The sequence below is a fragment of the Tursiops truncatus genome, chromosome 1 (genome assembly GCF_011762595.2).
Source record: "Tursiops truncatus isolate mTurTru1 chromosome 1, mTurTru1.mat.Y, whole genome shotgun sequence".
Taxonomy (NCBI): Eukaryota; Metazoa; Chordata; class Mammalia; order Artiodactyla; family Delphinidae; genus Tursiops; species Tursiops truncatus.
Genome location: NC_047034.1, coordinates 84,641,465 through 84,785,643, shown reverse-complemented (window position 1 = coordinate 84,785,643; position 144,179 = coordinate 84,641,465). Strand labels below are relative to the sequence as shown.

Below are 144,179 nucleotides of genomic sequence, written 5' to 3'. Positions count from 1 at the left end.
TACCAGCTTCTGGAAGCTTGAGTCTGCTCTGGGAGATGAATCCACAATCTATGTGTTAATTGATTGAATTTCTAAGCCTCTAGGACTGAGGACCAGAATTACACTCTGGTGAGTCATCAAAGTAAAACTATGCCGTGGAGGACCTTTTGGAGTCCCTGGAAGCTCCCTGACTGGTTGGTGGTCAGTATCCTTCCTACTCATACTCCTAAAGTTATTAAGACCTAGTGAGCATTTAATCTATATTCAGGGACTGGCAGGATAAAATTGTGTTTGGGATCCTGGTCTGGAGTCAGAGAGACTTGGTATATATCCTTTCTTCCATTATTAAATTAAGCAAATTTCGTAATCTTTCTGTTTCAATTTTTCTCACTTGTGATTTGGGGATAACAAAAGTGTCCTCAACACAGAATTGTTTGGAAACAAATGAGACAGCATATTAAGCACTTCATGCAGTACCTAACATAAAGTGATGCTTAATAAATAGTAGTTACTTATATTTTAATAGCTCTCACTAGATGCCAGGCACCATGCTAAGTGTTGATATATTTGCCCAAAGTCAAACAGCTGGCAAGTGGTAGAACTGGGCATTGAACCAGGCCAAAGCTAATGTATTTGACTACTAGGTTAAACTGTCTTTGATGGCTTAACAAACACAGCAAAACTTACCCTTCCGAAGTGTCCTCTCCTTTAGAGGAATACATTTGGAAGACGGTATATGTTTTCTTAAGCCTATTCGGAACTCCTCTTGTGGACTTACCTGAGAAATCTGTGATATATTTTTGGAACACCCTTAACAAGGGTAAATCTTTGTTCTTTAAGAGAAGATTTGGTCTTCCTGGACTTCCCTGGTGGTGCAGTGGTTAAGAATCCGCCTGCCTATTCAGGGGACACCGGTTCGAGCCCTGGTCCGGGAAGACTCCACATGCCACGGAGCAACTAAGCCCATGTGCCACAACTACTGAGCCTGCGCGCTAGAGCCCACGAGCCACAACTACTGAGCTCGCATGCCACAACTACTGAAGCCCACGCGCCTACAGCCCGTGCTCCACAACAAGAGAAGACACCGCAATGAGAAGCCCGTGCACTGCAATGAAGAGTAGCCCCTGCTCACCACAACTAGAGAAAGCGTGCACGCAGCAACAAAGACCCAACGCAGCCAAAAATAAATAAATAAATAAATATGTTTAAAAACAACAAGACAAGATTTGGTCTTCCTTAATAACAAAACTTACTCAGTGCCAAGCCCAGTAAATAAAGCAGAGAATTACAATGAGAAATGCCTTCTTTGGTGGAAAAACACGCGGTCTAGAAAGCAATTCCACAGTTTTGTCAGAAGCAGCAAATACTTCATCATCACAGAGCGTTTTCTATTGTTGCTGACTTCACTCTCCTGCCACATTGGTTTTGTATGGCGTGAAGTTAGCAAAGATGTATTGTTATTAACAAATTCGATTAATTTCAAATGGTTGAATTATTGTAACTGAAGACTAATTGATAGATTAATATAAAATAAGGAAGGATCCCCAGTGAAGGCTTTGTCCTTTTAACAGTTCTATTATTGACATGAAAGTATGCTCATCAAACCTGTAAATCCAAGCTGGGAATGGGTGATTTTAGCAAAATGGGGAGGGGACTGAAAATTTAACAGAGTGAAATGTAAGGTGCTTTACTTCGAGCTAGAAAAAATTAACTGCGTGTACGGGATAAGAAATATAACATAGCAGAAGCACATAAGAAAAATGCTTGGAAGTTTTAGTAGATAGGAACTCAACCTAAGTTAATTACTGCCAAGAAAAATACTCAGATATTAAGCTGAATTAAAGGAAGCATAGATTCTAGACAAATGAGGTGACATACTCTGCTGATTAGCTTTCTGGAAAAGACAATATAAGAGGGTTTGGGTCAAACTGAACTGTATTCAGGGACTTCCCTCGTGGTCCAGTGGTTGAGACTCCACCCTTCCAGTGTAGGGGGCATGGGTTCAATCCCTGGTCAGGGAACTAAGATCCCGCATGCCGCTTGGCGCGGTCAGAAAAAACAAAAAAACAAAACCAAAATGAAACGAACAAACAAAAACCTGAACTATATTCAGAAGAGAATAATCATTATGGTAAAAGAATATGAGAAATGTTGAATTATTAGGAGACAATTGTTGTTTGAAGGTGAAAGATTGGGGGGCATGATTGATTTCTTTAAATATTTAACGTGTAATCACATGGGGATGTGAGTGGAAGCTTCATTGAGATAGATTTTTAGTTCAGGATGCAAAAGAAATGGATACAAGTGACAAAAAACTAAAAATGAAATGAGGGTTCAGGAAAAAGTTTCCCCGTCACTTGAGGTGCTCCAGAGAAAAAGAAACTCAACAACTTATGTCTTTCTCCCCAAGAGAGGACTCAGACCTATCAGATCCTGTTTATAATCATCACCATCATCCAAAAGCAACGTTAAAGCACCCACATGTATTGTGAAGGTCAAGTGACCAACTATCCTGATTTTCCCAGGACTGAGGGAAGGGTTTCCTGGGGTGCAGGACTTAAGGGTGCTAAACTAGGAAAAGTCTCATGCAAACCTTGATGAGTTAATCACCCCAGAGGTGAAGGAATCTTACATTAAGTGGGTCCTTTAAGGAATGGTTAAAACAAACATAAAAGATATGCAATCAAACCTTCCTTGAACTGACACATGAACAAGTGAAGGCGTTGTCCTTTCTCTTCCATATAACTGAAATTTCTAGATATATGAAGCTTACTTTTAAAATACCAACAAGTTTATATATATTAGATTTATAATGTCCTAAAACATATTACATAGTTCTCTATGCTCTTTATCAGACAATGTGGAATACAGATTTGTCTTTTTTTGAAAATATATTAAGAAAAAATTAGAATTAGAATATACAGTAGCCATAAAACAAAACAGGTAAGACTTAGGTTTTAAAGTCTGACAGATGTGGGTTTGAACTTGCTTCTGTCAATTACAACGTGTTAAGTTACTTAATCTGTGTCTCAGTTTTCTCAACTATAAATTGGGAATAACATTGTACCTACTATGTAGAATAGTGCCCAGTAGACCATAATAAGCACTCAATAAATGGTAGGAACTTTACCATTATTGTTAATAACCACCAGAGTTATTGTCTGAGCTAAATAGCTCCAGCTGATTGCACTGCCTTCTAGATCATCTGAACAGACTCTGCTATCAGTATCTCTGGTCTGTATACTTGATCCCTATATTTTATACACAATTGAATTGAAGTATGAGGGCACTTAAAACTCCTAAGGAGCAAAGTGCATGTGCTTTTTGATGGCTATCTACTCATTTATATCTAATCCCGGAACTGTGTTCCAAATACTTGGGAGTTCTAGAAACATCGCCTTCCTATAAGTGTGACATTATAAAAATCAATCAATTAATCTACCAATTTTACCAGCAGTTTGAAGTCAAAATGATCATTTTCAAACATAATTTTCCAAAGGTTCCTCTCTGTTCTACCACCCATTTTGTACCAAAAAAATCTCTCTTTTTTATTTTTTTGGCCATGCCATGTGGGTTGCAGGATCTTAGTTCCCCCACCAGGGATTGAACCCCGGCCACAGCAGTGAAAGTGCCTAGTCCTAACCACTGGACCACCAGGGAACTACCCCCACCAAAATCTTTTTTCTTATCTAATGGTTCCTCAAATGCTAAAGAACTACTTGGACAAAATGTGCATCTGAACTTTATTAGTTTTCTCAGGGAAGCCCAGGAAAGGAATATTTCTAAAGCACAAGAATGAGCCTTTTAAGACAGTAACTGTTTTTCCTTTATAAGCTTACCCTAGACTCTATACTGAAACAGCAGTATATAAACATACATGTGAGAATCACAAGAAGGCTCTATATGTATAAAGGAACATGGAGGCACCCAACATGGCTGCACTGACGTTCCCTTCCCTCCTCTCCCCTCCTCCCACCTAGAATGCAGTCCTAAGCATTCCAACCGAAATCTGTGGGTCACAACTTAATCAACTGCACTCCTCATTTCAGTACTGGACAAAGATTACCCATTCACGTTTTTCTCTTAAACCCACAGTACTGCCCTGAGGTGTACCTTGGGAGAGAAGAAATACTTCAGGAGAGCAGGTGAAGTCATGTATACTGGCATCATTTGAAAGTCACAGAGTTTTCTAAAAAAAATCTCTTCAGGGCTTCCCTGGTGGCGCAGTGGTTAAGAATCCGCCTGCCAATGCAGGGGACATGGGTTCGAGCCCTGGTCTGGGAAGATCCCACATGCCACGGAGCAACTAGGCCCACGAGCCACAACTACTGAAGCCCGTGAGCCTAGAGCCCGTGCTCCGCAACAAGAGAAGCCACCGCAATGAGAAGCCCGTGCACAGCAATGAAGAGTAGCCCCCGCTCACCGCAACTAGAGAAAGCTCACACACAGCAACGAAGACCCAACGCAGCCAAAAATTAATTAATTAATATTTAAAAAACCTCTTCAGTCCAAAGTTAACCTATTTGAAACTGACCACTGGGAGCTGGCCTCCTGTCTAAAGGTTTAACTGTAAGTAAACAATCTAAAAAAAAATTTTAAAGACCTTGTTTTTGATCAGAGTGTTCAAAGAGAGACTTTTGTGGGTAAAAGTTCACTAGGCTGAAACAATAGAAACATTGGAGAGTGGAATATGGCCTTCACTCTTAAAGCAGAGGGTCCTAGTTCACCTTTGCTGGCCTCCATCATAGGAGAGTATGGATACAGCTTAGTTCACCTCTCAGAATATTTTGCAACTTGATCGTTAATAATAGGAGAGTCAATTAGAAATTACTGTGTTCAGCAGTTGAGCATTTATCTAGCTCTAGGAAAAGTTGGGAACGAATTTCAGCAAGGTTGATCTTCACTTAGCAAATAACCTCCTGAATCATTTTTAATTATTAAAAAGTGAAAGGAAAAAAGTAGCAGGAACGTTCCCACTCCCTTGTGCCTGTATGGATCCCACTATAGATTCTCAAATTGCCTGTAAAGACCACTCAGAACTGAAAAGCGATAGTCACTCTAACCCCTCCCCTGATTTAAACCTTACTTTTTAACCTTTAAGAGAGAGAAAAATGAACCTAATCCTTCATTAATGAGCCTCTAAGCTAGGAGAGGCCAAAAGCAATTACTATTTCAAGAGTATGAAAGTAATTACAGGTCCATGAGTTTGCCTACGTGCTCTAGTTGTGGCAACCATATGTCAAATTATCTCAGCTAGTCCAGATTTTACACATTTTATCTCAGAAGTTCTTTACTCCTCAGATCACGAAGATCAGAGATTTTTCAGTTTGTAAAATATGATTATTTTAGCTAAAGCCTCATATGCTCTGTTAACAATAATGATGTGCAAAGCTCTTTTAGGCTGAGGGAAGGCTGTTGAAGAACAAATAATCATCTTCCACCCCCTAATGACATCTTACCAAAGTAATAGCTAGTCATATTGCCTATATGATTTAAACGCCCACCAAAAGAACAGCGGTTAGCGCAATTATTGTTAGAATTATCCCGTCCCTCTCCTTACTCTAGTGTAAGTGGAGAAAGAAGGAGAGGGGTACTGGTTAATGTCCCTCTGAGTTGTCCTCCTCCTCCTAGTTGGAAGTAACGTGCTCTTCCCAGGTCCCCACGGCACCCTAGGCTCTTCACCAGCCATTTGCTCCATCATGGGTCACCACTCAATGCAGATCACTGCCCCAACTCCTGGACACAGTTCTCTTTGTAGGACGTTGTTCCCTATGATGGGCGCAGCATATGAGTAAAAGTGAGGCAGGGCGCACTTCTCTTTACAGTTTCATCCCTTTATTCTCCACACCTCCACTACCCTAGGTAGTATAGGTCTATTAGACTTAGTGATTGGTTGGAGTAACTTAAAGAAACTGCAGTGTAGGAAGAAAAAATATTTTTAACTGAACTCGAAATCTGTGATAGTTAGGAGTTCTATTTAAGCTGCCTTCATGGAGGTCCCATGAAGACTTCCATTTAATCTCATTAATTAGAAACTTAGGCTCATCGCCACATAGACTTGCTGCTTCCAGAGTGAACTCCATATTTCTCTCTTAAATCTCCCATGTCACAATGGTTTCAGCCTAGTGAACCCACAAAAAACTGTAGAAGGGAGGCCAGCGTAATTAAGTGCCCTGACCCCACCACCACCATAGAGAAAGTCAGGGGTTAGAGAATGAAATGGGATTAGTGATATTAATTGATTGTTATATATTTTTTGTACATCCTAGTTTTAGGGTATCAATAGTAATGCTGCTAAATGACCTTTCTGATAGTCCCAGGAAAGCTAACGAGACATTATATCTATCCTAGATGATTGACATGTAGATAACCAGTCTAATCTTTCTCTAATCTTTCTCTTTTTTTGGCTGTGTTGGGTCTTCGTTGCTGCATGTGGGCTTTCTCTGTTTGCAGCGAGCGGGGTCTACTCTTCATTGCGGTGCACGGGCTTCTCATTGTGGTGGCTTCTCTTGTTGCAGAGCACAGGCTCTAGGCTCGCAGCCTTCAGTTGTTGTGGCACACGGGCTCAGTAGTTGTGGCACACGGGCTTAGTTGTTCCGCACCATGTGGGATTTTCCTGGACTAGGGATCGAACCTGTGTCCCTGGCATTGCCAGGCAGATGCTTAACCACGGCGCCACCAGGGAAGTCCTATAATCTTTCTACCATACCCTCAGGTCTGAGAACCTTGCCGTTTCCTAACCTCTGCTGTGTGGCTGTCCGCCTACTTTGGGAAGCTCTAGCCAGTACCCAGGAATCGGTCTCATCCCAGGAGCTTTCTCTTGCTGCTCCCAGTAGCTCATTCTCTGAGTCTGAGTTATTCAGTCAAAAAAACCCAAATGCTTCAGATAGCTCTCACAGGATAGTCCAGGTGGGCACATGGGCCCTCTAAGTGTGATCCCTATTTAAGTCTCTTCACCACCGTGAGTAGCAAATATGCCTCTTTTTTCTTAAAATTGTCCAGCCAATAACTGTTGGAACACAGATGCACACACATATACAAACCTTTCAAGAGCAAATGTTAAAATCACAGAAACAACGTAAAATCTAAACTAAAGCTCTTAAACTGTTTATAAAGGGAATTCATCCCACAGACATGTCTCATCAGCATGGTATTTTGTTGTTGTTGCTGTCTTTAAATGATTTCTAATGTCTTTAAAGGGGGCATGTAATTCCCATTTCCCCCAGTCAGGTTTAGTTTAATAATTTAAAACGTTCTTCTATGATGCCACCAAACATTTTTATTTGTTCAGCAAATATTTACTGAGCTCCAACTGTAAGTCAGGCATACTCATACTCAGAATAGGGCAATGAGCAAAACAAAGCTCCCTGCCCTCATGAAGCTTACATTCTAGTAAAGAAAATAATTTCATTATTCATGGTAAAGAGCCTATTGTTAATGTCTACAATACTGAAGATTTAATATATTCTGGCTTTAATTCAGAATTATCTACCTTGCATGTACATTTTTCATGTAATCAGGAGATTTTATCTCAACTCAAAGTAACCGCATGTTATTAAATACCCATTTAGCAATGAAATGTTCAAATGTAACCTGTCTGTGACCAGTTTACTCAATAGGGAATATTAATGACATTGAGATCATTACACTTGGGCTTACTCTATGCACAAATTAGTTAATACCCTTGAGTCTCATAGCCACAGACTCTGCTAACCTGGCCAGTCCTCCTTCAGAGGCCTGCAGCTGGAAACAAGAGCAATGAAGGAATGATAGATTAGGTGTCCATTAGCGCCTTTGGAAAAACAACTTAACATCCACTTCCTGATGATGGTGTTCCAAGAGGCATGCCGGACAATAGTGTCATTGTGGTTAAATGTGGCTCAGGGCAGTCTTCACACTTTAAGCTCTCCAGGTTCCCCTCTGTCTCCACCAGCCAGGAGAATCACGAAGGAGTTCTTTTCCTTGGATGAGATCCTTGGGATAGGATTGCAGCCCTTTCATTTCTGTGCTGCTTCTGTGGTACAGTCTTCTGCCTTCAAGAGAGTTTCTGAACTATTGATGCAAATAATTTAAGAGAATAACAAATGTGATGAGGTGTTTTGAGAATCTAAGCTGACACATTCTGGTACTCAGACATGTTTGGAGGACCTGGCTGCTAAGGTTCCATGTATGTGAAGGATTAAGAACGAGTTCATCCTAAGGGAAGAGAGGACCAAAAGGCAGGGTTGGGCGAGAGGAGTGATTCTGGGCACAGACCAGATTCATGTTTGAATCTTAGGGAAAGGGAGCTAAGATAAAGTGCATGTAAAACCCTTTATTTAAAAAAAGAGTCATTTCCATAAAATCTCTGTGAGCCATCAGGACCTTAAAGTAGCCCCTTCAGATCGGCTGTGTCACTGTATGGAAGAAATTGCAGGTGAAGAGTGCTTTTGTCCGTTGGAATTTCTATTGTAACAGACTGAAATGGCCAGGATCAGGGCCCCAAAAGAAGGAGGGGCTGTATCCCACCTCAGTGAGCATTGGCTACAAAGCACAGACATCAGTGGCTTCAGGTGCTGTGGGGCCTGTCATCAGTGTGTACTTACAGGTTGGTTTTAGGATGGCAGGAGATTGGACCAAAGTGAATCAGAGTCAGGAAAGTGCATGTAGGTGTGTCTAAGTGGCATAGTCAAGACTGGTTCCACAGATTTTTCACTGCCAGAGAAGTGAGCTGTAATATGGAAAGGCGGAATGCTAAAATGAGCCCTGCAATGCTGGACTGGAACTGGAAATATCAATATGAGCACAATGCTTTATAAGTGTGTGTGTGTGTGTGTGTGTGTGTGTGTGCGTGTGCGTGTGCGTGTGCGTGTGCGTGTGCGTGTGCGTGTGCGTGTGTGTGTGTGTGAGAGAGAGCAAGGAAGCGAGCCTGAGCCTGTCCTCTGAGAGAGCCTACAAGCAATGAAACACCAGTACAAATTAGCACACCTAGAACCTGAACTTTTCTAAATACTATTCTCCGCTAAAGAAACCAGGGCTTCTTAGGTAAGTGGCTTATTTCAGGACTCGTGCTAGGAAAATACAAGAAAAGCCTGGAATATCTTGTGTCATAAAGTCAGGAAGCTTAAAGAATTTTGGAGACATGTCAAAAGGACAGTTTGAAGGGACTCCCACTATCGAAATCAGGGACAATTTTAGCATCAAAATAGTGTCAATAACAGATTATATATAACCCACTGAATAAAATAAGAATCTATGCATCATAATGGTGTAAATAAATTGCCAAACAAATCATGTAGAAGAGAACATTTTTCCTTACTATAGAATGCCAACTAAAAAATATACAAGGAATGATAAATTTATAAAAAAATAACCATTTGGCAATCATCATAGTAATAATTGACTCAGGCAAGACTCATCAGCGGATGCTAAAACTAGTGGGTAAATTTTGATGAGAAACAAGATATTTAAGTAACCTCAAAGTATCTCCCTACAAGATACTTAACTATAAAGGGAAAAATAGTAATTTTAAAATAGAGAAATCTAGCAGTTTCTACCTTAACAAGTCATTAAAGGTAACTTCAGTAGAAATGGAACAATTCAACTCCTAATATTATGTACTGTGATCGCATCACTTCTGAGGTATTCCTGCTTAGAATGCATAACCTGAAGCTAATCATGAGGAAACATCAGACAACCCAAATTGAGGAACACTCTACAAAACAACTGGCATGTAACTCTTCAAGTATGTCAAGGTCATGAAAAACAGTGTGGAAAATTTCTTCCAGATTGAAGGAGATTAAAGATACAACTGAATGCAATGTATGATCTGGATTTTTCTTTTACTGTAATGGGTATTATTGGAACAACTGAACAAAATTTGAATGAGGTCTGTGGATTACATCATATTATTGAATCAGTATTGACTTCTTAATTTTCATAATTGCACTGTAGTTATAAAAGAGATTGTCCTTGTTTTTAGGAAATACACACTGCATTACTTAGGGGAAAATGGTATCATGTCTACAACTTATTCGCACACAGAAAAAAGTTCAGGAAAAAGAAAGATAAATAAGTAAATACATACACACATACAGAGGGAGAGAGTGTGCAAGCCCACACTAGGTATTGACCTAGGTTGCTAGGAGAAAGAGTTGAAATTCACAGGCAATTTACACAGGACTACTTTCAGAAATTCTGAGAACATGCCCCTAAGCCCTTTTATTGGGTGCCTGCCCAGTGCCAATTTATGTTGTAAGATAAGGGAGAGCTCACACAGCAGAGTCTTGAATACCAGTGAGTCATTCTCTCTGTTTGAGGCACCTATGTAACATTCTTCTAACAGAAGGTCAGTTTGACTCATCTCAACTTCTATTTCACAAATGTCTCTACCAAAAATTGTTTCTTTAACTTTCATCTTCACATTGAGTCATTAGAGTCAAAAATTCCACACAACTCTCCTGCTTGAACAATAGGATAATCTTTTTTTTTTTTTTTTTGGCCGTTCTGTGCGGCATGCAGGATCTTATTTCCCAACCAGGAATCGAACCCGTGCCCCCCTGCAGTGAGAGCGTGGAGTCTTAACCACTAAACCACCAGGGAAGTCCCAGAATAACCCATTTTCTGATGAACAGATTTAATTCAGATGAATTAAAAATACTTATCTAGGGACTTCCCTGGTGGTCCAGTGGGTAGGACCCCATGCCCCCAATGCAGGGTGCCTGGGGTTCGATCCCTGGTCAGGGAAATAGATCCCCCATGCATGCTGCAACTAAGACCCAGCACAGCCAAAATAAATAAATATTAAATAAATAAATATTTTTAAAAAAATAAAAATACTTATCTAATATACAGATAAAATATTTTGGACCCAAAAGTCAAAGCTGATTAAAAACCAGGACAGATCACAGATTGAACCACCACCATCCTCTCTTTGCTGTATTATTTGTTTGCTCTCTTTGCTCTATTATTTCTATATCACTTGTGGGCAGGAAGCAGCCATATTGAAATACAAATTTTACTTGTTTCTTTAAAAAAAGAAAAACAAATAGATGGTTTATTCTAAGAATGTACAGGAACTTATATTCTAAACGTCCATAAATACATATTCTAGGGACTCTTATCACCTTAGAACCCTACTACAGTTTCTCTTTAATCTTTTTAAACATCCTGTTACATAAATTGCAGCTGTATCTATAGCAGGAAGAATAATAAGATAATAATTGGTCAGACATCAAAAGCACTTGGGTGGGTCATATAGAGACATTTAGTCTTCTCTCCTACCAGCACCACGTTCTTAGATTTTTTTTTTCCAAGTACATTAATGTAGTTTTTGTTTGTTTCTTCTTTTTCCTTTCCCCTAAGTAATTACTATGAATTTTTGCCAGGTCAGAATTTTTTCCCAGGAAGAGATCCCAAGTATTAAGAAAGCAGAAAAACGGTACCTGAAGATAAGATGTAAACTCTTACCAGGCCCGCCCCTCCCTTTGAATTCTTTTTGCATATTGAATGGGATTAATTGGTGGAGTTGTATGTCCTCAATTTTGTATGAGGGAGAGGTCCTACCTGGCCTGTGCTAGGAATTTCCGATTAACTTTCATGGGATAAATTTGGAACTGCTCTTACCACCCAGTATTACAGTAAGAACCAAACAAATTATCTTATGTGGGCTGTGAATCATATGTATATATCCAGCAAGTATTTCTAGGTCATAAAATGTTAGAGTTAGGAAGAGTTTTAGAAGACTTTTAGCTTGATCTCTCTTCCAATGTAGACATTTCATCCATCACTTTTCTGACAAATGATCACCAGTTAAGATTCCAATTTTTGTTGTAACAAGGAGCTGCCTATGGTGTTGGGCAGCCCGTTCCGTTGCTGGACAGCTCTCATTGTAACCCTTGCCTCTTGCTGTGGTTATTTGGAGCCTCACAGAATATGTCTACCCCTCTTCCATACAACAGCCCTTTACACATTTGGTGGCTGCTAATTTGTCCTAAGCTATCACCAGGTCTCAGGATGATTTTTCAGATAGTGTTGAGTAAATGCATAAACTACCCAAAGTTTACAATAGTAAACTATTTACAAGAGTAAATTATGGTTATATTTTTACTTTCTTACTTATGTATAAATTCTAATTTTCAAAGTAAATATTTACTTTAATAATGACATTAATTACTTTTATTGAGTTTTATCTAGATGCCAGGTCCTGGCATGCATATATAATTATCCTAAATAACCCTGAGAGACGGGAACTATAATTATCCCCATTGTACAGATGAAGGAACTAGGGCACAGAGGAACTAAATAATTAGCCCAAGGTCACATAGCTAAGCAAGTGGCTGAAAAGAAGTTGGAACCTAGGTTTGCCTGATTCTTAACCAATCATCTTATAACAAGAAAAACTATTTCTTGGGGCTTCCCCAGTGGTGCAGTGGTTAAGAATCCGCCTGCCAATGCAGAGGACATGGGTTCAAGCCCTGGTCCGGGAAGATCCCACATGCTGCGGAGCAACTAAGCCCATGTGACACAACTACTGAGCCCACGTGCTGCAACTACTGAAGCCTGCGCACCTAGAGCCCATGCTCCACAACAAGAGAAGCCACCGCAATAAGAAGCCTGTGCACTGCAACGAAGAGTAGCCCCCGCTCGGCGCAACTAGAGAAAGCCTGCGCACAGCAACACAGCCAAAAATAAATAAATTAAAAAAAACACAACTGTTTCTTTTGTGGGGGAGGGGAATATTTGTTTTATTTTTAGTGTTGTGTCGGAAACAGATATGCCGGACAGCATAAAGTACACTGTGATTATTATGTCCTTTGATTTGGACACAATGCAATCTGTTAATGTCCCTATGACTGCATTTGATTTTTCACCTGTGTTATGAGACTACTGGCTCATATAGAGCTTTGCAAAAAATCCTTTGGTTCTTATTTTATTTTTCTTTTTTCCCTTGACTCCCTCTTGCCCCCTCCTCTATCACCCCATCAGTTCCTGCCCCTCCAGTAACCATTTTATCAACCTAGTTGTTAACATTTTTCTCCATTCTCATATGGTCATATATAGACAAATACAAATGTACACATATTCAATATAGATTTTTTTTGTCATGTAAAAAAAGTGACTACTTTTTCCCTCCTACTTTTACTTAAAACAATTTCTCATCTAAAACTCCTCTAAATCAACTGGCAGAGTACAAACTTATTCCTTTTAATGGATGTTTCAAAATGTGGGTATACTATATTTTTTGAAACCATTCCCCTATTGATGGCATGCATAGTATTTATAATGTGTGTGTGTGTGTGTTGCCACTTAAAACACTGCTCCAATAAATATCCTTGTACATATATATAGGATACATATGTATTGTTTTATACGTATGTATTGTTTTATTTCAATAGTTTTATTGAAACTAGTGGTTTTATTTGAGTAGGATAGATCCCCAGAACTGAGATTGCTGGATCACATTTTTTAAATAATAGCTGTTGCTAGCAGTTGCTTTTGAAAAAGGCTGTAATACTTTTTATTTCGATATCAGCTACATGAAAATACCCTTCACCCCACATCCCTGCAGCAATAAGTATTACAGCCTATTCAACAGCCGTTCTAATAAAACCTCTGTGAAACAAGAGGTCAAAGGAAACTACTTAAACATAGTAAAGATAATTTACTGAAAATCAATAGCAATTATAATTCTAAGTGGCAACAGATTAAAATTCTTTCATTCAAAATCAGGAACTACACAATGAGCTTTTAATTAAATACATCTCTCAGGTCTCTTTTATGCTTAACTTTAAAACTGATGTATATTACACATATAAAAATGTACAAATCATAAGTGCACAGATCAATGAATTATTGCAAAATAGGGGAATTCCCTGGTGGTCCAGTGGTTAGGACTCTGCACTTTCACGGCGGTGGCCCCGGGTTCAATCCCTGGCTGGGGAACTAAAATCCTGCAAGCTGCGTGGCATGGCCAAAAAAAAAAAAAAATTATTGCAAAATAAACACATTCATATAACCACCACCCAGGTCAAGAAACAGACACTAGCAGCAGCTCAAAAGCCTTCTTCATGCCCCCTCCCAAACATTGCCCCCTTCTTCCTTCCTCAAGAGAACCACAGTCCTAACTTTTAACCCCACAGAATAGTTTTCCCTGGTTTTGAAATATATAGAAATAAAATAACGCAGTGTATATTCTTCTTTACGTGTCTGGTTTATTTCCCTCAATATTATCTTTGTGAAGTTTTCCATATTACAGATAGCAGTAGTTCACTCATTTTCATTGTGGTACAGTAGTTCATTGTATGAATACTATACACAATTATCTATTCTATTTTTTTTATCTATTCTATTTTTGATGGACTTTCAGGTGCTTTTGAATCTGAATCCTGTCCTCCAATATATCAGCCACCAATACTCCCAGCTTTGTGTCATCAGAAATTTGGATGGTTACATCATCTCTGTCTACATAGATCATTGACTTTTAACTGTTTGACAATACCAGACAGATTTGTGTCAGCCATCTAGAGATCTCCCTTCAGGTTAACCTTAATACACTAATAAATATTATTTGGGCAAAGTTGTTCAATGAGCTAAAACTATAGCTATGTGTAGTATCATTGAGCATACATTTCTACACCTCGTCTGATTCAAATAAACAAATATTTCTTGAAGGTCTACTGTGTTCTGGGTACTGACTGGGGATAGAGCAGTGAACAAAACAGATCAGATCCATAGCCTCGCTGAATTTATGTTCTAGTTGATGAGACAGATATAAACAAACAATTTAGATAATTTTATTTAAGTGCATGAGGAAAGCGAAACAGGGTAACAGGCTAGGAAGTAATGAGGAAGGAGGCAGACAGCGTTAGAAGGCAGTAACCACAGGAAGACTGAAGTGTAACATTTCAGGCAAGAGGAACAGCTAACGCAAAGGCCCTGAGGAGCGGATAAGCTACAAGAAACAAGAAGGTTAAATAACTGTAAGTGGAAAGTACATTTCCATTTCCAACCAGGGAAGCCCCATCCCAAGCGTTTTGATCAGCTGTCTTGCTGAAAACAAATTTAGCATGTCGTTGGTGGCGCAGTGGTTGACAATCCTCCTGACAATGCTGGGGACACGGATTCGAGCCCTGGTCCGGGAGGATCCCACATGCCGCGGAGCAACTAAGCCTGTGTGCCACAACTACTGAGCCTGCACTCTAGAGTCCGTGAGCCACAACTACCGAGCCTGCGTGCTGCAACTACTGAAGCCCGCGCGCCTAGAGCCTGTACTCTGCAAGAAGAGAAGCCTCCGCAATGAGAAGCCTGAGCACCACAGCAAAGAGTAGCTCGCGTTCACTGCAACTAGAGAAAGCTGCGTGCAGCAACGAAGACCCAACTCAGCCAAAAATAAATAAAAAGTAAATAAATTTATTTAAAAAAATTTAGCATGCCCTTGGATTTCTTTAATCTGCCTGTCTAGTAATCACGTCATAAAAGAAAACAGCATTACTTAGGTGCCTGCGTGATATGGCCCCTGGTTACCTGGGTAGTCTCATTCTTGCACTCTGCCTCCTGTTTACCATTCCAGCCACCTCAGCTTTTTCTCTGTTCCTCTAGCCTGCCAAGTTTATTGCTGACTCATGCCTTTTTCACACGTGGTTTTCAGATTGTCTCTGTAGCAATACTTCCTACATTCTATTCATCTCCAGGGCTCAGATTACATGCTACTAGTTCACAGAGGATTTCTCTAGCACTGCCCCCTTCTGCAATGAGGCTAGTTCCTCTACTTATGTTCTCACATGAATCCCAGTGTTTTCTTTCATAGCACTTACCACAAGTTGCAATTATGCTGTAATTTTTGATATTATTTGTTTTCCTCGCTAGAGTTCCACAAGGGGCAGAAATGTGCCTGTTTTGTTTTCTGCTTCATTCCTAGTGCCTTGCACAGTGACTGCGATCTAGTAGGTACACAATAAATATTTGTTGAATGAACGAACTTGCCCTTAGTGGACCCAAGTTGATACTTAGCATCAATTCCTTTAAGTGCTCATAAAACATTTTTTAATAATCCACCCAAAATCTTCCAGGGATCATTGAAGATTTTAAGACCATAATTTTTTTTTTTTTTTTTTTTTTTTTGCGGTACGCGGGCCTTTCACTGTTGTGGTCTCTTCCTTTGTGGAGCACAGGCTCCGGAGGCGCAGGCTCAGCGGCCATGGCTCACGGACCCAGCCGCTCCGCGGCATGCGGGATCCTCCTGGACCGGGTCACAAACCCATGTCCCCTGCATTGGCAGGCGGACTCTCAACCACTGCGCCACCAGGGAAGTCCAAGACCATAATTTTTAAGGTCTCATTTTTTTTCCACATGAAATAGTTTTTTGGAGAGTAAAATTTATGTATTATATAGATGTAATTTAAAAGTAGTACCGAATATTTATAATGAAAAAACAAAACAAAACAAAACCTGCTCTACTCCCCAGTCTTACTCTCTAGATAGGCAGCTATTTTAAACTAAGCAGGTTTGGTCAATCCTCCATCTTCAAAAGAAGCCCTTTTTCACACTTGAAAATCAGTACATGTCACCTTCCGACACGTTTCCTGCTTTCAGTAATTTTTATAATATTTCTATTTGTGGTTTGCAATCATATTAGCTATTTCTTTCATTACCTTTCAGTATTGGGATTAGAAATCTTGATTTGTTCAAAGCAGTGGTATATCTCATATAAGCTCTCCTCAGTAGTAGTTCAAATTTCTTACCTATGTTTGTTCTTCCTGTTCCAGCATGAAAATTATCCTCCTTTTTTTTTTTTACTGAGGTAGAACTCACCATAAATTTCACCTTTTGAAAAAAGTATCTTTCTTGTTGAGGAAGGTGGAAAGAAAAGTAAACCTTACATGGCTCACCAGCAGACATACTGCTGCTTTCTAGAAACAATGGTCTCTTGCCCAGGATGGCCTGGGTTCCAAAGCCAAGGTAAGGAGGGAGGACGATAGTGAGGAGTAGATAGGTAGAGGCAGGAAAGTGAAAGCATAGACTGTCTATTCAGAAAGTAGTGAATTCCTTTTAACAATTTTCTCTCGTAACAAGTTTGCCATTCCTTATTTCACATCAAATTGTCCTCTATCAATATCACAGGCAAACAGAAATTGGGTGATTTTAAAAAATTAATTAATTTATTTATTTTTGGCTGCGTTGGGTCTTCATTACTGCATGCAGGCTTTCTCTAGTTGCGGCTACTCCTCGTTGCAGTGTGCGGGTTTCTCATTGCGGTGGCTTCTCTTGTCGCGCGGGCTTCTGTAGTTGTGGCATGCAGGCTCCGTAGTTGTGGCGCATGGGCTTAGTTGCTCTGTGGCATGTGGGATTTTCTTGGACCAGGGCTCGAACCTGTGTCCCCTGCATTGGCAGGCGGATTCTTAACCACTGCGTCACCAAGGAAGTCCTATATATATTTTTTTATATATAGTTTGGAGTTGATGCTACCCAAGTCATCTTAAGAGCCTCTTGTGCTCTAGGCATTGTTACCTTTGGAGATCCTTTGTATTATCATATAAACATATTAAAATGTCACATCCCAAATCAAATATTAAATCTTGCTATAAAATTTTGACACAATGTTATATAATTTTTCTTTTGAAATTATTATTTAAACTAGAAGTAATGTTTAATTTGTTTGCTTATCATTTCTCAAAAATTATTATGAAATCTTCTGAATTTATGTAGAATGAAACAAAATCTAGCCTTCAAATGCTTTTCAAATGTAATAAATTTATTTTGAATATTAATTTTATAATTGATAAACTTCACATGATACATGTGTGGACATTTGTTTTACTCGTTTCAAAAAATTGTGCACAGGGCTTCCCTGGTGGCGCAGTGGTTGAGAGTCCACCTGCCGATGCAGGGGACACGGGTTCGTGCCCTGGTCCGGGAAGATCCCACATGCCGCCGAGCGGCTAGGCTCGTGAGCCATGGCCGCTGAGCCTGCGCGTCCAGAGCCTGTACTCCGCAATGGGAAAGGCCACAATGGTGAGAGGCCCGCATACAGAAAAAAAAAAAAAAAAAAAAATTGTGCACAAATATAACTTTTGTTTTAAATGTTAGTATTTTTAAATACATTAAACACTCTATAAATACTTTTTTTTAAGATTTATTTTTATGTGTTTATTTATTTTGGCTGTGCCGGGTCTTAGTTGCCCCATGTGGGATCTTTGTTGCGGCATGTGGGATCTTTAGTTGTGGCACGCAGACTTCTTAGTTGCGGTATAAATACATTTTTAAATACATTACCTACGTTCACAGAAGATCAATCAATCAACCCAGAAAAGTATAAAAGAAAAGTAAAATCCTTTTTCCTATCTAGCATTCCCATTTTCTAGAGTCTAGAAGCAATCACTGTTGATAATGTCGTGTGTCCTTCCAGAAATTTTGCATACATATCCCAGCATGACAATGAAAAAAATTAGTAGTCAATCTAAGAAAGAAATGGAAAACTTTATTCAAGCCAACCTGAGGATTATTACTCAGGAGACAGTGTTTTGAAAGCTCTGAGGACTATTCTGCCCCTTAGAGGTCAAAGCATAGTTACATAAGTTTTCAAGACAAAGGGTTATACATCAAAGTAATATACTGACAGTTTACATAGCCCAAATACTGACAGTTTACATAGCCCAACAAGGTGAGTAGTGGGTTATTGTGACCCCTTACAGGACTGAGAAAGGAATGTTATCTCCTAAGGTGTTACCTTGCTCGTGCCAGGAGGAAATTGGTTTTTTTTGGTGAGTAGACATTCCTGTGTCTTCTAAGGGGATCTAGTTAATGTATAATGCAGGTGCACAATGCACACTAAAGGGGAAGGGGTAGTGGCTCAAACAGGCAGGGAGTGAATTTTATGTTAAAAAATTTTCTTGTCCTGACTTAAAAATAATTTTATTTCATCAATTCCCCTTTTGATCGTTAATCAAAACGTGATCAAATATCTGGTCCCTCGATGCTAGGATGGTTGCTTACCTCCCCTGGTCCATCATGTCCCTCAATACTGGTTTCTAATAGCCCCGTTCTTTGTTTTCTCTTATGGGGGGGGGGGGGTTGTACTGGTAGGGTGTCTGGCAAGGACTGACAGTCAATTTTTTTTTTTAATAAATTTATTTATTTTTGGCTGCATTGGGTCATCGTTGCTGTACTCGGGCTTTCTCTACTTGCGGTGAGCGGGGGCTACTCTTCTTTGCAGTGCGTGGGCTTCTCATTGTAGTGGTTCCTCGTTGTGGAGCACAGGCTCTAGGCTCATGGGTTTCTGTAGTTGTGGCATGCGGGCTCAGTAGTTGTGGTGCATGGGCTTAGCTGGTCCACAGCATGTGGGATCTTCCTGGACCAGGGTTTAAACCCGTGTCCCCTGCCTTGGCAGGTGTATTCTTAATCACTGCGCCATCAGGGAAGCCCAGACAGTCAATTTCAAGTTGTCCAGTAGGATTTATGTCAGTTTTACCTTGCATGTACCTTGTGCATGTCCATTATTTTATAGAGAACTATAGATGTGATCAATAGTTTCAGGTTGTTTGGATATCATCTTAGTAGAAGCAGGTGATACACAGCATAAAGGCAAGAAACTATTACTTTCTTTTTTCTTTTTTGGCTGCGTTGGGTCTTCACTGCTGCGTGCAGGGCTACTCTTTATTGCGGTATGTGAGCTTCTCATTGTGGTGGCTTCTCTTGTTGTGGAGCACGGGCTCTAGGTGTGCAGGCTTCAGCAGTTGCAGCACACAGGCTCAGTAGTTGCAGGTCATAGGCTCTAGAACACAGGCTCAGTAGTTGTGGTGCACAGGTTTAGCTGCTCTGCGGCTTAGATGCTTCGCGGACCAGGGATTGAACCCGTGTCCCCTGCATTGACAGGCGTATTCTTAACCAGTGGGCCACCAGGGAAGTCCCAAGAAACTATTACTTTTAAAGTTACACAAACTGTAATAAAAATTGCCAATAGGATTAACTATCATTAGTAAAGATTTAACCCAGCATCCTCCTGAACCAAACCATCTTCCTAGTATTTACCTTAAACTGGGAAGAGGATCATTCAGAATGGTAATTTGATTTTTCATATGTATCATAAGGCGGGTTACATTAGAAGACTCATCAGTATAAAAGCACAACATTCACTGTGTATGATAGCACAAGTTCCCCCTTTGGAAGCTGTTAGAATACTGAGGGCCATGCAATTCTGTAGGACTGCTTTTCTCATCATAGAACCTTCTTAATTGAGCAAACTAATGACTTGGTTACTACGATTTAAAGCTTGCTGGGTGAATTTTGCTGAAGGCTCTATATGAGTAATGACATATTCTGTTTCAAGTGAAGGAACAAATATCATGGCCAAATAATCATACCACTGGAAAACTGATTGAACCCAGCACGACCGGTTAAAGGCAGATTGGCAGGGACTAGTTTCAATGCTACCTGTAGGTGACCTTGAGCCCAAGGGAAACCAATTGTTCATCTTCCTAACCTATCTGGGGATAGCCAATGCTGTAAATTTGTTCCATAAATCGATTGGGTCTTGTTAGCGGCTACCCAATATATTTAACTTCTGGTGAAAAGGAGCCTTTATGGACAGGTTCAGAACAGGTATCATTAATTGGCCAGGTAAGAGTGTCCCACTTCACAAGAGGGATATCGGCAGTCACTTGCATGGTACTAGAATTTCTTTCTTCTAAGATAAAATCTCTAAGGCCTTGGAGAGGAAAAATCCACCAAGATAACCCAGGAGCACTGGACATAGGTAACTGACCACTAAGTCCATGCGCCACAGCTACTGAGCCTGCGCTCTAGAGCCCATGAGTCACAACTACTGAAGCCCACACACCTAGAGCCTGTGCTCCGCAAGAAGAGAAGCCACGGTGATGAGAAGCCTGTGCACCGCAATGAAGAGTAGCCGCTGCTCGCTGCAACTAAAGAAAGCCTGCACACACGAACAAAGACCCAACACAGCCAAAAATAAACAAAAAAACAAACAAATTAATTAATTAATTAAATTGGCTGTGCTGAAACTTTTCATAAGGAATTTCAGACTGAAGTTTTAAAAGGCCTCTGAAAGCCGGAAAGCCAGGCCAAGGTCTTGTCATAGATTTTGCCTATGCTATTTACAGATTTGGGTGAATTCCACTCTTCTCAAGGTCTCCCAAATATTTTGAGATTACTACACCTGTTAGGAGGTGGCCTTTCTTATTTACCTGGAAAGGCTGCTGTGAACCCTCTAAGTAAGGTACCAGGTTAGGGACCTCCCTGGTGGTCCAGTGGCAAAGAATACTCCTTACAATGCAGAGGACGAGCGTTCGATACATGGTCAGGGAACTAAGATCCCACATGCCGTGGGGCAGCTAAGCCCACGCACCACAACTACTGAGCTCGCGCACCTCAACGAGAGCCCGCCTGCCGCAAACTACCGAGCCCACACACCCTGGAGCCTGAGAGCCCCAACTAGAGAAGAGAAGCAACCTGCATGTCCCAACTAGAGAAAAACCCATGAGCCGGAACAAAAGATCCTGCATGCCTCAACAAAGTTCCCGTGTGCTACAACTAAGACCCAATGCAACAACAACAACAACAAAATGACGAAAAAAAAAGAGAAAAAGCTATCAGGTTGTTTGTCCAGTGGGCTTTATGGTTCCGTAAAGTCCACCTTAGTTCTTTAAAGCTGTCTGGTCATATCTGATTTTATGTATTGTCTAAATATGACATTTCAGTCAAAGTTATGGTAATATAACCAATGTTTCCAATTATGTCTTTTTATAAGGAGAACAGATTCTTATTAAACTTATGTACATAACTATATCACCATAAAAATAAGAATGCTCAGTGAGAGTTTTCAAATTCTGGAGGGATCAAGAAGACAGAAAAAAATAAATGTTTCAATTCTACTTACAAAGGAATAATTTACCAAGTTGCCTAAGCCATATTAGCTTTAAGGGAAAGATTTCCTTATGTCTGGAAAACACATATTAAAAGCCAGTAATAGGACTTCCCTGGTGGCGCAGTGGTTAAGAATCCGCCTGCCAATGCAGGGAACACGGGTTAGAGCCCTGGTCTGGGAAGATCCCACATGCCGTGGAGCAAATAAGCCAGTGCGCCACAACTACTGAGCCTGTGCTCTAGAGCCCGCGAGCCACAACTACTGGGCCCACGTGCCACAACTACTGAAGCCCACACGCCTAGAGCCCGTGCTCTGCAACAAGAAGCCACCACAATGAGATGCCCACGCACTGCAACGAAGAGTAGCCCCAGCTCGCTGCAACTAGAGAAAGCCCGTGTACAGCAACAAAGACCCAGTGCAGCCAAAAATAAACTGAAAATAAAAGCCAGTAATATTTCAGACAAAATCCATAAAATTATAACCATATTCACCAGTTCACTAAGTCCTATGTAACTAATCCTTTTTGTTAACAGTTTTATGAAGCCATACGGTTTTTCACAAGGATTCTTTAATTTCTTACCCATTCAGCAGTATGATCAGAAAGTTATCAGAAACCTGTACTTCTCAAAAAAGCTCTATGAATCTTCTTGAAGATGTGACATTTTTGCAAAGATAACAGAATAAAACAATGACTGTCTGTGAATGACAAAAGACTTTAAAAGGCATAGTTAAAAATTTGATTACAATGCAATTGACAAAGAAACTTAGTTATTGCTGTGACATACAACATTTTAAGATACTAATTAGAATTATGATTGATAGCATTATACCAGGACATATCCAATTTTTATAAATTTTATATAATTTCTAGAATATTTATATTAATGACTTTTTATCCATACAATGCAGGCTAAGAAGTTTTATCTCCACTCAGTTGGCAATGCTTCCCATGTAACCCAACATACCGAATAATGCTAATTAGTTTAATCTCTCTCTCTCTCTCTCTCTCTCTCTCTGGGATGCTTCAGGGACCCTCTGAAGCATTCCAGAATTAGCTGAAGGCAGGAGAGAATTTTATGTTTAAAAATGTTCTTGTCCTCCTGTAACAGGGAAGAGCCAGATCATGTTGGATCTGTTTCTTTTAAGCTTTTCTTCCCATTGCTTTTGTTCACTAAAAGGATGTAGTCTAAACACAATGGCCTGCCTCAGGGAACCCTGCCCCTCTGCCTGAATGTTAAACCAGAGTGTCTTTGTTTGGGGAAACATCTTGACCCTGTCCACCTGTGGATGGCTGCAAGAAAGAAGAAATGAACACATCATCTCCCCGAGGCTGGCCATTCCAGGGGATATTTGCAAATCTTATGGCCTTTTTACTTACTTCCTTATCTCCTCCCCATCTCTGTTCTATAAAAGAGACTGGCTTCCAAACCCCCGATAAGATGATTTTTGGAGGCATTAGTTTGCCATCTTCTCAGTCTGCCGGCTTTCTGAATAAAGTAGTATTCCCTGCCTCAACATCTCATCTCCAATTTATTGGCCTGTCGTGCGGCGAGCAGAGCGAGCTTGGACTTGGTAACACTCCCTTAAAATAAAAATAATTCTATTCCATCTATATATGTATAAAAATACACAAATGGTATTGCATGATGGGTATTGTTGTGCATCATGATGTTTTTCACTTTCACGTAATTACTATGGAAGTTTTTTTCATACCTATAGATTTATCTCATTGTTTTCAAATGTTGCATAACATTTTACGGGATGAACTATAATGTATTGAGCTAGTGCCCTGTAAACATCTTTTTAAAAATGTTTATCTTTGGGGTGTAGTGGCATCGTGGGTGACTTTTTCTGTCCTATATTTCGAACAGTATTAGTGTTGCTATACCATTTCTATAATTTTTTTAATCAAAAAAAAAGAACCATCTTTTAGGGTGTGGTTTGTAGCAACAAAATTCAATAGGGGACTCTGGGAGTCAGTAAACACTGAGAATGGGCATTCAAATCCACCCACTCAGGAGTAGATAACAGTCCCTAACTACGTTTTCAGTAGAGGTCAAAACCAAATTATTGGAAGTTAAGAGGTGAAGATAATTGCCAGGGCAGGTAATTTGTTAGAGGAGTTTGCCAAAGACTGGTGGAAACAGGACAGAATCTTTAAAGAGCAGCAAAGTTGGGCAAAGCCTTTGTTCCGATGTAGAAAGGCACAGGTGAAACAGGTGTAAGCTCTGCCTCCTTAGCTATTTTGATTATAAGCCTAAAGAAGACTCGATCGACCGTGGAGAGTTGGTAGCAGCCTGAGACAGCTTTCTTACCTTTTTCTTTTTGTTGTTTTACTTGGTAAAAAGTGAGTGAAGGTAAAGTGTCCTTATAAATTATGCTCTTGCGAGGTCAGTGACAGGGCATCGGGAAGGGGAGGAAGCCACTTGACTGCAAATCCCTCACGTTTCACCCATAAGCAAAATCTAGTTTGTGTCAATCTTGCTCTTTTGAAAACGTGGGCCGTGGGAAAATGTATGATATTTAAAATCCTGAAATCAGATTTGCCTTGGTGCGGGTCTTTTTGTTTTTGTTTTTTGGGGTTTTTTTTGGAGGGGGGGAGGGTTTGGATGTGCCAGGCGGCATGCCGGATCTTAGTTCCCCCACCAGGGATCGGACCGAACCCCCTGCAGTGGGGCTGTGGAGTCCTAACCACTGGACTGCCAGGGAATTCCCCTTGGTGACAGTCTTTTGAAGACAACGGAGAGAACAAAATAACAGAGAATAATGATTAGGTTGATAAACAGAAATGCCTTAGGTAAAATTACTGAGTTTGACAGTTACCCTTTTCTTGTGTGGTTCTGGAAGTAATGTCCTCATCTTTGTTTAGCATTAGGGTTAGCCCTCATGAGGGGGTGGGGGGGGAATCTCCTGCTAGGTCAAAGGGGAAGGTGGTACCAGGCCAGTGGAGATATATTTTGGACAAAGCATTGGATCTTAACACACTTCTCAAATCACACCATTGTGGACAGGGAGTGTTGCCTGCTATCCCAGTTCTAGCCACTGCAGCACTGACAGTATGCCCTGAGGGGAATTCAGGATGGAGAAAAACAGGAAGCATTCTGTGCTTTGGTTATTGGCCCTAGATAGTTAAGATGCATATCTAAGGAGTAATTTCAATGAACCCAGATTTTTGCATCTTCATAAAATAGAAAAGCGCTAAAATCATCAAACTTGAGATACCTGTTTTTTGTGATTAGCAGTAATCTTTTGATGTTTGACTACATGGTAGACCCTGGCTTTTTCCCTTACCTCTTCAGAACAGTTCCTCACAGTTTTCTGAGAAGCTGTCTCCCAGGAGGGCTGTAGTCCTCAGTAAGAGCTCAGAAACAACTTGAAAGTTTTAGATTGTGCATTTTTCTTAAGCTGACACCATGTAAAGAGCATTCTCTTCTAACACCTAGAACGCTCTCTGTTTAGGCTGAATCAAGGTCTCTGGATACACTGTGGTGGCCAGGCTGGCTGCGTGTGTGTTGGGGGGTGTGGTGGTCGGAGGAGGGAGGAAAACTGACTTTTTTCATGTTACATCTTTTGTATCTTTTATTATGAAAATAAATCATTCAAAAAATTAAGTTGTTGTTTTAAAGACTTGATTGAAGCTGAGAAGAGAAATTTGGTTTTGTTTTCTGGTCAGCACGGCCCCCTGGATTTACTTCATTTCATTCCTACTTCTTCATTTGCTCTGTGATTTCACAGTGTGAAGTTTTAGTTTAGGGCCCTCTCCCTGCAAACCACACCCCTGACCCAAGTTAACTAATCTAATCTAAACAAGTCAATTTATGTGTAACATCTTCTTTTCTTCCACCTCACTTTTTGTTTCCTATCAGCAAACAAAACATCTTCTTAAACAATGATTCTCAACCTCAAGCTTGAGACCTGAGTAACAGGCAGATGCCAGCCCTGCCTGCTGTTTATTAGCTGCATGACCTTTAGCAAGGCTCTGGTAAAATGCTCTGGAATTTGGTTGCCTCCTGTGGGGCCGTGGAAGGTGCACTCACTAGGTCAGAGGTCAAAGGGCGTGGGCTAAATTTTCATTCTGCCACTTTGTTGCTGTGTAAACCTGGGCATGCTGCTTGGCCTATGAGCTTCAGTTTCTAAAAATGGCGATAAATCTTCCTTCCAGGGGGGTTGTGAAAGTGAGACAAGCTATGTAAAAAGGCCTGATGTCCAGGACAACTGGGCTCTCAAGCCATGTTAGTGTCTTTTCCTTCCTCTTCACCTTATTCCCACTTTTGATTTGTTTTAACTTTGTAAAATGGGAATGGTGAACTTTGTAAAGCCTGCCTGTTACTCAGGCCCCCTGCCTTTCATAGTGCTTTGCAAACTGTGAAGCAGAATATGTGATTGTTTTGGCACCAGGCAGACATGGGCCCCAGGCTGTGAATTTCTCTGCCCTCTCTAAATTGTGTTTGAATTCCAGAGGAGAGCTCTGTTTTTCTAGGGGGAAATTAGGTAAACTTTTCCAGGAGCTCGCCCCAGGCCGTAAGCTGGGGGCTGGGAGCTCCTTCTGGAAGACCTTTCCATCATTTTCACAGGGCTCAGCATCACAGAGCCACCTGGGGGGAGTCAGGGAAGGGTATTGTTCTTAGAAGCCACCTGGTTGCTGGCTTACTCCCTTAGGATGAGAGAAGCTGCTCAGACCTTTGAAACACATTACTGAAAACCTATTCACACTTATATGGAAGCCAAACATGAGGATGGCAATGACGATGACAATGACTATAATAATGATAGTAAACCACACCTGCTGTTCGCTATGTATACTGTGCTGTGGGAGAAGGGAGGATGCCCTCAGCCCAGTACTTGATTTGACATTTTTTTCTTTTTTTTTGCGGTAACGCGGGCCTCTCACTGTTGGGGCCTCTCCCGTTGCGGAGCACAGGCTCTGGACGCACAGGCTCAGCGGCCACGGCTCACGGGCCTAGCCGCTCCACGGCATGTGGGATCTTCCCGGACCGGGGCACGAACCCGTGTCCCCTGCATCGGCAGGCGGACTGTCAACCACTGCGCCACCAGGGAAGCCCCACTTGATTTGATTTTTAAAGCTTTTATTGCATTTCTATCTCCTCTGAAGTTTTATTCCTATGGCACATGGAGGTGTAAAGTAAAAGTTTTAAACTTAGTCATACTAAGAGGAGGGAAGAGAGAAGACAGTTAAACTAAAAATGAGTAATTTAGTCAATTTAATTAGTTTAGAAAAGAGCCAGAGGTACACATGGAGGTTTAGAAGACTTCATTAAGACACTTGGGGGAGTTCCCTGGTGGCCTAGTGGTTAGGATTCTGGGCTTTCACTGCCATGGCCTGGGTTCAATCCCTGGTTGGGGAATTGAGATCCTGCAAGCCATGAGGTGCGGCCAAAAAAAAAGAAAAAAATAAAGACACCTGGCATTGCCACTCAGAGGATTTGTAAACTGTATTAAACAAGCAACTCTCCCTGCCCCTCAGTTTCCTTGTCCTAAGATGAGGAGGGGCTTCCCTGGTGGCGCAGTGGTTAAGAATCCGCCTGCCAATGCAGGGGACATGGGTTTGAGCCCTGATCTGGGAAGATCCCACATGCCGCGGAGCAACTAAGCCCGTGCGCCACAGCTACTGAGCCTGTGCTCTAGAGCCTGCGAGCCACAACTACTGAGCCCACGTGCCACAACTACTGAAGCCTGCGTGCCTAGAGCCCGTGCTCTGCGACAAGAGAAGCCATTGCAATGAAAAGCCCGCGTACCACAACGAAGAGTAACCCTCGCTTGCTGCAACTAGAGAAAGCCCACATGCAGCAACAAAGACCCAATGCAGCCAAAAATAAAGAAAGAAAGAAAGGAAGATGAGGAGGATTGGTGAAATAATATCAAACCCTTCCTAGCTCTAACTTTCCTAGGCCAGATGCTTACAAATCGAAGTTCTTTTGTTTCAACCTGTCTTGTTCCATGGACAAGGGGGAGGGAAGAAAGGGTCCTAGTTTTTATAGAGCAAGTAGCATATGCCAGGCTCTGCATGAGGGATTTTGTTTACATTAATGTATACATTAACTCCTAGCACAGCATTGCTCTGTTAATTTGACCAGTGGTCTTAAAATGGGGGGTGGGAACGCATGCCAATAGTACCATCACAAGGTTCTCTTATTTCTATCTTATCAAGAAAACAAGAAAGTAATTGATAAACAGAAATGGCTAGACAGAATTGTGTATATATATGTGTGTATATTTATTATAAATAACATATATATAAATTATATATTTATATGTGGTACATAATTTAAATTTTACACTGGGGTGCAAAATTAAAAAAAAAAAAAGGAGTTGAAACATTATCCTAGACACTGGAAATAAGATAATTACTGTTAATCTACCAAACAGATATTTTACTTGGGGGAAATTGAGAGTTCGTAGTATGTCCAAATGAATTTTCATGTGTAAATCACAGGTGAGCTGTTTCTTAATCCATCCTTTCTGTCCTTCCTTCCCTACTTCCCTGGCGGTCCAGTGGTTAAGACTCCATGCTTCCAATGCAGGGGGCAATGACACATGTAATTCACTAAATCATTCTCATTTTAAAAGAATAAAAAAACATAAAGCAAAGCCTTCTGGGCCATTTTCCACTCTGCCCTCCTCCCCGCCCCCAGTCCCTGAACTTACCCTCCTACCCAGTCCTCTCCCCAGAGATAACTACAATTATCATTTAGATGTATATTCCAGCCCTATAAAAAGTAAAGTTTCCTCATTGCTATCCTTAAGTTGTTGCTTTAAGAAAAAAGAGACGGGAAAGAGTAAGGGGAAAGTGGGACTCGGTAATCTACAAAACGTTTTAGGCAGGATGCTTTTCAAAACCCAAGAGCAGAACTGGAACTTGAACCGCACGTGGTTTCCAACATGAGCATCTGGCCACCTCCACCTTGGTAAATACTGCTGATTGGCTGGCTCTGGCTCTGGCCCACCTGCCAGTGACGGCCAAACACAGGAAAGCTGACAAATCAATAGCATCTTTCACTTTTTAATTTTTATTCTTTTTATTCATCAGTTCCCCCGTACTCTGATGATTGCCGAGAATAGGAGATTCTCTTACACACAGTAGCAGGGAGGCAGTTTCTATCCTCTTTCCTTTCTAAAGGACAATGTCAAGGACATGTTGAGGCCAGGTCAGTAAATGTTACATCAGAGATACTGCTGCTATATTTACTCCCACTTGCCTTTCAAGCAAAGCAATTTATATGATGAAAAACAGCAGAGACAAACTGACCTGGGTATCTTCAAAGAAAACATTGAATTTTAAAGCTGTGTATGATCTTACATTGCAGTAAATTTCTCTGGGGGCTAAATTTCCTTTTTCTCTCTCTTCCCACTTTTTAGAATTCTCTGTGAGGAGAGAGTTAAAGAGACATACTACTTCATCCCAGGCCTACAGACCTGCAGTTGCTATCCAGGGTTTAATTCATTCTAGGCTGTCACCATAGCCTTGAGGTGAGAGAGACTGAACAGACAGGAGAATGACAAGCAGAATTACCACTGGATTTGCTTTGGTCTGGAAGTTCCCATATCAGCTTCTGTCCCACCCCCACCCTGAAACCCCTTCTGGACCAATTATTTTTATTCTTCAAACCTCAGTTTTCTGCTCAGTAAAATAGGAAGATTCAATTCTGTTTCACTTGGAGGGATATTGTTAGGAGAATGAATAAATATGAATAAGGTCTTGTGGGAAAAGGAAGGTTATTCAGCACCGATTCAATTCAACAATCATTTCTTTTTTTTATTGAAGTATAGTTGATTTACAATGTTGTGTTAATTTCTGCTGTACAGCAAATTGATTCAGTTATATATATATTTTTATTTATATGTACATTCTTTTTTTTTTTTTTTTAACTGTTTGGCCATGCCACACGGCATGCAGGATATATGCAGGATTTTAGTTCCCCAACCAAAGATCAAACCTGTGCCCCCTGCATTGGAAGTGTGAATCTTAACCACTGGACTGCCAGGGAAGTCCCTATACATTCTTTTTTTATATTCTTTTCCATTATGGTTTATCACAGGATATTGACTATAGTTCCCTTTGCTATACAGTAAGACATTGTTGTCTATCCATTCTCTATATAATAGTTTGCATCTTCTTACCCCAAACTCCCACTCCATTCCCCACCCCTCCCCTTGCAACCACAAGTCTGTCCTCTATGTCTGTTGAGTCTGTTTCTGTTTTGTGAATAAGTTCTTTTGTATCATATTTCAGATTCCACATATCAGTGATATCATATGGTATTTGTCTTTCTCTTTCTGACTTACCTCACTTAGTATGATAATCTCAGTTGCATCCATGTTGCTGCAAATGGCATTATTTCATTCTTTTTTATGGCTGAGTAGTATTCCATTGTATATATGTACCATATCTTCTTTTATCCATTCAACTGTCAATGTACATTTACATTGTTTCCATGTCTTGGCTATTGTGAATAGTGCTGCTATGAACATAGGGGTGCGTGTATCTTTTTGAATTATGGTTTTGTCCAGATATATGCCCAGGAGTGGGATTGCTGGATCATATGGTAACTCTATTTTTAGTTTTTGAGGAAGTTCCATACTGTTTTCCATAGTGGCTGCACCAACTTACATTCCCATGAACAGTGTAGGAGGGTTCCCTTTTCGCCACACCTTTTCTAGCATTTGTTATTTCAACAGTCGTTTCTTGAGTACATATTAAGTGCTGGCAGAGAATACCATCCAGAGTAAAACATTGTACCTACCCTTAAGTAGTTAACAATCTGATGACTGGAAAAAAAAAAAAAAGTTTACAAAGAACCTTAACCTCAGGCAGCAAATGATAAATTACAAATGAGGGAATAGGAGAGGATTAGGGGAAGTTTCAAAGGGAGAAGCTGCATTGAGATAAGAGATAAGAAGAGGACATTCCAGATAGAGAAGAAAGAATAAAGAAAGGTGTGGAGGAGGCAAAGCTCAGGATGAATTCAGGGGACAAGGAGTACAGCAATCTGGCATATGTCAGGGAGCCATGGATGGCAAGCTGGGTTCATACTGGAGAGGTTAAGAAGTCTATACTTAATCCTATAGGTGTCACAGATGTTTCGTTGAGGAAAGACATGATTAAAGTACTGCTTTAGGGCAATTACTATGGTGGCTGGGGTGTGGGTTGGGGAGGGGCAGCTTGGAGGGGTAAAAGGAACAGGTGAGGGTGATGGCAGAGCCTCACAAAGTCTTCCTTGACCCACAGTGAATCTCTGCATCACATGCTGTAAAGGAAGAACTTCCCTCCTAGTATTGACACATTCAGCATTTACACTCACCCCAGTTTGGTTTTGGTGGGTCTCTTTTCCAAGCATGACTCCTGGCTCCCCATTCAGGGGGTGCTTCCTGAGAACAGGGCCTTTATTTGTTCTCTTCCTCTTTCTCCTCTCTGTGCCAGCAGCCCCAATGCCCTCTACGCTATGGCCAGCCACAGCCCTCACTCAGGGTGGAAAGACTGGCGCTTTCTTTCTGCTTTTGTTTTAGGCATTTTTTAGCATCAACCAGGGCATCCAATGAATTCAGAGAGTGAAAAAAGGAAATAATTAGTAGGCAGATGAGGGAGGAGGAGATGTGCCAGTGTCATAATGAAAGACTAAGTTTTGGTTATGGTCCTTTCAAGAAAAATTTAAGACAGCATTTGTTGAGCATTATTATATATCTTGTATTTCACATGCATTATCTCATTGCATTCAGTCGGCAATCCTATGAGATAGTTACTATTATTTACAAATGAGAAAACTGAACAGAAAAGTTCGATAATTTGGTCAATAGCCCGTAACAAGTGACAAAGTCAGAATTTGAATCATGTTTCTCCGCCCATTATCTTAACCACTATAGTCTACTGGTCCTGCACTGTGGTCCTAGATACCGAGGTCAATTAGTTCTTCAGTCCATACCCTTCTCCTCCAGTACAAAGGCACTGTTGCTTGAATGTTTACTGAAGGAGTTGATCCCTTCAGGGTTAAGACTTTGTTACTGGAGATTAAATTGCAAAGCCCTAACCTTTTCAATGCTAAGTAGCTCTCAGGGGGATCTCAGTGCTTGGAAAGATTTTAGCCTGCCAGACAAATATCATTTATTAATTAATTCCATTTCCCATAAGACAACAAGACCTCCTACACTGAGTTGAAGGGACTCCAGACTAAAAAAAAAAAACAAAGAAATCAGAGTAGCCTAAAAAGAAGTGACAGTTTCTATCAGGCTCCTTTGAAATGAAGAGAAGAGCTCTCAGGTCTCCCTGGAACCTCAGGGTAGTGGCCTGTGGGATAGTGAAAACTGAACCCCTGATGGAAATCCCTGCTCCCACCATTTCTGTTAGATTTGCTTCAGTGTCTGGCATTTTGGAGATTTGATGGGAAGGGAGCCGTGAAAGGGAAGAGAGCAGAGCGCCTGAGGAATGAGGGAGGGAGGGAGGGACGGTGAGAGAGAGGGAAGGAGAAGTTAAGGAGAAGAGAGACTCTGGGTATTCTCCTGGCTTGAGAGTGATGCCTGTAGCTTTTAGCTAATTAACTAAATTAGAGCCTGTTTTGGTTCAGTTGAGAAGGCAGTGTGATAGAACCTAAAGACCGTGGATTCTTTTTTTTTTTTTTTAAATATTTATTTATTTATGGCTGCGTCAGGTCTTAGTTGTGGCACGCGATCTTTCTCGCCCCAAGGCCTGTGGGATCTTAGTTCCCCAACCAGGGATCAAGCCCGCGTCCCCTGCATTGCAAGGTAGATTCTTAACCACTGGGCCAGCAGGGAAGTCCCCGAAGTGTGGATTCTGAAGAGAGACACATGTGAATTTCAAGTCCTGCTTTTTTCACTACCTGCATAACTTCGGAATCTCATGGAATAAAATAGCTATTTCTTAGGATTGTTATACATGAGAACAGATAAGTTTTAAAAATTCCTGCTATTAATAGGCATTAAATGAAGGCCATTTATTCAAAGTCTTGAGAACTACCATTCTGTATTAATTTAAGAAGCCTCAGAATTAAACAATTTGCATAATTCACACCTTCTTTTGAATTTCAAGTCTGTTAGCTCTAAGAAATAATTGTTGAATTAAACTAGAAAGACCTCAGATATTTTTAGGAGATGATAGTGGTCAGCCAAACAGAAGAGCATGACCTTAATGAATTTGCTGGTCCACAGGAAGACAGAATGTTGACGAAGCCACCAAACTGTCAGAAGTTTTCATTTAGCTTTTCTAACATCATCTCTATCAGTGTTAGACCAAAATGTAATTCTTTTCAACCAAGGATCACCAAGAATGCACTAAGTTGCATCCTTTCAAGTTAGATCTTGAGACAAATATTTCTGGGGGGTTTGGGGTGGGGTGGGGGGCACCAGCCGTCTCATGGGATCCTAGTTCCCATCCAGGGATTGAACCCGCACCCTCAGCAGTGAAAGCTCAGAGTCCTAACCACTGGACCGCCAGGGAATTACCCCCAATTTTCGTTTATTTCTGTTTTTAAGAGTTCTCATTCCAAGATCTTCTGGGTTGGAAGCTTGATATTTCAAGGTCCTAGTTTTCGGTTGGAAGCTTTTTCCTGACTTTCCTGTTTTGTTTTGTTTTCTCGCCTGAGGCCAGATGCTAAGCTCTAGTGCCAGGGTCTTAACCAAACACATGACCCTATTTCTCTAATATCTCCAGGGGATGTGGGGAGGAAGCAGTGGGGGGAGACTGGCTCTCAAGCACTACTGCAAGTGCCTCCTAAGCAAGGCTACTGTGTTGGTGGGGGGTTGTTTTTGTTTCTTTAAATATTCCCAAGTAATAACAACATTTGCATATTCAATAGCTATTCTTGCCGGATTTCTGAGTTCCTTAATTTCAAAAACTGTAAAATAAAACCACGTACCTCCATTGTAACCAGTTTCAAAATTCAAGGAATGAGCACGATAGGTGTGTGTGCTCTCTTCCCTGTCCCACATGAAGATCTGTCCCCTTGGAAACTGGTTTGGTCAGGTAGGGGTGGATGGATATCTTTGTTGCTCCAGTTCAGGTATTACCCAGGGATGGGAGTTGAAAATCAGTGAAATTTGTCAGATTTCCCTAAAAGTAGTTAGGAATTCTACACATTAATGTAATAAAGCAGCAAGACCGTCACATGGTCAGGCAGGGTCTCGGCCTGAGACCTCTTTCCCTACATTTTCGTTTAGTTAGAGTCAACTCAGACATCCCCGCCTCAGGGAAGCCTTCCCTATCACCTCTCCAATCACTCTGGGTTAGGGGTAGGCTCAAACTTCCTTCTCACGCTGTCTTAACCTCTGTGTAGCATTGTCATCCACTGATTACAAGTTGATTGCCTTGCCAGTGCATTTTTTTCTCAAGAGATTTTTTCACTCCATCTATAGAAAGTAGTGGAGGACCTGGTATATGATAGATTTTTTTTTTTTTGGCTGAGTTGGTTTTTCATTCCTGTGCGGGCTTTCTCTAGTTGCGGTGAGCCAGGGCTACTCTTCATTGCGGTGGGTGGGCTTCTCATTGAGGTGGTTTCTCTTGTTGTGGAGCATGGGCTCTAGGTGCATGGGCTTCAGTAGTTGTGGCATGCAGTCTCAGTAGCTGTGGCTCATGGGCTCTAGAGCGCGGGCTCAGTAGTTGTGGCGCGCAGGCTTAGTTGCTCCGCAGCATGTGGGATCTTCCCGGACCAGGGCTCAAACCCGTGTCCCCTGCATTGGCAGGCGGATTCTCAACCACTGTGTCACTAGAGAAGCCCTGTGATTGATATTTAATACCACTTTGCTCATGGAAGGAAGGAAGGAAGGAAGGAAGGAAGGAAGAAGAAAATGCATTTTGCATTCCCAGTTCATTGAAGTTTATCTATTTACTAGGTCTCTTCAATCCGGCACTGAATAATTGAGAACGGCGGGCTTTCATACACCAAACTAGCATATTTAAAAAATTCTCCCATTCCAATCAAAGCTTTTGCTCATAGTCAAATCTAGCTCCCTGCAAGAAAAGTTGACTGTTCTAATTCTGGTATTGATGCTGGTGGTGACTTGGGCTTTTCTTTTGTTTCAGTTTGTTCATCTGTAAAATGAGTCTGTGTTTCAAAAATGTGAGTTGTAATCCATTAGTAGCTTTTCTTATCAATTTAGTGGGTGGCAACTGGCATTTTAAAATTGAAATCATAGTGTAATTGTTTGTGGTAAGGTAAGGATTGCTTCGTGAAACTTAAGGTTTTGGTTATATCCTATGTATGCAGGTACTAGGTTGTGGTATAAAATGTACTTCTTACTGTATTATCACAACAAAAAATTTTAAAAGAATTGAATTGGATGATAAATGAAGCCCCTCTAATCTTAATCTGTGTGAATTTGGCAGGACTGCAGTGTAACTACTAAAATAGTGGGGAAAGAGGGGCTGCCAAGAATTAAAGAGAGATCAGAACAGTTCAAAACAGTAAGCAAAGTACGGAACAGGAGGAACCGACAGAAGAGCACCAGAAAGGTTCAAAATAGAAATCCTTCAGAGAATTGTGCAATTTGGCCCTTCCCACCTTCTGAGCCTTAAATCTCTGACCTGTCTGTTGCCTTTGTTTCTATGAGTTGGGAAGAACAGTGGTATTTTTATGAGCTGTTCCCTCTAGTCCCGCCCTTACTCTTCTCCTCTGCTTATATATTATAACCCCTCTTCTTGCCTCTTGGCACCTCCTCCCCGCCCTGATGCACCCACATGTGTGCGCTCCCACCTCTTTCTGTTCATGCTTGCTGGTCAGCCACATATACCCTACACGGAGCCAAGAAGTATGTGTCAGAATGTGGGGTCTGGACAGGGTGGGTGAAGGGGTGGAGTGATTCCCTCAGCATCCGAAATCTTCCCGAGACGGCAGATCAGTATAAATTCAAAACACATATTTTAATCCCAAACACTTTCAATTCACATTTAAAGAACGCATTAGTATTTATTATTATTAATTTTTAATCAAGAAGCATCATGAGCGTTAAAAGTTTGAGAATCACTGGTCAATAGAGTCAAAAGTGCCTCCCATTACCCACCAACGCCAATCACCTGTCTTTGTTTCAGGCTATTAAGGCCAGCCAGCATCAAGGAGATGCAACTAGAGAGAGATGGAAATGGGTCTTAGAAACCCTGCTGCAGAATGACTGATGGGAAGGGTTTGGGACACAAAGCAAGGACAGTGTGATTTCTAAAGTCCCTTGTAGTTATCAGATTCTTAGAAACTAAGATTTTTAGGATTTAATGAACAAATGAGAAGTGAGAGGAGATTTTAGCAGGTACCTACTCTGTGTGATTGGGGAGCCCAGCCTCAGGACAAGGAGACAAGAGACCTTGGTGTATAAGCCTCAGCTCCCTATTCTGGCTAGGGATGCGTCTGGACAGTGCTTAGCTGAAACCCATGAAAGAATGGATTGTTCTCAATGCTTGTGTCAGGAAAACATGTTATGGACCATCCCTGCAGATTCTTCAGCAAGCTCTGAGTCACTGCTAGAAATTAAAGGTGGGTGGGCTGAATGCTGGCATCCCAGGGTTTCAGTCCTTTGCAACTGACCAATCAGATAACCTTTGACATCTGGCTTGACCTCTCTGTTTCTTATTCTTCCTTTTCTGTTAAATGAGTATTCAGGTAAGCAATAAAGGCTTCCACTGCCAAGCACTTTTTAAGGTAACTTACATAAGTTAAAAAGAAGTGGTAGTAGTAGAAAAAGTAGTAGAAATGGAAGAAGCAGTAAATATTATTATTTTATAAATTAGAAAACTGAGGCACAGAAAGTTAAAATACCTTGCCCAAGGGTAACCAGGGATTTGTGTACGTGACTGAGTCTACAACCACCTGAGTCTGTGTGACTCCAAGGTGAGTAATCGGTGTTGGGTGCTGGGAGCTGGGGTGAAAGGGGCTAAGGAGGAACTGAAGACTGGTCTGGCCCTGCCGTGAAGAGTCTTGGAGTGGTGCTGAGTCACAGCCCTTCTAGCTTCCCCCTCTGGAAATGACTTTAGCCTAGAGCTGGAGTCCTCAAATGTTTTTGCTCCTGTATCTTTCTGAAAGAGTTTTGAAAAACCATACATCTCTTTGTACATATTAAACTTGAATCTAACGTTTTTCATCGTAAGCTTAAAGACTTGTAAGAGTTGTAAAATATAATGACAGGCTTTTGTAAATATCAATATAATAAAACTATGAAATCATTCTTTTAAGTAAATCTAAAGAATTCATAGAAATATCATAGTAGTTTGATATTACCATCATCAATTTCGCTAATTCATACTAAACTCTCTAAATTGGAAGTTTTATATTGCTTTTTTCTTTGAAATCATATTTGGAGTCCTCTTTCAAGTAATCTTGTCTTAATATAATTTGGTTGTTGAAAGCATTTTACTGATTCTCTATTATACATACTTTTCTGCAACAAAAATACATAAATTGACATTCATTTAAAGATATTTCCAGGGACTTCCCTGGTGGTCCAGTGGTTGAGACTCTGTGCTGCCAGTGCAGGGGACCCAGGTTTGATCCCTGGTTAGGGAACTAGCTACCGGATGCCTCAACTAAGAGCCTGCATGCCGCAACTAAAGATCCCGCACCTGGCAATGAAGATCCCGCGTACCGCAACTAAGACCTGATGCAGCCAAATAAATAAGTAAATTTTTTTAAAATAAATTTTATTTATTTATTTATTTATTTATTTTTGGCTGCATTGGGTCTTCATTGCTGCGTGCAGGCTTTCTATAGTTGCGGCCAGCGGGGGCTACTTTTTGTTGTGGTGTGCGGGCTTCTCATTGTGGTGGCTTCTCTTGTCGCAGAGCCAGGGCTCTAGGCACGTGGGCTTCAGTGATTGTGGCTCGCGGGCTCTGGAGCACAGGATCAGTAGCTGTGGCCCATGGGCTTAGTTGCACCGTGGCATGTGGGATCTTCCCAGACCAGGGTTCGAACCTGTGTCTCCTGCATTGGCAGGTGGGTTCTTAACCACTGCGCCACCAAGGAAGTCCCAGTAAATATTTTTTTTAAAAGCTATTAAAAAATATTTACACTGACAGAAGGTTCTAATTATTTAAAAAATATTACTGTTACTAATAGCATTTATCAAAACAACAGATATTACAAATCTTTATAATTAGTAAGCATTATTACTATATAATACTTATAATTAGTAAGAAGTGAAATTTTATTGAGAATTTGTCTCTTAAGGAGATGGAATGAATGGGGAGGTGTTTATGGTTCCTTGGATTAAAATAATTGTGGAATTGTCCCTTTGATGTCCCAGAGGATTTTATACCTTAGAGCAATGAATGCACCATTTGGCAGGATTAGAGAAGAGGGAGAGGTAAACTTCTGTTTTTTTTGAAGTGGCCAGAGGGCAATTAAGAAAGAGATAAGGAAAAGAAAGTCAGGGCTGCAGATGTCCTCTGAGGCACACCAGTTTTAGGGAAGAACATGAATGAAAACTGAGGACCTGGAAATTGAGTCCTTTGAAACCACTATGGTCCTGTACCCTTTGGAAAAGATTTACATGCCCGAACCTCTAGCAGCCCTGTCGATCTCCATGTTAACTGGGTTCCCCCATGTGCCCAGGGGAAGAAATTGGGTCATGGCAGCCATAACCGAACAATGCTCTTTGTTTCCTAGCCAGTGTATTTAAACAACATACCCCTCCTTCAAGGTCCTCCTGAGTCATTCTGGAGTCACTGGGCGTGGCTTTCTTGCGCTCACAAACTGGTCTGCAGGGCCCTTTTGTGGTCTCTGCCCGTTTTGCTTATGTTCTACAGTCTGGCACAGCGAGCTGCTAGCCCTTTAGATGTCAGAGCCAAGTAGATGGTCACATGAGAAAGCTGAGCACCAGACCCTAGATCCATAGGCCTCTTCTGGCTCACACAGTGGCCTCCAGAGAGAAAAGTGACCCCCCCCCCCCAGTGTCTTCCCTGGGATAGAGGGGGTCTTTGCAGGGAAAGTACCTCCTGCTGACAGTGCTTACAGGAGTTTGTGAAACAAACCTTCCCATTTGGTCTCCTTTTTGGTTTAGTAGTGGTGATAAATGCCCAAAGTGGGCTGAAGTACCAGGCGCTCTGAAAGGGGACCCTCATCCCAGCCTGCATTTTCTATTTCAGCATTTCCCCAATTTTCTTCACATCCCAATACTCAAATGGCTCCTTCCCTTGCCCTTGACGTTTTGTCTCCTTGGTGAACTCATATTTACTCATCAAATCTCAGTGCAATTTCTTCTTTCAGGATGCCTTCCCTTTCCTCTGATGGCCTCAAGGGTTTTTTGCTATCTCTCTGCTCTTACTACATTTCGGTAACATTTGCTCTTACATATTTGTTAGTTTTTCTCTCCAATTAAACTATGGGCTCCTTAAGGACTAGGACTAGGTATATCAGAGTTTTCTCTGTTATCTTTCGGTACACAATCAGAAGTGAGTAGCTCTCCTTAAGTCACTCTACTAGATGCTTTTAAGTGCTCAGCTCTCTGGAGGATAACCGGCTTATTCCACAACCTCTGTGACAATAGAGGTTCTGGAGTTTGGAGGATGCTGAGGAGGGGACAGAGGCCTCTGGGCACAAGCTATTGAACACAGCCAGGGTTGTGTAGATAGAGTCTCCAAAACCTGCCTACTGTGAAGGAAGGGCCTATGGGATTCTCCTGCCCTGTTGGGATGAAAGAAACAGTTAATGGAGAAACAGCCTATTATCTGAACTCAGCCCCCTCCAAACAATGCTCTGCTTGATACAGTCTCTGCTCCTTTTCCAACGGGAGGGAACCGCAGTAGGCTGAGCTATGAGATCTTCTGGCCTGGATTTGGAAGGATCTGGACTGCCTGTTGTAAGGGAGTTCGCTTTATCAGGATTTTATTCAAGCAAGCCCCTGATGCAGATCTGTACAGTCTATTCACTGCATTTGATGTACAGCAGTGCTACTCAAAATGTGGTCTACCACTGGCAGCATTAAAATATCTTGGGAGTGTTAAGAGTGTAAATTCTTGGGCCCCTCTCCAGACCTACTAAATCAGAATTCCTCAGAGAGGCCCTGGAAGCTAGCTCCTACAGCTGTTAATGCCACTTGGTCATTTCCCTGTGGTTTCCCTCATCAGGGCCCTGGGATTTGTTTTTCTCCACTGTGGATCTTGTTCATTTCCTGCTGCTTCCGAGGGGTTGGGAGAGGAAAGAGCCAGCATGAAGGCAGGCGGGAGGAGGAAGGGGTTAGCTAAGGCAGTGGAGCTTTCAAGAATGAAAAGGAAAATGCTTAGTGACAATGTTCCTTTGTGAAGAGGTAGCTTTATGATGTAGCTGCAAGTCATTAGCGATCGGGCGCGCGCGTGTGCGGGCGCGCGGCGGGAGTTGACCCGGTGGTTCACCAGGGCCAGATCGCCCTCTGCTGCCGGCTGATAAATAATACTCCGTGACTCAGGGACTGCCAAGGAAAAGAGGAAGAGTCCCTGGGGCTGGCTGGCTGGGGTGGGAGAGAGGACGTGACTAAGGCCAAGAGGTCACAAAGTCACCACTTCAGGCAGTAGAATAATCTTGTTCCAATCTTGTTTGCAGGAAGGACGAAGAAGCCAATTCAGTGGGTGTTTCCAGGACCCATCCAACAAACAGTGGGGTTCTGCTGAGATCTCCACCGGCTCCCGTGATTACACGGCTCCCGTGATTACAAACTCTCAGCTTGATTTGGCTCCGCAGCCACTCTTTCCCCAGTACCTCCCCTTGAAAAAAAAGAAGGGGTGTTTAAAATAGGAAGAGGGATTAAAATGAAAAACAAACACGAAAAGTTTTTGGTGTGAAGGCATCTAGGGGCAGTTGGTCAAGGCTCAGACTTTTTAAAAAATCTCATTTTCTCAGTCTCTTTTTTCCTTTTGTCTCCATGAAAGCATTATGTCTTTCTATCTTTCTTCTCTTGCCAGGGAACACCTACACCACAGATGTGGAATCAGCCATTCTTTATTGCTCCACTTTATTGCTGTTAGGAATTATGGTCATGGTTCATTATGGTTCATGCAGGTCACTGCTGAAAAGAGCAAAGATTTGTTCCTGGAATAAAAGCTCAGGCACAGCAGTTGTTCCTGCCAACCACTGGGCAGTGACCCATTTCCTCCTGGTTCTTGTTTTTGCCACTTCCCAGCTGTGACTGGAGCCAGGCACCCGGAGGCCATTACACCCATATCCCCAACTCTTGGGACTTCTGCAGATTATAGGACCCCGGCTGGGGAGATACCATGAGGGTCCAGTCCAGAAAATTACTTAAACTGCCCTAAAAGGGGTAGGGTGGAGCAGAGGAAGGGAGGAGAAGGAGAGGGTGAGAGATTAGGGAGATGACGAGTGGGGGTGGGAGTGGGAATGGGAGTGTAGGTGGGGAGGAGATGAGTGCAGCAGCCAGTTCTGGTATCATGGAACATTCTGACCTCTCCCCAAAACGTCCTCATGTGCAGAGTAAGTCTATGTGATTCCAAGTCCCTCAACCAAAACACATCTTAGATAAATGGTTGTTTTCTTGGTTTTTGGTCTACTTGCGACCAAATATCTGGATCTTTAGATAACCACATTTCGATGATGGGATCTGTACGATCCCAGATATATGCTTGTTATCTATTTGTATTAAAATCAAGGCACTTTGGGCTTCCCTGGTGGTGCAGTGGTTAAGAATCCGCCTGCCAATGCAGGGGACACGGGTTCGAGCCCTGGTCTGGGAAGATCCCACATGCCACAGAGCAAGTAAGCCCCTGTGCCACAACTACTGAGCCCGCATGCCACAACTACTGAAACCCACGCACCTAGAGCCTGTGCTCTGTAACAAAGAGAAGCCACCGCAATGAGAAGCCTGTGCGCCGCAACGAAGACTAGCCCCCGCTCGTTGCAACTAGAGAAAGCCGGCGCAGCAACGAGACCCAACATGGCCAAAAATAAATAAATAAAAAATAAATAATATAAATTAAAAAAAATCAAAGCACTTTATACACTGCCTTGTGGTTATGCTACTTGAAGGACAATTTCATCTCTCATAAGTGATCTATCTACTTGGTTGTCTTCATTGTGAGCAGGATTGCATCTCTGGAGCAGTTTGTGCCTGGAGTTGGACCAGAATTCTAAGTACAAGGGGCATAATCATAGACACTTTGGCTGGTGATAGTGATCTGGTCTCTGCAAACACAGGCAGCTAGGGAGCTGGGTACAGGGTGTGATTGTAACAATGTACGGTGGTTAATTTTAACCAGAATTATTGTGGTGATCATTTCACAGTATACACAAATAGTGAATCATTATGTTGTATACCTAAAATGAATATAACGTTTTATATATATGCCAATTATATACCAATTTAAACAATGGAGAGCGTGAGTAGCTACATAATATGCAAGGTTCATGGCAAAATGAAAATACAGGACCTCTTTTTTTTTTTTTTTTTTTTTTGGCAGTACGTGGCCTCTCACTGTTGTGGCCTCTCCCGTTGTGGAGCACAGGCTCCAGACGTGCAGGCTCAGCGGCCATGGCTCACGGGCCCAGCCGCTCCGTGGCATGTGGGATCTTCTCAGACTGGGGCACGAACCCGTGTCCCCTGCATCGGCAGGCGGACTCTCAACCACTGAGCCACCAGGGAAGCCCAACAGGACCTCTTGTTCAAAAATTTATTAAGAATTTCAAGATGGCAACTGCAGAACATTAAATGTGGGCCCCTTGTAAGCGTGCGGGTCTGTGTGATTGCACAGGTTGAAAGCCCATGGAGCCACCTCTGGTAGAGGCTCCCCTTGGGAGGGTGTGGACTAACAAATTCAAAGAGCTGTGATATGTCCCCTCCAGTTTAGGTGTCTCCCCATTTCAGTGTCATGCCTTATACTGGACTTAAGGCTTCTGTTAGACTTTTTTGACACCCACTTGCTGGTCTTAGCTCTATTTTGGGGAGGGAAGGGCAGAGCCTGTGTCCATGTTGGGGAGACACACTTTGGGGAGAGCAGCAGCAGTATTCAGTGTTGGGGAGGAGATAGAGCCCGGATGGCATCCTGTGGCCTTGGAGATGTGGAACAGCCGCAAATGTACCTAGCGAGGAAACCTGCAAATACCAGTATCATGTTGGCTTTCTTCCGTGATTCCTGTCACAAACAAACAAGAAAGAGAAGTGGGATCCAGGGACTTCCCTGGTGGTCCAGTGGTTAAGACTCCACGCTTCCAATGCAGGGGGCCCGGGTTCCATCCCTGATCAGGGAACTAGATGCCACATGCATGCCACAACTAAGAGTTCGCATACCACAACTAAAGGAGCCCGTATGCCGCAAATGAAGATCGCGTGTGCTATAACTAAGACCCGGAGCAGCCAAATAAACAAATAAGTAAATAAACATTTTTTTTTTAAAAAAAAGTGGGATCCAATGAGAATCAGCTTCTCATATTCTAGAGAAGACGACTTGGAGTCATTATAATGTGTATATTTAAGAAGCGTGACCTGATTCTCTAGTCTTGGGCTAATGAAGTCTTGGGACACCTTGGTTTGCATAATCAGGCATAACTGGTATGACATGCCTTGTAGCTTAGGGTATAAATATAGTCTCATCTTTTAATTTTCCATTTATCACCTAGCCCCTAACTTCCTTTAGTGGCAGGAAGTCCAATATCTCCTTGGAGACCTTCCCAGCACCCTTCTGAATTGTTCAAGAAGGTCTTCTGTAGGTCTGGCCAGGTCCTTACTTGGAAGGAGGAACAGCAGCAAGGAGAGCTTGAGAGAGCAAAGGAGACGATGCCCGGGTGTTCACTGAAGCCGAGACAGCAGCACCCCCCAAATTCTATTTTATTTCCTTCCCCTCTTGGTCAGGATCAGGACTATATCTGTGGGTTAATGAGCCAATTACATTCTTCCTGACATTTTTATCTCAGAATTACGAAACCCTGATGAGCTTTCAAAACCTCACTTTTCAGAGACATCAGTCATTAAAATATCAAGACCTAGGCAACACACTGATGACATCTCATATTAAGGAAGTTAATAAAATATGTTTAACATGTATAAATGTGTTTAAAATATGTATTTAAAATGTTTTTAAGTCTCAATAATTAAAATTGCAGTTTAAAATGAGAATTGATTGTTATAGCTTCTTCCTTCTAAGGAAGGTGACAAAATGCACGCTGATAGGGAAATAAATCTCTGTCTTGATTCCTAATCCTCCCAGGGGCTACTGGGGAAGAAGAAAGGAAAAGAGTTTTCTAAGTGGCCCTGGAGGGTTGGCTCTGGGAAAATGCTCACAGGTTAGCACAGCATAGCCAGGAGTCTATCTTTGCAGAGAAGGCCTGGGGTTGAGTTAGCAGGTGGACAGGTCAGTTGTTTTGCATAATGGAGAGAGGGGAACTGAGTTTCTGAGAGATCAAAGGAAGGGGAGTGCAGGTGGACAGGTCAGTTGTTTTGCATAACGGAGAGAGGGGAACTGAGTTTCTGAGAGGTCAAAGGAAGGGGAGTGGGGTCTGAAAATTGGATAAGCAAGGAGGCTTTGGGGGAGAAATGATGATCAAATTCAGTTTGTGGTGTTTGTGTTTCTATAACATCTCCCCAAGTCTTCAGTAATGTCTGCTACACGCATAAATGCCTTAGGCTAACAACTAATGAAACAACAAATAATACTTGCTGTGTATCACATACTATTCTGAGTACTTTACATATACAAACTTATTTAATCCTCATAATAATCTTATGAAGCTGGTACTATTATCCCATTTTTATGGATGAAAATACTGAGGCACAGAGAGGGTAAGCAGTTAGCCTAATGTCACTCATGGTTATTTTGAAATGTCACTAGAAATTAACATGCTTTTACTTATTTAAATGCCAGTAATTCAAAGGGTTCAAAAAATTATACATCAAATACCTGATGAATGAATTTTAAGTTATCAAGTTTAAAATTAATGGAGAGAGGTAACAAGGAGGAGTGTGGGCCAAGACTGATTTTTGTTGATTTGGTTGTTTCGTATTTTTCCTTCCCACACTAAAGAAGCACTGAGACCAAAACTCATCTACACTGCAGACACTGGAAGGTAGAAAGGGTCTAGCATAGCAAGTGTAAAGACATGAACAATGCTGAGAAGAAATGGAAGTCAGAGGGAGTAAGGAGATGGTAAATGAGCTTTTTTTTGGGGGGGGGGATTTTTTTTTTAATTCAAACAAATTCACAAAAATTATAATCATCCTCATCAGTTCACTCAGTCCCATGTAACTAATTTTTTTTTCATCTTGATCTTTTGTTAGCACTTTTATGAATTCATCAGTTTTCCATTAGAGTTCTGAAAATGCTTATTCATTCAGTTCAGCAGTATAGTCAGTTACCAGAAGGTAAATGAGCTTTTTAAAAATGCTCCCCCCATGAAAAAAAAGTTTTTTTAAAAATGCCCCCAAATCTCTGGGCCCAGAGAATTATATTTCATAGTAGTAAAATAATTTGTTGAGGGGATCATGGATCTACTAGCAATCGTCTATCTTTGAGCATAAAGTTATAAACATTTTAACTTTAAAAAACTCTTGAGAAGTTGTGGTAAAAATAAAAGGGTGCCAGAAGACAGGAAACATGAAAACATAAATTTCATAAATGAGAAAAGAGCGGATTCCAGAACCTCAGTAGCAGAATGTTGATCACAGGAAAAAATCTCAGAACAGTGTGTTAAATAGTTATGTTGACACTTCATAAAGAAAGATGTTGACACTTGGAATGAGTTTTCTAGGAATATTTCCTGTCAAATTGTCTCTATTTTATTTTATGATAAAGTTACTAGATGTGTGAATTAGGGCGATACAATAGTTACACTCTATCCTGATTTTAGCAAGACAGTTAAAGAATTCATTGATATCATTATGGAAATGATGAAAAATGTGACAAGATTCTAATATGGTGTGCTGGGTTGTATGGGTTAAATAGCTCATGTCAATGTGAACTGATTCAGGGCCTTTGGTCCTGTCCTCCTTGGTGTTTCTTTTTTAATTTAATTAATTAATTAATTTTTATTTTTGGCTGCCTTGGGTCTTTGTTGCTGCTCGCCGGCTTTTCTCTAGTTGCAGCGAGTGGGGACTACTCTTCATTGTAGTGTGTGGGCTTCTCATTGCGGTGGCTTCTCTTGCTGTGGAGCACAGGCTCTAGGTGCATGGGCTTCAGTAGTTGTGGCACTAGGGCTCAGTAGTTGTGGCTCCTGGGCTCTAGAGCACAGGCTCAGTAGTTGTGGTGCACGGGCTTAGTTGCTCCGCAGCATGTGGGATCTTCCCGGACCAGGGCTTGAACCTGTATCCCCTGCACTGGCAGGTGGATTCTTAACCGCTGCGCCACCAGGGAAGTCCCCCTCCTTGGTATTTTTTTTTTTTTTTTTGGGTATGCGGGCCTCTCACTGTTGTGGGGTCTCCCAGTGCAGTGCACAGGCTCCGGACGCGCAGGCTCAGCGGCCATGGCTCACGGGCCCAGCCGCTCCGCGGTATGTGGGATCTTCCCGGACCGGGGCACGAACCCGTGTCCCCTGTATTGGCAGGCGGACTCTCAACCACTGCGCCACCAGGGAAACCCCTTCCTTGGTATTTTAATCAAGGACTTAAGAAAGTATTTTTATTAAATTGGTAGATGACAAATTTGGGAGCAATACCTAATGAATTAGCTGACAGAGCCAAGATTCAAAAAGATCTTGTTGTTTTGGAATAATTACTCCAAATCAATAAGAATGTTATTGCATCCTGCAATTAAGTCTAGAAACAGATTGAACAGACATGAGATTTTGGATGAATGGTTCTAAAGAAAATCCTATGAAAAACCCTGAGGAGAAGGGGTCTTCATTAATATTTAGTATGACTACAAAAAACAGACATTTTTTCTATTATTTCTAATAGAAAAAAACTGGAAATGTCTCAAACATCTATCGATAATGAATGGATAAACATACTGAGATACATCCCTACCATTGACTGTTACTCAGCAATAAAAAGGAATAAAATATTGATATACACAATAACATGATGGATCTCAAAATAATTACATTGCATGGAATAAGCCAGACAAAAAAAGAGTATGTTTTGAACTATTTAATTTACATAAAACTCTAGGATATGTAAACTAAGCTATAGTGACAGAAGGCAGATCTGTGGTTGCCTGTGGACAGGGTTGGTGGGTGGGGGAATGAGGGATAGATTACCAAGGAGCATGAGGAAACTTAGGGGGAGCAATTATCTTGATCATGGTTATGGCTTCACAGGTGTATATGTGTGTTCAAACTCACCAAGTTGTACACTTTAACTATAGGCAGTTTATGATATGTCAGTTACACCTCAATTAAAGCTGAAGTTAAAAGAAGAAAATGTGTGAAAGGAAATACAGGAAATTATAAGCAGTAATTACCTCTGAAGTTAGGACTGGGGAGGCGATCATTTAATTTCTCCTTTTTGTGCTGTTTAAATTTTTATAAAAAAAGATAAAAAGTAACACAAAATGTTTTAAAAATAAAACCATTCACACAAGCAAAAAAAAAAAAAAAGGCTGTTTTGAACCCAGAAATTAATGGATTTGGTGAAACTTTTCAAAATGGTTGCATGCAGAACAAAAAAGGCCGCTGTAAGAAGCTGTTCAGAGGTGGCCTAGTTAGAACTGCAAAGACTGACCTATAAGCTCTCTCAAAGGTTTCCTCGTGTTCCTCTTTCCTTGGGGTCAAAGTCTTTGGGACTCAGCAGTAAGCAGAGAATAGCATTCTGCCTCTCTGGGATTAAATTAGAGGTCTTTAGGTTAAGAACTCTGGTTGTTGTTCACTTTCAACAATGTGTACTTAGTACTTAGAACACGCAAGGGACTAGGCGGGGAACTGATTGTCTTTGCTGTTAGCTGTAATCACCGTCGTAGCTAACCTGTGCAAAGAACTCTGCCAGAGGACTTTAGCTGCAGTATCTTGTTTAATTCTAACCATCATGTGTGATATGGATATTATTTTTAAATCCTCATTTTACAGATGAGGAAGTGAGGCAAAGAGAGCTATCTTACCCAAGGTAATAGAGCTAATGAGTGGTAGAGCTGGGATTTTGAACTAGGTAAACTAGGTTCCTCTAGAACCAGTTTACTTAACCATCACTTTATACTGCCTCTTTAGGGATACTGAGATGAAAAAGATAGAGGCCCTGCTCCTGAGGCAACCATGGTCTGGTGGGGAAGACTGGCGCAGGAACACATGGACCCTAGCATGTGAGAAGCACTATGATGAAGGTGTGTACAGAGGACCATGAAAGGACCAAGGAAGGCCCTCCTGCCCTGCATCTGGAAAATGGGGAAAGTGATACTTGAGCTGGACCTTGAAGGTGGATTTGCCATGTAGAGAAGGGGGAAAGAGTATGGCAGGCAAGGGGAACTGCATGTGCATAAGGCACTGGAGAATGAAACACGAAAGCATATTGGATTTGGAGAATAGCAAATAGTTTGATGAGAGAATAGGGTGGTGTAGTGGGGGCTGAGAATGGAGGTAGATTGTAAGGGTCCTTAAGGGGTGCTGAGGAGGCCATGGAAACTGTGTAAGTAGAGTAACAGGGTCTGAGCTGTGGTGAGGATGCTGGTGTAAATGCCTCTCAACAACTTAACAAGGAGAACCTAAGACTTTTGCCACAAGTTCAAGAGACCCTGAGCTCAAACTGGTTATGACTTTGAAAGAAGAGTAGTCACTGCTCTGTTTGTTTATTGTTTATTTGCTTTTGCTTAGGGAAGTCAACCTTTGGGTATGGGTTCTAGAAAGAGCAGGAAGAGGCTCTCGTAAAATAGTTGTTATTTTCCTGTGAAATAGAAAGAAACACCAGGCAGTCCTTGTCCACTGTTATTTCTACTTACATAAGAAGTACATTATTGGGATGCTTTCAAACAGAAAAATAGACTTGAATAAGGAATCTGTCAGCTCATGATGTTAGGAAGTCCAGAGGCAACTAGCTTTAATTATTATTTTTTGTTTTTAATTTTTTGGGCGGTACCATGTAGCATGTGGGATCTGAGTTCCCCGACCAGGATCGAACCCACGTCCCCTGCATTGGGAGGGTGGAGTCTTCCTGCCAGGGAAATCCAGAGAGGCAGCTTAGCTTTAGATGAGGCTTGATCTGGCAGTGAAACAATGTCTTTCTTTCTTCTCTGCTGTCGTCTTACTAAAGCTGACTCCCTTTGGGGTCCCAAGATGGCTAAAAACAGTTCCCAGGGTTACCTGCTTTCTCATTCACACTCAGGAGGAAAGACAACATCTTTGTCCCAGTATTCCCAACAATAGTCCTGAAAGTCACATGATTACAATAGATTTGATCACATGCACACTCTAAACCAATCATAGTGGCAGTGGATAAAATGCAATGGCTACCTTAGCCTTCAGGGGTCTCCTGCTTGACCTCTGAAGTCAGGGGAGGAGTCAGCTTCCCTAGGACTACACAGATCTCCCCATGTAAAATAGGATTACTGGGAAAGTGAAAAGGGGTCAACCAACAACCATCCTCTACCATCAGGTGTCAGAGATTCAGACGACTCGCTCAGTTAAAGCGAGTCGTCTGAATACATAACCTCATTATATAACCTCATATAATATAACCTCATTCATTGATAACCTCATTCATTGATTCTTAGTAGCCCCCAAAACTTCACACACATGGCAGTGATTCTCAACACCTTCAGGGATCCTGATTTCTTGGCCTAGCCATCAGTATTTTGTTTTCAGCTCATCAGATGATTCTAGTGAGCAGCCAGGGCAGCAGTAGAGAACTACTAGGTTAATCTTTCGTTATTGCCACTTCTTTAGTCATAGGCTTAGTTTTATGTACAGCTGAACTATGTTGAATCTAACAAATAAAAAGAATATAGGTAAACATATAATAAAAATTAATAATAACTACACTTACTGAGACTTATATGTGCCAGGCATATTACAAGGTGTTTTACATGCATTATCTCATTTCATCCTCTCAGTAATAATCCTGTGAAATAGAGAATTTTATCTCTTTTTCACAGATGAGAAACGTGAGGCCCAGAGAACTTAACTTGGTAGTCCAAGGTCATGCATCTAGTATGTGGTTGTTAGGACTTGAAGCCAGGTGTATCTGATTCCAAAATTCCATGCACTTAAACCCTGTTACACATTGTTTGTTCCAGAATCATGGCTATAAGAGATCTCATTTAGAGTTCCTTTCCCAACCCTTTTTAGTCTCTGACATACATTTTTCTTCCAGTTTTACTGAGATGTAATTGACATACAGCACTGCATAAGTTTAATATTACAACGTAATGATTTGATTTACATGCATCATAAAGTGATTATCACAAGAAGTTTAGTGAACATCGTTCATCTCATATAGGTACAAAATTAAAGAAATAGGAAAAAAATGATTTTTATCGTGATGAGAACTCTTAGGATTTACTCTCTTAACTTCCATATATAACATACAGCAGTGTTAATTATTTTTGTCATGTTGTAGTCCCTAACATACTGTTTTTCAGGGCCTGCCAGGTGACATTTAGGTGGGGGTTTTATCTTTAAGCCACCTCTTAGTGTCTCCTGCACAGAATGTATATAAAATCTACCACATTTTATATACATTGTATTATACATACAGAGATTACACCTAGTATATGTCTATTGGTATAAAATGGGGGTATAATCTAAATAAGTGTTCACAAATTACACATGGTGCACTTACTGTTTATATCTATAGACACACATATAAAAATTGTGGATGTAGTGTAAGGAGAAGAACACCGATTTAGAGTTCCACTTTTGACTGCTACGGTGACCTTAGGCAAATCACCCAAATTTGTTAGTCTCCGTTTATTCATCTCTAAAATGGGAAGATAATGCTTGCTTTTTCTAACTGTATGATTATCTGAGGATCAAATGAGATCCCAAACCTAACAAGAAGTCTTGACCATACATTTTTTTGCCTGCTAATGAGCCGTACATTTGAACTCTAGAAAATATATCTGATGTGTTGGCATCACCTTTTACAGAGTATTGCATCTCTGTGTATCCCAGTTGATGAGCCATAAATTCCACCTCCCCTTGTTTTCTCATCTGCTGACAAACCTTTGGAATTCTGTGTAATATGATGGGTCAGAGGTTGTGAATTTAATAGACAGTAGGTGAAAAGACAGAAGGAAAGGGAAAGAGTGGGAGAGGTATTTTTACAATTTACATACTAACATTTATTTATTTTTTTTACTACAAAGTAAGTCACTGTTGGCTAGGATGGAAGGAAATGTGCCCTTTTATACACTGTTGGTGGGAGTGTAAATTGGTATAAAATTTTGGACAGTTTGTTGTCAAATTGAAGGTCAACATATCAATCCCAGTTTGTGTTAGATAATAAAAAATAAAAAATGTAAGCTCATAGTTATGCCAAGATTTAGCAGAAAAAGGTATGAAAAGATAGACAGCAGATAGTTAGCAGTGGTTATGGTGGGTGGGAGTATGTGGCAGGGGAAGTTTCACTTTGCATTTTATGTTCTTCCATATGGTTTGAACTTGCCGTACAAGCATTTCTTATTTTTTGCAGAAAAACAAAAGAAGCCCAGGGCAGAGGACAGCTAGATATGCACTAGCTATGGACAGCTAGATATATCTGCTGTGCTCCTGTGTCTTTATTTTTTGGCTCTTCTCTCTGCAAGGCAGGCCCACAGTCCTCGGAGGGCGCTGAACCCTGCCCGCCAGGCCCTTCCTGTGTTGTTTTGCAGTCCATTACCAGCTGCTTAAGCAGCAGGTTCCCAGTGGCTGATCAGCTGGAACTGCTTCAGAAGGACAAACAGGAAGGACGCAGCTACCAGTGCAGATTACCCTGTTGGCCTTGTTGACAGAAGAACATTTTTTTAATCTTAAAATGTTGAGGAAAACTTCTTGCTATTAACAACTCCCTCAAGTCTCTGCCTGGAGAGGGGAGTGAGCTGGATTTAGGTGGCCCTGAAGGAACACTTGCAGGTGCATCCATTATAAGCTTCTAGACCCAGGTCCTGGCAATTTATCCTCCATGCTTGCTTGCTTAGGCTTCAGTTCCACAGGCTAAATCTCCTGGCGATCCCTATCCTCTAGGTCAAACTGCAGCTTTCACTAGAGAGAACTAAACCGTCTCACCATTCCTGCAGCTAGCTTTCTCTTACATAAGAGGCCTGCAAGAGCTCAGGGCAAAGAGAGATTAAGGGAGGCAATGAAATAAGGTTAAGAACTCAGGTAGGCGGAGAGCAAACCCCTGCTCTCCACCTACCTGAGTTGTGTGGTCTTTGGCAAATTACTTTACCTCTCTGAGCCTAAATTTCCTCATCTGTAAAACAGGGACAATAAACCTACTTGTCTTATAGGGTTGAAGGTGCTGCTACCTATAAAGGGTTTAGCACTCTCTGCCTGAAATAGAGGAATGTTCAATAAGAGCTACATTTATGTACGCTTGGAGCCTTATTCCCTACCACTTCCCACAATGGCAGCAGTAAAGAGTTTGGGCTCTGTTATTCATTACAAGTATGATTTTGGGCAAACCTCTTTGGGTCTCCTGGGCAAAATGAATCTAAAGTTTCCCATCTCATATGGATCTTGTGAAGATTAACTGAGATAATGCTCCTAAAACAATAAGTTGCCCAGATCACAGGCTTTCAGGAAATGAGGATGTTGCAATTTGCTGATGAAAAATTACCATGTTTCCTATAAAAAGCGTGAGTGTTGTGAAACCATCCTCCAAATTCCTGCCTGCCCACTCCCCAAGCACATAGAAAGTGAGCCGCTCGTTCCAATCTGAAATCTTGTCCTGAACTCCTGTGCTGTAGATATTCCTGCCTTCATCCCCTTCCTTCTCACTCTTCCAGCTTCTCTTTCTCTCCCTGCCTAAGCCTCTCATTAGTCCAGTTAATAGACTGTTGCTGTCATTTTAGTTCAACCCCCCAGGAGCAGGGTCCTGTGGGGATGCGCATTATGCTGGGGAAGTGAGGCGGCAGGGGAGCTGCAGGGACATCCTCATTTCCACAGGGGAGTAGAACGAGGAAGCAGAGTTGGCAGCAGATGGGCCACCATGGGCCCCAGTCTTCTGGAGCACCATCAGGATAATCAGTGAGCACTTTATTATACAGAGGGAGAGCCTGGCTGTTTGGCAGAGTATCAGGGTCCCATTTAGGGACGGGAAGGTTCTGGCCTGGAGATAATGACCAGCCGGAAGCCTCTGGCTTTCTTCTGTGCACTGGCCTCTGGCTCCCCCTTGGGCATGCACACACACACACACACACACACACACGCTCACACACACACACACACGCAGGCACGTATGCAAGTTCCCTGGGTTTTAAGTCAGCTAAAAAGCTCGTGGTACATTCCAGGCCTGGAAGGCTGGTGAACAGAGCGAAGCTGGAGGGCCCAGAAACGCACGACTGCTCCTGCTGATTGCTGAGAATATCCAAACCCCGAGAGTCCCAAGAGCCCATTAAACCATCACGAGTGCCTCATCCAGAGTGGGAGTAGGTTCCCTCCCAACCTGGGAAGGATAAAGGAGCAGGCCTGGGGAGTGGCTGTGCTGGCCGAAAACAAGCCAAGGGACTAACAAGTTAGCTCAGAAGCTCAAGCAGCCCGGGGAGAGATGGTTTGTGGGGTACACAATGGAGTCTGCATTTTCAACCCCCTTTTCCCCCACCATCAGGGTGTGAAACTGGAGTTTATACTGAGGCTGGGGGAGGTGGGACAGTGAGGGTTGACGGGAAGCCAGCCAAGTTACTCTCTCAGCCAGTTACATCACATATACCTGTTCAGGCATATATTTAGGGAAAAGGGAGTTCAAATCAAACTCATTCCACTGACACCTGGCTCCTACCTGCTGTACTGTCAGCACCCCCATTCGCCACCCAGGATTATGAGCTTCTGTGCTGGTCTCAGCCCAAGGTAAATGCAGAGAATGCCTCATTTTCTTTCACTGCTTTGTTTCCTAGTTTCCCACAATCACAAAAACACATGTCCTGTGTATAATAGACTTTACTGTAGGTCTCCAAGTGTGGTTTCCAAAGTGTGGACCAGCTACTTCAGCATCACCTAGGAACTTGTTAGAAATGCAAATTCTCAGCTGTCACCCCACACCTACTGAATCAGACACTCTGGGGTTTGTGTATTAACAAGCCCTTCATGTGATTCTGATACTTGCTGAAATTCAAGAACCATTGCTGTTATGTTTGTATATAACTTGAAAAAAATTACGATGTAGGGAAGGAGACTAAATTAAAACAGAATTGTAAATAGGACTGTTTGCAAGTCTGTAGGAACATAAAAAAGGTCTTTCATGAAGTTTTTTTTTTAATTAAGTAATTTAATTAAGTTTTGGTTGCGTTGGGTCTTCGTTGCTGAGCACGGGCTTTTCTTTAGTTGCGGCGAGTGGGCGGTGTGTGGGCTTCTCATTGCGGTTGCTTCTCTTGTTGTGGAGAACCGGCTCTAGGCGTGAGGGCTTCAGTAGTTGTGGCATGAGGGCTCAGTAGCTGTGGCATGCAGGCTCAGTAGTTGTGGCATGCGGGCTCAGTAGTTGCGGCTTGCGGGCTCTAGAGCACAGGCTCAGTAGCTGTGGTGCACGGGCTTCGTTGCTCCATGGCATGTGGGATCTTCCCGGACTAGGGCTCGAACCCGTGTCCCCTGCATTGGCAGGAGGATTCTTAACCACTGCGCCACCAGAGAAGTCCTCTTTCATGAAGGATTTTTTTTTATTAATTAATTAATTTATTTTTGGCTGAGTTGGATCTTTGTTTCTGGGCATGGGCTTTCTCTAGCTGTGGTGAGTGGGAGCAACTCTTCGTTGCAGTGAGCAGGCTTCTCATTGTGGTGGTTTCTCTTGTTGTGGAGCACGGGCTCTAGGTGTGCAGGCTTCAGTAGATGTGGCTCGCAGGCTCTAGAGTGCAGGCTCAGTAGTTGTGGCACTCGGGCTGCAGTAGTTGTGGCGCATGGGCTCAGTTGCTCCGCAGCATGTGGGATCTTCCTGGGCCAGGGCTTGAACCCATGTCTCCTGCATATTACTAGTAATATGTTTGTACTTCTTAATCCCCTATCCCTACTTTGCCCCTCCCCCTTCCCTCTCCCCACTGGTAACCACTAGTTTGTTCTCTATATCTGTGAGTCTGTTTCTTCTTATTTATTTATTTATTTTTGGCTGCATAGGGTCTTCGTTGCTGCACACGGGCTTTCTCTAGTTGCGGGGAGCTGGGGCTACTCTTTGTTGCGGTGCACGGGCTTCTCACTGCAGTGGCTTCTCTTGTTGCGGAACACGGGCTCTAGGCACATGGGCTCCAGTAGTTGTGACACATGGGCTCAGTAGTGTGGCTCGCGGGCTCTAGAGTGCAGGCTCAGTAGTTGTGGTGCACCGGCTTAGGTGCTCTGCAGCATGTGTTGGGGTCCTCCTGGACCAGAGCTCGAACCCATGTCCCCTGCACTGGCAGGCAGACTCCCAACCACTGAGCCACCAGGGAAGTCCTCATTTTTTTGTTATATTCACTATTATGTTTTATTTTTCAGATTCCCCATATAAGTGATATTATACAGAGTCTGTCTTTCTCCGTCTGACTTATTTCACTTAGCATAATGCCCTCCAAGTCCATCCATGTTGTTTCACATAGCAAAATTTCACTCTTTTTTTTTTTTTTTTTTTTTTTTTTTGCGGTACGCGGGCCTTTCACTGCCGTGGCCTCTCCCGTTGCGGAGCACAGGCTCTGGACGCGCAGGCTCAGTGGCCATGGCTCACAGGCCCAGCTGCTCTGTGGCATGCAGGATCTTCCCGGACCAGGGCACGAACCTGTGTCGCCTGCATCAGCAGGCAGACTCTCAACCACTGCGCCACCAGGGAAGCCCAAATCTCACTCTTTTTTATGGCTGAGTAGTATTCCATTGTGTATATACGTATACACACCACCACATCTTCTTTACCCATTCATATGTTGATGGACACTTAGGTTACTTCCATATCTTGGCAATTATAAATAGTGCTTCTATGAACTTTGGGGTGAATGTATGTCTTCGAATTAATGCTACACTTTTTTTTTTTTTTTTTTTTTGGCCATGCTTGTGGCATGTGGGATCTTAGTTCCCCAACCAGGGATTGAACCCATGCCCCTGCAGTGGAAGTGTGGAGTCCTAACCACTGGACCACCAGGGAATTACCCCAAACCTATGCTTTTTAATTGCTACAACTTGAAAACCTATCTTGATATCTGGTAAAGCAAGTTCTACATTTTTTTAATCCAAGAGTGTCATTGCTATTACTTTCCCCTTGCAATACAATGTACATTTGGGATTTTTACTGGGATTGCATTGTCTACAAATTGACCTGAGGGAATCCATATCATTATAATAATCATTCTTTCTGTGTAAAAGCATAGTAAAACTCTCCATCTACTTAAGTCTTTTAAAAATACTTTTCAATAATGTTCTCTATATATTGATACTTTTTTTCTTGCACTTCGTTTGATCTAAGTATCTTTTAGTTTACTCTAAGATTCTTTTCATTTTTACTGCTATTGCATATGCTATCTTTTAAAAATTATATTTTATTATTCCTCATCTACTAGAATAATATTGATCTCAGTATGTTTATCTTGTAGGCACAACCTTGTTGGAACATTTTACTAGCTCCAATAGTTTACTTGAAGATTTTTTGGATTGTTTTCTTCAGACAATCATATCCTCTGTAAGTACGGGTAGTTTTGTTTCTACTTTTAAAATCCTTATGTCTTTATACTGGCACAGAAAAAAAAAAGACACATAGATCAATGGAACAGAATAGAGAGCCAGAAATAAACCCATGCACTTATGGCCAATTAATCTATGACAAAGGAGGCAAGAATACAGAATGGAGAAAAGACAGTCTCTTCAATAAGTGGTGCTGGGAAAACTGGACAGCTACATGTAAAAGAATGAGATTAGAACATTCCCTAACACCATATACAAAAATAAACTCAAAATGGATTAAAGACCTAAAAGTAAGCTTTTGCACAGCAAAGGAAACCATCAACAAAATGAAAAGACAAACTACTGAATGGGAGAAAATATTTGCAAATGTTGTGACTGACAAGGGGTTAATATCCAAAATATATATAAACAGCTCATACAATTCAATACCAAAAAAACAAACAATCCAATCAAAAAAATGGGCTGAAGATTGGAGTAGACATTTTTTCCAAGAACACATACAGATACAGATGGCCAACAGGCACATGAAAAGATGTTCAACATTGCTAATCATCAGAGAAATGCAAATCAGACCCATAATGAGGGATCACCTCACACCTGTCAGAATGGCCATCATCAAAAAGACCACAAATAACAAATATTGGCGAGAATGTGGTGAAAAGGAAATGCGTGTACACTGTTGGTGGGAATGTCAATTGGTGCAGCAACTAAGGAAAACAGTATGGAGGCTCCTCAAAAACTAAAAATAGAACTACCGGGCTTCCCTGGTGGCGCAGTGGTTGAGAGTCCGCCTGCCGATGCAGGGGACACGGGTTCGTGCCCCGGTCCAGGAAGATCCCACATGCCATGGGGTGGCTGGGCCCGTGAGCCATGGCCGCTGAGCCTGCGCAACTGGAGCCTGTGCTCCGCAACGGGAGAGGCCACAACAGTGAGAGGCCCGCGTACCACAAAAAAAAAAAAAAAAAAAAGTAAAGCCTTAGTCTTCTAGGCAAAAAAATTAAAAAAAATAAATAAATAAAAATAGAACTACCATATGACCCACCAATTCCACTCCTGGGTATATATCCAAAAAAAAAAGAAAAACCCCAAACCAAAAACTCTAATTTGAAAAGATACATGCACCCCAATATTCATTGCAGCATTATTTACAATTACCAAGATACGGAAGTTACCTGTCCATGAACAGATGAATGGATAAAGAAGAAGTAGTATATCAATATGATGGGATATTACTTTTCAGCCATAAAAAAGAATGAAATTCTGCCATTTGCAACAATGTGGACGGAACTAGAGAGTATTATGTTTAGTGAAATAGGTCAGACAAAGAAAGACAAATACTCTGTTATCATTTACATGTGGAATCTAAAAAATAAACCAACTACAGAATATAACAGAAAAGAAACAGACTCACAGATACAGAGAACAAACTAGTTGTTACCATTGGGAAGAGGGAAGGGGGAGGGGCAAGATAGGGATATGGGATTAAGAGATACAAACTACTATCTATAAAATAGATAAGCAAGGGACCTCCCTGGTGGCGCAGTAGTTAAAAATCCACCTGCCAGTGGTTAAGAATCTGCCTACCAGTGCAGGGGACACAGTTTTGAGCCCTGGTCCGGGAAGTTCCCACATGCCGCGGAGCAACTAAGCCCATGAGCCACAACTACTGAGCCTGTGCTCTAGAGCCCGCAAGCCACAACTACTGCCCGTGTGCCACAACTACAGAAGCCCGTGTGCCTAGAGCCTGTGCTCCGCAACAAGAGAAGCCATCACAACGAGAAGCCCGCGCACAGCAATGAATAGTAGCCCCCGCTCACGGCAACTAGAGAAAGCCTGTATACAGCAACAAAAGACCCAACGCAGCCAAAATAAATAAATAATAAAAGAAAATACATAAATTTATTAAAAAAAAAATCCGCCTGCCAATGCAGGGGACACGGGTTCGAGCCCTGGTCCAGGAGGATCCCACACTCCATGGAGCAACTAGGCCAATGTGCCACAACTACTGAGCCTGCGCTCTAGAACCCATGAGCCACAACTGCTGAGCCTGCGTGCCACAACTACTGAAGCCCGCGTGCCTGGAACCCGTGCTCTGCAACAAGAGAAGCCACTGCAATGATAAGCCCGTGCACCTCAACGAAGAGTAGACCCTGCTCGCCGCAACTAGAGGAAGCCTGTGTGCAGCAACGAAGACCCAATGCAGCCAAAAATAAATAAATAAATAAATTTAATAATTAAAAAAAAGTTAATAAAATAGATAAGCAACAGGATATATTGTACAACACAGGGAAATTTTGTAATAACTTTAAATGGAGTATAATCTGTAAAAATATTGAATTACTTTGTTGTACACCTGAAGCTAATATAATATTTTAAATCAGCTATAGTTCAATTAAAAAAATCCTTATACATTTAATATTTTTACTTGTGTTCCAATCTCTAGTACACTGTTATATAGAAGCAGTGATAGGCATTCTTGTCTTGATCCTAATGTGAAATAAACAGTTTTAATGTTTCACTATTGAGTATGAAGTTTGCTGTAGGTTTTGGTAAATACCCTTTATCAGCTTAAGGAAGTTCATATATTCCAAGTTGGCAAAGAGTTTTCATAATGAATATGTCTAGAATATTATGTTTTACACACATGTATATCTCATATAGTAGATATTTACATATCTTATATGGTATATGTGACCTATGTTATATAACATATACTGTACTAGTGTATATATGCGTGCGTCGAAGAAGAAAATCCATACAACTATTTCAGTACATATGTCTCTGTACTGAAATAGAGACAATGGGAGAGATAACGGGCAATAGATAATGGGAGATAGGACAGCTGAATTTTAAGGGGCTAGTGTTCATACAAAGGTCTGGTATTTATACAAAGGTCTGGAACAAGGGATCCAAAGTGAGCAGTTTTCTTTAGGAGTCTGGAGCTGAGTTATCTCTGCTTATAGGTCACACTGAACTCTAAAAACTCTCCCCAGGTACTTTGGCACCCAAGGATTAATTAGATAATTCTAGGGCAATGGATACAAAAACTCTTTATTCCATTTTCATGGAGAAACAGATCACTAAACTCTTTATTTATTTATTTAATTTATTTATTTAATTTATTTTTGGCTGCGTTCAGTCTTCATTGCTGCGCGTGGGCTTTCTCTAGTTGCGGAGAGCCGGGGCTACTCTTCGTTGCTGTGCGTGGGCTTCTCTTGTTGCAGAGCACGGGCTCTAGAGCACAGGCTCAGTAGTTGTGGCACACGGGTTTAATTGCTCTGTGGCATGTGGGATCTTCCCAGACCAGGGCTCGAACCCGTGTCCCCTGCATTGACAAGCAGATTCTTAACCACTGTGCCACCGGGGAAGTCCCTAAACTCTTTATTAACAACATGTATTTGGTAAATCTAGTTGGCTACATGGGGGCTTACACTGTGATTCTCTTTATTGCTACGTATATTTTTCATACCAAGAAAGGTTTTTTTTTTTTTTTTTTTTTTTCGGTACACGGGCCTCTCACTGTTGTGGCCTCTCCCGTCGCGGAGCACAGGCTCCGGACTCGCAGGCTCAGCGGCCATGGCTCACGGGTGCAGCCGCTCCGTGGCATGTGGGATCTTCCCGGACCGGGGCACGAACCCGTGTCCCCTGCATCAGCAGGCAGACTCTCAACCACTGCGCCACCAGGGAAGCCCCCAATAAAGTTTTAAAAGAAAAATTTTGAGATAACTTTATTAAGTAGAGTGTAAAATAATCTCATCATCCAGTTATTTAACAAACATTTATTGAATGTTTATTATGTGGCAGTTACTGTGCTAGTCCATATGGGAGTACAAAGATATATATAAGGTACATATAAGTGCTATCAAATATGGTAAAAAAATAATGTGCAGAAGGAATTAAGAGCTGGGAGGGACTCCTAGCTGGTGTGACCTATACCACTTATTGGGGAAGACACAGGATAGAGAGCATGAATTTCTAAAGAGCCCATAGGGAAGCTGTGAAACTATAATGCAGAGTGGTACTAACATGCCTCTCCCCCTTTTTTTTGTGGGTCTCTTGCCTATGCCCAGTTTCTTAGTGGAGGTTGTTAAGCATATTCAACAGCCGGGGAAGTGAGGCTAAGAGTAAGTTTCACTCTGCTGTCTTGGTTTTTTGTTTTTTTTAATTTATTTATTCATTTATTTTTGACTGTGCTGGTTCTTCGTTGTTGCGCAGGGGCTTTCTCTAGTTGCAGGGTGAGTTGGGGCTACTCTCCATTGCCGTGCGCGGGCTTCTCATTGCCTTGGCTTCTCTTGTTGTGGATCACGGGCTCTAGGCGCGTGGGCTTCAGTAGTTGTGGCACGCAGCTCTAGAGTGCAGACAGTACACGGGTGCACGGGTTTAATTGCTCTGTGGCATGTGGGATCCTCCTGGACCAGGGCTCGAACCCGTGTCCCCTGCATTGGCAGGCGGATTCTTAACCACTGCACCACCAGGGAAGTCCCCTGCTGTCTTGGTTTTAAAAGTTCAGTTTGGATTGGAGCATTGTCCTTGATTCCAAGAAATATTTCAATATTAAGAAACAGAAAAAGGTTTTAAAAAGCATAATTGTGACTCCAAACCTGCCATGGAAAGACTGATTTCAGTTACTTTCTAGGACAACCCTATGTTCTAGGCATTATCATTTCCTTTTAACCTGCTCAGGTTTTCAGTTTACAAGGGTCAGAAAACCCACAGTAATGCCAGCCTACCTCTGTTTCTGGTTAGGTTAATTTAACTTGTCTGGGCTTGTTTCCTCAGCAGCTATAACTGTCTTGCCAATTTCACAGTAGTAGAGGGATCAAACAATGTAACAGATGCAAACACTCCTTGAAGAGCATAAAAGCACTAAATGTAAGTGAACTATCACTGTTATTTTTAAAGCCTTATCCATAATCTTGGGTATAATGCACGGCTGAGTGAGTCTAAGGTTGTAACTGAGTAGGACCTTACATCGCCTTCCCAGGTCAGGTCTTCCCCCGCATCCTCTGCTTTAGTTCTTCTCTGAATTACATAGATAACAGTATTTGATGCACATTTCCTGAGTTGTTTTACAGGTGTGAAAAACCCCCACCAAACGGATGATATTAACTACTTGGTGACCATGAACACATAGCCCCAGGCCTCCTGGAGCCTAAGGACTGATAATGTTAACCCCTGTGACACTGCCCTGTTACCTCACCATCAGCCAATCAGAGAATTGTTCATGAGCTGATCACATACCCTGCGACTCGCCTCCCTCATCTGGCCTTTAAAAATGCTTTACCAAAACCCTTTGGGGAGCTCAGGGAGTTTTTGGGCCTGAGCCACCGGTCTCCTTCAGTGGCCCTGCAATAAACCTTTCTCTGCTCCAGACTCCGACGTTTTGGTTTGTTTGGCCTCACTGTGCATCAGGCACACGAACTTGCGCTAACAAGGTGGCCAGACTTCACTGTTCCTGGTAGGTTTTCCACAGCCTCTGCTTCAGAATAAAAAAATTCCTTACATCCAGCCTTTACTTTGTTGACAGTTCTACATGCCCTGCTTGCTTTTTTGAGAGTGAGTGTAAATATAGGACAGCATTCTCCAAAACAGAGGAAAGAAGAGTATTTTCCTTAAAGACATGCCTTGCAAGTGCAGCCCAATCAACATTTATTGAATTCCAAGACAACAGAAGCTGGAGGTACACAGAGCAAAAACAGGGCATCTGCCTTGAGGAGCTTAAGAGCCCATCAACTGATAGTGGTAACCTGCTTCCTGTTAGGAGAGTGGGAGTTTCCTTCCACTTGCAGGATTGCAGAAGCCGCAGACCAGGAGGGGCAGAGGAGGACCCAGCTCGGCTCTGGAGGCCGCGGGCTACATGAAAACTCCCGCGCCCCCTTAGTGTTTGCGACTTGGAAGGCACCCCTTCTGCCATTCCCCTTTCTTGGTGCCGGGAGAAGATAAACGATACTTTTCTACTACTATAGTAGATACATCTCAAATCAGGACTTAGGACTTCAGCGCTTCAGCCCTCACTCCCTCCTAAGGAGCCACTGCACACTCCAGCGGAGGAACGGCGGCGGAGCTCCAGGGGGCTCCCCAAAGAGCTGAGCACCTTAAAGTCCTCCTTAAGGAGCTCCCTGTCTCCAGCCCCGCCCCTCGTGGAGTCCCGCCCCCGACGCGACCTCGTCCTGTGGCACCGATTGGTTGGCTCCTGTGCGTGAAGACATTGCGTCGTGGGGCGGGGCGGAGGAGCGTTGTCCGTAGGTCCTCAGCCCTGTGTCCTCGGCCACCGCCCCCGCTGCTGACCTGTATCCGCCCCTCGCCTGCCTTTAGAGGGTACAGGCGACAGCAGTTTCTCTAGGTGGTCGAACAGCCGCCAAACGTCTCCGTCGAGCTACTTTTTCTAGTTGGCGGCTCCTCTGGGCTGCGTCCTGGTCGGGGGGGTGGGGAAAAATGGCGCCGGCGCCCCAAGGCGTCCGGGAGGAGCCGCTGCTGGAGTGTGGGTCCGGACTGCTTTCCCGGCTGCTCTTCCTCGCCCAGGCAGTCCTCCTCCTGCTGCCGGCCGCCCGGGCAGGCCTCTGCCCCGCGCCCTGCTCCTGCCGCATCCCTCTGTTGGATTGCAGTCGCAGGAAACTGCCAGCGCCCAGCTGGAGGGCGCTGTCGAGCTCACTGCCCCCCGACGCCGTCAGCCTGTGAGTAGAGTTGCCGGGCGGGGGACCAAAGGAAAGGGGGGGTGCTTCCCTTCCTCGAGGGACAGGAGGGAGACGGGCCTGGTCGGAGGGCGCGGCCAGGAGCCTAAGTTCTGAAGGAGAATGCCATTGCGATGTTGTGAGCTTTTTTTTGTTGGGGAGTGGTGGTGGTTGGAGCCTGAAAACCTGGTGTTCAGGTTCTGGAGACTTGTACGAAGACCAGGGTTAAAATTCTTGGGAGCAGGGAGTCTCTGATTTCTGGGCTGGGAGGAGTTGGGGCGGCGATACTGTTAAGGGCTCACTGGTCCTGGGCTCCGGCATTGGCTCTTGAATGGTTGGGGCTCCTCGCTCGTTTTGGGCTGCATCATCCTGTGCATCAGCTTGAATGGTCCCCAAGCACGTGATTTTATAACCACGATCATAAAGACTTATGAACTGTTTTTTGGCTGTAGTTCAGGTTTTGGCTAATTTTGTGCTGTATTTTCGACAACTGGGTTAAAACTTCATGTGTTAACTACATCCAGTACCACCTTGAACAAATATCTTTATAAATAGCATTTTTGATCTAATTTAGGATTCACCTTGTAAAGAAGGGAAGGCGTATCTGTTACAAAATTAAGTGTTTTGTTTTCAATGCATTTCCTTGTGGCAAAGACCTTAAAAATCAGTCCTCTTTGTTTATGTATGAGAAGCAAGTACAATGGTTGGATGATGAATTCTTCCGGAGACTCCACTGCAGAGTGATCACCTTGACGGGCCTGTGTTAGTGGCACCTGGAGAGCTCATTAGTCTGAGTCAGCCTGGTGGCATTAGGAGCAACAGTAGGTATTAAATGCTGCAATTATGGGGCTTGTTAACCACTAACATACGGTTATTTCTCTGCCGCTAACTGAGCAATGTATTTTTTTTTTTTTTTTTGCGGTACTCGGGCCTCTCACTGTTGTGGCCTCTCCCATTACGGAGCACAGGCTCCGGACGCGCAGGCTCAGCGGCCATGGCTCACGGGCCTAGCCGCTCCGCGGCATGTGGGATCTTCCCAGACAGGGGTACGAACCCGTGTCCCCTGCATTGGCAGGCGGACTCTCAACCACTGCGCCACCAGGGAAGCCCTGAGCAATGTATTTATTGACAAACTTCTAACAGAGTCGTCTCTAAAACAAGACCTGTCACACACACACAAAAAAAAGCTCGAGGTGTGATTAAAATATGAGGGGATGTTTGGATTTCCATTGGAAATGGAATACAAATAGAAGGTCTGTCTCTGCAGAGGTTAAAGTGTGTATACATTTGCAAATAGCTTATGTTAGATAGGAAAGGAAGCTACCTCATAAATTCCTTGAGAAAATTAAGGTAACTTAAATAACCAAATGTAGTAGCATAGATTTGCAGTGTAATAAGGTGTTTCCTGTTGTTTTATGATAGTGACACCTGTAGCTAATTCTGGTTCTGTTGATGCAAATAACATTTAGCAGTTCATATCAGTTGCAGTATAGTCTGAATTAAACCTAGCATAACATCTTAGTAATGCAGTAACTACCTTTTTCTAAGAAATTCTTGGAACAACTACCTGATTATGACAAACTGAACCTGATTATGACAGACTAAATCTGGTGCAGGTTTAAAAACAACACAACTTCATTTAGCTGTAATTGAAATAAATGTGGCCTACTTTTTAAGATCCTCCATTGGTAGATAAACAATAATTAGAAATAGTTTTAAGATACATTTATTTTGTATCTGCGTTTATGTAAGATATATTTATTTTGTGTCTAGGTTTGATTTTTTTTAATCAAGACAAATTGCCTAAAGCCAAATGACATTCAAAAATTTTAAATGTCCTATAATGAAATTGACATTTTCAGTTGAAGTGAAATGCCTTGGAGAGCAATTCTCTTGTAGAAATGTAATTGGATGGAAGTCTTACATTAGCAGAAGAACTCTTAGAATATTAAAAGATGAGGTTGTGCTGTTTTAAACTGAGAAATGTAATATTTTTCATCAGTTGCCTTCAGCTATAAAACAGGTACATGTGGTTTTCTTTATGTAATTTTGAATTTTTAAAACATATGCAATGCTTTAAATGTATTAGTGATTCAAACTCAAATGCTCAGACTTGCAGCAATCATCAAAAAGATGGTAGACAAAATTCCTTAACCCTGGGTTTTAAACTATGTATCTGCCCCCAGTTACTGGCACAGAGCCCCTGAAACCCTTGTATCAATAATTTCCAAAGTGATAGGAGAACTAGGAGCACCTTTCCTTTTTCTATTTGGTTTTTGACCCTAATTCCTGGCACAGAGCTCCTACATCTCTTGGAATCTCCTGGGTGATAGGAGTATCTTTTGACCTAACGAGGTGACTCTTGGTGGGCTTCTGGATAGCTTCAGGATTGGGGTGGGTCACCAGAAAGACCAAGCTGTGCTTAGAAGCTTGGAACTTCAGCCCCACCCCCCGGATCCTACAGAAGAGGAGAGGGGCTAGAGATTGAGGTAGTAATTGATCATGCCTATGTGGTGAAGCCTCCATAAAAATTTTCAAAGTATGGAGTTCAGAGAGCTTCTGAGTTGGTGAACACACCTACCAGGAGGTATGCTGTGAGGGTGGTGCATCCCAGCTCCATGGAGACAGAAGCTCCTGCACCAGACCCTTCTGGATCTCGCCCTGTGTATCTCTTCCTCTGGCTGTTCATCTGTGTCCTTTATCATGTCTTTTGTTATACAGTTAACCAGTAAACATAAGTAAGTGTTTTCCTGAGTTCTGTGAGGTATTCTAACAGTGCTTGAGTCCAAGGAGGGGGGTCGTGGCAACCTCCAGTTTGTAGCCAAGTTGGACAGAAGTTGTGGGTAACATGGGGAGCTACGACTTGTGATTGGTTTCTGAAGTGGGAGGCCATCTTATGGGACTGAGAGCTTAACCAGTGAGGTCTGCACTAACTCCAGTTAGTGTCAGAATTGAATTGAATTGCAGGACATCTAGCTGGTGTTGGAGAATTGGTTGCTGTGGGGAAAAAGCACACATCTAGTGTCAGAAGTACTGTGTGTGTGAGTAAAGGAAGAAACCAGTGACAAAAATTTTTTGCTTGAGCAAACTTTAGTCAGTTTTAGCAGTATCCCTGCTAAGTTAGTTTAGTAGGAGTCCCCCACCCTCAATGTCTGATCAGATTCCTCCTCCTACACCATCGCCCAGGTGATATCTGAGTACCCTGGCCTGTCTTCAGCAAGAATCCTTTTGGGTCTGTTTAGTTAAAAACCCCCTTACCAGATGTTTTCTCTTAGTAATTTTCCATTCACCGACACCACTCTGCTCCTTAGCTATAAGTTTTCTCTTATTCATGGAGTATTCAGAGTTAAGCCCAATCTCTTTCCCCCACTTTAAAGTTTCATTGAAGTGGTTCCTTTATGTATCGAGAAAGCCCCATCCCCCAAAGTCTTCCTTACCATGCTTTAACAAGTATCATTGAGTATTTTTTTTCCTTTTAACAGTTATGGTGCCACAACTCGGGATAGGATCAGATTCATCATTGGACCCCCGGACCTCTCACCCAGGACCCTAAGTGCGTACCTTTGAAGCCTTTATCTTCACTCCTGACTGATTGATCGGGGATCCATTGTTGAGTCCGACTCCTGAATCATTGCTCCGGACTAACGTCCGTGGAAGCTGGTAAGGACAGATTTTGATTGTTAAGAGTCTGAGTACAGTTGACCTTGAACAACATAGGTTTGAACTGTGTAGGTCCACTTATATGCAGATTTTTTTCAATAGTAAATACTCCAGTACTACACAGTCCATGGTTGGTTGAATCCATGGATGCAGAACCTTGGATACAAAGGAACTGCACGTATGGAAGGCAATTACAAGTTATATGTGGATTTTTAACTTTGCAGAGGGTCGGTGCTCCTAACCTTAGTGTTGTTCAAAGGTCAACTGTATACTCCAGAAGTTGGGATAGAGTCCCAGATAAACACAGGCTGGGTTAGAGTCCCAGGTTTCTCTGTTTGTAAGAAAGCGCAGTTAGAGTCCTAGGTTTTCTTGTCTGAAAGATACTTACTGGGTTGGAAATCTCTCCTTCCTGGCTCTTTTTTTCCTGAGTGGGGATTATTTATTCCCTGACTCTTTGGGCTGGAAGTCTCTTTATGGCTCTTTTTTATTATTCCCTGACTCCTTATGCTGGAAGTCTTTCTTCTTGGCTCTCTGTGAGGCCTCTTTGTCCCTCTCTTGGGTCCTGCTTTTCCCATGAGAACTTATTAGATGGCTCAAACCCCCTTCTTGAACCCCTGCTGAGTATATTCTCTGTCTCCCTCCATTCTTGTTGGCATGCTTTTGTTGAGGATAATGTGGAACTTCACTGGCTTCTTTCGGAAACTTGTGATCTCTCTACACTGGCTCCGCTAAGACGTCTCCCTTCTCATTGCTTCTGCTCCTCCTTTGCCCTCTCACCACCTTCAGTATTTCCTCCAATTCCCTTGAATACTATGATATGTCCTTCTCAAAGCCCCTTCATCCTCTATCCCCTGCCAGACCTTTTTACACCTCAGTCTTTTTTTTTTTTTTTTGCGGTACGCGGGCCTCTCACTGCTGTGGCCTCTGCTGTTGCGGAGCACAGGCTCCGGACGCGCAGGCTCAGCGGCCATGGCTCACAGGCCCAGCCGCTCCACGGCATGTGGGATCTTCCCGGACCAGGGCACGAACTCGTGTCCCCTGCATCAGCAGGCGGACTCTCAACCACTGTGCCACCAGGGAAGCCCTCCACCTCAGTCTTTATAGTCACTTGATCTTTGGACCCCCTGCCCTCCACTAGAGGCTGTTAAGAAACTTAGGGACCCCCCAAAACAACTACCTGAAGCTGAAAAGGAAAAAGGCTAATTGGAAATAGACTGTATGTTTTCAGCAGTTGGATGGGCTTTGGAGACCTGCCTCTAGATGCCTCTAGGTGTCTCCTTGGTCAACACCTAAAATTTGGTTCATAGCCTCCATAAGATTACATATCAGGGCAACGGAAGGTGGTCTGTACAAAATTGGTAAACAGGTAACCCATACTTGTCCCATTTGCCATAAACACAATTCACATAAAAACATAGAGTAGAGAAAAGACAAGAGATTATTATTTTATATAAACCAGTGAGTTTGTATTACTATGTTTTACTAACTAACTCATGACTAAAATTTTCCAGTGAAAACTTAAGATCTCTATTAGCATCTGTCTGTATGTTTATGTATGTCTGTATATATGTTGTAGAGGTGTGCTGTTTTTCTACTTCTAGATGGTATTACCAAATTAATTTATAAAATCCAATCCTGTTCAAATTAGCTGAGAGATAAATGAGCAGTTACATAAATTAAGTATTCCTGAAACTCTCAGAAACAGAGAAGCTCAGTGTTTTAAGTTTACATTATCTGGGATAATTTTTCGTAAATAAAGCTAATTTGAAAATTGTTGGTAAAATAAGAACAGGCATGTCTTCAGAGTTGTCAGCATTAAATATGGTGCAGACGTTAAATCTAAACTAAGAACAAAATGTACAAAAAAAATGAATTGCTTCCTGTATGTCAAGCACAGCAGTAAAATAAAAAAGGGGGAAATACTATGTATGTAACTTTTTAGGTTTTTGCTTTTGTGATGTTTGCCTAACATGCATGTGTTATAAAAAATAGTTAATAGGGAAATAACTTCAGATGATGGCTGGCTTTGTTTGGTGTTGTGTCTGCCTAAAATAAAAATCAAAGTCATTTGTAAGTAAGATAAACTACTGAAACATTCATTATTGAACCTAAATTTAAGTTTATATACTTTTGGTATCTTGTTTTTACATGTTACAAAGAAACAAGATATTTGGATCTATTAGTAAACATTCTTTTGCTACACAAAAATTGTACTAAGAGGAATCGTATGCCTCTAGAAATTGCAAAATCGTATATTCAGAAATATACTAGTTTACTACAGAAAACTGATACATGACAGACCACAATTGCCTACTTCCTAGTTTTCTCTGTTAAAAAAAAGTTTATTAATGGTTAAAAATCATAATCAATATATGTAAATGAAACTACTAGAAACTGTAAGAATGAAGAGAAATAACTTTGTATGCAAGGTATGAAGGATGTGTTTAGTTAAGGGAAAAAAAGATTTTTATTCTAAGGTAGAATGAGTTCCAGAATGAGAAAGAGGAAAAATACAGTACAAAAATTGAATAGATATTAGAAAAATGGTTGTAGAAGATTTGCAGAACAGGAATTTTGTGTTTGGTTAAGTTGCTGAGATTGAATGGATTTATTTGTAAGTTACAAAAAAAAAGTGAACTTTAATATCAGAAGTGTACTGGAATTCCCTGCTGGTCCAGTGGTTAGGACTCGGTGCTTTCACTGCCTCGGCCTGGGTTCAATCCCTGGTGGGTTCAATCCCTGGTTGGGGAGCTAAGATCCTGCAAGCTGCGCAGTGCGGCCAAAAAACAAACACAAAAGTGTATTGATGCAAAACTAGAATCCCAAAGTTTTATTGGATTGTTGGTCTGTTCTTGTTAAGAAACTGTAAAAAGGTTTACCTTTTAAGTAGTCTGCCTAGGAAACAAAGATTTTGTGTCTTATCAAAATAATTTCCTGTGTTTCATGTTGTCTTTATCAGGTCTTTGATTACTCTAAAACATTGAGTTTTCTCAATATTAGAAGAGCTAAGTTTTTTGTTTTAAACAACTATGTGACTTTCTGTATTTGCCTTTGAAATCTTTTGTCACTTTGTTTAAATGGATAACTAAGTATTGTTTCACAGTGACCTGTGATCTTATTTAGTCAAGTGTTTAAACTTTTCAGTATTTTTGACAACTTCTCAAAATCAAATTCTAAATGGAGTCTTTTTGACTCCATTTAGAATGGAGTCTCGAACTACCTTTGAGACTTTCCAGAGGCCCCTGGAAAATCTCAAAGGATATGTCTCTCACGTTGTAAAAGGATATGTTAAACTAATTAGGTTTATTTGGTATTTTAAATTACATGAGAAGCATAGTCAAATAAATGAGGACAAATATTCTTAGGTTATACACGTATGGATATATGTTACTAATAATAGGTATTCCAGAAAAGTGTGAAGTTCATAGAGATTTGAAATAGCCTTGTTGTCTGGTTATTATGATAACATATTGTATGCCACAGAAATAACTAATTTTTCTTATCAAATGAACTCTCATCAGAACTTTAACCATGGCCATTTTAAGTCTTTTTTCATTCACGGACAAGTTGTTTTACTCTCATTCTTCTCTGAAAGCATAAACAGTCAGCCACAGGCAAGAATGCTCCATGATGCCATCAGTAAGGCCATGCCACGAGATTGAGAGAATTTCCAGAAGTAATGAAGAAGCTGATGGATTTATGAAACTGTTAACCCAAGATCAAGTAGAACAAGAATTAATTACATTGGACTGAATAAACTGATGAGGATGGTTATAATTTTTTTTATCACTCTTTGTTTGAAACATTACTGGTTCTTTAATGTTTTGCTCTTCAGATTTAAATAACCTTTTTCGGACTTCCCTGGTGGCGCAGTGGTTAAGAATCCGCCTGCCAATGCAGGGGACGTGGGTTTGAGCCTTGGTCCGGGAAGATCCCACATGCCGCGGAGCAGCTAAGCCCGTGCGCCACAACTACTGAAGCCCGTGCGCCTACAGCCGCAACAAGAGAAACCACCACAATGAGAAGCCCATGCACCACAACGAAGAGTAGCCCCCGCTAGCTGCAACTGGAGAAAGCCCCCATGCATCAGTGGAGAGCCAGCGCAGCCAAAAATAAATAAATAAATAAAAAACAAACAAATAAATAACCTTTTTCTTTTCTCTTATGTTATCTATAGCTTACAACAGTAATCTGGTAGATAATACCTTTGTGAACAAAGATGAGACAATTACTTTTTCTCCCTACCTGATTCCTCCAGAATTCAGAAACTTTTAGCCAGTATTCTTATTTTCATGACAATGTGGTAGTTTAAGTTCAATAAGAATGTGCTCTTGTAAGAGGATACAATTGGAAATATAGGTTATATTATCATGGCTTTGACTGAAATGTTATATTTAAGAGTGAACTGTGCATAGAATCTGGTTTAAGGGACTAAGGTTGCCTTCATGGAACCGGTGCTCTTGGAAAAACTGGCCTGCTGTCTGGCTTACAGCATTCTCAGCCTCATAGGTGAGTAAGGAAAGTCACTTCCTGGCAGGTCCAGGAACCTTACGATATCCTGGGGACATCAAGAAGAGAGAGAGTCACCTGAATCTTTAGGAATGGGAGATGAAGTCTGGTGGCTAGTTCCTGAGCTGGCTTCCTAGCCTCGAGAGGCTTTTAAAAACTTAATCTGAGATTCCTTATGAAAAGTTTGAGCAAAACGAACTCAAAAAGAGCCTGCCTATATGGTCAATCACTATTCTTGCTGCACTTACATGAGTAATCAGGACAAATCTAATGAGACCAGAATTATGTAAACAAGAAAATAAAAGGTTAACTATAGAGGGAAGTTTTTTTTCTTTCAGTGTAAAACTGTAGTGCACCCTTGTGGCTTCTATCTTGCACACTGGCCAGTCCTTACCACATTCTCAATTCTGGTTTCCTCCAGTATCTGACTCTAACTCTCCAAACTAATGTTTCCAGTTTTTTTTTCCCCCACTCTCCTGACGTGGCATCACTGAGAACTAAAATTGCCCTTTTCCTGAAATCCTGCAAGCTGAAGCTGGATGACTTGATATAAACTTAAAAAAAAAAAAGAGCACAACACATTGTATATGGGCAACCTTTGTGCCTCCTGCTGTGTGGATCACTAACAGAATTCATCAGAACATTTAATGCCATCCGTCACCAGAGACATTCAAACTGCAAACCAGGAAACTTCTTCAGGTGGCCACTGCCATCCTCATTCTACCTTTTAAAGATGCTTCAAGTTCAAATCTAAGAATCCCAACTGGCTACCCTCTGGACGGAGAAACTGGATCTCTAACTATTAATTTTGGCTTTTATTTTCATAGAAACTCCCCTCATTAAATACCTGACTGCTGGTACCATTGAGCAAATATAATACCAAGTCCCTACAGAAGGTTCACCTGGTCCTTAATGAACAAAAGGCTACTGAATGAGAAAATAGACATATTGTTCAGAGGAAAGAAGAATGTCTCTTCTTTCCTTGAACAAGAAAGGGGCCTGACAAAGATTCTTTGACTAAATTTTGACTCCTGAACCACCTTCATCCAGGCTCATCTGTATACTTACTTGTAAAATGCAGTTTTAGCAAGAATCCCTTGATACCTGATCACCCTTGATATCTGATCTGGCTTCTCATGTTCCACCATCCTCCAGGTGATGTCTGATCACCATGGCTTGTCTTCAGCAGGAATCCACTTAGGTCTATTTAGCCAGAACCCCCCTTACCCTTGTTTCCAGTTTTCCATCCACTGATTTTGTCCACCCTGCTCCATGGCTATAAATTCACACTTGCCCCTGCAGTATTTGGAGTTGAGCCCAATTTCTTTCCCCCCACTGCAAAATTTCATCATAGTGGTCCCTATACCCTTACAGATAACTTGCACCACCTTGAATAAAGTCTTTCTTACCAGGTTTTAACACGTGTCATTGAATTTTTTTTTTTCTTCTTTTAACACAGAATTTTTCCTAGATGTTTGGTATCACAGGAGTGAGATTTGCTAGAGTGGATCTGGCTAATGGAAATGTGGTTTGGGAAGAGAGGGGATAAAAAGGCAGGGGATCCAGTACTTTGATTCCTGGGTGACCACGTGGTCACCCATGGTATGGAGCGGCAGCTGTGCTGCTCTCAAGTTACTAAAGGTAAAAGTTACCAATGGAATTTAGAGATGGATCCAATTCCTAGCCTCTTGGTTCACTGGATGCATAAGGAAAGGGAAACTAGTAAGAAAAAGATGAACTGTTTAATCCCTTCGTTATTGTGGTAACCAAATTATAATAGCTAAAATTGAAATAATGTAATAAGAAGTAATATGTAAAAGTGAAATTAAAAGAGAGTGCTGGGTCAGACCTTGATGCTGGACCAAGCTCAGATTTCACTAAGTCTGAGCTTTGGTAACTAGCCTCAAAGCTGCCCACCAAGGGAAAAATTAAGCAAGGACAACAGAAAGTACCTCTAAGACCTCTGGCCACCAAGAATGTAGTCAGTGTGTGGGGAGGGCAAAACCAAGAAACTACTGAAATCAGGGAGTACAGTGTGAAGGAGTTGTTTCATTTTGTGGATCAGTAACATCAGCTTCCTGAAGAACCTTTATTAAAATGGACTGTGAGGGACTTCCCTGACAGTCCAGTGCTTAAGACCTCGCCTTCCAATGCAGGGGATGCGGGTTCAATCCTGGTCAGGGAGCTAAGATCCCACATGCCTCACAGCCACAAAAAAAAAAACCCCAAAACATAAACCAGAAGCGATATCGTAACAAATTCAATAAAGACTTTAAAAAAAATAAAAAAATAAAAATGGATTGTGAGAGTCATTAATTTAGGAGCAGTATCTGGTTTTAGATGCTGCAGTGGGGAAAAGTGTGTTTGGGTTGATGGAGGATCTGCAGGTCACTATGGAACAATCACTGATGGCCGTATGTGATCCAGACACAAAGTAGTTTATTCCTGAGGGAACAGCCAGCCTAATGGATTGGGCAGAAGCCACTGTAAGGTCTGTTTATCCCTGAGAAAGAGGACTGTCTGCCGCCTCCAATAAATGCCAAGTGGAAGCAGATGATATGTTTTGTGTATAAGCCATGTGGGATTATCTTTATGATAATTGGGATATTCACTTGCTGAATGTGCCTGTTACCCAGTCCATGGTAAATGCTGTGATTAAGGGGAAACTCTTACGTGGGCACCCCATATAACCTTACTGCTGCAAAACCAGGGGACAGTTGGGGAAGCCTTATGTATTGGCTGCCTCAGCTTCCCCTCTGGATCTTATAAAGATGCTAATAAAAACATTAGGTTAGTTAAGAGAATGAGGAAAGGCAAAGGAGTCAGGGAACTGATCTTAGCAAGGTGGACATTTTTAAACAGTTACTAAGAAATAAGGTGAATAAAGCAAATATTGTTAGGAGCAAAACAAAGGAAATAGGGAAGAATCATGGAATTCAACCCAGCAGAATGGAAGGCTTTAGATGGTTTTAAGAAATGGGATGAATAAAACAGACATTAGTGGGGTTAAAACAAAGCTTTTGTTACTGCACTACCCAAGGTTGGGCAGGCTGGAAAGACCTCCTTCTGATCCCCCAACATTAAAGGTCTCCAAAGAAGTCTGCTCTGTTTAGTTTGAAGAAATCTAAAAATCCAAATACTGAGATTGCAGTGAGAAACTTGACCAGCAAACGCTTGGGTCATTGGTTAGGCAGATTAAATGAGATAAAAATTAACAAAAAGGGACACTTTCCTGGCCGTCCAGTGGTTGGGATGCTGTGTTTCCACTGCAGGGGGTGTGGGTTTGATCCCTGGTCGGGGAACTAGGATCGCACATGCCTTGCGGCACAGCCAAAGAATAGAAAAAAAATTGACAAAAGGGCCAGGGTCCCTTGGCTTAGCCCACGAAGGGGGGACCCCAAAACCTTTTGCAGTAGAGTGGATAAAATGGTCAGAAGGTAGAGAAGTTCCCAGGATTTCTTGATAGGAGATCATCTTGCACTGTGGTACCAAAACCCACTGGTGAAACCTGATACAGCTGAGAACATAAAAATATAAGGGTTGATAGGATTATGAAAGTTGGAATGTTTAAACAGGCTTTAAGTTGTATCTTCTTTTTTTTTTTTTTTTTTTTGTACTATGCGGGCCTCTCACTGTTGTGGCCTCTCCCGTTGCGGAGCACAGGCTCCGGACACGCAGGCCCAGCAGCCATGGCTCACGGGCCCAGCTGCTCTGCAGCATGTAGGATCTTCCCGGACCGGGGCACGAACCCGTATCCCCTGCATCGGCAGGCGAACTCTCAACCACTGTGCCACCAGGGAAGCCCAAGTTGTATCTTCTTTACCTGAGCGTTTTATAGGAATGGGTGTTATGTCTGTATGGGGACTGCTTCCCCTACCTAGTATTCTACAACCAAAATTTGTTCATATAAGCCCTAATGGAGGCTCTAGTTAAGAATGTAAGGTGAAAGTTTGTAGGAGAATGGTATATTTGATCAGACTTTTACCTGATTGTATAATGAAGATGGACATTGTATCTGGTTGGGGAATGTTTTCTCTACCTAGTGTTGTAAAACAGAAGGCATGTAAATCTACACTTCAAGCAATATTACTAATTGGACACGCTAAATGGGAACCAGTAAGGTGGCCCAAGCCCACCTAGCATAGAATAGAAGCTGGAGTGTTGGTATGGGAAAATTCTCTGTGTGATAACCCTGTGTGTACCTGAGTGCCTCCCAGCAACAGCTTCTAGGACTTTGGACTGGAGATTTCCAGTTGAAGGGTAGTTATTGGCTTCCTTTGGACATTAATGGAAACTGCCCGTATGACTAAAAGTCATAAAGTAATTTTGAAAAGAATCTTGATGTCTTGCATAATGTCTGATAAACACTCCAGTGGGGAGGACAGTGCCCAGAGAATTTCATAATAAAATGGCAATGGTTTACACAGGATCATACTGTCTGGGGCATGCGAGGAGGATATACTAAAGAATAGGGAGCCTCTTTTCCCTTAGGACTGACTCTGGAACTGTGTGAGGAGCTGCTGGATTATGTTGTCACTTGGAAGTGTCCTATAAACAGCTCATAACTGACCAAAAAAGAGCTGCTTGGTTTGTGAATGACAGTTGCAAGGTGAAGGGACAGCATCCTATTTTGAAGGCCACCACCGATAGAAGAAGGTAAAGACATTAGCTCACTGGGTTGAATTGCATGCTGTTTTCCTAGAGTAATGCAAGAATTGAACAGTGGTAAAAACCCCTGTGTTTGAGTTTTTACTGACTCATGGACAACGGCCTATGGCCAGACCATATGGTCAGGCAGAAGAGCAGTGGAAACATGGCCTGTTAAAGAGATGCCCTTACGGGGCATAGCCCTATGGGAATTACCGTGGGAATTTGAAGGGTGCATTAAAGTAGGGCTTTGTCGATGTCCACCAGGAGAAGCCCCTTCTAAGTTCAGAAGGTGATTAGAATCACCAGGCAGATACCCCTGTGTGCTCACTTGAGATGGCCATGTGGGTCCATGAAATGAGTGGATATGGGGGCATTGCAGCAATGCAGAAATGGGCTAAATCCAGACGTATTTCTCTTGTATCGTCTGAGGCACAAAATGACGGTAAGTATTAACAGAATAATGTTCTGTCTGCAAGCAAAAGAGACAGAGATGGCAGATGGCTAAGTGTCAGATTCCTCTGGGGGAAAGGCCTTGAATATAGCTAGTAAGTGAGACTGATGTTGGTAGACCTGGGGGGCTACAAATGAGTCCTGATAGGAATAGACACTGACTCTGGACCAGGCTTTACTTACTTGGTGGTAGATGGAAATGTACAAGAGTGCTTTGAAACAACCGGAACAGATGATAATTGTACCAGTTTGGATGGCTGACCATCATCTCTTCAGACCAAGGAATATACTTTATAGCCCATCATGTCCAAGAGTGGGCAGAGAGAGAGCCTCCTTAGGGTACTAGTTTGATGGAGAACTAGAATGGGCAATTAAAACATTGGTTATCTAAAATGGGAGAGAAAAAGACATGAAGGGCTGGCTTATATACCATGAAAGTGTACTCATACTCAACATGGGGTGGGGCTAAAGGAGTGGCCCTACTGTATAGAGTCCTCTTTCTGGTGGGTCTGGGGAAGAGGGTGTGGAATGACTATGCAATTCTTACTCAGGGAGAAGTATTCTGGTGTAACAAGTATACTTTTTTCTTTCTTTCCCCTATTAACTTTCTTCCCTCTGCTTGATGCAGTGGTCATAGGACCAGGCCTGCAAATATAAGTGCTGGAAACATAGATGATTCCTAAGCAAGAAGCTAACTGTAATTTTAAATTTGGGTTCAAGATTCCTAAGTACCTGATGGGGTGGGTTGTGCCTTCACCCCATCTTGCAAAATTGAGGTAAACAGTGAATGCCACTATATTGCCTGGTGGTAAAAAGAGCCCAGGTAGTTCTGTAACTGTGTTACCTTACGCTAAATGAACTGTGGACTGAAGGGGGGGAGCTTGCTAAACTAGTGTTGCTCTTTGCTATCTAGACCAGCACAGTGGCTGAACCTGATGTTCCTTCCGAAGTTGAAAGAGTTTGGGTATACAGGGAGAGAAGGAGCAATAGTAGCTGAAGATAAAGAAACAAGTAAATGGGTTGTGTAGTGAGGGAAATCCAATAATAACACCTCAAAAGGGCTCAGAGTAGTCGATTATATCTCTTAATGCAGTTACACCAGATGACTGAAAGAGTGAAACCGTATGTTTGCCTAGACCACACCTGCATTTGGAACCTGACAAGATTAACTGGAAGCCTGCAAACCCGAGTGGCCTTACCTGAAAATTATTTTTCATACCGTATGATGATGGACTGGTCCAGTTATTAATGACTGAATGGGATTCTACAACATGCCAGTATCTTTTGAGTATATATATATTGGTCTCTGCCCCTGGCTCCTGGCACACAGCTCCTGAAACCCTTGTAACTTCCAAAGTGATAAGTATTTGGAGTGCCTTTTGTTCTAATATTTGGTCTTTGACCCTGATTCCTGATACACAGCTCCTACATCTCTTGGAATTTTCTGGGTGATAGGGGTGTCTTTTGACCTGATGGGGTGACTCTTGGTGGGCTCCTGGATAGCTTCAGGATTGGGGTGGGTCACCAGAAAGACCAAGCGGTGATTAGAAACTGGGAACTTTCAGCCCCACGCCCCCCATCTTACAGAAGAGGAGAGGGGCTAGAGATTGAGGTAGTAATTGATCATGCCCATGTGATGAAGCCTCCATAAAAATTTTCAAAGTATGGAGTTCAGAGAGCTTCTGAGTTGGTGAACACACCTACCAGGATGTATGCTGTGAGGGTGGTGCATCCCAGCTCCATGGAGACAGAAGCTCCTGCACCAGACCTTTCTGGATCTCGCCCTGTGTATCTCTTCCTCTGGCTGTTCATCTGTGTCCTTTATCATATCGTTTGTCCAGTAAACATAAGTAAATGTTTTCCTGAGTTCTGTGAGCTGTTCTAGCAGGTGCTTGATTCCAAGGAGGGGGAACCTCCAATTTGTAGCCAACTCGGACAGAATTTGTGGGTAACATAGGGATCTACTGTTTGTGATTGGTGTAGGGGGCAGTCTTGTGGGACTGAGCCCTTAATTTGTGGGGTCTGCAGTAACTCCAGTTAGTGTCAGAGTTGAATTGCAGGATATCCAGCTGGTGTTGAAGAATTGGTTGGTGTGGGGGAAAAAAACCCAAAAATATCTGGTGTCAGGAGCACTGTGTGTGTGAGTAAAGATAGAAGTGAATTTTTTCCTAGGCAGAACCTTACTTAGATACTGTCTTTTTTAAAAAGAGTTTATCGTTGGTTTACAATATTGTGTTAGTTTCAGGTGTACAGCAAAGTGATTCATTTATATATATACATATATCCATTCTTTTTCAGATTCTTTTCCCATGTAGGTTATTACAGAATATTGAGTACGAGTTCCCTATGCTATACAGTAGGTCCTTGGTGATCATCTATTTTATGTATAGTAGTGTGTATTTGTTAATCCCAAACTCCTAATTTATCCCTCCCCTCCATGTTTCCCCTTTGGTAACCATACATTTGTTTTCGAAGTGTGTGAGTCTTTCTGTTTTGTAAATAAGTTCATTTGTAGCTTTTTTTTTTTTTTAGATTCCACATATAAGTGATATCATATGATATTTGCCTTTCTCTCTCTGACTTGCTTCACTTTGTATGGTAATCTCTAGGTCCATCCATGTTGCTGCAAATGTCATTATTTCATTCTTTTTTATGGCTGAGTAATATTCTATTGTATATATTTACTACATCTTCTTTATCCATTCCTCTGTCAGTGGACATCTAGGTTGCTTCCGTGTCTTGGCTATTGTAAATAGTGCTGCAGTGAACATTGGGGTGCATGTATCTTTTCCAACTATGATTTTCTCTGGATATATGCCCAGTAGTGGGATTGCTGGGTCATACGGTAGTTCTAGTTTTAGTTTTATAAGGAACCTCCGTACTGTTCTCCATAGTGGTTGTGCCAGTTCATGGATACTGTCTTTTTTTTTTTTTGGGCCACACCACTCGGCTTGTGGGGTCTTAGTTCCCCGACCAGGGATGGAAGCTGGGCCTCACAGTTGAGAGCACCGAATCTTAACCACTGGACTGTCAGGGAATTCCCTAGATACTGTCTTTATGCTGCTTCTTTTTTTAAAAAATAAATTTATTTATTATTTATTTTTGGCTGTGTTGGGTCTTAGCTGATGCGCGTGAGCTTTTCTCTAGCTGCGGTGAGCAGGGGCTACTCTTCGTAGCGGTGCCTGGGCTTCTCATTGCGGTGGCTTCTCTTGTTGCGGAGCATGGGCTGTAGGCATGCGGGCTTCAGTAGTTGTGGCACGTGGGCTCAGTAGTTGTGGCTCACAGGCTCTAGAGTGCAGGCTCAGTAGTTGTGGTGTGTGGGCTTAGGTGCTCTGTGGCATGTGGGATCTTCCCGGACCAGGGCTCAAACTCGTGTCTCCTGCATTGGCAGGCAGATTCTCAACCACTGTGCCACCAGGGAAGCCCTGTCTTCATGCTTCTATATGTCAGAAACTCTTTCAAATTTTATTTGGTAGTTTAAAACTTGACTGGATTCTCCGTGGCAGAGCTCTGTGTCACATTGTTCTGATTTTACACACACACACACACACACACACACACACTCACACACACACACACACACACACACACACACACACACACACACACACACAGAAGATTGAAAGACCAGGTATGTTAGTCAACTTCTTGTTTTTTCAAGTAAGAACATTAGAACCCCTCTCCTCCAACAATTATTTGCTGTTATGGTCATTTCATGATAGCACCAAAAAATTAGGAAGTACATGATTTTTTTTTTTAAATTTTTATTTATCTATTTAGTTTTTCGGCCACGCAGCATGCAGGATCTTAGTTCCCCGACCGGAGATCGAACCCGTGCCCCCTGCAGTGGAACTGTGGAGTCTTAACCACTGGACCGCCAGGGAAGTCCCAGGAATACATGATTTTAGAGTTAAGGAAAATTCTGTAGATTAACTATATTTAGCTTTATGGAAAACTTGACCTTATTATTTTCGTTTTACTGTTGACTGCTGAAAACTTCATCATGGATTTGGGAACCACTGCTCTACTAGATTAATTGGAAGGAGATGGCAGATGACACTTAGCCACCTGCCATCTCTGTCTCTTTTGCTTGCAACAGAACATTATTCTCTCAATACTTACTGTCATTTTGTGCCTCAGAGGGTACAAGAGAAATACGTCTGGATGTCATGTGCATTTAGTTGTTACTTCTAGTTTCTTAGTCTCCTCTGTTCTCATAATAGTTACTGTTTAAGATTTGTGCACATTGTTCTTTGGAGTAGTTGTGAACAGATTAGTTCTTCAGCATAGGAAGAGGGCAGTTTATGTTGAATAACTCCAGGAAGTCTTTCAGATTTGCACATAACTTGAGCTTTAACCTCTTTAGCTGTTGCTTTGTGTGAGTGACATTGGTAAAATGTTTTCACGGTTAGTTACAGGTGGAGTTAGCCTCGATTCCTTCAAAGGTCCTGAGCTCACTACCAGTGACTTGCGTGATGTCAAGCAAAAACCGCAGAGCTTTGCCTATACTTCATATTTCTTTCCTAAAAGGGCAAATAATTTGTAGTATCCTTCCGTTCTACATTTTCAGTGATACTGGTAAGGACTGAGATACTCTTTGGAAAATATTCTTAGATTTTAGAAAGGTAATATGGTAGGGGAGTTGATTTGAGGATGTTTGTTTTTCTGAAAATGAACTCTTCAGCCTTCTATTGCATGTAGAGGATACAGGTTGTGAAGAAAACTGAGAGGCAGAAACATAACTTTGACATAACTTGATGCTTTTCAATTGGATAATCCAGCTGGGATGTGAAGAGAAGAATTCACTTTAATTGCTTCAAACCACAAGGTGGTGAACTGAAAATGAGTTCCTTTAAAAAAGGTACAGATTAGATTTCCCCTGTATTAAGGTCCCTCATATTTACCCCATTTGTTACTATCTACCCTTGTTTTATACCTCCTTCTTCCATTTTGTGTTCCATGATATTTTCACTGCATTTTATGGGGAAGTGAGATTGACTGCGGGGCGGAGCACAGTGAGATTGGCTGTGGGTTTAGAAACGTGGTTTACTCTGTCATCAAACCAAAGTAGGACTTCCCTTTCTTGGCTTCTAGGCCTCTTTAGGTAGGAATCAAGAGGAAACGCTTCTTGCTCTGCCTAATATCATCCTATCCCAGTTCTACACTCCAGAGTAAAGAAGAGCTTATTCCTGGGAAGATTCCCCATGCCTTCCTTGCCCTGACCCTCACATCCTCACCACCAACCAGTATCTGCTGTGAGACCATCAGCCCCAGGCTCATTATGCCCTTTATTCTTGTTCACACCAGTCTCCACAAGAAACTCAGGACTTACAGGTTAACTCTCTTCTCCATAGAAAGCCCCAGCCCTCTTCTTGGCTTTATTTTTGTCTTTAGTAGGCATCATCTTCTGACATGCTACATATTTTACTTTGTCTTTTCAATAGAATGTAAATGTCACGGGGGCATGGATTTTTATCTGTTCATTCATTGCTATAGATGAACAGCGACCAGCAGTAGGTACTCAAAACAGTGACCAGCAGTAGGTATTTGTTGAATGAATGCAGCAAATAATTGAATTAAAGAAAACCTTTTGAGGGAGATTAGGAGAAGCTCTCAAAGAAATTAAAGCAGTCCTTTCTCAATTGCTTCTCTAGTTTTTTTTGTTTTTTTAAAATTTTATTGGAGTATAGTTGATTTACAATGTTGTGTTAATTTTAGGTGTACAGCAAAGTGATTCAGTTATACATATTCATTCTTTTTCAGTTTCTTTACCCATATGGGTTATTACAGAATACTGAGTAGAGTTCTCTGTACTGTGCAGTAGGTCTTGGCTGGTTATCTGTTTTATATATGGTAGTGTGTGTGTGTTAATCCCAAGCTCCTAATTTATCCCCCCTGGCCCCTGCAATGTTTCCCCTTTACTTCTCTAGTTTTTTTTTTAATTTTATTTTTGGCTGCATTGGGTCTTCATTGCTGCGTGCGGGCTTTCTCTAGTTGTGGCAAGCAGGGGCTACTCTTTGTTACGGTGCGTGGGCTTCTTATTGCTGTGGCTTCTCTTGTTGCAGAGCACAGGCGCATGGGCTTCAGTAGTTGTGGCTCGCAGGCTTAGTTGCTCTGCAGCATGTGGGAACTTCCTGGACCAGGGAGCAAACCCGTGTCCATTGCATTGACAGGCGGATTCTTAACCAGTGTACCAACAGGGAAGTCCCTCTAGTTTTTAAAATATCTTATTAGATGATTTCTTTTCAGCGTACCTCATTCCCCATAGTAAACATTTTGAGTGAATCAGTATATTATCTTAGCTAATTATTTGTATTTTAAGATCATCTTTTTAAAAAAAATAGAGAAAAATTTCTGAATATAGGCATACTAAGTTACTACTAATTCTAACTCCCATCTCACTCTAGGATGTTTTGTTTAATTGTACCAAAATTTAGAAAAACTTCTGTGTGAACAATCTTTCATTTATTCTGATTGTCTTTGTTTTTATAGGACTTTGCAGCGTCTATTAGATATTTACTAAATATTAGTGAATAATCAGTTGCACAAAGTGTCATTATAGCTTGCAGCCATAGTTTGAGGGGTTTTTAATAGTCTACAACTTCATTCCAACCTGTACACCAGCCACCTATTTCTAAAGTTGGGATCCTTCAAAGGCATTTGGATGTCTTTCACGTACCCTATCTTTCTAGGCGCTAGCAGAAACACCAGTTTTATTCTTTAAAAGAAACAGACCCACTGGTAAATCCCTAAAGCACATTTAGGGGAACGGGGAATACACTGCTATGGTGTTTCCAAAATTCAATATCTGTTGTCCTTGGCTTGCATACTACTGTTATATCGAACTGTTTCACTTTCAACAATTATTTCAAAGCATATACAATATGCCTTTCTTGCATTGCATCAAGGATTTTAACATATTTCATCTTCTTTATCCTGGTCTGCCTGGGAAAGTGATAAACAGAAGATGTGAGCCCATGAAATTTATTGTAATCTTCAAGGCATTTTTGTTAGTTCAGAAAATAGCTGAAGAAGAAAGCCTATAATGAGAGGCTTAAGAAATCTTATCTAATACATATTTGGTAAAGATCACTTAGATCTCATTGTTAACACAAGTCTACACTGAATTATCTTGATGTTTTACATTGAGCCCAGCATAATTTACCAACTTAAACTCCTTTTGACACTGAGAGTGCCTGTCTTATCATACTTTCCCTAGCATTGATTATCATCATCTAAATTATTCTTTGCTAATTTGCTAGGGGAAAAATCATATTGTTTTAATTGTTTTTCTTTGTACAATTTGTTTGATTCTCTTAATGTTAACTTTGTCTTCACTGGTTCCCTTGCCCTGAATGGCACTCAATTTTAGATGTTAGAACCACTTGGAAAGAGGAGAGTAGTGTGCTCAGTATATCCCTAAGGAGTTTTACAACGTTGACCTTCGCCCTTTTTGACAAGATCTTTCTGGGCAAGGGAACAATAATTAAGAGATGAAGAGAGCCAAACAAGGCTACTACTGGAAAGTGGTAAAGAAACCTAGGGTCATTTCACCTTGCTATAGACTCCCATACCTAAACCCAAATCCTGACTCTCCTTCCCAGTGAGCTATGTAGCCAAGGAGCTATCTAACAGTGTACTAGTATGTCTTGCTGCGTTTACCTAAGACTTCATTTTTAAAATCTTATTTTAGGGAATACACATAAATTATAAAAGAGCATATATTCTCATTAAAAGAAATCAAGCAATACAGAAGAGAATTAAATAGAAATAAAAGCACCCATTCCTTCTTCTACCCCTTCTATCCCACCCTCCTGTGGTACAAATAGGGATTTACAGGAATTTCATCCTGATAGTAAATATAATTTAGTGGCATTTTGGTGTCAGTGAGACTTTAGTTTAAGGTGATCCTGTAAACTCCAGGAGGGATTATATAAACTCCCCAAATGTCTGTTTTGTTCCATACTACTTAGTGCAGTGCCTGGCATATGGTAGATGTCAAATATTTGAGGACAGTTTCATTGTAAGGCGAGAAAAGGAAAAGAATTGAAAGAATCTTAACAGAGCATGTCTGACCATCAGGTTTTGGGGTATTAGATTTCTGGAGAAGCGCAAGGGTTCTCAGCACGGGCTGCATGTTAGACTATCACTTGGAGAGCCTTAGCAAAATACCAGTGCTTAGGTCTCACACCCCAGTGATTCTGCTTTGATTGGTCTGGATGAGACCCCAGCATCAGTGTGTTAGAATCTTCCCTGGTAATGCTGATGTGCAGCAGTGGTGAAGAACTACTGAACCATAAACAGTTGTTGCTTACTGAATGTTAATTGAGGAGATCTGTGCTTCACTTAATTCTTTAAAAGTCCTTTATGCTTTGGAGGACACTTTTATTTTTATAGAGATTATTGTCCTAATTGTGTTTTGTTATATTAAAAATATTTTGCATTTCCTTATATACAACATATATAGTAAGCACATGGATAATCAAAGAATTACTTAATTACTTGTACATTAAGATAATCATTAGGCTTCCTGATGCTAGAAAATATATTTCCCTCATCTTAGGACCATGACATTTTATATGATATACTTTCTTTTTTAAAGGCCCTTTAATCATAATGGAAAACTAGCATTTAAGCAGTAGAGAAAACAAATCATATTAAGGAGCTTAGCAAAAATGTTTTTAAAAAAACCTGAATGCATTTGTATGATGTTTTCTTTTCTATGCCAAACTAAATGACTCAACTTGTTTATTCTGTGTTACTCCAGTCATCAGAAATGTTAAGATATTCAGCTGATGCAAATAAAAAATAAAAGCAATTTAGGGACTTCCCTGGTGGCCCAGTGGATAAGACTTGGCACTCCCAATGCAGGGGGCCCATGTTCGAACCCTGGTTGGGGAGCTAGATCCCGCATGCTGCAACAAAGATCCTGTGTGCTGCAACTGAGACCCGGTGCAGTCTAAATAAATAAATAAATATTAAAAAAATAAAAGCAATTTAAGTAAGTAGATTCCATCCAAATTATTAATTTCATGTTTGGGACAAAAACCAGAGGAACAGAATATTTAATGTAAGCTTTCTTTACCATGCTGTAAACCTGTTTTTTTTAAAGTGTGTATTCTTTACCTTTCCTTCTCTTGCCCTTCCCCAACTTTTCCCCAAAAAGGAGACTGTAACTGTGTTGTTTGTAATAAACTTAAATGCCGGAATAACTGTCAGAATAACTAGTAGTGATGAGTAGTTTTAAGGTTAAACCATAAACACTGCAACATTAATGAAGTGTGGTGTAAATAAATTTGTAGCTAAACACTTCTTAACTTTGGCTTTCTCATATATATATATATATATATATATATATATATATATATATATATTTTTTTTTTTGGCGCTACACGGGCCTCTCACGTTTGTGGCCTCTCCTGTTGCGGAGCGCAGGCTCCGGATGCGCAGGCTCAGGGCCATGGCTCACGGGCCCAGCCGCTCTGCAGCATGTGGGATCTTCCCGGACCGGGGCACGAACCCCTGTCCCCTGCATCAGCAGGCGGACTCTCAACCACTGCGCCACCAGGGAAGCCCTCTCTTATATATTTTTATTTTTTGTATATCCATTTCAAAACCACTATGACATCTTAGTTATATAATCAAAATCTTGGCAGGTTGCAGCAGGAAAAGCATAGCCAACCCTGAGCATAATTATGCTTATTTGAGGAAATATTAGACTTGGAGCCAGGTTAAACTATATGGGTGTTAAGAGATAATAATGAGAAACCCAACTAATGCTTGGCTTTGATTAGACCTTCCTTCTCTGCCAATAACGTAAGTGATGACAGTTTATATTAAATTTAATATCTATTCACTCCCCAAAATATAATAACTTAATAATTATAATAAAATATAGTCTATCCAAATATAAAATAGTCTGATAAGAAGATGTGAATCCAGTTCATAGTCAGAAAATGCTCACTAATGATGATGGAAAGTATCTTAGCTTTCTGTATATTTTCATGTATAAGCAACAGCCTTTGTTCTGCTATTGCTGAATTATTTTTTATTCTAAATGGAAAAAACATTAAAAACATGGGATTAATATGCTGTGGTTTTGTACTGCTTGCTAAAAATTCAGCTGTTCATTGGCTTGATATTTGAAGGCCAGACACTGGCTTCGAAAAATGCAATTTACTGTTTCATAGATCAGTCCAAAAACTAAATCTAGTATGTGTGTTCCACTATCTTTCTGAGGTATACTACTGATTAGGAATGCAAAATACATCTAATTATTATTTTTTCCTTTGTCTAGTGTCATAATTAATCTGATTGGGTCAGTTTAGAGCATTATTCTGAAAACATTCTGTAAGAACAATTCTAGTCTCTTAGAAAAGTAACAATTAAAATCTTGTTTCCTAGTCACATTCTGGGCTAAAGATAGATTTTATGTGTGAGTTTATTTTTAAATAATACTTTCCCATGATAAACTATTAAAACAGTACAAAAGCATATAAAATGGAAAAGTAACAAGTTCCTTGTTCCACCTAAGGAAAATTCACTGTTAACTGTTTCTTGGGTGTACTTCCACAGAGTTTTACACATCTTTTCCCTTTTCTTTAGAAACACCTCCCCACCACAAAGTTGTACTATGCACTATGTATAAATATCTGTTATTCTTTTATTTTTTAATTGAAATATAATTGATTTACAATATTATGTTAGTTTCAGGTGTGCTACATAGTGATTTCACATTTGCATGCATTTTTTAAAATTTGCATGCATTATGAAGTGATCACCATGATTAGTCTGGTGTCATGATAACCATCTGTCTCCGTACAAAGTTATTACAATATTATTGACCATATTCCTTATGCTATTCTTTTTACTGGCTGCAGAGATTTCCATTATGTGGAACTTCCATAAGTTATTTAACTGATCCCATTTTACTGAACATTTAGATTTCTTTTTATTTTATGATTTTGCTATTACAGTAACTTCCTGGTAGATATCTCTTAATAATTATATGACTCTCTGTAGGATAGAATTCTTAGGTTATTCTAAAACATCATATCTTGTGATATAGGTTTATACCTCAATAATTTGACCAAATCTTTGGTGGGCTGCCTTGTTATTGGCATCTTTCTCATGAAATTGGAATTCAGAAGCAATATTTAATTTATTACTTTAATAAGCTAATTTAGGGGAGTAGTTCCAATTAATTAAGATTTTACCTTGGGAAGTGGATTATGCCTGTGTGTACAAAAGGTAAATACTTAGAAAAGGTGAGAGTGCTGGACCATCATTCTATTTCAAATCTAGTATTATATAATCTACTATTTACACACTGACCTGTAGTCTAAGCATTTTATTTATATGCTTTTAATCATCTGAGCAATCCATTGAGGTAGGTACTAGTATCCTCATTTAATGGTAGATGAGACTGAAGTTTAGAGAGGTTAAATGACTTGCCCCAGGTACCAGAACTGGGTGTGCAAAAACTCTATTCTTAAAGGTAGCTGTAGAATTCATATTTCTTGTTTTGTTGTTGTAGTCCCCACAATGAAGCAATGTTTTCAGTCATTCAGAACCCAGGGAAAGATGATGGAAGAAAATAAGATATGCCTCTTATTCTTGAAAATTAGTGCTCCCATTTTCCTACCACATCCAACTTTTTGGATTCATATAAAAAGTGTTGTACAGTGTAAATAAGTAATGCAATTGAAGGATGAAACCTTAATTTGGAATAGCATTATGCTTCATGCTGTAATACAAGCTTTTGAGAATAGGCTGAACTGTGAACTTCAACGATAACAAAATTTCTGATAAAGGGGCCCTTTGCAAAAAGTTAAAAGATACTAACATATTATATATCCAGTAGTTTGGGTATGACAATGTTTTATGTATTTTCCAGCATAATTTGCCCTTTTGTGAATGGAAATCCCTGTTTTGCTAATTAGAGTGTTTCCAGTGTAATTTACTTTAAAAAATATACTCAGGATTATCATTTCGCTCATTATAGTACTGTGATTTATTTATTTATTATATATTTGTTTTTGGCTACGCTGGTTCTTCATTGCCGTGGACGGGCTTTCTCTAGTTGCGGTGAGCTGGGGCTACTCTCGTTGCAGTGAGCGGGCTTCTCATTGCGGTGGCTTCTCTTGTTGCGGAGCACGGGCTCTAGGCGCGAGGGCTCAGTAGTTGTGGCGCATGGGCTTAGTTGCTCTGCATCAGGTAGGATCTTCCCAGACCAGGGCTCGAACCCATGTACCTTGCATTGGCAGGCGGATTCTTTTTAGTGGGGAAAGAGGAGAGAGGGGAGGAGAGGGGAAGGGAAGGGACGAGAGGAGGGAAGGAGGGAGGAAAAAAAAGTGTCTCCAGCAGGCGGATTCTTAACCACTGTGCCGCCAGGGATGTCCTAGTACTGTGATTTAACAGGCTGATTATCTTAAGTACTCTTGGAGTATACTAAAGACAGGGATCCCAAAACAACTCAAAATTCTGTCTGCTTTTAGGTTTACTTTTCCTTTATCACTAACAGCTTTATACCAAAAGCTATCTCAAAACAGCAGATACTCAAAAACAAATAAGATGGATGATGACTCAGAAGTGTACATATATGACTGGGCAGAAGAAAACTTCAACATCTCCATTGCTACAGAACTTCTTTGCAATTAGCTTGCAGAACTTGATTCTCCTCAAACTGTTGTGATTGCTCTGCATATCCTATAAATTATTTACACCCTGATGGTACAAAATGGCTACATTAATGGCACCTCTGGCTCCACATGGTATCAAGAACGTTAATAATTCATCTTTTATTACAGCTACATCCCTGTAGATTAGCATGAGTGGGAACTGAGTATAACACTGAGCTAATAAGTAAGGCCTTCGCTGAGAGACCTTTACTCTCCAAACATCGTATCCATAAATATTCAGATATTAGTCTTGTTAAAAAATAAAGATTATTGACTGTTAAAAAGCTAGACTCTTTAGGTTGTGTTTGTCAAGCATTAGATTACTTCAACTATTTAAGTGCATTTTAAGGATATTTCAAGGGGAAGATCTTTGAAAGACATTCTCCATTTCAGGACTTGAACTTAGAAAACAAAAACAGATAAACTAGCATTAGTTTATGTGAACTAAATGAAATTAATGACTGGCCACTGGCAAGAATAGAGACTTTCATTTTGAAAATTATTCAAATTCTTAATATAAAAGTTTTACATCTGATATTTGAAGTCTTCAAATTTATCTTTTTCAGCCTTTTTGGACTACTTTAAAAAAATAAATCGGAAATTTCTTATGGAGAGCAGGAATGTGTCTGTGTACCTTCGTATACCCATGTCATATTAAATGCCAGAGTGAAATCTAGATAGAAAAGAAAGTTAATTTACACATTTTTCAGTGAAGGATAGTAGTTGAGTTGATGTTGAATTTATGTTTACCATTTTGAAGTGACTCCACAGAGTACTACAAATGTTGCTTTCAAAAAAGACAAAAAGGGGCTTCCCTGGTGGCACAGTGGTTGAGAGTCCGCCTGCCGATGCAGGGATGCGGGTTCGTGCCCCGGTCCAGGAAGATCGCACGTGCCGCGGAGTGGCTGGGCCCGTGAGCCATGGCCGCTGAGCCTGCACGTCCAGAGCCTGTGCTCCGCAATGGGAGAGGCCACAGCAGTGAGAGGCCCGCATACCGGGAAAAAAAAAAAAAAAAGACAAAAAGGTTACTAAAGTTGACAGTGGTTGTAACCTTAGCACTTAGCACAGTGTCTGGCACATGGTTCAATAAATGCTTATTGCATGAATACCTGGTGATCAGATCAATCCATATAATTCTAGTTACACATCTGGTATTTTGAGAAAACAGCTATATGATTTATACTAGTTGCTTTCTCTGATAGTACCACTTTGGGAGTGTATTTCAGCTCATTGTTAGTGTTTTTTAATCTGTTCAACGTGGATATGTTGCAGAAAAGTCCAGAGAGCCTCATTATATGTGGTTCCGACCTGTGAGGCATATATTCTTTTTTTTTTTTGAAATTAATTAATTAATTTTTGGCTGCGTTGGGTCTGTGTTGCTGCGCGTGGGCTTTCTCTAGTTGCGGCAACCGGGGGCTACTCTTCATTACCATGTGCAGGCTTCTTATTGCGGTGGCTTCTCTTGTTGTGGAGCATGGGATCCAGGCGTGTGGGCTTCAGAAGTTGTGGCACGTGGGCTTAGTAGTTGTGGCTCACGGGCTCTAGAGCACAGGCTCAGCAGTTGTGGCAGGCGGGCTTAGCTGCTCCGCGGCATGTGGGATCCTCCTAGACCAGGGCTCAAACCCGTGTCCCCTGCATTGGCAGGTGTATTCTTTTTTATTTATTTATTTATTTATTTTTTGCTGTACGCGGGCCTCTCACCATTGTGGCCTCTCCTGTTGCGGAGCACAGGCTCCGGACGCGCAGGCTCAGCGGCCATGGCTCACGGGCCCAGCCGCTCCGTGGCATGGGGGATCCTCCCGGACCGGGGCATGAACCCGTGTCCCCTGCATCGGCAGGCGTATTCTTAACCACAGAACCACCAGGGAAGCCCGAGGCATATATTCTTTTTTTTAAAAAAATTATTTATTTATTTTATTTATTTTTGGCTGCATTGAGTCTTTGTTGCAGCGCCCAGACTTTCTCTAGTTGTGGCAAACAGGGGCTACTCTGTGGCAGTGCACAGGCTTCTCATTGCAGTGGCTTCTCTTGTTGTGGGGCATGGGTTCTAGGTGTGCGGGCTTCAGTAGTTGTGTCACGTGGGCTCAGTAGTTGCGGTTAGCAGGCTCTAGAGCGCAGGCTTAGTACTTGTGGTGCACGGACTTAGTTGCTCCGTGGCATGTGGGATTTTCCCGGAGCAGGGCTGGAACCCGTGTCCCCTGCATTGGCAGGCGGATTCTTAACCACTGCGCCACCAGGGAAGCCCTGAAGCGTATATTCTTAAGACAGCATTAGTCTGTAGAGAGGCTCCAAATTATTTCAGGTATCTTTTGGATTCCATCAAAAAGCGTTAGAGGTTTTTCAAACACACAGAGAAAATTATTCTTTCACCCAGTAGAGACAGTGGACAGTTTTCACTGATCCTGAATATATAGTGGTTGATACTATGTATAAGTTAAGTTTAATCTGATTGCTTTTGATTTCTTTAATAATGGTTTTCTTTAAAACTGATTGTCTGGTCATCATTGACATCCATGAGAGAAATATAGGGGATAGTACAATCAAAAGTTATACTGCCAAGGAGGTTAGGGTTTGGAAAGGCATTAGAGGCACTGATTAAAATGAAAGCCCTTAATCTGTAAAAGGAAAATTCCAGAAAGCATGAGATGTAGAAGTAAATGATGCTGTGGTAGCCTACTATACAGATGATATTAGCTCTCTGTTTGCCAGACCAGCCACCTTGCAGTAGAATATGGAGTATCTAACTTAAATTAGAGCAGTCGCATTTCTCCTTAAGTTGAAACACCACAGTAAATAAACATCTTTTCACTCGTGTGAAATTCTGTGTTTGTTGTTCGGTAGCAAGTGTGAATTGGATGACAGTGTCTGCATATAAGATTTTTATGTGGAGTGAATTCATGTTTTTCTCTCTTAACATTTCCCAACACACCCCTCCATTCATGAGTGTCCTTGAGCTGATACCTGGTGCCATATATCTTAGAATAAAGGTTTTAGAACTGTGTGAAAAAGTGGCAGTTTGATCTAGCCTTAGTTATATTATGGTGTAAATTAAGCTCTTAAATGAAAGTGGCTAGGTTTTACAGATGGACAGACATGAAACTAGCTGAGAACAAATTGTGCTGTGATAGAGACAGCGTTCAAAACTGCATGCATCTGTCAACTGCCCGTGGTGGTACAGTGAGATAAAGTGATCTGTAATGTTTCTCTAGTGTATCCCTATTGCTAGCCATATTGTAATGTGTAATACATCTCTTGGGCAGACAGCTTGTGTGGGCTAGATTCCACCTCAGTCTTGAAAAGATGCCAGAAAGCAGCAAGGTGAATTTTTAAGCCTATTAAAATATTTAGACTCATGACTAATTTGAGTGAAATCTGTGCTGTATCTAATAAACTACTCACTAGAAGTGAGATGGAATTTCAAATTTTTGACTTCCTCACTTATTAGCTGTGTGACCTTGGATTGACAAATTATTAATCTCTGTCTGTTTCTGGTATTTGCCTCATAAAGTTGTTGTGTGGACTTAGGCAGATTTATATGTATAAAGTGCATAGAAGAGTGCCTGGCACTTAATAAATGTTAGCTGCTGCCGCCACCACCACCATCATCATTAACGTAACTTGGAGTGAGATGAATTTCCCTTCCCTGAAGCTAGATTGCTTTTTTTGCTTTTAAGGAAGACTACATCTCTATCAAGGATGTGGTCAACCCCAATTCTAATACATAAGCTCACTGTCTTGACTTGTGAAATCTAATCCATCTTCAAGTTTATCTACAGCTAAAGTGTAATATGTATTATATATTATGTAAAGTATATATTACTTTAAAAGTATATATTACTTTATATTATGTTACTTTAAAAGTATATATTTCTTTCAAAAGTATGTGAAGCATACTGCATTATAATAAAGTGTAACATAATCACTGGAAGGGATAAAGAAACCATAATATCTCTGTGGAATGATCTACAAGATATGTTAAGTGAAAAAACCAAGGGGCAAAATAATGTGTAAATTATTCTACCATTTGTGTAAAACTTTTCTGGTACATGCATAAAGTATCTGACAGGCTGTAAAAGAAATGGTATATTTTCACTTGTTGCTGTTGGGGAGGGAAATTGGATGGCTGGAGACAAGGGTGGGAGACTTTTTACTGTATATCCTTTTATACTTTTTGATTATTGAACCATGTGAATGTATTTCTTAGTAAAAACAAAAACAAAAAACCCTTATAAAAAGGAGAAAGTAAAAGAGCTATTTTGAAATCGACATAAATTTTTATTCATACATTATAAACATTTCTTTTTATCTGTACTACTTAAATTCACATTTGATAGGGCATTTAGATTCCTATTTTTGTTTTTTTTTTTTCCTTTAAGTGTGCTTTCTAGGGCTAAACTAAGAATGATCTCTTATCCTCCATTTAGGGATTTGAGTCATAATCGGTTGTCTAACTGGAACATAAGCTTGGAATCTCAAACATTACAAGAAGTGTAAGTTATTTTTATTTATTTAAACTTACATTAAATTCTTTGAGGTGATTTGATGAATTATGAATTTCAGGATGTTTAATGCAAAAATGTCAAAAAATTGAAGGAAAGAAAACTTTAGATTAAAACATGTTTAAAAGCCTAAACTTGTCTTTGGCTTTGTTAGTATCACAAACTCTCTGGGTATTATGCCATTGCACTGGTGATTTCAAGTTGTAAACTGCGTAGAAATACTGTTCTACTTCCTTGGGGCCTAAAATAAGATTTCCCCTCTTCAGAGTGAATATATTTTATTTTATTTTTTGCCAGAGTTTCAGCCAGTGAAACTCTGTATTGTGTAAATTTTTTTTTTTTAATGTTTTGACTTGTCTAAGGTGGAAGCATCATGTCTGAAGTAGGTTTATATGAAATACAATATTTTTGGTATCACCTGGAATATGGTAGTTAATATAATTCAGTTTTCCTCTTCATTGAAGTTTTTCTTTTAGTACTGAGATGTATTATTATGTAGTTTCTGGAGAGAAGTTTCTAAAATATTATTAATATCAGTTATTGCATTGTGGTATTCCCAGAGGCACAACTGTTGAGGCCTGTTTACCTCTATACTAAACACCCTCAGAATCCTCAGATGAATTTTTCTTTTGAATTTCTTTCTGACAAGGGGTACTTTGTGCTCTCATTTGTTCTGCATTCTCTCCTTCCCTGCCTCAAATTGGCTGCCCCTAATCTGCTGTGGACTGAATGAACAATTGACAAGCTTATTAGCTGAAAGCGTAGGTCCTGAGGAAAGGAAAATGCTTAGTGGGAAGTGCATGGCCTTATTATTTATTACATGGACTTTGTAACTTCAGTTGATTACTTGGAGGCCTTTTACTTCTGGCTTCTTTTCTGTATTCTAGATTGTTGAGGTTGTTCAGTGATTGAAAAACAGGTTGGTGAAATGTGATTGCATTAGATTTGCTACTAAAACAATTGAGATAATCTTTTAGGTCTGTGGTCTCAAGCAACTTTCCCTAACTTTGAGTAACAAAAAAATGTGTGTGTGCGTGTGTATTTTAAAAATTTATTTAATTAACTTATATATAAATTTATTTTATTTATTATAAATAAATATATATAGAGAGATATGAATTATTCTTTGTTTAAGAAGGACTTAAATTAGCAGTCATAATAGTAACTATTCAAATAACCTTGCTGGGATTAAAAATATTTAATGTGCAAAATATTTCCTAACCTTTCTAATATTGGTATCAAATCATAGATCTATACCATGAGAACATTTTTTTATTAAAATCTCTAATTTCTCAGTAGAAAATATTTAGTCTAACTCATTCTGGGTCATAGGCTTTTTTCAGATTTGGCATTTATCCTAAAGAATATGTACTAGCCAGAAACTAGAACTCGAGGTAGCATTTCCCTCACTAAATTTTTATATCTATTTTTCCCCCTACTCAGGAAAATGAATTATAATGAGCTAACTGAAATTCCATATTTTGGAGAACCAACCACTAATATTACTCTTCTCTCATTGTAAGTAAATAAAATTTCAGGTCTTTTACTTAAATTATGCATAGTACACAGTTTTTTTTGTTTTTGTTTTAGGTACCCTTGTTGTTGATCCTAATTATTTAACATTTTTGTGGTTTAGGGTGGATCACTGGCAATAGCTTTAATATAATCTTTGTTTTATAGAGTCCATAATGTAATCCCAGAAATAAATGCAGAAGCGTTCCAGTTTTACCCAGCTCTCGAGAGTTTAGATCTCAGCTCAAATATAATATCAGAAGTCAAGACATCTTCATTTCCTCGAATGCAGCTTAAATACCTGTAAGTAAAATAGAGTTTAAACTAGATTTAATTTGAAGTGCATGTTTATTATTCATTGATATTTATCTTCCCAGATATGTCTTATTTATTGTGATTTTGATATGCTTATGTGAAACAAACCTAGGTTAGATTGTTTTGTTTTTTTTTCTTCCCTTAAAGAGTACACTATTTTCAGAAAATATTAAGTATCCAGGGTAATTTTTGAGATTTAATTCTGGATTATGTTTTACTAACAGTCATGTAAAAGGTAAATGGGAGTAGTTTGTTAAACAGTGCTTAACCTGTGTAATGGTGGTGATAATTAGCGTGAGTGCTAGTGTTTTACAGTTTACAAAGCACATTCACATATACTGTTTCAACCCAAATGAAGTAGGTATTATCCTTATTTTGTACTTGAAGAAACAAAGCAGTTAAATGATTTGTAAAGTTGCATACGGTTGCTAAGTGGTAGAGCTGGGGCTTAGTCATAGACTTGAGGCAGCTTTACAGTGGTAGAATGTTTAGTTTCACTGAATTTTTTTTGTTGTTATCTTATTCATTTTAGGAATTTGAGCAATAATAGGATAACCATCTTGGAGGCTGGTTGCTTCGATAATTTGTCAAGTTCCTTATTAGTGGTAAAGTTAAACAGGAATAGAATTAGCATGATTCCACCCAAGATCTTCAAGCTACCTCACCTCCAATTCTTGTGAGTAACTAAATAGATGGATTATAAGAAGATTGTTTTTTCTTATATGTCTGTTTCTTTTTATTATTATTAGGGCAAATCAGCAAACCAATTTTTTGACTGTAAAACTATTTCTGTTAAAGGGAACTTAAAAGAAACAGGATTAAAGTTGTGGAAGGTCTCACATTCCAAGGTCTAGACTCCTTAAGATCTTTGAAAATGCAGCGGAATGGAATTAGCAAACTCAAGGATGGAGCTTTTTTTGGCTTGGATAACATGGAAGAATTGTAAGTACTATGAACTAGAATAGGAGATTGTTAGGAAGGGAGTCTGGGGCTTTTCAGTGCCGAACAGCTAGGATAGTAGCTTTAATTATAACAAAGTATTTTAGCTCTTCCTCCCTTCTCTTATGTGAAATAAATTAAGATTTAAGCTTTGTTATCTAACTGGTATTTTTGTCATCATTCTTCCAAACATTTCATCTGAAAAGTTTATATTCCCTTAATGTTTGACTGATGAAAATTATTAGGATTTATCCAGAACAGGTATACTATATCTCTTGGTGAGTTGATTTTATAGATATGATATTTTAGAGAGTCTTACAGGCTTCTTGCACTAAATCTTAAGAAACATGTACATATTTATGAATAGAATTTGTCTGCTCACTTGGGTTGAGCAATGGTATATGCCTCTCTGTGCAAGACTTAATGAAGATTTTTGGAATCTTCTCATTGCATGCCTCGTTGTTTTTTTTTTTCTTAAAGATTTAATTTTGTTTATTTTTGGCTGCGTTAGGTCTTTGTTGCTGCACGCGGGCTTTCTCTAGTTGTGGTGAGCGGGGGCTACTCTTCGTTGTGGTGTGCAGGCTTCTCATTGCGGTGGCTTCTCTTGTTGCGGAGCACGGGCTCTAGGCATGTGGTCTTCAGTAGCTGTGGCTCACAGGCTCTAGAGCACAGGCTCAGTAGTTGTGCACGGGCGTAGTTGCTCTGCAGCATGTGGGATCTTCCTGGACCAGGGCTCGAACCCGTGTCCCCTGCATTGGCAGGCGGATTCTTAACCACCGTGCCACCAGGGAAGTCCTGCCTGCCTTGTTTTGAAACATATTCCCTCCTTTCTTTAATTCTGCAGAGAACTGGAGCATAATAACCTTACAGAAGTGAACAAGGGGTGGTTGTATGGCTTGCGAATGTTACAACAGCTCTATGTGAGCCAGAATGCTGTTGAAAGAATCAGCCCTGATGCATGGGAGTTCTGCCAAAGACTGTCTGAACTGTAAGTGTGAGATGGCATTTCAGTGGAAGCTGTGAGACTAGAGCAGATTGAATAAGTCATTCCCATGGCCAGTAATGAGATCTAATATCCCTCTTTATTAGAAGTTTGAAAGCCCTAAATTTATCATGTAAGTAGAATAAGAATATGAAAGTTGAACTAGAAGAGAGTGAATTTTTTACCTTCCATGTTTCTTGTTTTTAGTGATTTGTCCTATAACCAGTTGACCCGCCTGGATGAATCTGCCTTTGTGGGTCTGAGCTTACTGGAGAGATTGAACTTAGGGGACAACAGAGTCACTCACATTGCTGATGGTGTATTTAGGTTTCTTTCCAATCTTCAGACACTGTAAGTATATCTCTCCTTTTTGGGGATTTTTTTTTTTAACTAATTTTTTTAAAGCACTAAAGCAAAACAGCTAATCAGTGTACATATTATGTATGTTAATATTTTGCAGTTCTTCTCTCCTATGCCTTGGGGCAAGACAGTCTTGCTTATCTCTATCCCTATATGTAAATTTTATGTATCTCTAGCCATTTCAGTTTGTACTTTAATTCTGAGTTAACTAAACAACAAAGCATCTCTTATTGTGCCAGTTACTGTGGAATAAAACACAGTTGCTAGTGTCAGGAATGCACATTTTCTTACTCCTCTGACCTAGAACTACCAGTAGTATACCAGATCTACCACTTCTCATTCAAAAGGATGCAGGACATATAGTGGGAACAGCTCTGGCAGGAAACCTCTTCACTGTTACCAGTTTGCTGCATGACTTTGGACAAATAAAACTAACATTTATTAATGATCTGATATGTGCCAGGTGCATTCAGAGTACTGGGATATTATTGCTCTTTTCCATACTGGGGGACTGAGGTTCAGAGAGATTAAATGATTTGTTTAAAGTCATATACCTTGTAAATGTTTGGGCCAGGATTAGAACCCAGGTCTTTTCCCAGGTCTTTTTTATGCTAAAGCTCATGTGCTTTTTAAAAAAAAAATAAATTTATTTATTTATTTATTATTTATGTATTTTTGGCTCTGTTGGGTCTTTGTTGCTGCATGCAGGCTTTCTCTAGCTGCTGTGAGCGGGAGCTACTGTTTGTTGCGGTGCACGGGTTCCTCATTGTGGTGACTTCTCTTGTTGCGGAGCATGGGCTCTAGGCGTGTGGGCTTCAGTAGTTGTGGCACTTGGGCTCAGTAGTTGCCGTGGGCTTGCTCTAGAGCGCAGGCTCAGTAGTCGTGGCGTATGGGCTTAGTTGCTCCACAGCATGTGGGATCTTCCCGGACCAGGGCTCGAACCCATGTCCCCTGCATTGGCAGGCGGATGCTTAATCACTGCGCCAGCAGGGAAGTCCCTCATGTGCTTTTCATTTTACTGTCAGATGGACAAAATTACTTAGCCTTTCCTGGTTTTTTTTTTTTTTTTTTTTAATGTCCAGTGAAGGATGGATATAGGATTAGATGGTTGCAAAAGGCAGTTTCAACTCTAAACTTCTGTTGTTCTGTAAGTTGAATGTTTTACCCTGATCATGGAATATAATTGAATGAAGAGGTATTTTAATGAAATATAGTAATCTCAAACATAGAGCAGAATAAGAGAAAAAGAGTAATTAGTAGAATTTGTAGATTCTTAAGGTTCCTGAATAGGGAACTTTTTGGTCATCAGGTTTAGTTGATAAATGGTCTCAGAAAAGAGGCAGGTTCCAACTTTGGGACCTAACCATAAGTGACAAAGAAAGCATGATAATTTTGTGAAGGTGTCTATGTGTGCACCTGTGTGTGTTTGATGTTTTTTCTTTTGTTTTTAACTTAATGAAGTAGTCCTCCTTTAGATTTGGCCTTGAAAAAGTAAAAGTGATTTCCTTTTTTTAAAAAATTTTTCTCTTTTCTACCTTATCAGAGGTTAAATTAGATCAGTGCAAACTCAGGAATTTATATTAGATGCAGCTGTAGTCTTTTGGCAGTGCACGGGATGGCAGACAGGTTCTTTTAGTACACCACTGATTATTACTTTTAGCATTAAAGTTTAGGAAAGTAATTGCAGACGTAAATGATTATCTAATGCTACAAAAATAGTTAAGGCAGAATTAGGAACAGATCTGAGATATTCCGGCTTTAGATCAATGCTCTTGCCAGAGTAGATATACTTCTTACTCCCTTTGGTGAGTGAGTTCTATTTATGCTGTTCTGTAGAGGAGAGGGAAAAGTCCTGTAGAGTTGAGCCATCAGTTGTTTCAGTGTTTATTCTTTAGTTATTTTAGTTATTTAGTTATTTAGTTATTCTTAGTAAAATAAAATCTTTCTTAGCTTTCACTTCAGGTAAAGACATAGCTAAATGGGAAGAGTGATCTCCTATCTCCTTACTGTTATTCACATAACTTTACACGTCTTTTTTTTTTTTTTTTTTTTTTGCGGTACGTGGGCCCCTCACTGTTGTGGCCTCTCCCGTTGCGGAGCACAGGCTCCGGACGCGCAGACTCAGCGGCTATGGCTCACGGGCCTAGCCGCTCCGCAGCATGTGGGATCTTCCCAGACCGGGGCACGAACCCATGTCCCCTGCATCGACAGGCGGACTCTCAACCACTGCGCCACCAGGGAAGCCCTACATATGTCTTATAAAGCAAAAAACTTTGTGCTTTATTATGAGATGACTTAAGGAAGCAAAAGTGATTAAATATCTTTAACTGGTATTTCTTCCATGATGACATGGTGTGGTGCAATTGCATTTCGTCTGAGAATGGAACAGTGGATTTTAAAAGATCCATACTTTTCCTTTTAAAGAAAACAGAGTGATCACTCTAGCACATGGGTATATCATTCTTACTTTCCGGGGGGCATGTTTAATTGCTGTTGAGCTGTGAAGCTCTGAAGAGCTGTTGAGCTCTGTATTGACATTACTTTTTGTCAGCCATTTTAGATTTAAGGGCTCAGGGGAAGGCTTGGATCACCCCAAAATCCCATTAGTCTGAAATAAGATTTGTAAGCCATACCCCCTGCATCTTGAAATCCTCCTCTTTTTAGGGCCCTGACTATAATTTTTAATATGCTAACACAATTACGGGCTATTAGCTAGGAAGATTAATACTCTTAGCAGGTTGCTTAATTTATTTATCAAGGTCGGCTTAATTCTTAGCTTACGAGAATTAGTTCTTACATGCTTATCTCAGGTATTCTTTAAAAAGAAGAGTTGAGTGTTTATCATAAATAACCTAACCTTTACTGTAAGGATCAAAATTAAAATTAGCATTGCTATGTCAGGATGATGCCTGATGGTGTAATGGTCATGTTGACTAACATAACCTGTCTATCCCTGACATTTTCGTAGAAACTTAAGAAACAATGAAATTTCATGGGCCATAGAAGATGCTGGTGAAGCCTTTGCTGGACTCACAAGTCTCACTAAATTGTATGTATTTATGATATTTATGTATGTCTATGAAGGTATATTTTAAAGAACCAATTGTAAATGTGATTGGATTGTGTCTATTTGCTGTGGCTAGAAAGTCTGAGCCTTCTGGTTCACCCACTAAAGGAAGAAGCTTCATTGTTTATTAAGGTTTTTGTTTTTCGGTTTGTTTTTCATTCTGTTTTTTTGTGGTGGGGCACTTTCTGAAAGAACATTCTTAGTGTCACTTAAAGAGAAGTTATTTATGGAACTAAAATTTTGATTTAAGTAAAAGAAATGCACTGCAACCAGAATTGAACCATGATCTGTTTAATCATGTGAGATTTATGGGTAATTTAGCAAGAGAGGATTCTCTCAAGCAAGATTTTAGGTCTTCTCCCATAAGAATGTCTCCCAGACTTCACACTTGCCTGAGTTTCTTTGACTGGATGATCTTTTGCTGAGAAGGGAGAAACTGGGAATGTAATCCAGTTTATTATATGAAAACTACAGGTGTATCTGTGGTCAGGATGGTTGTTTATAGATACCTCACTGAGCGCTGACATCTTAATAGACACATTTATTCTGTGCTTCACACTGGTTAATAATGAAGGTTCACAACTTTCTTAAGAATGCATGTTAGGCTTATTTTCACTCGTTATAGGTAAATGTTTATTTTAATGAATTTAATTTTGTTTAGTGGAGAGCTTTATTAGAAAGGTCTGTTTGTATTTCAGAATCTTACAAGGAAATCAGATTAAGTCAATTACAAAGAAAGCATTCATTGGTCTTGAATCCCTTGAGCATCTGTAAGTATTTTTCAGCCATTTTGCTCAGTATATAAATAATCTTTGCTCTTAGCAGAGGTTTTCATGACCATTTAAAGTGTTTATATAACTTAATTGTAGAAATGGTGACTGGTAATGTTTCATTTCTCTTCATTTCAGAGATTTGAACAACAATGCTATAATGTCTATCCAAGAAAATGCTTTTTCCCAGACTCGCTTGAAAGAACTGTACGTAACTTAAGTCTTTTTTGTCACTAATTAGATCATTATCCACGCTTGTGCTTAAAGTGTGATGAATGTGACCCAGATGTTTCCCAAAGCGCACAATTCAGGCAGGAAAAAAGAAAGTGTTAACATTCAGTTATTTTAGTGACTGGATGTAATTTAAAAATAACATTGAAAAGTCCAGAGTGTGTGGCTCCAAGACCTTCTGTTTTTTTCCTGTGTTGCTGATGCATATAGTTAAAGAGACCTTAGCAACGCTGCTTATGCTTTATGTTTACCCTACTGTTCCTTTTTTATTCCCCTCTTCCCTTCTGGACTGTTGGAGACATGTGTTCTCTTGGGATGAGTTACAATTAAGGTATTATGTAAGTTTTGGAGGTGATCTAGCACTTTCAGTATAATGGTCACAGAGGATGTCTCTAATCTGTTCAAACTACTAAAATGTTCCAAAACTGTTGAATAGTTATGATAGAAAAATACATATCATTTTAACGTTTTTTCATTCATGATTTAAAAAAACTGTTCTTATTTCCCAGGGGGGATTTCCCAGGGGTGGGTTGGTTAGTTGGGCGTTGCTCTTAATTTCAAACTCTGGTGATTCGGATATTGAGCCACTGGTAAGAATCAACGGGCTATATCAACTTACCTTGCCTTGCCTGAAGGCTATTCAAAGGGAGGTCTGTGGACCAGAGCTGATTCATGACGAGAGAAGGACAGAAATTCAGAGCAAGCTTTTTAGAAACTTATAGAACAATTTGACCTTACTGTGACACTTCTGTTGAATTTTATAAAAGTACTGATCTATAACAGATTGGGAATTTAAAAAACTGGTCCTTCTCCACATATAGTTTGAGTTGCACTGGAAGTATGTGAGTTCAAATTGCCTCGGTTTAGATTCTTGCCCCATTCTTTACAACTGTGTGTTTAGCCTAGGACTCAGTTTCCCTTCTCAGTATGGGAAGAGCACCACCCTCAGGCTTATGTGAAGATAAAATGAGATAATTTGTTTATGGAAGAAATGTTTATTGTCATCTGCTATGTAAGGTAGTGTTCTAAATGCTAAAAACACAGTAGTGAACAAGACAAAGTCTCTATCTTCATAGCATATTACAAAATTCTGTTAGGAAGATAAATAGTAAACCAGATAATAAATGTTCTGAAGAAAAAGCTGGGTCAAAGGTGTACAGCGTACAGGGATTGCTATCTTGAAGTAGTGAGGGAAGGCTTTTCTGAAGATAACAGCCTTTGAGCCAGGCCCTTAGTGAGATGAAATGGCAAACCATCTTATACTGGGCGAAGGGCATTCCAGGCACAGGGAAGAGCAAGTGAAAAGGCCCTGAGGAAGGAGCTTGCTTTTTGTGCTTGAAGAACTGGAGAGACACTGATGTGGCTGGAAGACAAGAGCAAGGGAAAGAATGGTAGGAGATGAGGTCAGAGACATAAACAGGCCTGATCATGTAGGGCCTAATAGGCCATGAGGAGTTAGGACTTTTTTCCCTCTAAGTGCATTAGAAAGCTTTTGAGGGTTTTGAGAAGATACTCCACACAGAGCCTGGCATATAGTAAAAGGTGAATAACTAAGATAATAACAAAAGTTAAAATGTTATGGAGATCATCTTTTGTTATTTTCTGCCAGATTTTTTAAAAAATAAATTTATTTACTTATTTTTGGCTGCATTGGGTCTTCATTGCTGCACACCCGTTTTCTCTAGTTGCGTTGAGCGGGGGCTACTCTTTGTTGTGGCGCGCGGGCTTCTCATTGCGGTGGCTTCTCTTGTTGTGGAGCATGGGCTCTAGGCACGCGGGCTTCAGTAGTTGTGGCACGTGGGCTCAGTAGTTGTGGCTCGCGGGCTCTAGAGTGCAGGCTCAGTAGTCATGGCGCATAGGCTTAGTTGCTCCTTGGCATGTGGAATCTTCCCGGACCAGGGCTCGAACCTATGTCCCCTGCATTGGCAGGTGGATTCTTAACCACTGCGCCACCAGGGAAGTCGTCTGCCAGATTTTTAAAGTGGCTTGCTTATTTATTTATTTATTTTTTGGTCTCTTGAGATATTTTGAGTTATTTCTCCTAAGGCTTACTTTAACTTGAAAAGGCACAACTTACTGCATATCAGTATTACCTTTTTTTGGTTGTGATAATCTGAGGGCCAGCAAGAAAGTTTTAACTTTTGTTAAGAGAAATCAGTTTAAAATATAATTTTTATAGGTGAAAGCAAATATCATAGTTTCATTCTTCAGAGAGTCACTTGGTGATTTTTTGAGTCGGTTTGAACAAGCTGCTAATGCAGGAACTCTAATGCAGCTTATTTACTGGGAAGTTTTAGTTGCTTTTGGTTACTTTAAATTTAAGTCGTATTTATAATACAGAATTTCACATCAACATTTATTAAAGTATCTCTTAATACTTTTTGGTATCCTTCACAGTGCTTTGCATAAATATTGGGGGGAGGTGGGAGAGTCAAATATGAATTAAAAATTGTCTGCATTAAAGTTATGTAATCATGGTAGAAAATTAGATAGTTAAACCAAGAGGGAGAGAAAGACCCCAAATCCCCAGTACTCAAAAGACAACCACTGTTGATATTTGGTATATATCTATCCATATACTTGCGGAGAGAATGCAGGATATACTCCATTAGGTACAGCAGAGTTCATTAGCATGTGAAGGGTGGAAAGATGCAAAAGAAACAGAAGTGAAGGGAACTAATGTGAATCTTGTGGTATCTGTGGCCAGACACTATGCTAAATGCTTTATTTAAAAAAATTTTTGAGGTAGGTGTTCTTAATCCCACTTTCCAGGAATAGAAACTGAGATTTTGGAGGCATTCAGTATCTTGCCTAAGGTAAGTAGTGGAATTAGGATGTAAGTCCATGTCTCACGAGGTAACTTATATTATATCTAAGAAAGCATAAGTTAGACCATATCATTCCTCTGTTCTTAACCTTCCGGTGTCTTCCCAGCACACATAGGAAAAAAACAACTCAGGTTCTTTCCTTAGTTTATAAAGCACTTGCATGGCCTGGTCCTTCTTGCCCATCTCTCTGACCTCATTCCCGTCACTGTCCCCTCACTTTCTGTGCTCTGGCTTCAGTGGCCTCCTTGCTTTTCACACTAAGCACACTAAGTATCTGCCTCAAGGTCTTTGTGCATAGTTTCCTCTGTCTGTGACACTCTTACCTCAGATCTTCATGTGATTTGCTCTCTCGATTCTTTCAGGTCTTTGCCCAAATGCCATCTCTTCAAAGAATCTTTCCCTGACTGCTTTATCTAAACTGGTAGCTGCTGTCTCTATGTCTCTGCCCAGCTTTGTTTTTCTTGACAGGACTTAACTTTCTGACACTATACTTTGCATTTGTTTGTTTATTGTTTAGCTCTAAATACATAAGCTTTGTGAGAGCTGTAGTGCGACAGCCTAGAACAGTGCCTGGCATATAGTAGACTCAAATATTTCTCAGTGAATGAATGCATATAACATAAGAATTCTGAAATGCAAAAGGTAACTTTTGGCCTGCTTAATTAAAATTGCCCTTGATAAAGTATGGCTTTTGGGGTACCCTTAAAGACTGTTTGAAACTTCTTTGGAATCAGATCTTAGGTATTTTTATACCAAACTTTAAAATTACTTGAGGATTTTGGTGATGCACGCAAAGCAGGTTATAATGTTGTCAAAATCACTTGCTTTCCCTACTTCCAAGTGGATGAGACATTTAAGGGTCATTAAAATAAAACACTGATTTTTCACGTATATTTTATAGGCCTATTATAACCACAAACCATTTTTCAGTGGTTCTTAGTTTAGGTTGCAGTACACATTGCCACAGGGCTGAAATGTTTTTAGTCTTGATGAAATAATTTGAAAATAATTATACCCTCTCCACAACAAAGATGTCTCTATGTCCCAATATATATAGTAAGCTCTTCCCCAAATTTCTCTGGGAAAAATTTTAAACGTCAAAAGTTTAAAGGACAGTACAATGAACATCCATATGCCATTTACCTGGATTCATCAATTGTTAACTCTTTGCTAAATTTGTTACCTGTTGCTCTCCCTCCCTCCTTCATTCCTTCCCTTTCTCTCCTGTCTCTCTCCCTCTTTCCACACACACTCATATACGTATATACATACACTTATTATTTTGCTTAACCAGTCGAAAGTAAGCTACAGACATCATGACACTTCACTCCTAAAATATCTCAGCATGTATTTCCTGTGCAGGGTTATTTTCTTATATAACCACAGCACTATTATCACACCCAATGAAATTAACATTGATAAAATAATATTATCTAATATGCAGTCCATACTGAGATTTCCCTAATGTCCAAAAATGTTCTTTGTGTATATATATTTTCTTAATGAAGGATCACGCTTTACATTTGGTTGTAATGACTCTTTAGTCTCCTTTAATCTAAAATAAATCCCTTACCCTTATTCCCCCTACCCCTTTTATTAGTGTCTTTCATGACACTGTCGTATTTGAGGAAACAAGGCTGACAGTCTAAATTTGTTTTTTCATGGTTAGATCCAGGTTAAACATTTTTTTGGCAAGAAAGATGCTTAGGTGTGTAGTAAGCTTTTTTTTTCCTCTTAATTTATTTATTTTTGGCTGTGTTGAGTCTTTGTTGCTGCGCGTGGGCTTTCTCTAGTTGCAGGGAGCGGGGCCTACTCTTCGTTGTGGTGCGCTGGCTTCTCATTGCAGTGGCTTCTCTTGTTGTGGAGCACAGCCTCTAGGTGCGTGGGCTTCAGTCGTTGTGGCACATGGGCTTAGTTGCTCTGTGGCATGTGGGATCTTCCCGGACCAGGGCTCGAACCGTGTCCCCTGCATTGGCTGGCAGATTCTTAACCACTGCACCACCAGGGACGTCCTGTGTAGTAAGCTTTTAATGCTGGAGAAACTTGGAATGAAAAGTAAAGGGCACTTCTTTTCCTTTTGTTTCTGCAGAATTCTGAACACAAGCAGTTTGCTCTGTGACTGCCATTTGAAGTGGTTGCTTCAGTGGCTGGTTGATAATAACTTTCAACATTCTGTGAATGTAAGCTGTGCACACCCTGAATGGCTAGCAGGGCAAAGCATCCTGAATGTGGATCTGAAACATTTTGTCTGTGGTTTGTATTTTTGTTTTAATATTTTGTATATTATGCACTTACTATCTTAACAACGGAATTAAAAAAGATTTAAATAGAATGCTTTCCTACTAGAATATCTATTTCCATTTCTTTAGATTCTTCTCTAACATTTTTATATTGTAATTGTAGCTTAAATTTTGTGTTCTTCAACTTAATATATCATAAGCAGTTTTTTTCCTCAGTGTGTTCTTAAATGATCATTTAAAATACTGTCTGTATTATAGCTTCTTTATGAATGTAGGCCTTTACCTTTTAGGGAGATTATTAACCTTAGAATAAATATCTAGTAGTAAGATTCCTGAATCAAAAAGTGTGAGTTTTTGTTCATGAATTCATTCAAAAGCATGATTTTATATTTAGTAGATCTTGAAAAGTGCTACCAGGTGTTTTCAAACAGATAGCACTAGTTTATGTTGTCACCAGCAATGTATGAATGTACCAGTTTCATTTGGTTTCTTTTTTTTTTTTTTTTTTTTTTTTGTGGTACGCGGGCCCTTCACTGTTGTGGCCTCTCTTGTTGTGGAGCACAGGCTCCGGACGCGCAGGCTCAGCAGCCATGGCTCACAGGCCTAGCCGCTCCGCGGCATGTGGGATCTTCCCGGACCGAGGCACGAACTCGTGTCCCCTGCATCGGCAGGTGGACTCTCAACCACTGCGCCACCAGGGAAGCCTGGTTTCTGTTTTTGATGCATTTTCCTAAGACAGAAGCAGCAGGGTTTGGGAGTTTTTTGGAGGGGAAGGGGGACAGAGACAAGTTGTCATAGACAAGTTGTCTTGATTCTAGCACTTAATTATAATTTCAAGTATACATCTATATTGTTTTTTCTCAATTTGTAAATTTTTCTTTTACATTTACATTTACTTTAGTGACTAATTCTTAGCTTTACACAGTGGAACTTTTAGATTAGTGTATCTGTGTTGCATATCACTAGTAACTCTGATCATTTAGATACCTGTATATTGCCAGATGTATTTCCACAGTCTACTTAAAGATGCTTAGGACATTTGGAAGTTCAGGCACATAAAATACTTAAGTTGTTTTTACAAACTTTAAGGAAGAAAACAAAGAATCTAGTAATGATTAAATTCTGCTTACATTGCCATGAATGCCCTTCTGACTTTAGTTTTAAACATAAGCTTACACCATACAATTTATCTTCTTTTTTTAGTTATCACTTTTATGGCACAGTGAAATGTTACCCAGTGAAGACATTGGTTAAGAATTCATATACCTGCTTCTCTGAATCAGTCCAATAATATATTATTATTTATGGATCTATAGTTTATTAGCCAGTCCTAAGCCAGTCATCATTTGGACATTTGACATGTTTGGAATTATTCACTATTTTAGGTGAAAGTTATGCACAAAGTACTTTCAAATAGTATGTTTTATTAATAGGAATACCTATTTTTTTTTTGCGGTACGCGGGCCTCTCACTGTTGTGGCCTCTCCCGTTGAGGAGCACAGGTTCTGGAGGCGCAGGCTCAGCAGCCATGGCTCACGGGCCCAGCCGCTCCGCGGCATGTGGGATCTTCCTGGACCGGGGCATGAACCCGTGTCCCCTGCATCGGCAGGCGGACTCCCAACCACTGCGCCACCAGGGAAGCCTGGAATACCTATTTTTATATATGTTATATATACACACAAACACACACATACACGTACACACAAGGGGTAATAGAATTAGAGCTTGTTTTAAAATTCTAATTTAGGTTTCTCCTTTTCTCAGTAACTGGTAATACTTAAGAAGTACATTCAAAGCATAAGTGACAGTAAGGGTTGGTAGAAAGAGTGCTAAGCCCTGAAGTCTGAAAACCTGGGTTCCAGTCCAGGCTTAGCTGTGGACTTACATATCTTAGAGCAAGTCATTTGACCCTTCTGGGCATCATTTTCCTCATCTTAAAACAAGGGAATTGGATTCTAGCTCTATAGTCCCTTTCAACCTTAACATGGCATTTTGTAAACATAACATGCAATTTTACATTATTTGTTTTAGAATTGAATCTATAGAAGCAAAAATAAATAACTGACTTGGCTCCTGCCCCATTTTTTTCTCCTTAGATGATTTTCTCAAGCCGCAGATAAGAACCCATCCTGAAACCACAGTTGCTCTAAGAAGCATGAACGTGACTCTGACATGCACTGCAGTGAGCAGCAGTGATTCACCCATGTCTACTTTGTGGCGCAAAGACAGTGAAATCTTGTATGATGCTGATATTGAGAATTTTGTTCGTTATCAGCAACAAGCTGGAGAAGCTCTGGAATACACTAGTGTCTTACATCTTTTCAATGTAAATTTCACAGATGAAGGAAAATATCAGTGTATTATTACTAATCACTTTGGTTCTAACTATTCTCATAAAGCCAAACTGACTGTGAATGGTAAGAAATTATGCTCCCTGATAGTTTTGTGGTTAGAAGGATTTTTCATGTTTGATTTTTGAATCTTTGACCAAGAAAATTAGGATAAACCTGACATTGCAGGGGGATTCCTTACTGTTTTTGTCTTTAGGGTTATGACAGTATACAGACTGGATTGCTAATTTACCCACTTACTGTCCCTGATCAGTCTTTGACTGAGGGGTAAAGGTGAATTCTGTGGCTCTAGGAGATGGGCTACTTTCACTTTTATTTATGCTTTTGAAAAAAAAAATGTTTTTAATTCTCCATTTTCTTTCCAGAACCATAATTCTGTTCTAAAAACTATGAAATTTATTCCTGACATTGTTCACAGGCCGTCCAATAACTGGGAGTATTGAGAACATTTCTGGGTCCAGTGATCATTATCATTGTCTAAATGTAGTCACACAAAACCATTTTTGAAAATAATGCTCTTTTTCATTGTGGCTGTGAAAGAAAAAAACAGAACAGCTTGATTGATCTATCACCTGTTAGGCTGAATAACTACAACACTTCAGGCTTTGTGCAACCAAAAGATGTACATATGTCTTGATCCTGGGTTGTTTTATGAGATGTTTGAAGGCATAAATTTTTTTTATCATGCAGTTTCCTTGACAGCTTTGTAGATGTTTGTTTGGGAAGCACCATTTAGTCTCTTAAGTAAGGGAGTCATAGTAAATATTAGGTTCTAAAATATATGTTCAAAAAGGTTTGTGGCTTCTGCTTTTTCTGTCCCTATCAAGGAGATCAGGTAGATTTGCCACACATTCTAGAAGAGTTAGTCATCACTGTACTCCATGCCCTGAGGTTCTGGGAGAAAAGATGGCCTCTGAAGTAGTATTTATTGTCAATGCAGGGAGCATGTCTTCTCAAAGAAATGGAGCATTACAACAGTTGGTATTTTGCCTAATAGAGTCTCCCTTGTATGTATGTATGAGTGTATGTATGTGTGTGTGTGTGTGTGTGTGTGTGTGTGTGTGTCTATATATATATATATATATATATATATATATATATATATATATATATTCCCCCCACCCACCCACTTTCTCTTGGTGATCTTTTTTGGAACAGAGATGCCATCTTTTCTGAAAACTCCAATGGATCTAACTATTCGCACTGGTGCCATGGCCAGATTAGAATGTGCTGCAGAGGGGCACCCTGCACCTCAGATTTCCTGGCAGAAAGATGGTGGTACTGACTTCCCTGCGGCTCGAGAGAGACGCATGCATGTCATGCCTGAGGATGATGTCTTCTTCATTGCAAATGTGAAAATAGAAGACATGGGGATCTATAGCTGCATGGCACAGAACATAGCAGGCGGCCTCTCAGCAAATGCTTCATTAATCGTGTTAGGTATGTTTATTGCTCCGTGGGTCCCTGCTTTTGTGGGAGTCTTTTTATTATGGATTGACTCTTGGTCTTAATGGCAAAAAGAATCTATGTTTGAGATTTTAGTTGGGATTCTTATGTCTTTGTTTCCTTGCTCTGCCAATTTATGCAGGATTATGTCAGCCTAGGATATTAGTGGATCAGTAAACTGAAATCTGGGGAAATTCTGAGGGCAGAATTAGAGATTTTTATCCCATGAATTGAATATTCAAATCCCTTTGTCCTGTTATGTTTCCCTCTGTAAGTTTTCTACTTCATGTATATGTTTTTTCTACTATTCAATAGTGAGTTTGCACTTTTATACTGCCTCACATACCTGCTTCACAGAGAACTTGAGACAATGTAACTTTCCCCCCAGTTCATTTTTTTAAAAAAAATTATAAGATGAAAAAAATGATCTGTCTTCTAGTTAGATTTCCTGTTTTCCTTCCAGTGTGCTCCTGTTAATCCTATCCTCTGGTAAAATGTCTTTTCCTCATAGATTTCCCCTGATAAGCCAGTTTGTTTTCTTATGAGAACACTTTTCTTTTCTTTTTAAATTGGGATATAGTTGTTTTACAGTGTTGTGTTAGTTTCTGCTGTACAGCAAAGTGAAGTAGAGTTCCCTGTGCTATACAGCAGGTTCTCATTAGTTATCTGTTTTATACATATTAGTGTATATATGTCAATCCCAGTCTCCCAATTCATCCCACCCCCCACCCTCTTCCCCCTTTGGCGTCCATACATTTGGAAAACACTTTTCTTCATGGGACTCAAATTCAAGGTAAATTCTCTTTTCCTCTAGATGTTAGGGTTTTTAAAAATGTGTTGGTTTGTGTAATTACTTGTGTAATCAGAAAAATAAGTTTATTGTTTAAAAAATTTAAGATATGTAGAAAATTAGAAAAAAAGAGGGAAGGTCACTCAGACACTGTTAAAGATTTTGACATATTCTGGAGTTTTAAAACACTCATCTTGGGACTTCCCTGGTGGTTCAGTGCTGAAGAGTCCGCCTTACAATGCAGGGGATGTGGGTTCAATCCCTGGTCAGGGAACTAAGAGCCCACGTCCCTCAGGGCAACTAAGCCCGCGCACCACAACTACTGAGCTCACGCCTCAACTAGAGAGCCTGCCTGCCGCAAACTACAGAGCCCATGCTCTGGAACCCACGTGCCACAACTATAGAGCCCGCACGCCCTGGAGCCTGTGCACCACAAGTAGAGAAGAGAAAACCCACATGCCACAACTAGAGAGAAGCCCACGCGTGTGCTGCAAGGAAAGATCCCGCATGCCTCAGTGAAGATCCCGCATGCCACAACTAAGACCCGACACAGCCAAAAATAAATTAAATAAATAAATAAATAATAAATCTTTAAAAAATCCCACAAAACTCATCTTGGGACTTCCCTGGCAGACCAGTGGTTAAGACTTGGCCTTCTGGGACTTCCCTGGTGGCGCAGTGGTTAAGAATCCACTTGCCAATGCAGAGAACATGAGTTCGAGCCCTGGTCTGGGAAGATCCCACATGCTGTAGAGCAACTAAGCCCACGTGCCACAACTATTGAGCTTGCACTCTAGAGCCCGTGAGCCACAGCTACTGAAGCCCGTGCACCTAGAGCCCGTGCTCTGCAGCAAGAAGCCACCGCAATGAGAAGCCCACGCACCACAACAAAGAGTAGCCCCTGCTCACTGCAACTAGAGAAAGCCCGCATGCAGCAATGAAGACCCAGTGCAGCCAAAAATAAATAAATAAATTTAAAGAATTTAAAAGATCAATGAAAGAACTACTTATAAACAAAACAAAAGCTTCACCTTCCAATGCAGGGGGTGCAGGTTTGATCCCTGGTTGGGGAGCTAAGATCCCACATGCCTCACGGCCAAAAAACCAAAACATAAAACAGAAGCAATATTGTAACAAACTCAATAAAGACTTTAAAAATGGTCCACATCCAAAAAAAAAAAAATCTAAAAAAGAAAAATAAAACACCCATCCTTATGTGGTTATGTATACCTACTTTTTTCCACTTAATATTTTTTTCTTTTTTTTTTAAAAGAAGATGTTGGGGGTAGGAGTTTATTAATTAATTTATATTTGCTGTGTTGGGTCTTCGTTTCTGTGCGAGGGCTTTCTCTAGCTGTGGCAAGTGGGGGCCACTCTTCATCGCGGTGCGCGGGCCTCTCACTGTCGTGGCCTCTCTCGTTGCGGAGCACAGGCTCCAGATGCGCAGGCTCAGTAGTTGTGGCTCACAGGCCTAGTTGCTCCACGGCATGTGGGATCCTCCCAGACCCGGGCTCGAACCCGTGTCCCCTGCATTGGCAGGCAGATTCTCAACCGCTGCGCCACCAGGGAAGCCCTTTCCACTTAATATTGTATCACAGGGTTACCTTGTCATTAAGTCTTCATGAATATCATGTGGCTGTGGTATAATTTACTTACTCATTTTTCTGCTAGATTTTTAGATTTTCCCCTTTACCTTTAAAAATTACAACTAATTTTGTAATAAGCATTTTTGTATATAGATCTTTGAATTCTTTGCTTAGGATAGCTTGCTCAAGGTGTAATTCCTGAGATGAGATTTAGATTTTTTGAGGCTTTTGCTTTTCTGAAACATTAACTTCTAATCCTCCCATGAGCATATGAAAGTGCTTATTTCATCGTAACCTAATTAGTCTAATTCAATTAGGAATAAAACTGCCTAATATTTTTTAATGCATCTTTCTGTTAGAGACACCCTCATTTATTAGACCTCTGGAGGACAAGACAGTAACCCGAGGTGAAACTGCAGTATTACAGTGCATAGCTGGAGGGAGTCCTGCCCCTCGCCTCAACTGGACCAAAGATGATGGACCACTGCTGGTGACAGAACGGCACTTCTTCGCTGCAGCCAACCAGCTTCTCATCATTGTAGATGCTGGGCTAGAAGATGCTGGGAAATATACCTGCATTATGTCCAACACCCTTGGGACAGAACGTGGTCACATTTACCTAAATGTGATTTCCACCCCCAATTGTGACTCTTCCCAAAGTAGCATTGGGCATGAAGACGATGGGTGGACCACAGTTGGCGTTGTCATCATTGTTGTGGTCTGCTGTGTTGTGGGTACCTCTTTGATCTGGGTCATTGTTATTTACCACATGAGAAGGAAAAATGAAGACTATAGTATCACGAACACAGGTGAGTGGTACCTGGTTGACCCTTGTGGCTTATACCTGAGTCAGGAATGTAGTGTAGGATTTGTTGTTAAATATAAAAAACTAAGGAGCTTTGATAATTTATTTGTGATAGAAGGAAGAGTTTTTCTGTTAAAATGTCCTACTTTCTTGATATAATGGAACCGCTCTAGTGAATAAGCTTAAGAATTTGTAGACAGTCCCCCAAAACTTTGTTCTTTTAAACAGTTGCATGTGCACCTTCTTTCTTTAATACCTAAGGCTCATTTCCATTGTAATTTTCCTTTGGGGAAGAGTGGAGTCGTTATGACAGAGATCAGTCTTTCACACCTGTCCCCACCCTGAAATCCTGTAAGAGAAGAGGTACAGCCAGATAGATTGCTAAAGTGTGTCTGTGGATAAGATTTCAGACTTCAGGTTTTTTTTCTTTTGGTAATACTTTTAAAATGAAGCTTGGGGGAGAATTCTAGTGAGAAATAATTTTCAGAGAAAATTCTAGGAGTTGTTGAGTCCCTAGGTACATAACATTTTCCTGGCCATTAGTACCAAAGTAGAATACATTTGCAAGATAGTGTTCTGAGTTTTGGCTTAAATTGCCTAACTTTATTTGAGAGTTACAGATGTCTCTTTTACAGACGAGCTCAATCTGCCTGCAGACATTCCCAGCTACTTGTCTTCCCAAGGAACACTGTCTGAGCCACAGGAAGGCTACAGCAACTCTGAGGCAGGTAGTCATCAGCAACTTATGCCTCCTGCCAATGGATATTTACACAAAGGCGCTGATGGTAATGACTTTTTATTATCTGTGCTTACAATTTCAGCCTACCCTGTTTAGTTTTTTTTTAAGTGTATAGTTTTCCACAGTAATCTGAAGCAATATTTTAAAGTAAGCTACTCAATGAAAACATTTGCCCCATGCAAAATAGGATGAAAATTGACTAAAGTTTTTTTTTTTGAGTTTTTGAATTTTATTTATATTTTTATGCAGCAGGTTCTTATTAGTCATCAGTTTTATACACATCAGTGTATACATGTCAATCCCAATCTCCCAATTCATCACACCACCACCACCATCCCCCACCGCTTTCCCCCCTTGGTGTCCATACGTTTGTTCTCTACATCTGTCTCAATTTCTGCCCTGAAAACCAGTTCATCTGTACCATTTTTCTAGGTTCCACATATATGCGTTAATATACGATATTTGTTTTTCTATTTCTGACTTACTTCACTCTATATGACAGTCTCTGGATCCATCCACATCTCAACAAATGACCCAATTTCGTTCCTTTTTATGGCCGAGTAATATTCCATTGTATATATGTACCATATCTTCTTTATCCATTCATCTGTCGATGGGCATTTAGGTTGCTTCCATGACCTGACTATTGTAAATAGTGCTGCAGTGAACATAGGGGTGCATGTATCTTTTTGAATTATGGTTTTCTCTGGGTATATGCCCAGTAGTGGGATTGCTGGATCATATGGTAATTCTATTTTTAGTTTTTTAAGGACCTCCATACTGTTCTCCATAGTGGTTGTATCAATTTACATTCCCACCAACAGTGCAAGAGGGTTCCCTTCTCTCCACACCCTCTCCACCATTTGTTGTTTGTAGATTTTCTGATAATGCCCATTCTAACTGGTGTGAGATGATACCTCATTGCAGTTTTGATTTGCATTTCTCTAATAATTAGTGATGTTGAGCAGCTTTTCATGTGCTTCTTGGCCATCTGTATGTCTTCTTTGGAGAAATGTCAATTTAAATCTTCTGCCTATTTTTGGATAGGGTTGTTTTTTTAATATTGAGCTGCATGAGCTGTTTATGTATTTTGGAGATTAATCCTTTGTCCATTGATTCGTTTGCAAATATTTTCTCCCATTCTGAAGGTTGTCTTTTCGTCTTGTTTATGGTTTCCTTTGCTGTGCAACAGCTTTGAAGTTTCATTAGGTCCCATTTGTTTATTTTTGTTTTTATTTCCATTACTCTAGGAGGTGGATCAAAAAAGATCTTGCTGTGATTTATGTCAAAGAGTGTCCTTCCTATATTTTCCTCTAAGAGTTTTATAGTGTCTGGTCTTACATTTAGGTCTCTAATCCATTTTGAGTTTATTTTTGTGTATGGTGTTAGGGAGTGTTCTAATTTCATTCTTTTACATGTAGCTGTCCAGTTTTCCCAGCACCACTTATTGAAGAGACTGTCTTTTCTCCATTATATATCCTTGCCTCCATTGTCATAGATTAGCTGACCATCGGTGCGTGGGTTTATCTCTGGGCTTTCTATCTTGTTCCATTGATCTATATTTCTGTTTTTGTGCCAGTACCATATTGTCTTGATTACTGTAGCTTTGTAGTATAGTCTGAAGTCAGGGAGTCTGATTCCTCCAGCTCTGCTTTTTTCCTTCAAGACTGCTTTGTCTATTCGGGGTCTTTTGTGTCTCCATACAAATTTTACGATTTTTTGTTCTAGTTCTGTAAAAAATGCCATTGGTAATTTGATAGGGATTGCATTGAATCTGTAGATTGCTTTGGGTAGTATAGTCATTTTCACAATTTTGATTCTTCCAATCCAAGAACATGGTATATCTCTCCATCTGTTGGTATCATCTTTAATTTCTTTCATCAGTGTCCTATAGTTTTCTGCATACAGGTCTTCTGTCTCCCTAGGTAGGTTTATTCCTAGGTATTTTATTCTTTTTGTTGCAGTGGTAAATCGGGAGTGTTTCCTTAATTTCTCTTTCAGATTTTTCATCATTAGTGTATAGGAATGCAAGAGATTTCTGTGCGTTAATTTTGTATCCTACAACTTTACCAAATTTATTGATTAGCTCTAGTAGTTTTCTGGTGGCATCTTTAGGTTTCTCTATGTATAGTGTCATGTCATCTGCAAACAGTGACAGTTTTACTTCTTCTTTTCCAATTTGTATTCCTTTTATTTCTTTTTCTTCTCTGATTGCTGTGGCTAGGACTTCCAAAACTATGTTGAATAAGAGTGGTGAGAGTGGACATCCTTCTCTTGTTCCTGATCTTAGAGGAAATGCTTTCAGTTTTTCACCATTGAGAATGATGTTTGCTGTGGGTTTGTCATATATGGCCTTTATTATGTTGAGGTGGGTTCCCTCTATGCCCACTTTCTGGAGGTTTTTTATCATAATGGGTGTTGAATTTTGTCAAAAGCTTTTTTGCATCTATTGAGATGATCATATGGTTTTTATTCTTCAACTTGTTAATATGGTGTATCACATTGATTGATTTGCATATACTGAAGAATCCTTGCATCCCTGGGATAAATCCCACTTGATCATGGTGTATGATCCTTTTAATGTGTTGTTGGATTCTGTTTGCTAGTATTTTGTTGAGGATTTTTGCATCTATATTCATCAGTGATATTGGTCTGTAACTTTCTTTTTTTGTAGTATCTTTGTCTGATTTTGGTATCAGGGTGATGGTAGCCTCATAGAATGAGTTTGGGAGTTTTCCTTCGTCTGCAGTATTTTGGAAGAGTTTGAGAAGGATGGGTGTTAGCTTTTCTCTAAACGTTTGATAGAATTCACCTGTGAAACCATCTGGTCCTGGACTTTTGTTTGTTGGAAGGTTTTAATCACAGTTTCGATTTCATTACTTGTGATTGGTCTGTTCATATTTTCTATTTCTGCCTGGGTCAGTCTTGGAAGGTTATACCTTTCTAATAATTTTTCCATTTCTTCCAGGTTGTCGATTTTATTGGCATAGAGTTGCTTATAGTAGTCTCTTAGGATGCTTTGTGTTTCTGCAGTGTCGTAACTTCTCCTTTTTTGTTTTATTGATTTGAGTCCTCTCCCTGTTTTTCTTGATGTGTCTGGCTAATGGTTTATCAATTTTGTTTATCTTCTCAAAGAACCAGCTTTTAGTGTTATTGATCTTTGCTGTTGTTTTTTTGTTTCTATTTCATTTATTTCTGCTCTGATATTTATGATTTCATTCCTTCTGCTAACTTTGGGTTTTGTTTGTTCTTCTTTCTCTAGTTCCCTTAGGTGTAACATTAGATCGTTGAGATTTTGCTTGTTTCTTGAGGTAGGCTTGTATTGCTGTAAACTTCCCTCTTAGAACTGCTTTTGCTGCATCCCATAGGTTTTGCATCGTCGTGTTTTCATTGTCATTTGTCTCTAGGTATTTTTTGATTTCCTCTTTGATTTCTTCAATGATCTCTTGGTAATTTAGTAACGTATTGTTTAGCCTCCATGTGTTTGTGTTTTTTACGTTTTTTTCCCCTGTAATTGATTTCTAATCTCATAGTGTTGTGATCAGAAAAGATGCTTGATATGATTTCAGTTGTCTTAAATTTACTGAGGCTTGATTTGTGACCCAAGATTCCTTCTAGTATATTTTTCATTTCAGTTATTGTATTGTTCATCTCTGTTTGTTTGTTCTTTAATTCTTCTAGGTCTTTGTTAAACATTTCTTGCATCTTCTCGATCTTTGCCTCCATTCTTTTTCCAGGTCCTGGATCATGTTTACTATCATTATTCTGAATTCTTTTTCTGGAAGGTTGCCTATCTCCACTTCATTTAGTTGTTTTTCTGGGGTTTTATCTTGTTCTTTGATCTGGTCCATAGCCCTCTGCCTTTTCATCTTGTCTATCTTTCTGTGAATGTGGTTTTTCTTCCACAGGCTGCAGGATTGTAGTTGTTCTTGCTTCTGCTGTCTGTCCTCTGGTGGATGAGGCCATCTAAGAGGCTTGTGCAAGTTTTACTGATGGGAGGGACTGGTGGTGGGTAAAGCTGGCTGTTGCTCTGGTGGGCAGAGCTCAGTAAAACTTTAATCCGCTAGAGTGCTGATGGGTGGGGCTGGGTTCCCTCCCTGTTGGTTGTTCGGCCTGAGGCGACCCAACACTGGAACCTGCAGGCTCTTTGGTGGGGCTGATAGCGGACTCTGGGAGGGCTCACGCCAAGGAGTGCTTCCCAGAACTTCTGCTGCCAGTGTCCTTGTCCCTTGGTGAGCCACAGCTGCCCCCCGCCTCTGCAGGAGAACCTCCAACACTAGCAGGTAGCTCTGGTTCAGTCTCCCTGGGGTCAGTGCTCCTTCCCCTGCGTCCTGATACGCACAGTACTTATGTGTGCCCTCCAAGAGTGGAGTCTCTTATTTCCCCCAGTCCTGTCAGAGTCCTGCAGTCAAATCCCTCTAGCCCTCGAAGTCTGTTTCTCTAGGAATTCCTCCTCCCGTTGCTGGACCCCCAGTTTCAGAAGCCTGACCTGGGGCTCAGAACCTTCACTCCAGTGGTGGACTTCAGTGGTATAAGTGTTCTCCAATTTGTGAGTCACCTACCCAGCCTTATGGGATTTGATTTTATTGTGATTGCACCCCTCCTACTGTCTCATTGTGGCTTCTCCTTTGTCTTTGGATGTCGGGTATCTTTTTTGGTGAGTTCCAGTGTCTTCCTGTCGATGATTGTTCAACAGTTAGTTGTGATTCTGGTGTTCTCGCAAGAGGGAGTGAGAGCACGTCCTTATACTCTGCCATCTTGGTTCAGGCTCTAAAGTCTTTTAACAGAGGAGAAAATCTTCTGACAGAAAGGAGTAAAACACATCCTTAAACAAGGGATTGGAGAACACAGCAGAGGCTCCCAAACCAAAGTATTGTCGTAGGAAGGAGATGCTCTAGAAACTTTCTTCAGGTGTCTTTTATCCTTTTCAGGCATGAGCACCCTTCAGACCATATCCCAGGGAGGTTGTATCTCCTGCTGACAGGTAGACATTCACTAAGGTTTAAAGGGCATTGATGATTCTCATCTTATATTGGAGAACATCAGAGAGATATAAAATAGTTAAGTGAACCTGACTTCTCAACACTACTTTTCCCGACTCCACTCTTCCCATAGGGAGTGACAGAACACAGGGAAGTGAATTAAAGGGTAGAATTCGGTTTGACTCCCAGTTCCTCTTTCCAGCCTTGTGGTCACCAACAAGTTACCTAAAAGCTGAGCTTTAATCTCCTCATTTTAAAAATAAAGAAACAATATTTTATAAAGCATTTCTCTCATGATTCTTAAATATTCTTTCCACAAATCTGTGTAGTACTTCAAGTAGTATACACATGGAAGCTCTATTCCATTATTTTGGCTTTCCATGGAAAGGAGGGTATTTCTAGCTTTTTTTTTTTTTTTTTTTCTTTTTGGCTATACTGTGTGGCTTGTGAGACCTTCCCTGGCCAGGATGGCCTCTAGGCGCGCAGGCTTCATTAGTTGTGGTATGCGGGCTCAGTAGTTGTGGCACATGAGCTCTAGAGCGCAGGCTCAGTAGTTGTGGCACACGGGCTTAGTTGCTCCGCAGCATGTGGGATCTTCCCAGACCAGGGCTCGAACCCGTGTCCCCTGCATTGGCAGGCAGATTCTTAACCACTGTGCCACCAGGGAAGTCCCCCTCTAGCTTTTTAAAGAATACTTAAAAGCCTCTACTTTTTGAAATTTGTAGGAAATAACACTGCTTTCTGGGTTAAACTTAATTACTTCCTGTTCTTTTCCAGTTCTAACATTCTGTTGCTTGAACATGAATAAGTAAGTCTCTATTTCTCACTTTCCTCTTTTTTTATCATTCAAAGCACTTAATTGTCCAGGGAGCTCATTATTAAACTTTTACTTCTGCCAAACACACACTTGTCAGGCAGGACTCTTCACCGTCAGAGGCTTTCTCTTGGGGTCCTTTTAGCAATTAGTGTTGCTTAACCTCTTGACTTAACAAAAGTTATGTGGGCTTTTGTGAAATAAAGTCATCAAAACCCCTTGTTCTCTGCTTTAGTTTGCTTAAGCCAAACACGTGTCTTGTAGCACAGTGCCAGCCTTATCTTGGCTCCCTTGATTTGCGCATGACCTTATCCAGGCTTGTCAAAGATGGCTTAATGTACTACTCAAGAGCATGGGTGCTAGAGCCAGAGGGCCTGAGTTTAAATTGCAGCTCTTCACTCAGGCAGTATGTCTTTGGGCCTTACCTGACCTCTCTGTGTTGTAGTTACTCTGTCTGTAAAATAGGGATAATAATAATACTTACCTCTTAGGGATGTTATAAGGATTAAATTAGTTAGTTCACAGAAAGACCTTGAAACTTCATCTGGTTTATAATGCAAGTTTTGAACAAATGCAGATGTGATGACAACTGTTAGAGAAAACTAATAGCTGGCAAAACTGATTCCTTAACTGAAGGATGTTTGGATTCTTTCCCGTGTTGTCATTAGGTGGCACTGGCACCCGGGTTATCTGCTCAGATTGTTATGACAATGCTAACATCTACTCCCGGACCCGAGAATACTGTCCATACACCTATATTGCTGAAGAGGATGTTCTAGATCAGACACTGTCCAGCCTTATGGTCCAGATGCCCAAAGAGACTTATTTGGCACATCTTCCCCAAGATGCCACCACCCTGGAGAGCCTGGTATCAGCAGCAGATAGAGAGATGTCTGCCTTTCCCACCAACCATGAGAGGATAAATGAGAAGAAACTTTCCTCCACACAGAAGAACAGTGGTAAAGGGCACAGTGTTGTTTGTTATTTTGGTTTGTTTTCACTTTCACCTACTTGAGTTTTCCTTCTGTCATATAGGTAGCACTCTCATTTGACAGAAGCAAACAAGTTGGTATAATGGAGTAATTAGCTACTATTAATTGACATAAACTAGAGCCAAAGATTTTTAGAGATTAGATTTAGAAAGAAGTCTGGATCTGTAGGATGAAAACAGCTTTTGTGGGAGTAACAAGATCTTACTTCTAAAGATTCAGAAGCCATGTAGAAAAAGTTTCTATAAAGACGTTTCATACAGGCACTACTTTTTTCTTCCATGTTTATTTAAATAATGGAGACTTGAAATGCTAAGGATATAATGATTTGGGCATAATTTGATGAAGATTTTCACTGAGAAGATTTAAAAATGTTTTATTTGGTTGCTGTTCTATCAGGTAAATGTTGAATGTCAGTATCACTTGGCAGGTATTTGCTTTCATCTGTGAAGTATTACAGTCAGGGCCATAACTGGGAAAGCAGTTTGGGGATAGTAGCCCAGGAAAAGAAACACATGTTATATTGTGCCGACGAGGCATTTGAAACAACCCAGTCAATAAAGCAAAGCAAAACAAAACAAAACTCTTTCTAGACCATGAAGGGCACTACTGAGCATGTCTTCCTGTCCATCCAGGCTTTTTATCCACTGTCACCCTCCTGTCCGCCTGAAATGAAAGAGCACTGGAAATAGGGTGGGGCTTTGCACCGCAGGTTTACAGTGGAAGACATTGTATAGTGGTGCTTCCAGGGATGGTTCTGGCTGGAGTGAATGAAATGACATGGACTTTTACGATGTGCTCTGTTGTTCTTAGTTAAGAGACCACCTCTAAAGTTTTCTAAAGAGGGTACAGGTCAGAAAAATATCCTGTTATTGAAGTTAGTCTCTTGTCTTTAAAATTCTGTGTCCATGAAAGAAAGGCACAAACACTAAATCCATTTCCCCATGTCCTAGAAGAGATATACACGCACAGAATAACTTTAAGTAGAACTAAAAATGCAGTATCTTTCCCCAACTTTAGGGATGTCTTAATTGTTAATCTGGTCTGTAAGTGAGGAAATCAGCAAATGAGAGTGCTTCGGTGCATTGCTTGTTCCTTAGCTAGGATGCTCTAGCTCCTTGCTACTCAAAGTGTGGTCTGTCAGCATCAGCATTACCTAGGAGCTTGTTAGAAATGCAGAGCATGGGTCCCACCCCAGACCTAGTGAACCAGAGTCTATATTTTAACACAGTCTCCAGGTTATTTGTATGAATATTAAAGCTTGAGAAACCCTGCTCTAGCTTACTTTGCACATGGGTTTTATTTTTATTTCTGAGTGTTTGTTTCTAGAATGTTTGGCTAGCTTTTTCCAAAATACATCCCCATGAAGTTAGTATAACTTTCAGTAAATGTTCTCTGGGGAAAGAGCCCACCACTGCAGTAAATAATAATGAGAAATGCATATTTTTGAAGCCAAAGTATAGATAACTTGATTTAAAATACCAGCTTTTGGTTATTATTTTGTTGTTAGAGTTATTGGCTTGCTAGAAGCTGGAGGGGAATGGTTGTTTATTTTTAAAATGATTTTTTAAAATAAATGTATTTATTGTATGTATTTTATTTTTGGCTGCGTTGGGTCTTTGTTGCTGCTCTCAGGCTTTCTCTAGTTGCGGCGAGCAGGGGCCACTCTTTGTTGTGTTGTGCCGGCTTCTCATTGCGGTGGCTTCTCTCGTTGCAGAGCACGGGCTCTAGGTATGCGGGCTTCGGTAGTTGTGGCACGTGGGCTCTAGAGTGCAGGCTCCGTAGTTGTGGCGCGTGGGCTTAGTTGCTCCGTGGCATGTGGGATCTTCCTGGGCCAGGGCTCAAACCCATGTCCCCTCATTGGCAGGCAGATTCTTAACCACTGCGCCACCAGGGAAGCCCAAAATGATTTTTTTTAAGATAAGCATTTAATTGTTATTTAAAGATACAATGACTGCACTGAATCAATAATTTTTACTTATGTATTGTGCAACTTTCATTACTATATGGATACTAATTCTCTTTTAGTCTGCTTCCATGTGTCTAAAGAGTTTTAAGTTTTATAGCAGTAGAAACACCAGTAATAGGTGAAAGCAGATGGCACAGCATGGTTTCAGTAATTAATTGGTAAAGTTGTTGAGTAGAAGTGTTTGAAAGACCATGGTTTCAGTTTTTGTTTTGTTTTCTTTTTTTTGTTTTTGCTAAGAAAATGGCAAGTATACATTTTATCTTAACGTCCTTATTCAGGAATACTGGGTTATTTCTTATTATTTCTTTGAAGACTTGGGTAGAAGAAAATTAAGTTTTAGAAAATTAATTTTATACTTCCATTCACCACTGATAATTATTACTGTCTCTCGTTCTCAGAACCCTTGCAGCGGCCTCTGTGGAACATAAGCAAAGAACCAGGTATGCCTCATCCTCCTTTATCGCAGCAGTCAGTCTTTGAGTCACCACAACTCCATCAAAACGAGGGCCTGGCAGAGAGTGATCCAGACTGTTCCACTTCCCCCATGCCCTGTCACAGGTTACACGACCACACTTTTGATTTTAGTAGGACTCGGAACATTCAAGATGGCAGTGAGGGCACATGAAACTCACTCCAGAATGAAATCTGGGCAGACTCAAATTAGTTGATTTTGTATTTACTACCTCAGAGTTCGGAAGAAACCCCAAAGTCAGCATTTGCTTTGCTCTTTGTCTACAATTACATCTGACCACATCAAGGGGGCCCAGACATTTGTTTGGGCTTATACTTGACGAAGAAAGGGTAATGGCTGACAGAAATGGGTACATCTAATAGAAAATGTGCAACACAGGTGGAGGAAGATAGAGGACAGAGTGCTGTCTTATGGTTCTACTGGGATGTGCCCAGGTGCTCATTGCCTGTTAGGGAGAGTCTCATTGCTGCTTAACACCCTGGATTGTCTCAACCTACCGAATGATCCTGAGTAAACAACGCTGTTCTATTTTGCCTTCCAAGGAACAAAAATAACTTTGGAGCCCCCCGGGAAGTGTGCCTGGGATTCTGCAGTGGTTTTAATCCTATAGTTGAGAGTGGGGCTTTGATATTCAAGGTCTTCGACAAGAATCCCAGACTTGACCAACTATTACTAGGTCAAGCGTTTTGTATTCTTGTGAATCTCTCTCTTTCTCTCTCTCTCTTTTTTTTTTTTTATGGTCCCTGTCGCCCAGGGATCTCACTGTATATATATGTGCATTTATAAATAATTTTCGTATTCATTGGTCATATGTGTTGCAATGTAAATATTTTTGATATGCCAAAATTATATATAATATTCAGTTATAATATTGACAGCTGCTTCTCAGACCACAGATTTTGTACAACTTGGTTTAGTGAATCCAAAGACTTTGTTTAAAGTTTTAAATACGTATTTGTTAAGAAGTATAAGTATAGAAGCAGGGTACCTAGTAATTGCGTACACACAAACACCATCTTGGTGTAATTAACCACTTTCTTTATGCCTAAAGATTTGTACAGCTAATCATTTGTCATCTGTTTACAAGTGCCAGGTAATACAATCTTTCAAGCATAAAAAGGCTTTTTCAAACGACTAGCAGTCTTGTCATTGTCATATGCGCATAGATAAAGGAAAACTTGTTTGGGGAATATCTTCCTTCAGCAAAGTACTTAGTTGATGAGGAAACCAAAGATTGCTTTTTTTTCTGTGTGTGTGTGTTTGTTTTTTAAAATAATATCTCTTCTACCAATGCACAGTATGTCTTAAGAAGGGAAGACTGCTTTTGGGAGTAGAAGAACGTGCAGAAATTCTTATACTGTAAAGCTTTAGAGTGGTCCTTGTTTTGTACAAGTGATTTTTTTTTTTTTTTTGCGGTACACGGGCCTCTCAACTGTTGTGTCCTCTCCCGCTGCGGAGCACAGGCTCCAGATGCGCAGGCTCAGCAGCCATGGCCCACGGGCCCAGCCGCTTTGCGGCATGTGGGACCTTCCCAGACCGGGGCACGAACCCGTGTCCCCTGCATTAGCAGGCGGACTCTCAACCACTGCGCCATCAGGGAAGCCCTGTACAAGTGATTATTTAAGCCAAAAAGTTTTCTTGAATTTCTGATAGCAAAAAATTTTATGTAAACAAAAGACTTAGTGCTCTAATAAAGTGTAATGGACTAAAGCTCTTCTTTCTTTCTGCTTTCAGAAAAAAAAGAAAGGCTGTTGGATTCTATCCTCTAAATTTAGTGAGGACTAGTTACATACTAGATGACTTCAACCACTTAAATGAAAATAATCTATTTCTAAGTCATTGTGCATTTCAAGGATTTTAAACTCACATAATTTCTCAGCTCTTTGCCAGGAAGTTTAGCTGAATTTCATACTGTTTTTCAATCCTAAATTTTTCTCCCATAGGCAGCAGCACTTTTCTAGCTGTTTTATGCCATCATGCATTTGTCTTTTTCCTTTTTAAATTGTCAGCCTCTCTTCATTTTCACTTTGAACTCCTTAAGTATCACTATTTTCTTCTCCTTTCAATTTCTGATCCATCTTCTTACTTTACTAGGTTGTAGTATAATTTGTACTGGACTGACTTAGAATCACGAAACCTGATTTAGTTCCTAGCTCTGCTGCTTACTAGTTGTGTAATCAAGGGCAAGTCCCTTTACATCTCAGCCTGACTTTGTCATTTATGAAATGAGGGCATTTTACTAGATGCTTTAAAGCCCTTTCCAGCTGTAACATTCTGTGAATCTGTGATCCCTCCTGGAATCAAGGAGGATTATCTACTCTAATAAAAAGCTGCTTTCATGAAATATTTTTTAGAGTAGAACGGGAGTGATGCTGCTTACTCTGACTTGAGCCAGATTTATTTCCTCTCTAGCAGGAGTAATGCTATAAGAAATCCTCATAAAGAGAAGAAATATTGAGCTTCTAAAACAGTGTCAGTAAACATAAAGAATCTTGAGTAGATTGAGAACCACCCATTGCCCTCCAGAACACCAGGTCTGAATGCTAGTATTACAATACACCAGAGTATCAGAATCAGTTGAGAGGTGTGCCACAACTAATTTGTAACTAGTTTGTGACTCACCTTTCTAATGTATTCAAGGTCATCTCTCTAATTATAGTACTCTGACATTCTGATGGACTTTATTTAGTGAAAAAAGTGGAGTTAGAACAAGGCTGCAAGTGAGCATCAGCTGTTACATGTGAGAGGACAAAAACCAGGCTGCAAACCAGTGCTCTAGAAAACTTAAAATACATGATTGCTGCCTCTGCTTTAGCAGTGGTCTTTCTACTGCCAGTGGTGTCACGCTGGTCTCCCGAATAGCCAGGTTCTCTGTCAACTCGAATGGTTGAGATGTCCTCCCAGGTATTGCTAGCTTTCCTAAATAACTAAAAAACTTGCCTGAAAAACTAGTCAGGAATTTGTTTAAATGTGAATAGCCTATCCCTGGTCTTAAAAAATAGTAAATTTCATAAATTCTAATCTTAGGAGTTGGAATTCCTGAAATTTTTCAGTATTGCATATGTAGAGCATATAGCAAATGCTCTACTATAAACTGGATTAGTGGCTCATCTGTGTTTCTTCCCATCAGTGTGATGTCTACCTGCCACCAGTTTAATCAAAAATGTTGCAAAAGCAAGGCAAACTAAAATGCAGAGAGAAATATTGTCCCTATTACGACTTCATATCAGTAGGGATACATAAATTCTCTTAATTTGTTTGTGCCCCTCTTAGACTGATTCTGTAAGTATACCTGGAAGAAGAAGTAACATTGTGCTTGTACTCCAAGTCTTCCTGCCACAGAGTCTATGCCTGACCCGTTGGCTGCCTGTCACTCAGTAGCCTCTCAAGTGCTTTCCCTAGATGTAAGTTAATCTGTAGGATAGGAAATACCAGAAACCCAGCCCAGTGTGCCATTCCCTCTAATGTGCCCTCTTAGAATGCTTTAAATGTGTATTTTCTCTGTAAGGTAACTTTCATGTTTAAAAACAGTTGCCTTCACATTGCCCATTGGCAGGTTGTAAAAGAAACATTAAGATGTTAAGCAGCTTAGACTCTATTATCCATTTTCCTAAGAAAAGGGAGAGATGATAAAAGTCTTTAGTTACTTAAAGGGTTGTCATATGAAACAAAGATTAGATTCACTCTTTTTATTCCAGCGGACAGGGGTCATATCAGTGGGGAAGAAGTTACAGGGAGATGTAGTACACACGTGCCAATAATTCTATATCAGCTAACACTCTAACAATTAGATTTGTCTGACAATTGGAATAATCAGCCTTTCATGGAAAAAGTATATACAGAAGCTAAATAATCATCTGTTAATAGCATTGAAGAAATTTCTGCATTGAAATCAAATATGGGCAAGATGACTTTTAGCTCTCTTTCAGTTTTATCATTGGAAATCTTCAGAAGCAAGACAGGCTTAAAACTTTGTCTTTCAGAATTCTTTATATACAGTAAGTGTGGAACACTTAAAAAGATTTTTTTTTTTAAACTAAAAGATTATGTTCTTTGATTGACAAAAGGAGCCAGTTTTGTGTTAATGGCTGAAAACATGAAACTCTGGGCTTATTCTTCTGAGAAAATCTATAAGGTTCCTAACCCAAATGGTATGACCATAGTAAAAACTTTTAAAGCCTATAATGTATTATAACCTTCCCTTTTACTCTTTAATTTTTATTCCTGTTTCTTTGTATCAGTGGGACTCCATTTGGAATGGGGTTGGAATTGTGATGTTCAAGTTTATACCCAGTATTTTACCCGCGTGTGTTATGGCATCTTCTTATCATTTTAATATCCACAGAAATGCCAAATGGGTAATGGAGTATCCGAGGTAAACTGGCTGTCATTTTATGCTACAGCCTCCATTTCTTACTTTGCTTCTTGATGCAGATTACTGAAGTAATTGTGAAACAGTTGGACCTTAGAAAGTTGAGCTAAGATTTTTAGGCAACCTGTAAGTAATGATTCATTTTTCTCTTACATGGTCTCTTTCCCAGTTCACTGTGGCAGATGTTTTTCCCTCTTCTAATTTAAAACATTTTTGTTTGGAGTACAATCTAAGCCAACATCAGTTAGCCTTAATTTTCTTCCTTCCTTCCCCACTTCCTCCTCATTTGTTGACAAAAATAACATGTTCTGAATTGGGATATGTTATAAGCTTCTCTTAAAACAACACCTGAAAGCCCACAAATCATCTGGAGGTTTTGTGGGTAGTAAGGGGTAGGGGTGTGTGTGTGTGCGTGCATGCGTGGGTGAGGAGTAATATTTGGACCTGCTCCTTCAAGGTTCTGTGTTTGAGTGTTTCTTAGCAATCCTAATAATCTCCACCAATAGGTGGGGTGAAGGTGAATAAAAAGCTTGATTTGAGCCTGTTTTCAAATGTAAGGAGTAGACTGATCTTTTGTCAACTCTGTCTTTAAAGAGAAATTGATCATCGGGGGCTCAAGTGCTCTTGGAATATCTTTTGGCTACTTAAAGTGGCCACTTGATCCATTGAGAGACTACTTCTACCCTCTACTTTCCCCCTGTTCTCCCTTTTACCCCTATCAGAGGATGTCAGTCTGAGCAGCCCTGGTACTAGATGTACCTAAAGAGAGTTATAAGCCAAGTTGTTGTGTTCAGTGTGGCCATTTCCTAGTGTCTATTTATATTTTCTCACACATGAGAATGTATATTTTATAAAGCATGTGTTTGTCTACTTGTTTGTCTACTGTAATATGTCTTCAATAAAGCTAAAATACATTATGATTTTCTGGTCTTCTCTTGCCTAAAGGACAGGAATGAAATGGTTCATTTTTAAGTTTGTGATCCTTTTGAGAGGGTCTCCAAATAGCTGTGCAAGTTAAAATGGGAAAGAGTTGCCCTTCTCTAGTTCCTGGCGTGTTTAAGAGTCACACACACAGCCTCGAGCCTGCCACTGGTGCACCCTGCACTGTGAGCTGCTCCAGGCAGGCACTGTGCACTCTCTTCTTTCTCCTTCATGCTACCCACCAGGGTGCTGTACACTTGGCAGGATGAAAACAAACACACCTAACGGTTTGTTAGAAAACAAGAGTGCTTTCTGCACTGAGAAGAATTTGAAGGCAGTGTTTCTAATCTGGTAAATCTTTAAGAAGATATTTGAAGAATGTCAGTATTCTGGTCAGCTTCCTCACTGTACCATGTTAGGGGCTATTTCCTTTGAGTCTGTCAGCTCTCTGAAGGCTGAGCTGACAATACTGATCCCATCATCACCTGTGCTGCACTTTATTCTTTATGAGGCACATCCCACAGACATTATTTTATTCGACTCTCACAGCACTCTTCAGATGTAGATTGGGCAGAGGATTTTAATCTCCACTTTTTGTAGTTAACAAAAGTGGCTCAGTTAGATTATCACCTACACAATGTCAAAAAGCTTTTAAAGCCCGAATTTGAATGCAGAATTTCTGACTCATATTCAGGATTTTTCCCACTGTGATACCTTCCAGTTCTGAACAGAGTATTATGTCTCCAGTCTTTATAAACATTGGAATAAAAGCCTCTGGACATTGATCACTTTCAATATGGTGAAAGTCTGGACTGGAATGTATACTGGAAATTGATTTTTACTTTATTCCTGACTATCATTTTCTTACTAGGTGGAATGAAGAAAAATGCCATGGTTTTATCATATTTTTTGTTTTGAAATTAGATGTACTAGGGCCCAAGTAGTAGAGTCCTGCTGAGTTATGAAAGATATTTATTCACACTCAGCTATTTAGAAGATTGTAACCTAGTGCTGAAGTTATCTGTGCTGCAGGGCCAGTTGCCATGGACCATTACTTTTGTAAAATATAATAAGAATGAATTTCTAGAAAAATAAAGGACACAAAATAAAAGTTAAAGTTTTTATTATAGATTTAACATATAAAAGTATTCAGTCAAACTGCTGTTAAAGTTTCTAAGTGCTTATTCTGTGCTTTGTCATGGACTAGTAGCAAAGAGTTGGCAGATAGGCAAGATCTGCAGACCACTTTTGGAGTAGCACTGCTGCAACCATGTAGTAACACAGTTATGTGTCATGATGGGGGTTGGTCTTGCTCATTTCTGGAGGTTCCCTTTAAACTTGCTGGTTTGCAGTGGTTGAAACGGAGAACTAGGCTTCTGTCTAGAGTCTTCCCTGACTAGAAGTAACAATTACAACACCTTTCAGCTCAGCTACCTCCCCCTGGTCTAAAGCTCCTCACTTGTGTGGTAGAGTCCTTTGTAGATGCTGCTTGTGTTCCAGTCCTGTTATCTTTCTTGCCAGTGCTTTCAGGACGGGCTGCCTGTGACTTTTGTTATAGGGGAAATTCTGTCACGAGATAGGCTAAGGAAAGCAGAAGTACAGGGGTGGTCATACTGGGAAGGAGATGGTCTGATGCTCTGGGGGTCTGATGTGGACGTGTGTAATCAAGGCTCTGTTGGCGATGTTCCATCTGCCACCTCTGCTGCTTTCTTCAGCCAATCAAGAAATCTTGAAATCTCTAGGACCAAGTTTGGTCACTTTGTTTATTTAGTTCACAGGCCATCATCAAGGCCAGTTGCCAGAGCTCTTTAACAAAAAGAGACAAGTAGGAAGCATTAATCACAATTATTGCTAGGAACAAATAATGCAAAATTAGCAAATACATTCTGCCTACCCCTTCCAGGTATTGTTAAGCACTTTACATACTCAGCACTTTATCTTCACAACAGTGGTTTGAGGGAGGTAGTCTTATTCCCATTTTACAGATGTTGAAACAAGCAACTTGGCCAAAATCACATAATTAGCAGGCAATAGAACCAGGAGTTGAAATTATGCTTTATGATTCCAAAGCACAGGTTCTTTCCCCATGTCAAAGAAAGGAAAAAATGTGAGCTTTCATCAAGGCCCTACTTCGTCATTTAGTCTTAGTTATGGGCTGAACTCCATACCCCTCAAATTTCAGGCCCCTCAAATCGAAGCCCTGATCTCTGGTACCTCAGAATGCGACTGTATAAGATCATTAAAGGTAATTAAATTAAAATGAGGTCTTTAGGGTTGGACCTAATCTAATATGACCAGTGTCATCATAAGAAGAAGGAAATTTGGGCATCAGACCTGCATGTGCACAGAAGAAAGACCATGTGCGAGAAGGACACAGCGAGAAAGCAACCATCTGCAAGCCAATGAGAGGCCTCAGAAGAAATCAGAGCTGCTGACACATTGATTTTGGACTTCCAGACTTCAGAACTGTGAAAAAATAAATTTCTGTCATTTAAGCCATGCAGTCTGTGGTATTTTGTTACAGTAGCCTGAGCAAACTAAATACAGCCTTCCAATAACCCAGACAGGTTGGCAGAATTTTCTTATAACTCAGGCTAAATGAGTTGCTTACAGTCACACGATCTGAAGCCCACGGTCTTCCACTGAGCTGCTGCTGCTTCTCTGACCCCAGTCAATGCTTTGTATACTGAAATGCACTGTAGAGAAACTGGAAATGAAACTGATGAACACACTGGCTGGCATGCTTGCAGTTCTGAAGCACCACACATCCCTAGCCACACAGCGGTTCAAACAAAAGGGACTGCAGCACTGCACGATGCTTTGCCAGAACACAAAAAACTGACACGTGTTTACAGCATAAATGATTGTAAGTTGAGTGCACCTGGGAACAAAGAAGCAAAGTATTTGGAGCATTCAAGAGTAAGTGCTTTTAAGCTTCTATTTTATTCTCTTCCAAGGAGAAGCCGACTTTTTAAATCAACAAGTACAACCCCATATGTGGAATGAGTGGCTGCTCTTGAGTCATATGCCAGATTAAATAGTTTAATTGTGTGTCCCTTTTAAATGTTCCATCAAAGCCTATGTGAATTCCTCTCTCTCAAAAACATTAGGCATCCACCAGAGGGCTGACAGCAGAAGCAAGAAGAACTACAATCCTGCAGCCTGTGGAACAAAAACCACATTCACAGAAAGATAGACAAGATGAAAAGGCAGAGGGCTATGGACCAGATCAAAGAACAAGATAAAACCCCAGAAAAACAACTAAATTAAGTGGAGATAGGCAACCTTCCAGAAAATGAATTCAGAATAATGATAGTGAACATGATCCAGGACCTCAGAAAAAGAATGGAGGCAAAGATAGAGAAAATGCAAGAAATGTTTAACAAAGACCTAGAAGAATTAAAGAACAAACAAACAGAGATGAACAATACAATAACCGAAATGAAAAATACACTAGAAGGAATCAATAGCAGAATAACTGAGGCAGAAGAACGGATAAGTGACCTGGAAGAGAGAATGGTGGAATTCACTGCTGTGGAACAGAATAAAGGAAAAAGAATGAAAAGAAATGAAGACAGCCTAAGAGAACTCTGGGAAAACATTAAACACAACAACATTTGCATTATAGGGGTCCCAGAAGGAGAAGATAGAAAAGACTCGGGAAAATATTTGAAGAGATGATAGTCGAAAACTTCCCTAACATGGGAAAGGAAATAGCCACCCAAGTCCAGGAAGTGCAGAGAGTCCCATACAGCATAAACCCAAAGAGAAACACGCCAAGACACAGAGTAATCAAATTGGAAAAAAACAAAAATTACTGAAAGTAACAAGGGAAAAATGACAAATAACTTACAAGGGAACTCCCATAAGGTTAACAGCTGATTTCTCAGCAGAAACAAGCCAGAAGGGAGTGGCATGGCACATTTAAAGTGATGAAAAGGAAGAACCTACAACCAAGAAAGGATCTCATTCAGATTTGATGGAGAAATCAAAAGCTTTACAGACAAGCAAAAGCTAAGAGAATTCAGCACTACCAAACCAGCTCTACAGCAAATGCTAAAGGAACTTCTTTAAGTGGGAAACACAAGGGAAGAAAAGGACCTACAAAAACAAACCCAAAACAATTAAGAAAATGGTCATAATAACATACATATCGATAATTACCTTAAACATGAATGGATTAAATGCTCCAACCAAACCCCACAGGCTTGCTGAATGGATACAAAAACAAGACCCATATATATGCTGTCTACAAGAGACCCACTTCAGACCTAGGGACACATACAGACTGAAAGTGAGAGGATGGAAAAAGATATTCCATGCAAATGGAAATCAAAAGCAAGCTGGAGTAGCAATACTCATATCAGATAAAATAGACTTTAAAGAATGATACAAGAGACAAGGAAGGGCATTACATAATGGTCAAGGGATCAATCCAAGAAGAAGATATAACAATTATAAATATATATGCATCCAACATAGGAGCACCTCAATACATAAGGCAACTGCTAACAGCTCTAAAAGAGGAAATCAACAGTAACACAATAATAGTGGGAGACTTTAACACCTCACTTACACCAATGGACAGATCATCCAAACAGAAAATTAATAAGGAAACAAGTTTTAAATGACACAATAGACCAGATAGATTTAATTGATACTTACAGGACATTCCATCCAAAAAGAACAGATTACACTTTCTTCTCAAGTGTGCACAGAACATTCTCCAGGACAGATCACATCTTGGGTCACAAATCAAGCCTCAGTAAATTTAAGAAAATTGAAATATCAAGCATCTTTTGTGACCACAACGGTATGAGATTAGAAATCAATTACAGGGAAAAAAACGTAAAAAACACAAACATATCGAGGCTAAACAATATGTTACTAAATAACCAAGAGATCACCTAAGAAATCAAAGAGGAAATCAAAAAATACTAAGAAACAAATGACAATGAAAACACGATGATCGAAAACCTATGAGATGCAGCAAAAGCAGTTCTAAGAGGGAAGTTTATAGCAATACAAGCAATACAAAACAATCTAATGTTACACCTAAGGGAACTAGAGAAAGAGGAACAAACAAAACCCAAAGTTAGCAGAAGGAAACAAATCATAAAGACACTACAGAAATACAAAACATTCTAAGAGACTACTACAAGCAACTCTATGCCTATAAAATGGACAACCTAGAAGAAATGGGAAAATTCTTAGAAAAGTGTAACCTTCCAAGACTGAACCGGGAAGAAATAGAATATATGAACACACCAATCACAAGTAATGAAATCGAAACTGTGATTAAAAACCTTCCAACAAACAAAAGTCCAGAACCAGATGGCTTCACAGGTGAATTCTATCAAACATTTAGAGAAGAACTAACACCCATCCTTCTCAAACTCTTCCAAAAAATTGCAGAGGAAGAAAACTCCCAAACTCATTCTCTGAGGCCACCATCACCCTGATACCAAACCAGACAAAGATACTACAAAAAAGGAAAATTACAGACCAATATCACTGATGAATATAGATGCAAAAATCCTCAACAAAATACTAGCAAACAGAATCCAACAACACATTAAAAGGATCATACACCATGATCAAGTGGGATTTATCCCAGGGATGCAAGGATTCTTCAGTATATGCAAATCAATCAATGTGATACACCATATTAACAAATTGGAGAATGAAAACCATATGATCATGTCAATAGATGCAGAAAAAGCATTTGACAAAATTCAACACCTATTTATGATAAAAACTCTCCAGAAAGTGGGCATGGAGGAAACCTACCTCGACATAATAAAGGCCATATATGACAAACCCACAGCAAACATCATCCTCAGTGGTGAAAAACTGAAAGCATTTCCTCTAAGATCAGGAACAAGAGAAGGATGTCCACTCTCACCACTCTTATTCAACATAGTTTTGGAAGTCCTAGCCACGGCAATCAGAGAAGAAAAAGAAATAAAAGGAATACAAATTGGAAAAGATGAAGTAAAACTGTCACTGTTTGCAGATGACATGACACTATACATAGAGAAACCTAAAGATGCCACCAGAAAACTACTAGAGCTAATCAATGAATTTGGTAAAATAGCAGGATACAAAATTAATGCACAGAAATCTCTTGCATTTCTATACACTAATGATGAAAAATCTGAAAGAGAAATTAAGGAAACGCTCCGATTTACCATTGCAACAAAAAGAATAAAATACCTAGGAATAAACCTACCTAGGGAGACAAAAGACCTATATGCAGAAAACTATAAGACACTGGTGAAAGAAATTAAAGATGTTACCAACAGATGGAGAGATATACTATGTTCTTGGATTGGAAGAATCAAAATTGTGAAAATGACTATACTACCCAAAGCAATCTATAGATTCAATGCAATCCCTATCAAATTACCAATGGCATTTTTTACAGAACTAGAACAAAAAATCTTAAAATTTGTATGGAGACACAAAAGACCCCGAATAGCCAAAGCAGTCTTGAAGGAAAAAAGCGGAGTTGGAGGAATCATACTCCCTGACTTAAGACTATACTACAAAGCTACAGTAATCAAGACAATATGGTACTGGCACAAAAACAGAAATGTGGATCAATGGAACAGGATAGAAAACCCAGAGATAAACCCACACACCTATGGTCAACTAATCTATGACAAAGGAGGCAAGGATATACAATGGAGAAAAGACAGTCTCTTCAACAAGTGGTGCTGGGAAAACTGGACAGCTACATGTTAAAAATGAAATTAGAACATTCGCTAACACCATACACAAAAATAAACTCAAAATCGATTAGAGACCTAAATGTAAGACCAGACACTATAAAACTCTTAGAGGAAAATATAGGAAGAAAACTCTGACATAAATCACAGCAAGATCTTTTTTGATCCACCTCCTAGAATAAAGGAAATTAAAACAAAAATAAACAAAGGGGACCTAATGAAACTTCAAAGCTGTTGCACAGCAAAGGAAACTACAAACAAAATGAAAAGACAGCCCTCAGAATGGGAGAATATATTTGCAAACAAATCAAGGGACAAAGGATTAATCTCCAAAATATATAAATAGTCATGCAGCTCAGTATTAAAGAAACAGACAACCCAATCCAAAAATGGGCAGAAGACCTAAATAGACATTTCTCCAAAGAAGACATACAGATGGCCAAGAAGCACATGAAAAGCTGCTCAACATCACTAATTATTAGAGAAATGCAAATCAAAACTGCAATGCGGTATCACCTCACACCAGTTAGAATGGGCATCATCAGAAAATCTACAAACCACAGATGCTGGAGAGAGTGTGGAGAAAAGGGAACCCTCTTGCACTGTTGGTGGGAATGTAAATTGATACAGCCACTATGGAGAACAGTATGGAGGTTCCTTGAAAAACTAAAAATAGAATTACCATATGATCCAGCAATCCCACTACTGGGCATATACCCAGAGAAAACCATAATTCAAAAAGACACATGCACCCCTATGTTCACTGAAGCACTATTTACAATAGCCAGGTCATGGAAGTAAGCTAAGTGCCCATTGACAGATGAATGGATAAAGAAGATATGGTACATATATACAATGGAATATTACTCGGCCATAAAAAGGAACGAAATTGGGTCATTTGTAGAGACGTGGATGGACCTAGAGACTGTCATACTGAGTTAAGTAAGTCAGAAAGAGAAAAACATATATCGTATATTAACGCATATATGTAGAACCTAGAAAAATGGTACAGATGAACTGGTTTGTAGGGCAGAAATTGAGACACAGATGTAGGGAACAAACTTATGGACACCAAGGGGGGGAAGTGGTGGGGGGGTGGGGGGGTGTTGTGATGAATTTGGAGATTGGGATTGACATGTCTACACTGATGTATATAAAATGGATAACTAATAAGAACCTGCTGTATAAAAAAATAAATATAAAAAATACAAAAAACAAAGACCAAAACAATAGGCATGTGGTTAAAGTCAGCAGTGATAGAGGGTAGCTTGAATTATTTATTCTTCTGGGCAAGTTCCAGAGACAGGTGCACGAGTATATGTTCCATGCCACAAATAGCTAGTGCAGAGAAGAAATACAATTGTCATCAAACAGTGAATTACTGCTGCTTCCATGGCCCTGTTCTTTATACAAGTAACCTGGGGCTGGTTCAGGGACCACACCGATGAGCTCTTACTGAAAAAAGAACTTAAGATTCAAGTGTGTAAATGTTCATTGCAACTCTCTTTACAATAACCAGGACATGGCAACCTAAGTGTCCATCGACAGATGAATGGATAAAGAAAATGTGGCACATATATACAATGGAATATTACTCAGCTGTAAAAAGAAACAAAATTGAGTTATCTGTAGTGAGGTGGATGGACCTAGAGTCTGTCATACAGAGTGAAGTAAGTCAGAAAGAGAAAAACAAAAATCTGTATGCTCACACACATATATAAAGAATCTTAAAAAAAAAAAGTGGTTCTGAAGAACCTAGTGGCAGGACAGGAATAAAGACACAGACGTAGAGAATGGACTTGAGGATACGGGGAGGGGAAAGGGTAAGCTGGGATGAAGTGAGAGAGTGGCATGGACATATATACACTACCAAATGTAAAATAGATAGCTAGTGGGAAGCAGCCGCATAGCACAGGGAGATCAGCTCGGTGGTTTGTGACCACCTAGAGGGGTGGGATAGGGAGGGTGGGAGGGAGACGCAAGAGGGAGGGGATATGGGGATATATATTTATACGTATAGCTGATTCACTTTGTTATATACCAGAAACTGACACAACATTGTAAAGCAATTATACTCCAATAAAGATGTTAAAAAAGCTTCAAGTGTGTAATGTTGAGAAATTTTGACTTTTGGAGAAGCACAAAATCACAATAAGTTCCAGATTTGGGGAAAAAGCAATGCATCATGTTGGCAGGAGTTTGGCATCCTGGGCCCCACTCCTCCAGAGCACCAGTTTTCTCTGACACCTTAATCACCTGTCTTACCTCTGAGTATGTACCATTTCCTGAAGGCCCTTTGAGCTGGAAAGACTTTAATACCCAGTGAGGCAAGTAGTTTGAAAACTACCTCCTCATCTTCCCCTGTTGAATGTCTTGGTGTTTCTTCCATTGGGCAGTCTTAATTTAGAGAAGGCCCTAAGAACTGGCTGGGTATATTTCTTCCCTCCAGGAAAGGGATTCTATACAGAGAAATTCCAACTTACAGAGGTAGCTGGTTCATTTTCCCCAGAAGTCCTTCATTGTGTCTAATTCAAGTTCTAGCATATGTAAGATCTGTTAGTGAAATGGTTACTGGGAGTAGTGAAAGAATTTAAGAATGGCATAGAATTTCTTCTGTAGCTCTTGAAGGCAGAGTGGGCTTTTAGAATACCTTTGGTTTAAAAAGCAAGCCTGTTTTCTTTCTGTCCCCACTAAACCTCCGGTCCTGAATGTTTTCTTCCGTATTGATCATCCTACTCTTCCCCCACCCATCCAGTAAGAAAGTTTGGGCAGAAGAAGCAAGAAACTAAACTCCTGAGTCCCGCATCTGCCATCCATGGTGGAAATACCCTCTTTCAAGCTAGGCCGTGTCTGTGGTTTTCTGTAGAGACAGCTGACTAGTATATGAGGATTCCCTATGAACAGCCAACATTTGAGTTTTCCTGGGCCCTGCATTTACTATGTGGTTTTTAAGTCACTGATTTGGACTTTGATGTAGAACAGAGCTGTTCCAATCCTACCTTCACCTCTTACAAGTTGTAAAAGCTTAAGCCAGTTCCTTGTACCTCGTTCTCCTCTTCTGTAAAGTGGAAAGAATCATGCCTACCTTATACGGTTGTTGGGAGGAGCTAATGCATTTAAAGTTCTAAGCACAATGCCCGGCACAGCTCAACAAACTTTCACTATTGGCTATTGTTATGGGCACTCAGAAAGGAGCCCTCCTCTCTGCTCCCTTCCCCTCTTCTCCATTCTATTCCCCTCCCCTTCCCATCCCATCCCATCCCATCTGGAACAGCTCAAGATGGGGAGTGTCCCCAAAGAGTCATTTCAGGGGTATCCCTGGAGATTTGGTTTCCTAGCTGGATTTTATTTAGAAACAAGATACAATCTCCTGAAACTGATTAAATGAAAAGTGCCTTCAGGTAGGAACAAGTTGGACTGGGATTCTGATCAGCTCTGCCACTCAGAGCTGTGATCTTGGGAAGTCACTTAACTGCTGGGTCTTGATATCGTCTGCCAAGAGAGCATTTGGACTGTCATCAGATGCTCTCAGAGGTCCCTTCCAGCTCTGAAATACTGTAATTTTTCTGGGTGAAGAGACCATCATCACCACTGTCCCTATTGTGCCTTTGTTTCTTCCAATTTTTGTTTAGTTGTTCTCCTTCTCTCTCCCAGGAGGAAACTCACTTTATCAGAGAATAATAATTACAACGCTTGCATGGGATATTTTAGGGGACAAAGAGCCTGTCTAGCTTCAATGAAAGGAATGAAGTGGGAAACAAAATCAAAAGCAGTCTTTTTGTTTAATTGAGAAACATTGAGCCTCCCAGAAAGCGTATTGTGTGAACTGACCTCCAGTGAGCATTATTTCTGAATGAGGGTCATCCCTGGTATACAAATTCCACCTTAAAGTGTAGTCCTAATGCCTGTGTAAGAATTCTTGCAACAATCTGTGGCAAACTGAATTGTTTTTCAGAATATTCTCTTCAGTACTTAATACATTGACTTCATGCCAAGAGAGATGGTGACCTTGGGAAAACTGGAAGCAGAGCACTTGAGTTCAAACCTTGGCTACTTCACTTACAGGAAAATTACTCACCTTCTTTTAGCCTCCATTTCTTTCTCTGCAAGGCAGCAATGATAATAATATTCATCTCAGGATCTCACATCGAGATTGCTGTGAACACCAAGTGGAATTGTTTCTACCGGGGAGAAGCAAATTTCAGTTTTAGTAAATCTAACTTACTTGAGAGTATAGGTGAAGGAAATGGCAACTTCACTTCCTCTGGGCTCTTTGGCCAGTCAGTGGACTGCAGTTTATCCATGAGAAACAGCTGTAGCTTTTTAATGGATTCTAGTTTTCCCCAGGTTCCTCGGGGTTTACCCTGAGTTTCAATTGTCCTTGGTGGGAAGAGGGACCAGCAGCTGCTTGGAGGCAAAGACGTGTTGTCGCCCCTGTGGGTATTCCGGGGATACTGCACATAGTGCCATCTTTAAGCAGCATAAACTAGGACGCTTTGATGGACAATGAGACCTTGAATATTTCATGTATCTTGTTTTCCAATTATACTTGAGTTCAGTAAGCTCAGTAGTAGGAAACTAAATTGCAGGTCTGGCAAAAGATTGAAGAGAAAAACCTAAAGTAAGAGGGTTTAAAAAAAACCTCCTTGCTCAGTTTGAGAGCTTTGGTTTACTTTTCTTGATACTTTTCTGCTACCATCTGGCTTGGATTTTCTTCAGGCAAAAATAACTCTGTGCTGATTTTGAAGTATTGGCTTATCTTTGATGCCTTTGTAGACTCACCCAGCTACTTCTGAATAAATGGCCCACGAGAAATGTGTGTTCATGCTCAGTGCAGGGTAGCTGATTCCAGAAATGTAAGCAGAATCAGCAAAGTCTCCCCAAGAGGAGGACTTATCCACGGAAAAACCATTTTCCCAAGCTAGCCAGAGAGTCTGAACTTCGGGGTAGGAGAGGAGGAGCAGGTGGTTGGGGTCTGGGCTGCAGGGCGAACTGGAGGGTTTTCTTGGCGTGTTTGCTCTTCGGGTCTAGAATTTACAGTATGTGAGAAACAGTGACATTCTCACACTGGTCCCTAGCCATGGAGGAAACCCTGTCCGGTGAGAAGCTGAGACATTTCAGCTCCTGACTCAGCGGACGACAGGGGGCCTGGTGAAGGGACTGATGTGCTTCTCTTACTGGTCCTCTGCCGTTTTCTTGCCTTTTAGTCCTTTTAACATCTCCTTTCCGCGTTTCGCCCTGCCGAGGCAAATTTTGAAACGTACCTACCCAGTCGTTTGAGCTAGAGCTGGCCTCTAGGTGGCGCTTCAGCACAGAGAATGGCAGTGGCTGGCGTCACCTCGGGCCAACATTTCTCAGGGATATTCATTATATAAGGCGATTCATGGGAATCGGGCTCCTCGCGTTGCACAAGAGAGGGGAGACCTGGCCTTTGTCACGTTCAGGCTACAACCTTGAAGAGATCACGGGTGGCAGGGGTCCGCAAAAGCGCCTAGCTCCCAGCAGCATCACACAGGTTTAGGTTCCTGCCACGCAGAGCCCAGAGTAGCTTGGCCTGGGCAGCAAGGTTTGGGCTTGGCCGGCTGGGAGAGTGAGCCCAGGGCTTCTTCAGGCTTTGTCCCCTCACATCCAGGAGGCCTTGCCCAGTCTCCCAGACCCAGACGGAGCACTTAGCTTGGTCAGCTGCCTGCCCAAGTTCTCCAGACATGGCAGACAGTTCCTGGGTTATGGCCCTCCCCTCTTCCCCGCATACCTCATTCTCACCCTCTGCTGTTTACAAAGCACTTTCCCCTGTGTGATCTCATTTGCTGTTCCCAGACTCCCAGGGAGGAGGGACAGGGTGGGGCCGTCCCTTGGTTTCCGGAGCCTTGAGAGGACACAAGGCATCATTGTAAGGACCCTTTTCCCTGTCTGTCTCTACCAGCAAATAGTGAGTTCCTTGGGGGCAACTACTGAATTCAACTTAGTGGTTTCAGGGTTTAGCAGTGGTGCTTGGCACAGAGAGGTGCTCAGATTTGTTTAATGAATGAAAAAAACATCTACAGATGAAGAAACCAAATCAAGGGACAGTACGTGGTAGAGTCCAGTCTAGAGGTTAGGGCTTCAGGCTTCTAGGACCAGTGACATTGCTGCAGTGGGTACTAATTACATCATATTTTTTTTCCAGTCAAAAATATGGATTGCTATTACAGGGACCCATGCAGATCTGTCTCCACGTCTGGCATTCAAGAACATGAACATTGTAAGCTGGGTCAGGCACTGGGGCCCCAGTCTGCTATCTGTCAAGGGGACACCAGGAGATGTGGGTAGGTCTGGGGGAGTGGCTGGCCATTGTGAGGACTTCCTTAAAAGTAGGAGGGCATGTTAGGCACTCTGAGCTTCTCATCTACCAAAACCCTTCTGTCGGGAATTCCCTGGTGGTCCAGTGGTTAGGCCTCCACGCTCTCACTGCCAAGGGCCAGGATTCAATCCCTGGTTGGGGAACCAAGAGCCCACAAGGCACACAGTGTGCCCCCCAAAACAAAACAAAACAAAACAGCCCTTCTGTCTTTGATAGACTATCTTGGGATCAAAAGCTCCATCCAGTTATTATCCACCCCCATCCCCCCGCCACTCCAATCTATGAATTAACACTTTCTTTGTTGTTAAATGTACATATTTCAGGTACTTTAGGACTCTGCGATGAGACTACATGAGTTCAAGTCCTGGCTCCATCACTTCCTAGCTGCTGACCTTGAGCAAACCATTTAAGCTCTTTGTGCCTCTATTTCTCATCTTTGGAATGATGAGAATAAAATATTTAATCCATAGCATTATGGTGGGGATTCAGAGAGTTAATATATATAAAACACTTTAAACAGTCCCTGGTAATAATTAAAGGCTAGAGAGTATTCTGTTGATCTCTCTTAATTGTATTCCGGATTTGAGACTGGTTTGTGTTCACCGTATGGGGACTCTTCGTGATTTTGTAGAATTCCCTGGAATTCCTGCGTTCTAGCTGCCAGGCTCTCAATTTGCTCCCACTCAGTTAAAGCTCTTTTGAGATCTCAAGAAGAGAGAAAGTAACTTGAAATGCATTTTTCTGCTGATCGGAGCAGTGACATTATCTTTGTCTCCACAGAGCCTCCCCTGGTGGCTCCCGTTGCAGTTCAAGGGCTTTCTTCTCCACAGTGGTGCTCGCCAAGTAGCACATAGTAGCTGTTTAATCAGCACTTATGGAAGGAGGAAAGGAAGGAGTATACCACCGTACAGAGGATAACATTAGTACAGAGTAGTTTATATGGACAATGTCCCTATGGAATTGAAACTTGTGCCCTAAGACCTACTGACTAAGCATGAAAATCACCAAGGAAATGTGATCAGCTTGGAGGAGAAGGAGGGGGCGGAGGAGAGAGAAGAAACCGGAGCAGCCTGCTACCTGACTGAAGATATCAGTGTTTCCAATGATGATGGTTCCATTTGTTCAGGCCAAATTGAAAACCTTGCCGCTGCTGAGGGACATCAAAGCCATCTCCAATTGCTCTTTGCCCCAGAGATTCATCTTTCTAGGGGTAGTTCGTCATTTGTCTTGTAGCCGCTCAGGTGCTCTTCTTTATGGCTAGAGCCTAGCCAGCTCACCAGACACTTCTTTGGGTTTTGGCAGGAGAAAGAGATGGGAGGTGGTCTCTTTCCTGTGCTCCAGGACAGTTCTTAGTTGAAGCCCTTCTGACCTTGGCAATCTTATTCTAATTCTTATGCCAAATTAGACTTCTAATAGAGCCTCTCCCACAGCCCGGATCCTCCAGCCTAAAAGACTTGGAATAGATAGGCTGTAACTAGAGACTAGTTTAAGGTTCCATAGAGAGTTGAAATTGAAACTCAACAGAGCTTTTCTAGTAAACACATTAGCTATTTAATCAACTAGGTCATTGATGGTAAGTAGAACTGTCTCAACTGGCATGCCAACTTTGATTGATGGATAATACCTGCCTGGAGAACAGTGTTGAGAAGGATTCTGAATCTACATCATCACATCTGGGGCTTAGGAGCAAGTGCTGTGATCAGTCAACAGTGTCTGTCGTAGATGTGGGAAAGGGGAGTAGCCCCAAGAGGGGTAGATATTTACCTGCTAAAGTTGCTAATGAGAAGAGGAGGCTGTTTATTTGGAAGTTGGGAAAACAAAAATGTTTGAATGGCCACCCATGCTCATGTAAGTAAATCAAGACGGGCCTTGAGAAATTCAATGTTGGGGGAAAATGAGGTACCAGCTCAAGAAGGAAGGCAAAGAAGGAATAGTGGTGGTGATAGACTAGTGTTCTAGTTCCACGTCGCTGTAGGACCTTTACAGTATTCAAAAACAGCCAGATGGAGAGAGGGCAGGCATGACAACCTTAGGTGGTTGTTCTGAGTTGGAGTTCAAGAC

The 144,179-nt window shown here is 40.7% G+C and overlaps 1 protein-coding gene across 6 annotated transcripts; it reads left to right on the top strand.

Annotated features, from left to right (window-relative positions):
• Window positions 1-62,654: 62,654 nt before the first annotated feature.
• On the top strand, window positions 62,655-129,046 carry LRIG2 (leucine rich repeats and immunoglobulin like domains 2). 6 transcript variants are annotated; one of them, XM_033861709.2, is made up of 19 exons: window positions 62,990-63,122; window positions 66,602-66,779; window positions 93,493-93,558; window positions 95,011-95,085; window positions 95,248-95,382; window positions 95,927-96,070; window positions 96,193-96,336; window positions 97,178-97,321; window positions 97,523-97,666; window positions 100,644-100,724; window positions 101,441-101,512; window positions 101,651-101,719; window positions 106,661-106,824; window positions 108,908-109,228; window positions 110,321-110,602; window positions 113,344-113,793; window positions 114,425-114,574; window positions 120,993-121,283; window positions 123,681-129,046. In XM_033861709.2, exons 4-19 carry the CDS (start codon window positions 95,015-95,017, stop codon window positions 123,905-123,907), a joined length of 2,889 nt encoding a protein of 962 aa, XP_033717600.1. In that variant the 5' UTR covers window positions 62,990-63,122; window positions 66,602-66,779; window positions 93,493-93,558; window positions 95,011-95,014; the 3' UTR covers window positions 123,908-129,046. The 6 variants fall into 6 exon arrangements, with proteins under 6 accessions (XP_004325966.2, XP_033717598.1, XP_033717600.1 ...); XM_073809462.1 differs by having other exon boundaries at window positions 63,005-63,122; window positions 63,812-66,779; XM_033861712.2 differs by lacking the exon at window positions 62,990-63,122 and adding an exon at window positions 63,129-63,940.
• Window positions 129,047-144,179: the final 15,133 nt, after the last annotated feature.

Coding starts and splice junctions, on each gene's coding strand:
- LRIG2 (XM_004325918.4), top strand. CDS start 62,884: ATGGCGCCGGCGCCCCAAGGCGTCCGGGAGGAGCCGCTGCTGGAGTGT. Junction 93,559..95,010: donor TCTCAAACATTACAAGAAGT/GTAAGTTATTTT, acceptor CCCCCTACTCAG/GAAAATGAATTATAATGAGC. Junction 110,603..113,343: donor TGCTTCATTAATCGTGTTAG/GTATGTTTATTG, acceptor TCTTTCTGTTAG/AGACACCCTCATTTATTAGA.